The following is a 121,896-nucleotide window of genomic DNA, read 5'->3' on the forward strand; positions in this document are numbered from 1 at the left end:
ATGAAGAAACATAAATAGAAGTCCTGTTAAATTTAGAAACATATTCATGGATAGTCAAAACTATGGACTTTCTACTGTTGTTTTTTTTTCATCTCTTGTCCCCCTGTTTTTTCTAATTGGAAATGGACCAAATTGTGCTCACATGTGATCTGTGATCTGTGATCTGTGTATGAAGATCAATGCATTCAAGTAAGCTAAAACTCCAAAATGAGGCTGAATTTATGTATTCAGACTCAAAGGCAGTTCAGAAATTTGGCACATTGCACATTGTTTTGCCCCAGCCCTGTTTAGCATCAAGTCCAAGGAAAGCCACAGTGACTTTGTCTAAGGTTATACTTCTGCTTAAAGCTAAACAGGGCCTGTGAAGCAAGCTCAGAATCTTTGTGGTTTACTTTCTTTTATATGGTGAAATAACCATGTAATTATATCATAATTGCATGACAGTAACCTGAAGTTAGAGAAAAAATTATTGCTGAATGACTGGCTGCAATTATGCAACCTTATAGAGCTAGTTGAACTTGTTAAGACGGTGTGTCAATCCAGCACTGCTCCTCCCTGCTAACAGTATAACTTTACTAAATTAAACTCCCAGCTTGGAGGACAGATTGATCATGTAATTATGTTGTAATGATTCCTTAATAATTGCTACATTCACATATGGAAGGTACTGTGCAATCAGTTCTGCAGCCTTAGCAGACAAGACAATTTAAGATTGCTCATATAATAATGTTGTCCTGTAACTGAAACCTAGATTCTCTAAGTTTCTCACAGCTTCTAACATTTACTGCATGCTTGGAAAGAGGGAGCAACTGATTCCTTCTGCATAAGAACATAATCTTGCTGTGCATAATGAATCAGAAAAAGGCTATGTCCTCCAGTTGTTATTACATTTTACTGCTTCCTTTGTGTTTTAGTCAAAGATAGCTGAGAAAATGGCAAAATTAGAGGACTATGTGCAGCTAAGAAAGCACTTGTTTCCTTCAATGACAGGAAGGACAAAGTTCATCTGTTGTTCACATGATGACAATATCTTATGTGGCCTGCTCTTATGAATTGACAAAATTCCCAAAGTCCACGAGTCTTCATAAAGACATTCAAAACAGTATTTCTGTACCCAGTATGACAGGGCAAAGTAATTTTCTAATTTTAAGAAATTAGTGCAAGAAATTAGGAATAGAAACCACAGGATGATGACATGGTACCCACCTCTTTACATGAGCAGCTTCTCCTCCTTGGTCCTCTGCCTCCTGGGCTCTGTCCCCTCACCCCTCCTCACTACATTTCTATCGTGGTCAGTGCTACATCTCACACCTGTGTGTGAAGGCAATTTTTCTGGATCATAGTAGCAGCAGAGGTGGTACCAGAAGACTGATCCCTCTGGAGCTACCCCTCCCCAGACCAGCCTGATGGATGCTGCTTTCACACAGCTTGTCCTGCAGACGTACTTGGATGCCCCACACCACAAGCCCTTCTGTGCAACAGGAGCATTTTGGTGCTTTCCAAAGAATTTAGCTTCATTGTGTCTGCCATGCAGACAAGAAACACAGCCAGAATGCTTTTGCATTTTTTTCTATGACTTCTTTTCCTTAATTTGGCATAAAACCACATTTAGACTCCTCACTTTTACCTATCCAGCCTGAAATTATAAAGCCTACCTCTGTGAGGTATAGGAAGATAAGGCTACAGCAGGAATATAACTTTTCAGTTTGGGCACTCTTTCTGCCAAAATGGGAATATTGCTGACTTCCAACCAGTGAGGAAAGACTTCCAACCATTGTCGAAGTCCGAGCCATCCTTTGTCTGTGTGTGTAGGAATTGTATCTAGTCAAAACCTCACCTGTATTCGAAAACTGATATTGGAATTATGACCACAACTAGTGGAAACAGTCCCAAAAATCACTGTATTTTCCAGCAAGAAAATTTCCACAGAAGATTTGCATACTGAACACTTAAAAGCCAAATTACAATTCAAGATGATTGTGACATTTTTCACATAGTGAAAAGTAATCTTTTTCCTCTAGAAACTATTACTTGCCCCAGAACTTGTTGGTAGCATGAAAGGTCTGTGAATTTCAAAGTAAGACCAGGCTATATCAAGGAAAGAGAAGACATCCTATAGTAAGAGCATGAAATGTTAAAACACTTAGGAGAGCTGTAATCTGGAGACCAGGAAGAAAGACACATCAGTTTTAGAGAGAAGAGAAAAATTTGGAAGGTGGATTTAAAATGTGGGGACAAGGTAAGAAATTGTGTGGGGGAAAGGATCTAAAATATTTCAGGCATGGATTTTCCTGGCACAAAAGTTTTCAAATTGCCCAATTTCCTTCTCCTCTGGACCTGCCTTTCTGGCTCAGGGTAACTCCTGTGCTCTTCATTTGGTTTCCTGAGTTACTGCTCTCTGCACAGAACTAAGAAACTCCAAGTTTTACTCCCAACATAATTTTTTTTTTTTTTTGTTTTGTGCCATTAATTTTATTTCTATTTCTCTACCCATGAAACTTCACTTAGAATAATTCCCAGCCTCCCAATTATGCTTCACTGACATTTTTCACATCAAGATGTCTCTGAGAAATCTTTTTCTTCAACGATATGAGGTATGTATTTGTAAATAACTGACCTCAATAATGTTCTAATTTTTTTTCTTTAATACATGGCAACATATACCATCTGAAATTTAGGCCTGCATTGCTTTAAGTAGTTATAAAACTATATTTAATAACTGACTTTTCAATAAATAAAGGAAAAATTTCTAAGATAACATTTTACCAAAGAAAGAAGGAACCTATTTCAGGTCTTATAAGAACTCCAACACCAACATATATCACACATTTTGAAATATTTCTTCTGCAAACACTATTAACAAGGGTGAAGAGAGATTATACATCTCTAAGCATTCTAAAGGTGAAAAAGAATTTTTAGAAGTTGAAACATAGCAGCTACACACAACTTTAATGATAAATGCATACCTTTACTTCATGTATTATCATATGAAATAACTTGCAATTGTGTTAATGTGCTGGCGTTCCTTTCTTTTAGCAGGACAAATTAGTAAGCATTTATTTAACCTGTCATTACATCATACTGAACATCAGTCACTATGCAATTACAAAGGTAATGGTTACCATGTAGTACTGACAAAGCCACTGTTTGGCTCTTGTAATTGGTAGTCACTAAAATGCATTTTCCATATGATGAATGAAGTAGCCAGCAAAGCAGTCAATGCTGCATGAGATTTGCCAGAGCAAAGATTAGTTTTAGAGTCCTGCATGAGCTTGAGCATACAATAGTGTGTCTGTTTCTTGTTTTTTCAGTTCTGTTACAAAACTCTATAGAGTGAGTTCAGCAGGGGAGAGCAGTGAAGGAAAAAAGAGCATATTTGGGGGCAGAGAGGGGAGGAAAGGGGAGGAAAGAAACTCAAAGGATGAAATTTGCCATGTGTAAAGGTCAGTCCAAGTCTTAAATCATATTATTTTAATTTAAACCCCTTCTCTTTCTGCAACAACCTCTACAGTTCCCTGACAGAGGCAGGGATGCTAGGACCAAAATGAGCCATTAGTAAGCTGCAGCTGATGCTATGTGCAGTCAGGATATCTTCCCAGAGCTACACTTATCTCTCTTCCAGACAGATGAAGACATGCTACCTTTAACCGACGGTTAAACTTGGCTGTCTTCCTCCTCTCACTTCTTATGAATTTGCTCCTGCAAACAGATAAGTCCTCTTGGCATCAGTTACTTTAAGCATTTGTGAGGGCCATATTCATACCTTTCATACAAACAAGTTGACTCATTGGGGTAATATTGTGATGCTGCAGTGAGGGATTTGATCCTTTGTCTTGAATCACATTAACTTAATTAGTGGAAATTATTGATGATGAATGTTTTGAAGAGTCATTTGTGTCAAATTTCAGAAGTCTTTAGGAATCTGATTTCTAATTCAAAGTATGCATTGCAAGCCTAGTTGGATAAGTGTTATTTTTACCTAGAATCCACAGGAGTGAGGCACTTTGTGAACAATCTCCTGCTGCTCTGTGCCCCATTGGGCTCAGCACTTTTGTCACCTGGTGTGTCATTAACAGTGAGGTGCTTGGAGACCTTCCATGGGGTTCCTCTCAGCTGCCCAACAGAGCAGTTTCACCAAGGCATCAGAGTGTTGAAGGTTTTAAAATAGGAGCATGCTGGAAGCATGGAAGCTGGCATAACAAGAGTGCTTGCCGCTCCTGTGCTGCAGAGATGTAAAAGCCTTCACACTCACCTCAGGGAGAAAAAGGCTGGAAAATGTATTGCAGAGTTGCCTGACAGCATCAGTCACTTCTCACAGATACGAGCTGTGAGCCATGGAGGCTGCTTTCCTAATCCTCAAACTTTCCACAGCATAGAACGGAGGACCAGTTCTAGTCCTGAAAGGATCAAAGGGGCAGAGATCAACTTTCCCCTTGCAGCAAGTCAAGCCTTCACTGGCTCTGTCAAACTGCAACCTGAGCTCTGTCCTTTGGGCCCCTGACCACCCATAGCATTACCCCAATTAGGACCAAATCAAGCCACTAGGAAAAGAGAAACACCTCTCATATGTCCCCCCTCACAGAGCCAGTGGAAGTGCCTGACTCTACAAGTTCTTTTTAATTGGCCTCTGCTTTCATCTCTCACACTTCGCAGAAAAGCAAAGACTATGAACAGCTTTGGGGAAGGAGGGAGTTTGGAAGATTAAAACTAAGTGTTTGGATTTTGTCTAGAAGTGGTCCATATGAAAAGGGCTTTTTGAATACATATTTAGTGGCGTTTCAGTACTATGTATTAAGGGTCCATACTTGCGTGCACACTGAAAACAGCGTGTCTTTAAACAACACCAAACCTAAACTGTAAGCTATTGGCAGTACCTCTTCTGAGCTATTTGCCTGAATTATTTCTGCAGTAAATCTCTAGAAATGTCCACTTAAACAGTAACAGTCATAAATATCTCATGGAAGCCATAAAACACAACAGAATTTTGGAAGTCATAATTTTAATGGATAAAACTGTGCTATAAAAGAAGGGCCTCTGGGACTGAGGCTAAAGTAAAATTTATCTAAGCGAGCTGTGATGCTAATCCGTCTGCAAGTGATAAATTATCCAATGTCCCAGGTGTGACATAATATCCAAAGGGTGCGTAGTGATTAAGGACACAAAGGTATAGATGTGGCAGGGGTCCAAGAAAGCCCCAAGCAATTAGTGGTGACTGGAAATTGTCAACAATTGCTCTGAATGTTTGATCGTTTCCTCTGTGCTCAGGTTTGCCAAGGCACACATTCCCCAGTGTCTGAGGCTGGGTTTTGAGGCACGATGGCAGGACCTGGCTGGGCACTCATGTAGCTCTGAGCAGGATGCTTGCAGTCTTTTCAACAAGGTACTAAGACACCCTTCCCAGGCTCCTGCTGAAGTCAGAGGGTCAGGACAACACTTAGGGGAAACAAATCAAAACAAAATAAAAAAGGGGAATGCTTATTTTAAAATACAATAGCTAGAAATATTTCTGTTTGGTCAGAAACAGAAAAAAACCCACCCTTAAAAAAAAGAAAAACCCTTTCTGTTCTAAAGAAAACAAAAGTAATTCTTGGAAATGCTGAATTGCATTGTGGTATCATTATAAACTGCTGTGATTCTGAGAGGTCTTTCGGAGAGGCCAGCAGAGTCCCCATAAATTTACAGCACTAAAATGTTTAGACAGAAGGCAATCAGGGCGTGTTGGACTGGATACCCAAATCAGTCCATATTGTTATACAAACTGATTATGTTTCAAACAGCAAAAATGGCGAGCTGTTAACGGCAGCAAGAGTGTTTACATAACTCCGTGTCACTGGAGAAATTGGAGACAAACTCCTCAGATTCCCTTATTTGAAGGGAAGATGAACAGAATCCAGATGAACAGCTCACCCAGTGAAACCCCGAGCTCATGCACTGCAGGAGCCCCACTGCTCCCAGAGCAGGCTGCTGCCTGGCCAGGCAGCCTGCATGAAAGCTTCATCTGGCTGATGATACACTCATTTCTGAGAGGTTGACTGGATTACTAACATTATCCAATGGGAGAGGGTGAGCAGCAGTTTTTGGGGCTGCTTTTGGCAGTCGAGAGTGTGTCATGTGAAGAAGGATGATACTCAGTGAATAAGAAGCCTTGGGTTTGAAACGGGTGCTCTGCTTCACACCCAAACCCACAGTGCCGTACACAGCCAGGTCCCGCAGCAGCTCTGTGGAGCCTTCCCTGTGTACCACCACCCACAGGAGCCCACTCAGGGACACAGACTGAGAGCAGTACCTTGGTGCTCATTCCTGCTTTTCCCTGGAGCCATTGCCTACTTCTCCCCACTAACTATGGCATGGGAGTGGGACAGCTGCAGCACTGCATGTGCGCATTGGCCCTCTCAGAGCACATTGCAAAGGGGACTGCCTACAACTGGTCCTTACCACTTACACTCCCAAATCCACCTCTTGCTAAGATATATAAGAACTACCAACTGTTTCTGGAACACACAAAAAGGGAAAGCTTGAAGAATAGCACACAGACATAGCATATGTCAGTATGAACAGCACACAGAAAGAGATAACATTGCTTCACTATATTGGCTAGATGGGGAGCTGGCTTCCAAACCAAAATATGTCACTTTTAATCCCTGTGACAAGGTATTTTCCACCCTTGCTAAAGGATTCAGAAATCCCAGCAGACTTAGGATGACACAGTGATACTGAGAGTCTCATTTGGCCTTTGGGAGTTTCCCTCTAGCTGCCCATCAGCAGTCACACCCCACAGTCTAGCCTCTCCTCTCCCAAATCCCTGGGTCTCTTCAGACCCTGCCTTACCCATTGGTGGGCTGACAGCCCAGCCAATGCCTGACTTACTGAAAATCTGGCAGCACCTATTCTTCATATGCTTCTCCTTTTGCTTTTTACCCGAAATAAGTTGGTCCCTATTTATGCAGCAGGATGCTATATGTCCAATTGAAAGTGTTTGGAGCTGCTTATCTGCCTGCTATATCTTCCCAGGAAAATGTTACCTATTGCATTGTTCTGCTCTTACACAAATAAAATTACCTAAAGACCTAAAACTGTTAAATACTTGAAGGTCATTCTCACAAAATGGATTTACCTGGTTGTTTCCTGTCCTCCTGGGCTTTAATATCCTAACTTGTTCTGATTTCCAGTAACTTAATGTGGATTAGTTCATCCCTAGAAAAAACACCAGCATTTGAAAAGTTGCCACCCTGGGCTACATCAAAGGAGTTGTGACCAGCAGTTTGAGGAAGGTTATTCTTGCTCTGCTCTTGTGAGACTCCACCTGCACTGCAGCATCCAGCTCTGGAGAGGCAAACATAAGAACGTGGACCTGTTGGAGCACGTCCAGAGCAGGACCATGAAAATGATCAAAGGACTGGAACACGTTTCCTATGTAGAATGACTGAGAGTTGGGGTTGTTCAGCCAGGGGAGAAAAGCTCCAGGGAGACCTTGTAGCAGGCTCCCAGTACCTTTAGGGGCCTACAAGAGCTGGAGAGGGAGGGCATGCAGTGATAGGACAATGGAGAACGGCTTTAAACTGAAAGAAGATAGGTTTGCTTTGGATATTAGGAAGAAATTCATCGCTATGAGGGTGGTGAGACACTGGAACTGGCTGCCCACAGAGGGCTGGGCCATCCCTGGTAGTGTTCAAGGCCTGGTTGAATGGAGGTCTGAGAAACCAGGTCTTAATGCAAGGTGTCCTTTCCTACAGCAGGGGTGTTGGAACCAGATGATCTTTAAGGTCCCTTCCAACTCAAACCATTCCATCATTTTATGATTCTTTTTCTATACCATATATTTTAACAAGTTAAACATAATGTTTCATTTCATTTATTTCAATCCAGAAGCTGAAAGGCTATGTTCAGACCTGACTGAATGCATTTTTGACAAATATAAAATTTATCTGCTTCGTAATGCAACTGTGAACTGATAGACTTGCTCCACTCAAAAAGATGAAGAGAAGATGTAGGCGTTTCTAAAATCTAAATGTTTGTTTCAGTAGCAGTAAGAGAAGTTAATTTAATTTGTCATTTCAGGATACCAATCTAATTATGAAGTTGAGCTACAACGTTAATTAAAAGAGATAGGATTTTAATTGCCTTAAAGCAGAGTGGAGTTCTTTCATGTTCCCACAGAATAATCTCTTCGAGTTATTGAGGGGCTGGTTGTCTTTGGCCAGTGACAGTAAACCTGCGCTGTGACTAAAGATCCAAGCAAATGGATTTGCCTTCCCCAAATCCAGTCTCTCCCAGTGACCTACACAGGGACTTTTCCTTGGTCTCTCCTGCAGTTTCTTCTTGCATGGCTGGGCTGAGAGCTCCCTGGGGACAGGCACTGTTGTCAGACACCTACTCATGCAGCTCCTGGCATGCTGGGGTTTCTGTTCACAGACATGCTGCTGCAGTGGTAGCACATTAATAAATGTCTCCCCTCTCATATAAACATTATTATACCTGGTGAGTATTGTAGAAAATCCCACACCTTCCTCTCCCAAGACTTTGAGAAAGAGAAGGGAAATACAAACCAGCTGCAACTAGAAAACACTAAAGGTCTGATCAGAGTTCATCTCTGAGGTAGGAATACCAACCATGCTATTATAACCAACACTTGAACCTACAGTGGTAAACAGAGCTGACATTTTTGCCCAGGAGAAGCTACTAACATGTCATGCACACGTGAGCCATGTGGCTGTTCCTTCAGATTCTCACATGCTGGTTACAAAAGGCAAGTATCAAATCCAGGCCAACACCACCTCCCTGCTTCTGTCATGTAGATGTAGCAGGTGGCTGGCGTGGTTGGGTAACGTTTGGATGTCTTCAGTCTTCCAAAATTAGCCATGAGGCTTCACTAAAAGACTTCCTGAACTCTAACATAAAAATAAAATGTCATGCATATGCTATACAAAAAAGGAAACAAAAGAAAGGCTGTAGTTAAAACGTAATATGAGCTTACTGAGGTCCAGGCTGCCAGGAACATCAGTGCTGTAGGTTTTAATGTGCTTTGAAATAGAAACCATTAGCATCTCAGGTATAGCAGTTCTAAATATACAGGGATTTTTAATCTTACCATGGTGTTAACCATTAATGTATTTTAGCAGATTTTAGAGGCAGTGGAAGAAGGAATGCAATGATCCTGCTCTCTGTCAGAATCCCCATTGGTACCATGATCCCTATGAACACCATATGACAGAAAGGGCAGAAGAAGCCAGTTTTCACTCTCTCTTTTCTCTTTTTTTTTTTTTTTTTTTTTTTCAGCATATGACCCATCTCTCCCCCCAGAACACAAGGACTGGTCAGCAAATGGGGCACAAGTGTTTGAGGGGTCCCTTTCTCCTTAAGACCTCTCCAAGTGCCTTTTGTATTTCAGCAGGCTGGAATTATGCCATCAGAGGGCTGTGTTTCATTGCAAACAGTACTCTTGATCCCTGCGGCCCACTTGCTGCTTCTCACAAAAGAGAGAAACAGAACAATCTGTCAGGCAGATCCAAAAATGTCCCTGGTCTGGTTCAAACTGATATACTCACCACTAAGGGTCAGACTTCAAATCTAATCCAGAACTGTGGACTGTGAAAAATGTGGTGTGATGCTTTGGAGGAATGACTGTCCTGAAAACAGAACTCCCCTTCAAATCCCACCTAGATGATAAGGTATCCAGACCATGGAACATGCTTTTTATTTGGCTACAAGGCCCCAGGCAAACTTGTCAAAAAGCATGGGAAAAAAATAATCGGTTGTGAGCTCTGCCGCACCTATTTATTGAAGCTCAAATTTGGATCTCTTTGTCAGAGAAAGTCCAGTTAGTGCGTGATATTATGTATCCTACATGGTGAAAAACAGTGAAATGAGAAAACTTTAGAGGGTTAGCAGGGAACAACTGTCACAGAAATAGGAGAGATACTGTTCTTCCATATTTTTCCTGTGTTGGACATAAGCAGCCTTCCTCACAGGTGGCATAACCTGGTGAGGTTTTTCTGAAAAAACTTGTTGAGTTTTCGGGTTCAGCTTTTTCCATAAACTCTTCCCATTTACTACTTGTGAATCCTTTGTGCACTTCTGTCACCACCATTCCCCACAGCTCATCACCATGATGCCACTTGGCTGATCTCCATCAAATCTCCCTCCCTTTCCCCAGCACAATTGCAGACCTCATTCCATGGGCTCCTTTCTCATCTCCTCCAAACAGAGATGCCAGTTCCTTCTTTTTCTGTTCTTTCCCCCCCTCACACCCACCCTTCAGTTTATTTGTCTCCCCTGCTCTGCTCTGAATTTGAACTCCTTTCAGCTGATGTCTGTAATTCCAAGATCCTCTCCAAGAAGATTTCAGAGAATGAGCATTGCTTTATGCTGCTCTCTTCTTTGTTTATGCCCCTCAGATACCTGCATCCCCCTTTCATGTCCCTCGGATACCTGCATCTGTATCCCTTTCCCCTCCTGTCCTCAGGACAGCCACAGGGGGCTGTTCTCTCCTGTGTGGGATACGCCCCCTGTGCTTTATCCTCCATGCAGCACTGCCTTGGGCTACTCCTTCTCCGCAGCTTCCTCCCACCTGCCCTTCTTCCAGGTATAAGCACTTTCCAGCTTCTGGTTCTCTTTCATCCTCTCCAGCCATCCTATTAAAGGCACAAATAGGATTCTAGAGAGTAATTTCCTCTGTGATTCCCTATAGTCCTCTGGCCCTGGTTTAAGTACTTTGCTCACTAAGAGGAGCTGACCTACAACTTCTGCTGCACTTTATCAACCAGAACACAATCTTGCCTGCCTTGGGACAGTGCTAGACTACTACACTGATGATTTCAAAGAGAAATCACTCCTCAGCTCTCCAGTTCAGTGCTGTCTGTCTTAGTATGTGATAGCTGAAGACTACTTGGTACATTGCAACTGGCTTCTATTTGGTTTCATGGTGTTGTAGTCAGTGGTGTCACCTAACCACAAGTATCAGTGTTGCAGTCAGTGGTGTCACCTAACCACACAGAGGGAAGCAGTACAGCACACAATGGGTTTAGCAGTCACACAGGTAAGTTGTGGGCCAGACTGCTACACATTGCATTTACTGTACCTGTCTGACAACTCTGAATGAGGTGTAGAGTAAAAAGTATACTCTGACTCTTCCCAGATAAATTATTTCCATAATTTGTTACACTGCATGTGCATGTAAGTCTGGAGAAGCAAGAATATCTGAATTTAAAGACTTAAATACAAGATTGCAAGGCAAGAAAAGGTGAAGTTGTCATGTGTAATGAAGATAAAGTACCTTTGCAATAAATTTAATTATGCAATAAAATGCCAGTGTGGTGCGCAAGGAATTTACTCAAGGTTCCCAAGGTAGGCTTTCATTCATTTTATCTTGCATTCTTGAGCATTAGCAGCCAGACTTACAAGAAAAAAGATTAAAGTATGTATATTGCCTCCCTTCATTATTTGTCTTTTTAAAGTGTACCAGGGACAATATATATGATTTGGTTAAAGCAAACTCTTCAATTTGAGAATGAAAAAGCCAAAAAGAATGTATTTAAAATATTTACTTGGTTTCTGCATAACATATTCAAATATAAAATTTCAGCTTCTTCAAATAAAAGTATCAGTGGCTGATGCCACTGCTTGCATGCTTTTCCACAAACACATTGACCCATGTGTTTTGTACTCTGGTTCAGTAATACAGATGTGGATCTACCAAATAATTTATCTGTGTGGAAAATATGATTGGAAACTTGGTGACAATTGTTTTGTTTCATGTGTATTCCGTCAGCTGCTATGAACAGGGTACTTGGGGAAGGGCCGTGCAGTATGTACAGAAATGAGATCATAACTGAAATGGATGTGATTTTCCCTATTTGTGTGATTTTTAACCACAAGATAACAATAGGCCTGTATACATTTTTTGGTATGATGACTAACATTTTATGCTGATATGTCACAGAAACATGGAATTACAGAATAGTTTGGGTTGGCGAGGGCTTTTAAAGGTCATCTAGTCCAACACCCCTGAAACAAGCAGGCTGCTCTAAAGTCTCCCTGGAACCTTGTCCTCTCCAGGCTGATCTCCCAGGAAATCCAGCCCACTTTTCCTTAGGAGCACTTGTAAATATTCCCCTGAGAAGGCAGAAGTAGTCTCAGTATCTTCCTTGACCCAGCTCCTTCAGTTGCAGCCCCTTCTGTTGCCTGTTGTGTTGGGCACTCCAGAAGGCAGTCAGGTGGTCTATGGGTATCCCACATTTTGGCCTGCACACTGGTGGTGTTCTGCTCTACAATCTTGTGGCTTGCTATATACAGATTTGGGCTTGGATTGTACTCACTGTGGTCTGAAGTCATGTAGGAAGGATTAGAACTAGAGTCTCAAGTCAGGACTTGGTAAAGAGCCCTATGGAAGGTTTCTCATGGAAGGGGAGTAAACTGTCCCACACAATCATCTCTAAAGAAGGGATTACCTGTTTTCATTTACCACTGAGTCTAATCCAGGCATCTCTGAGATGTTTTTGTGGCTAATGTACAGCTGGTATTGTGAGAAATACTGTAAATTGTGGTCGAATTCTCTTCTCAGTGATGCCTTTGAAAGGCTCAAATGACTGCTTTTTGCTGAAGGAGTAATCAGGTTTTACACTGTGATAACTGAGTGCAGAATTTACCCCAGTGATTGAATGTCTTTGTCACAATGAGGAAACTAAATATAGTCAAAGCAAAGCAGCAAATGACTATTCCTCAGAGGTGCACTTATTTATATTGGTTAAAACTGTCCTTCATATTAAGCAATAATTTTCGTTCTTATCCTGCACTGGCCTAAGGCAGTAAAGCAGGTAAAACATGCTAATTTTCAAGCTGATACCCTTGAGATTATAATGCTCATAGTGAAGACTTTTAAGGAGCTTCTACCTGTGCTCCAGAGCAACAGAAACCTGGACTGAGCACTGAGGGTCAAAGGGACTGCATGCCTGTGGGAAGCAGCCAGGTCTGAAAGCATGGCAGGATCAGAGGAAGACCCTGGAGACGGCAGGCAGGGCAGCAGCATGGACCAGTTCTGCTTCCTATTTGGGACTGGGAGTGATGTGATTAGGTTCATGTTACGTTCAGCTGGCCATTACCACCCCCCTTAGAAAGTCCATATATGCTCTGTAGTCTCTTTCCAAGATCCCATCTTCTGGGCACCTGGGAAAGCGCTTGCTGCAAAAACATGGTGAAACCAATGTCTTTTGGTTTTGCGTGGGACGTAGCATTTGACCATAGAGTAAGGAAAACCCTATGACACGTGGGATATTTGGCAATATGAAACTGGCAATATTGATATTGGCAATAGAAAACTATACTAAACTACACATCCAGGCTCCATGGGCCCATGTTTTGATGCACAGCTGGGACCAGGTCCTCCCGAGCCCAAATAAAAAACAGTTATTCCTCTATGCTTTTATTTTGTTGCACAAAGCAGCAAAAGTTTCCTGCAGAGAGTGACTCACAGCATGAGGATCATTCAGCTTTCAGTGTCCAGCCTCTGAAACTCATTGACAAAGACCTGTGAACCATAAATCTCTGTATAGTTTGGGAGATATATGGGTCTTTACAGAGTCCTAGATTGGACTTTTGGATGGCTGTACATCAACAGCTGACCAAGAGTTTGCAGTCAATAACAGTATGATTCCTGCGTTCCCTCATCACTAAAAATCGTTAGTGGAAGATGTAACACAGAAGTTATATCTTCCATAGTGGAATATAACTCAGGTATTGTGCAACCTGGAGATTGGAGTGGGTAGGTTAAACAACTTTCAAGAGTACATAAAAATGTCTAAGGCTTACTTATATCAGGAAAAATATTATATGTATAAAAGGCATCCATTCCCCTGTTTTAAGCTCTTCCTGTTCCAGATGTCACATACCTCTCTCTCTTCAGCAGAAAACACAGATTTTTAGACAAATTTAATAGTCTTTTTGCATTCCTGCCTGTTTCCCAAAGGTGGACTTGACCCTTGTGGAGATGAGGTACACAGCACTATACTGTTTGCTGTGCAGGCATGCTTCCTGTGTAAGCAACATATTTACTTGAGACCATGCATGCTTTAAGTTTCATGACAGGACTGCTAAGGTCAGAGATAAAACTTGCACACCATGCTGTTTGCAAAACATCTCAGGGTGACTAGAAATGTGCTGGAACAACCATATTATGCCCTATGGAGCCACAAAGATTTGCTTCTAGGGAATTAGCTCTGCTTGGAAAAAGAACTTGCACTGACCATTGTGTAGTAAATTACACATTCTTTCCAGCATCAACCTCATACTTTGGTTTTCCCTTGACAGCTCTGACAATTTCACAGGCCATGACCTGTTTGTGTATCTCGTGAAGAGGACTAGTTTTATTACAGATGTTAAAATGGCATCATACTGACTGGGAAGTTTAGACACGTGCTCTGAAATCAGCCTTTACAACTTATCTATGTACCTGCTCTTTTCAGCGTGCACATCCTCACAACAGGAAGCCAGGGACACTCATGAGACAGCACAACACAGTGCTCAGCAACCAGCCCCAGACAGTCCCTGTTGGGTGTGGTGGCTCTGCTGAAATCCTACCATTTTGCGAAAGCATCCTTTCAAAAACCTTCAAACCTGACCCAAAGTCTGCTGGGAATCTCTTCAAGATTTTGCATCAGAAACCCTCAATCTGATTGTGATTAAATGTGTATGGGTGAATGTGCAGTGTGCACCTTTGAGAAAAGTCAAGGTGCCATAAAAGAACATTCCTATCTATTAGGTAGTAGGCAGGATCAGTGAACTGACTGAATTCCGAGGAGTTGCAGGAAAGCATGATTATATTCACAGACATGTTTCATGGCTCTGTGTTTCCATACTAGGTTTAAGGAGGAAAAAATGCAGTGCATGAATCCAAACATTTATAATTCAGAGAAATCTCTTTTCAAAATTCCCTGTCAGAAAATTGGCAAGATTCTGCCTGTATAGACTTTTAGTATATAACAAAGTGCAATAACATGAAATGTTGCCTTAGGAGCAGAGAGACAGTTTCCATGAAATCTCTCTGCAGGAATATAGGTATTTGCATAGAAATCCATTGAATTGGTCTCTTTGGAGCTTTTGTCTTTTTCTCTTCGTCCTGCTTGACTTGAACACGTACTCTCAGTTACACAGGGAGTGTTACCATATTGCTTTTACATTAGTTTGCATCATGAAAAAAAAGGAAAATAGTTTTGATTAATTCATAACATATTTTGTGCAGAAAATTTTTCTCCTTCCCCTTCACGGTGAGAGAGTGCCTTGAGTTTTGAGGGAGTTCAAACAGCTTTAATGGAGCTGATATTAAGGCAGAATTAGAGTTTATATATAGCAACTTGGAGCAGCTAGGGAAAGCAGCACATGTGCACTAGAGGGACAAGGACAGAGGTACCCAGAAACATCATAAATTAACATAGTGCAATGACATATGAGAAAAAGGCACCATACTACGGAGCGAAATTGCGAAATTGCTATTGCGATGAATGTTTATTTTTAGAGCTACAAAAGGTATGTTTTAGAGGCTATTAGTCAAAAAAAAAAAAAAAAGGAAGGGGGGATTTCGTTCTACATCTAGCCACATGCTTTTGCCTGCAATGCAGGGAAACAAGGAGAGCATTGGATTTCACAGATAGCACCACAGACAGCTATAAAGGCCTAATCCAGTGTCACATTTCTGCTTAGTGCTGGCTAACTACCAGCCCAATTTGCTGTCTTCTCTCCCCCTGTGTTTCTTCATTGTTTCAAGCCATGCAGAGACTTATCCTAATAATGGGTCAACCCTCAGCCAAATGTGTTCAATTGAAGGCCACCATGGGAGAATGGCAGGATATTGTCTTTCCAACAGCAAGTGAATTTCAGGCAGCTTAAGGCAGTATCCATTTCACTATAATGCTGGTTTATGTTACAGCCCTTTTCAAAGTTCTAATTGCCCTGTACTGCTGACATTTATAGACATCCCCGACTTTAAATGAAAACACAACACTGAGGTCAGGAGGAGGTTCTGGGACAGCAAAGATCCCAGGTGAGGCCAAAGGAAGAAATTACTTCAAACCTTCCAAATGCCAAACATGTTGTGGCGGGGGGAGGAGAAAAGAGAGAAGAAAACCCAGAGGTGAGGGACACCTTATTGACAGCCTGAAAGGTATGGATGGATGCCTAATAGTGACTCTCACTTATCCACACATTCAACAACTCAAGCGCAGCTAATCCTCTCTCTCCTTAGTTTCTCTCCCTTAGGTATAAGCATTTTAAGATATTTAATTCACCTGAATGTTTGTGACTCTATTTTGGCCCAGCTCTTCATCTGTGTTACATTGGGTGAGCTCCAGCAAAGTCAGTGACTTTATGGGAAAATGGTCTCATTGGAGAGGAAAGTGCTTCTTCCTATTACAGAGACAAAACTCACAGAGCTTCCTTCTTCTGTCCAGGCATCCTCGTCTGATTTAGCAGCAGTGATGGTAGGAAATATTGCTACACAGGCTGGCCCTTGCTTTGCAGTGCACTGCACAACCTGTCAGCCACAATATGGGGTAAAATCTGAGTTAAAGGGACAAAGTGAAGAAACAAGGCATGTCTCTCACTCATGCAAGGATCTATCTGTTCAAGTGGGAGACTTTGCTTGCTTTATATTACTCCTGTGGTGCAAATGGCTCCATTTTTTTCAGTGTAAAGTCTTGCAAGAACAAAAGAGAAGGGATTCTACTGAGGTTTTGTGGACTATTATTTTTCCCTTCTTTCTACTACTGCCCTGGGGCCAAGGCAAGCAGGTCAGGATAACAGAAATCAGGAACAGTACTCAGGAACACAGTTTCTTCATTCTTCAAAAGATGCCTATACCTTCTGGGCATCGCCCCATGCTACACAAGGAAAACTTGCATCAGTGAGAAATGGTGAGGAAGAAACTCTGCAGAGGTGCAGCCTTGGCAGCCAGTGAGAACATATTAAAAATGTGTTTAAAACTTTTTTTCAAGTTTGTTAATTGAAATGCAGTCAAGTTTATATATAATTCTTTATTTCTGCAATAACAGGCTGGTATTACTAATGGATATTTATAATGCTTTTATATGGCAATAAAACCATCTTCTAAATGTAGTCAGCTGTGTGCTGATTTCCAGGTCTTGTGATTTATCCTGTCCATAGATACTCTTCTACACCTTTTCTGGTGTCTGGCAAACTATCTAGTGGATGTGTGCCAGCCATTATGCAAGATATTCAGTTGCTGTATGGTGACAGGTTAGAGTATCAAGACCAGTTATTTAGGTTGCTAACGATGATAATGATCCAAATCAATCTGCAGCGCCTTTTAGTAGGAGATGAGTGACAAAACACTTTTGAAATACCTGTGATAAATGCCTTAATGTGTTTGATTCTGTTGCTCATTTACAGATACTCAGTGTCACTCCAGAGACCAGTGTCACACCAGGTGTATGAGAGAGGATATCTGCTACAGAGGACTGGCAGATCCTCTGTAGGATCTTCAAGAGAATCAGATATTTCTGGACCTTTATAATAAAGGCAGGGGAAAGGGAGGGATCCTCCCATATGTTTATAGGAGAATTGAGCTCTGGATGTCTGACAATGCCTATACATCTGATCTCCCCCAGTCATAGCAAGTTTAAATTCAAAATCATCAAACCAAGGGCAATTTCTGATAATGAAATAAGGCCCATAGTGTGCAGGAAGAACTTCAATTGCTTTTATTCTTTGTTGAAAAGAAGTATTGCTGCCACATAACCAGGCAGTAAAATTCAGAGGAGATCTAATCACTTCAGTGGGAATATTTTAATGTGCCACATTTAAGCAAAGGGCATGGCAAAATTCCTCTTCCTGGGATGGTTGTAACTACACAGAATCAAAGAATCGAATATCACTAACTTGTGACAAGAATAGACAATGAGGAGAAACTCAAATTCTTCTGACTTGGTGTTTGTCTCTATTTTAAAAAATGCAGTTCAAGCTTTAAATAACAGTCTGTTAATACAGTGAAGTTTCAGACCTCAGTGAATTTTAGGTCCTTATAAAGTAGACCTGGACCTAAAGCAGATACTTCTCCGTTAGTTTGTCTCTTTCTATCTCCAGACACTGACATAAGAGACTGAAGTTCATGTTTACAGAGAGGACAGTGGAATCCCATGGTACTGGTGTGCTACTTTGTATGCTGGAATAGAGGTGTGGAAATGATTTCTGAACATAATGCACAGGGCAGTCCTCCTTCTCCTTCACTCCTGCAACTGCTCCTCACTTACAGAGCTGAGGCTTAAAACCTTGCTTTTTTTCCAGCATCCCACTCTTGTGTCAGGGTTAGTCAAGTAACATTTGTGCTGTGTTAAGCTCTTGGTGGCCTTTCTGACACCTCAGGAGGCCTGGGGCACAGCAACCTTGTCCAGCTTCCCTTTCTGCTTAATCCATCCTTGTCCTACACAGCATGGGAAACTCCAGAGCTGGAGAGAGGAAAAGCAGAGGGAAATCTCTTTCAAGTGTATTCATGCAGCATCTCATCTTTGACTCTTTCCAGAGTTATGACAAATTGAATATCTATTATCAATAGATCCAGTGACTACAAAAAAACTCATCTAATTTTTTTTTATTTCTGTGAGAGACTATATTTCAATCAAAAATTGTCCAACTCAAATTTATTACCAGAGTATAAATAACATTTTCTATCTTCTCTTTCTCCACTTAATTTCTACCTAGTGCCAATACTGTCTTAGGAGAAAAAATGTTACCCTGCTAATGTGATGTGCCAGTTCCCTTAAGCCCTTGGTAAATTTTATTTGAGGCTTTTATTCCATTTGGATTCTAGTTGCTCACAAAAAATAGGTCTCTTCAGAAATATGTTTAACTTAAAAATATATATATGAATGGGAATCCTATTTCAAACACAGCTCCTTGTTCTTATACTATCATTTCTGAGCTGAAACTCTGATCTATGTTTCCACTGTTTTCAGATTTCATCTTGTTAAAGGGAGTATTTGGTATGTAGCACAACATTCAGCCAACACTTCATTACATTCTGGGATCCAATTACTCATGCAGGGTTTTGGTTTTGTTTTTTGTAACTTGGTGTAAGTTTCCTTTTCCTGATGAGGTTTTATTTTAATTCCCATCAGTCTGCAATGTCCTGCAAGTATTTAGTGTTATTTTTTAAATTGTGGTGGAAATATGGAATAATTATTTCCTTTTTAACAAACCTGGAAAAGAACCAAATCCGGATGAAATGCATCTCCAAGATTTTTGAGTGAGAGCAACATTAAAGGATATCTAATTAGACCTACAGTAATAACATCACCATCCTTGTTACGGGACATATATGTATATAAAAGCTTGTGATCTGCTGAGTTAGGAAGTTAGCAAGCTGGAGGGTCTACCACAATTTCTGAGTGCCCAATCAGCTACACCACATATTACACACACCATGGAAATTATAACCTACTCTATAGCTTTTGTGTAATCAATTTGGAATGACCAGATTTGGTCTCAAAACAAGACTTCCAGGATGCAAAAACCACAGATCTGAACAAAACCACAATTCCCTATATGCAAACTATCACATTTTTATATAGAACAGTGAATCTAAAGAATTTAAAACAAGATGCAGAAAATCTGAAACGCCAGCAAACTATTTGTGCTGCTGGCCTATGACCACAGAAAATGACTCTGAATGTCCTATACAGCCTCTAACTTTTTAAAGGACATCTAATGGGTGCATAGGAGTTGCCATCTACAAATCCAAGCATATAACCTCACCAAATCCTAATACAGCATCTCTTCTGCTTGTAGTTGCTCAGCTCCTGAATTCCAACACAATCTTTAAATGATAAACTTCTTTGCTCTTTGAAACATTGATCTGTGCCTGTGAATTTGAAGTAACATCTGTTCTTAAGAATTTCAATTATTTTGCTTAGCACTGATGTAAATTGTTGGGGTTTGGTTAAGGAGTTTGTTTTTAGTTTCCCCCCCTCTACTGCATCCATTTGCCATTTTATGCAAGTTTTGATGTTTTTATTAATCTTGGCAAAAGCCAGAAAATGGGATATCTTTAATAAGAAAGTCTAGACATTTTGGAATAACCCAAGGCATGGTGGGCCAGTTCTGTTCAAATAGAGGTACAAGGCAGCATCTTATTTTGTAAAGGCCCCATTTATTTTGCCACTGTTCTATTGCCTTACCCAGTTTGTCATGAATATGGTGAAGTTAATGAAGTAAAAAAGAACACCAGAGGATAAATTTATACCAGGCATTGCAAAGTCTGCTTTCAAAATATATTCTGAACTGTATTTCCATTTAATACACATGTCATTCCAGTGAGGGATGTGGCAATAAGCTATGGTGGACTTGTTTTAACAAATTGACAGGGCAGCAAATGGATGGATATTCTATATAGTTGAATAAAATTATTTCTGCCCATATCCTTGGTTTTTCAATCATAAGTAGGAATTTTGTCATTTTCTCCTCTAGCATACATTAAGCATAGACATGATGATGCCTGCCTGTGGTGATTCTATACTGTAGGAATAGGGACAATGGTTGCTTTGGAAGAGGTGTATTTCTCTACAGCAACTGGCCCCCACTTTTTTGAGGCCAAATTTTCAATATTGAAAATTCAACCAATTCACATCACGCTAACAGTAACCCTGATTTTCAGGCTTGTAGGTGCAGTCATAAATATTCCAAGTTTCTTGAGGTCAGAAATCTCTAGTCCTTTGACACAGTGTGTATCAATCCCTGAGCTTCCCATTTTTGCTTCCCTTTACAGCCATTTGGGAAGAAAAGAAAAATGTTTACCATGACTTTTTTTTATGACATTTTTGCCCAAATTGCCCAAATCCCTTCTGCAAGGAGGGACAAGAGAATATGAAAACTACCTGGAAGTTGTCTTCATTTTATTGTTCAAATCTTACCCACAGGGGCAGCTGGGGTGGGGTCCTGGAGGGGAAATGCTTTTAAGACAGAGGTAGCTGAAGCTCTGATCTGAATGGAGAGGCTGCACAACTGTGTGGCCACAGCTGCTTGACATAATACAGGGGCACATATTGCCCAGATTGATGGCTCAGAGAACTAAAACTGTCTCCTCTCACCTCTGGGATAAATCCTTGCTTGCAAGTTATGGCTGCTTTAGATCAGAGAAATAAAAGATAGGGAGCTACAAGTGTCTGGTTAGAGAAATAGCCAAGCAACCTGGATCAGCTTGCAGCACAGACATGTCTGGTTTGACACACAATACCACAGTATGTATAGTCCTTTTCTAGGCTCCAGGAAAATGTTCTGCTTTCTGTTGAAGTAATTGAACACCTTACCTCTTATCTCCATCATGCTGTGAATCAAAATGAAGGAGTGAATGATATTAGTCTAGACTTTTTAAAAAAATATTTGCAGATGGTGTCAACATAGAAACAGTTTTACTGCTTTGTAGGAAAACAAGATGAGGGAAATGGCACAAGATTTCCTTTAGTGTGTGATCAATACTGGGCCAAATAATGGTTAAGCCCAAATCATGTCTTTCTCTGTCCTGCAGCTTTTTTATAGAAATCAACACATTTCCTGAGCACTACCAGGAGTTTCTGATGTTCTCAGACAAAAACAATTGCCCAAGGTTGGGACCCCAGTGGTCCTGTCCTTGGGGCAGAGCTGTCAAGAATTAAGAGAATTTGCAGAACACTTCTTTGTTTTACTGAAAGTGTCTCAAATTCATTGCATTTTCAAGAAAACAAATGCACACATTACACAGAGAGGTTCTGCCATCAGGAAAATATTGACCGGATGTATTCGTGGTAGAGAACAAAAGCATAAATACAAACAAAACTCTGACAAAGAAAGATATTTAAACATTCTGAAGAATGTGTTCAGAGTAAAACATCTACATAACCACTTGGTCACAAGCAATTCAAAATACAAAATACAAAACTAATCTCTAGTTTTTCTAGAGGTGAAGTTGAACAACATTGTTCTGGTTTTCTGATGTGTCCTGCTGTATCAATTACACAGCTCAATACAGTACAACACCTCTGTCAGATGAGAACAGAAATTCCACTCATAGAAATTATCAAATCCAGAATACAGTTTTTGCTTAATATCTATGTACAAACTCATCTATACATATACATCTAAATGTGTTTTCATTACTTCCGAAGCTCTTGCAAGGCATTAGAAATCAACAGAGTCAAATACCCCACCATAGCACATTCCCCTATCAAACAGAATGCATTTATCAAACAGAAACATATTTAAAAACTTCGGTGTAGCTTCACACAGCTTAAGGAGATGTATTATTTAGTGTTGATTGGCCTGAATGGGTTGTTGGGGACCTAAGAAGGTCCTAAAGTTCCTCTTGTACCAGAACCCTGAGTGGTGTTTCCCAGAGTAGCAGCTACACCAACGACCAGCTTATTTGCTCCCATCATATCTGTTCCTAGCACTGTCATGTCTCCTCTTTGCCCAGACAATTCCTTCTACCATGCATGAAGACCCCTCCAGTATAATTTTCAGTCTACAAAAGGAGGTGCTTTAAGGGGATGATCTGCATGTAACCCATAAATTTTGAATTTTTTGCATCTATTCACCCAGGGCTAGGGAGGGCAGGGCTGAACTGTAGCAGCACAAGCTCAATGACACCTTATGTGAGCCACCCTTCTATGGAAATATATGTGGAAAGATGTGAAGGTAATACATGCCACTTTGCCTATGCCTGAAAACAGTTGTGCCTTCACTCATCTCCCCTAACTTTAGACATCTGCCAATGGCAGTGAACTTTTCTCTCTCCACTGACAGAAAAGGAAATTTAGAAAGTCTCTGCCTGTAACTTAAGCATCTCCAACAATCTGAAATACGTGGGATGATTCTAACTTTCTGTGGGGTCCTGCCATGGTCCATCTCCCCTTAAATGTCTGGAAGCAGCTTCAGCAATGAGACATTGTAATCATTGTAATTGCCCTTGCCCAGGCCAAGATTACACACGGCTATGTGCCCATTTGTTCATGGTGGTTAATGCTGAGAATGAGCCTAGCAGGTAACCCTGCATGGCACTTCATGATCATGTACCTTGGACATGTATCCTAGCTTTCACACTGACACAGTAGCTAATTATAAAAACAAATTGTAAGCCTATCTGTTTGTCCTTGCCTGTTGCCAAGTAATGTTTAGTTTGATGTGGGACAATAGTATCAAAATGCCTGAACCAAGGTTGATATATAATAAGAGAATGATGCTAAGAGAAAACAATTGCAAGAAGCAACTTTCCCCATAAGGAAAAGAATCAGGAAGCTATAAACAGTTCTACCATTTAATATGGTTTTTTACTTTAGCATTAGCTTGTATGCCAGAGGACAAATTTCATTTCATGTATTAAAGTTAGGACTATCATTTCAGCTTCTTCAATATTTGTTACAAATGAAGAAATACGTAACTCTCTTTATTGACTTACAAAACCTCAATAATTTCTTGAAGGCTACATGCTCAACCCTAAAATACCAGGTGAACTGTTTTTGTTCATAAAAGTCACAAAGAAATTAATATGGTATAAACTAGCTAAGTGAAGTTTGGATCCACGATTCCAAAGCTGTCTGCTTACTTTGTGACTTTGATCCAGCCAATGTCTACAGCTATGCATAGTTTTACATATTCTGACCTTCATGTTGTCAGTGAAAAAGATGCAGATAATGCATAAGCGATTGCAGATTCACATCTTAATCATTATCACAACATAATAGAGATCCTTTTCACCTTTGTACATCTTTTCAAGTTGTGATAACCTGACTAAAATTAACACACTTTCTAAGGCACTGGGAAGCAAACATAAATGAAGCCTTGCTCAGAATACATATTTATTTTTTCTCTTTAGGATTTCTGAGTAAAGCTGAATCCACCAACTCCAAAATTTCTGAAACTTTTTCCAAGTTTAGGCAACTTATTTTTACATATGTTATGTTCACATAGGCTTATATATAGGTTTGTATTCTATATCCACAAGTTTTTAAATTGAATCTCTTAGTATGTAGGAGAATTGAGAATTGAGCTGGTGTTTCTATTAATGCTGCTCCCCTACTGACAAGTTCCTAATGTGCAATCTTTTGCTTCTTAAACTCTACTTGGTTGCCAAAACCCAACTAATTCCAAAAGATTGGAATTAGCTGTCCATAGGTAAAATTCCTAAATTTCGGTTCAGTTGACAATATTGTATTCTTTTTGAAGTTCTAAGAATTGCAAACCCTTTTTATTTCCCTTGCTCAGTAGACAAAGAAAATCTCTGTGGCTGAGACTCAAGTCACAAGCACCATGGCTTCAAAACATGCAAACAAACAAACAAAAAGCAGGAGAACGGTTATTTTCTTCATTCTCTGAAATTCATTATTGTTCCAACTCTTTATGGCTTGGTCTTTCTACCAAACCTTCTGGAGGCATTTTTGTTCCTCAAGACCCTTCAGCACTTTCTCTGGATGTTTCTGCCTGTAAAGAGAGGATGGCTTGGCTTTTGATTTACCAGCTAAGTCCCTGATGAAAATTAAAATACTTTTCCTTTTGTGGTGGAGAAAGAGTGCTTGCAATGGCTTGACCTGTCCTGACAGCTCTTTGTGTTTATTAACTTGCTGTAAACTTTTGTTTTGGCATGTCAGCCATTAATCTCTCTTGATGTTGAATTTTTTATAGAAGACCTATGGAAAATAGTTTTCCATTAGAACTACTCTAGTTTATAGCAAAATACTTACCTTTCATCTAGAAAAATCTGAAACAAAATAGTTTATGTATGTTAATATTTTGCTAACATTATGTATTATTTGGCTTTGTTTAATCATGTCTTTAATTTAAATGAAAATCTGGCTCCTCACTGTGACCAGAGGAAAAAATACATTCACCTCCACCATGTTGTGTCCAAAGAGACACAATAGCAGGTTTGGGAGACAGTACAGTCTATTTCTGGATAGCAGATGCCCTGTAGTGTAATCATTATTCATTGGCTGCAAGGATTTTTGGGCAGACTGCCAAACAGCCCATGTGCCTCTGCTTATTGCCACATTTCTTAAAGGTAGGTTTTTAATTGGGAAAGGGAGAGATTATGTGCGATTTGCTATGCAGTTCTTGACAAGCAGTATTTTACATTAAGTGCTATGCCATTTTTTCACAGGCAGGAAGCTTTGGAGAATATGATCTGCCTCTCCAACAAGTACATATTAAACTATAAACCTCCATAGAACACAACTGTTCCTAAGAAGAGAGAAAAAACTGTGAAATTATTGACACTAGGCTGTAGTTCAGGCCCTTAGATAAGTGTATGCAAAATGCACACATCCACCTTAGAGAGCAAGTGGCATGTTAATGAATTCATTCCTTCTCCAAGGCAAAGTACTCTTACCAGGCACTTTTCATCTCTACCTAGACCTGTATTTTCTTCTATATTTTGTACAATATACCCCTCCCATATGGCAGCGGATAAAATACAGATTTACAGATGAGTTTAATTCCAGGATTTGATGAGGAAGACGAACATATGGTTTGCATCTTCTAGACCTTATCTAAGATTTTACAGATTTCCAGATCACCAGATCCTTAGGTCTTGATCTGTAGATATAGGATATAGCCCTATAGGGAAAAACTATAGGATTCTGTCTTAGAAGGACTAAAATACAGTAAAAAGATTAATGCATTTCTTCACTGCAATCTTGAAAGGTGTGATTTTCACATTTGAATGTCTAGAACAAATAAATCAATTTCAGGTTTTTAGCTCACTTCAGGTTTGTAAGACTTGATTTCAGCACCTCCAAATGAAAATATCATCTGGGTATATAGATTTCTTAGTAGGTATCTAGTTGGTCTTCCTCTTACTTCATGCATGTGTCAGCAGAGTAGATGTACATCTTAGCTGGTCACCTAACTCTTCTTTCAGACGGTAGAGGAAGAGGCTCCTGGTTAGAGGAAGGGGCTCCTGGTTAGAGGAAGGTGCTTATCATGTCTTCCTGAAGTAGAATTTTAAAGTAGATCTATTAACCACACCCAAAAAAAGGTGTCTTTTTTGTGTGTTGGTTTGTTGTTTTTTTATTTAATGTGTTGGCAGTAAAAAGAAGCTAGGGATTTATTCCTTGTGTAGACATCTATCTTGAGTCACACACACCTTGCATGCTAACCCACAGAGCTTGTGAAAAACGACCAGGTTTAAAAACTGGAAGCAAGAGGGACATGATATGAGGACAGAGTAGAACTGGTAATACATTAGTGCAGCCTGGTTCTGCAGTTACACAAGCCCTCATTCATGTTCTTCAGTATCACAAATAGCAAGCAAGAAAGAAAAACTCATTTTTGATGTGCTTCAGTTGCCTATCTCAGCTGACTGGAAGTAAGACTGAGCTTGCTTGCAGACTGCTGGGATAAGCCAACCTCTGGATGTGGGAGGAATGACACCAGAGGGTACCAGCATCCCACCTGCACTGTAAGGCAGCCTTGGGGCCCTGTAGGAGCTGCTGTCCCCTCTTGTGCTTGCAGCCACCTCTGAGGGCACCATCTACACCATCCATCTTCCATCTGTCTTATGCTTCACCGCCTTGGGAAGATTTTGTGATATATCACAGGGAGTTGAGAAGACTATACCAAGATGTATGACTAGAAATAATGAAGCAGAAATTAGAACAGAAATTAAAACAGAATAAGTCTACAGAAAAAAGTTTCCTAAAGCTTCCTACCAGTGAACTCTCAACAGGCATAAAAGGAAAGAGGCTCATTATTTACAGGCTTTTTCTTCAGTGTCTTTAGCATGACCTTCACAGGCATTACACAGCAGAGAGTCACAATGCACTCACAGACTGACAGACCTGCTCATGATCAAAAGGTGCAAGGGCCCATGACTCTTCTGAAAATATCTCTGCAGGTTATCTGCTAATTTAATAATTTTATATATTTGGCACTTTGCTCCACCTTCTTTAGCCTTACTAGAGTGCCTGCTCAACTGTCTTCACAAGGTCTCTTGTGTTGCTCAACAAAGTTGCTAAGAAATTAACAGAAATATCCTGACTTTCATGTCCACCTAACTTATCTGCCCCTTTTAGGAAACCTGACTGACTGTAGATATCAGTTTAAATTATACAAACCAAAACTGCTAAGCTTTCAAACTATATTTTATGGATAGACATCATCCTCCTTCCAGCTGGAGAACATCTTGGGTTTCCTTTTCCATTTGCATCCTGATTGTTAAGATTGGGGTATTCTTTAACAGAGTTTAGACCATGTGAAAAATTAGTTGAAGGAAGGAAGGAAGGAAGGAAGGAAGGAAGGAAGGAAGGAAGGAAGGAAGGAAGGAAGGAAGGAAGGAAGGAAGGAAGGAAGGAAGGAAGGAAGGAAGGAAGGAAGGAAGGAAGGAAGGAAGGAAGGAAGGAAGGAAGGAAGGAAGGAAGGAAGGAAGGAAGGAAGGAAGGAAGGAAGGAAGGAAGGAAGGAAGGAAGGAAGGAAGGAAGGAAGGAAGGAAGGAAGGAAGGAAGGAAGGAAGGAAGGAAGGAAGGAAGGAAGGAAGGAAGGAAGGAAGGAAGATTAAGCAGCTTTTTCCATCTCTGATTTCTATGACTTCATACTTGTGCATTGAAATAGAGACTCCACTAGAATTGATGATGAAACTCCCACTGAATTCCAGGAGCTAGGCTTTTATGTGTAGTGTCTAAGGAGAACTTTTTACTAATTTTGAAAGTCTTAAGTGCTATTTGAGGAATTTCCAGCTGCCGTAAAATTTATTGTTGTCTTCCTAGTACTACAAGCACATTTCCATTTCAAAAGAGATCTGTACAAATATAAGTATTTCCGTAAGTCTTCTCTTCTGCTTCTTATTGTCTTTAACAATAGATATTTCCACTGATCAACTTGAGACATAAAAACTCATTATCTTACAGATGGGTAAGTAAACCTTAATGAAATTAAAGGTTGGGTCTTCAAGTCTATTTGGTCTGTATGCTGGCTGTCAGGGTTTTTATGTCGATATTTCCTGCTACTCACATCTGACAGCCTGAAGTGGAGCTCCCAAGCTCCACTGGTCTACAGCTGCAAAGGGAATAAGGGAGATCTGCAGGGCATTGGGAGAAGCCAGTTCATTCCATACAGATGTGTCCATTGCAACTACAATGAAATGTGGAAAGCAGAAGAATACTTTAAATGTTCTGTCTCCATGCTAAACTCCATTCTCAGCACCACTGTGGCACAGGTGTCCTTCTGGGTCTCATTTCTTTCCCTACCTGAAATTAAAAAAAAATATGACACCAGTTCTCTTATGTTCCTACAACTCTTTTGTTGTTGTTGTTGTTGTTGTTGGTTGGTTGGGTTTTTTTTTGGGGGGGGGGGGAGAACTAATGGAATGCATCATTTAGCTGGCAACAGTTTAAGTTTTTGGTCTAGTAATTAAATATTCATGAACAGCATAAGAAGGAATAAGTGCTCCTATGCAGTTTAGGGTTTTTTCTTTGATGATGGAAAGGAGAGTGAGAACCGTCTGGGGCAGGAGAATATTCAGTGATGCTTACACTTCTTGAATGACATCACATATGATATGTTCTCTGGAGAGGCTGAGGAGTTGTCATGAGGGGAAATGGCCAAAGACACTGCTTTACACAGACCTGGTCCACATAGGCATTTTCTCACCTTTGGATGAAGAAGGCTAAGCAATGTCCAGCCTGTGGATCCCAGAATTTCTTAGATCATGAGTTACTTGGGCTTGCTGGACTTTCTGATTTTCTTAAGATACATACTTTTCTCATAGTGTTTCCATTTTCACACCGGCATCAGGCACTGGAATATTTCCAGTCCATCCTCTGATGATGGAATGTTCAAACGTCCACTTCTGGAAGGATGCAGATATTGCATGGACCATCATCGGTTCCAAAGGAAGGAAAGGCCTATGTTTCCTCACCATGTTTCCTCATCTGTTTCCACTTTCACCCATGCTACCTGGGTAGTCTTGGGCAGATAGTTAAACTCAGATCCCAAGAAGTACCAAATGCCTAAAGCAGATCAAAATGTTTGGTTGTGCTGAGTCAACCTAGTTTGCAATAAAAGAGAACAAAAAATAAATGTGCAACAAGGATGACAGATTGTCACACCACAGCACAGCACAGCATGATTGTGTTTGCTGCTGGCTTCATCCAGAAAACATCATTGGCTGGACTTCTTTGCACATCATCTGTATGGCAATGTCACTTGCTGTCCTTTCATCACTATCTGATGTGGTTGATATCTGCACAGTTTCATTCCTACAAAACACTAGTTGCTTTCGCCATTGATTTTTTTGCAAGACACTTTTCCATGTTCTTTCATTTTTAATTCATTCCCTTCTTTGCTTGCCTTGAATGTTCCCATGTGGTTATAATTGCTTTTAGTGAATCTATGCTCCTTAAGAGAAGCATTAAAGTCAGCATGCTGGCACAGCCCACAGCAGACAGATTGTAAAGTTGTGTTCAAGTCTGTTGAGGTTTCTTTCTCTTTTGACAGAACTGGACAACTCTGAAAACTCTGAAAAGAGCAAAGCTAACTTCAGAAAATACTAGTTCTGTCCTGCAAATATCAATTTAGTGTGCTATTTTTATCATCTTATATGCGAAATAGTGAAGGAAACAAAACCAGGTTTGATCAAAAACATGCACACAGCAATACGAACAAGAGATTATATGAATATCATTAATAATCTTTCTATCAAAGTGTTGGGAGTTGTCTCCCTTCAGTTTTCCACTTTGTATAAATTATTATTATTGTCTGGATTTTTTCAGACATTGAGGCCTCCTAAAAAACCTTTGAACAATGATTGACTCTACCAACCATAAAACAAAAAAATAAATATTTCAATGTGAGCCAGAAAAAATGGTGTTGTGCAGAAAAGAATCTTCTAGGGTAACCAGCCTTCACCTACGTTTCCCAAGATAAACAACTGTAAGACTATGGGGTTTTGATGCCTCTAAATTTATTCCTGGATCCCTCTTCCTTAAGTATTTAACCTGAGATATATGAACAGATTTAAATGATACATACTCACCAACCTTCCCTCTGTTATAAAATAATTAAACTAAAATGCATTAGATTATCACAATACAAATTATCGATAAGTCATTCATTGTCTCCAATGGATTTATACCAATTTGAGTGTGCTGTAAGTCTGGCCAAAGAAGAATAAGTTCCCTTCTCTGGGGAAATTCCTTGGCATCAGTTCTTCCCATATTCTAAGAATAAGAAATTACTTGTGTGTCTTTAAAAGAGCAAAGACAAAAATTCACGGTAGCAAATAGCTCTTCCCCACAAATGCTTGCAGACTGAATATCCTGAGAGAGAGTTTTTGAGATACTAACAGTAAAATTGCGTGTGACAGAAGAAATATTTTGTACCAGAAAAATCAGCAAAAAAGAACCAAAATAATGTCTGGAAGCAACAGAAAGCAGAACTGCCAGAGAAGATTTTTGCCATATAACAGACTGATTTCTAGCATGAAAGAAGAGCAAAAGTATTGTAGTTTATGCAAATAAGTCAAGAAAGTAGAAAGTAACAAATTAAATTGCATTAACACAAAATAAATCCCATGTTTATAATTGGATGTAGAAAAAAGGAGTGACAATTAAATGAAAAAGTAAGATTTTTTTCCCCACTTGTCTGAATAGCTCAGTACCTTAGAAAATTGCCTAGAAAACCTTTGAAACAAGACAGTGAACCCTGCCTGTGCTGAATGGACTCATATTTGTTGGAGAGAATGAGGGTCACACTACTAAACAGAATTACATTTTCTATGGTGGGTTTAGTAGCCAAACAGCAGAGAATACACTGGAAATGTATAGTGTATTTGTCAGCTAGACTGTGGTTTTCTGAATACTTCCAAACTATAAACTTGGAAAAAAACTTCCAGAAAGTAAAAATCGCACTGTACTTCCCAAAAAAACCCAGACAAAACATGGACAGCTCTTTATGAAAGGCTTAGATTTCTCTCTTCCATGTATTAATATTTGGACTCCATACATATGAAAAGGCCCAAAGAATGTATATCTTACAAACTAATGTGCCACCTTTGCTGCAGTGAATTATGATATGGAAAAGTTTTGCCAATCCCTGCGCAGGAAAGTTTGCTGTGGTGGAATCAAGATTGTCTGGGAGATTGTCCCTTTCTTGAGATCCCCTTTTTCACTACAAATTCGTCATATTCTGCAGCAAAGGAACCAGGGATCCCAATGAATAAAAACTTATGTTCTTATCACATGATTGTTTCAATCTCAGCATATGTATGAAGGCCTCTTGATCTGGTCTAGCAAAAAAGAGGAGAAAAGAAAAGAGCTAAAAATGAAACAATTTAATGAAATAAAATAAAGTTAAAGAGAAAGGGTAAATTGGAACATTAGCTGGAATTCCCAGTATATTGTTTAAAAAGAAATATATGGAAGAAGGACCCTGAGATTAGCTCAACTGGTTAGAAGGTGGTGCTAATAATGACGATGTTTGTGGATTCAATCCCCACACTTAAGAGTTTATGTTCTTTGTGGACCCCTTTCAGTTCAGAATATTCTCTGATTCTGTGAAAGCAACCACAAGTCTGTTGAAATTTTGGGGTTTTCTTTCCTTGTTAAGTAATTTTATTTACTTTTTTTTTTTAATTGGGCTAACATCAGAATAGCTTGATTTATAGTATGGACTCAGAAGCAGATTTTCATGGCTTACCTGAGAGAGTCATGAGCTTCAGAGCAGGATGACAAGGTGCAGTGAGGTAATGAGTGCAGGGAAAGGAAGCAAAGAATGTGTGCCTTTACCATCAAAATTTTTGCTCATGTAATTGTCCTGAAAAAATATGGTATTCTAACTAAACATTTTCTAAAAAAGCTGGATTTTTATTGTTGTTTGCAATTCCATTCTATTGGGCATTTCCAGAGTTACAAGTAAATCCATACACAACCTTCTATGAAACTTGGGATCACTTATTCTAAATTAGTCCATTCTTGCCTTTATAATATATGTAGAATTCATGCTGCTAGATTTAGCGTAAAACTGCAACAAATTTATTTTTTAATTTTCTACAAATTGCAATATCATAAAATGTCATGATGCTTATTCTGTCAGCATGTCAAAATGTCACATGAGAAGAGCAAAAAATTTTTGAAACATTTACTAAAACTAGGGGTTTAGTACATGACAAGCCTCAGTGGCATCTTTAATTCATGCAAGCCTAAGAAATCAGTTGTGCTACACACAACAAATAGGTATTTCATCAGCTTCAGTGAGACTTCCTGAGCTACTTCACTAATTAAAGGAAAGATAGGTACTAATTTCTGTTCTCAAATATATTTAAATAAATCTGGAATGATTCTAGTTTAAGCCAATCAAATTAGTTTAGCTTCCTAAAGATATTGCACTGTGATGTAATTGATATCCTCAATTTCCACTCAAGAGGAGCACATTAATACTGTCCACAATCTGCAAGCCTCTTTTAAAGAAATTAATTGATACAAATCTATACACAAGTGGAAAAGGTTTTTGAGGTTTGCATGTAATCATTTTGCTCTCAGAATTGTGAAGTTTTCCTGCATTGTATCATGGTCATGCTTTGCATACCAAGAGATATTAGTAATGACTGTTAAAGTATCCTGCCATTAAAAAAAAAAATTACAAAACTGACATGACATTTGACAGGATTACTGTTTGCAAGAAGAGAATTACAAAATGCAAGAAGCTGAAAGGATGATCGCTTTCTGTATTCATATTAGCTTTTTTGGATATTAATCTTTCTATGCTGCTTCTAACACAGGGAATTCTGTGGGAGACACTGTCAAATGTGTTTTCTGTCTGCTCTTAATTGGCTTCCATTGATGCCCATGGATTTAGGCATTCACTTGAAGAGCAGATTTTGCTCAACATTAGGCATGTTTGCAAATTGCTTCTGCAAGTCACTAGTGATTGGGAAAAAAATGTTTTCCTCAGGCTGAGTCCTCCTTTGGTTAAGTATTGCCTCAAAATAGATCCCACAGTGGGACAAATGTGTTTGTTGCTTAGATATGCTCTGCCAGATTTTCATTTGGAATATTTCAAGCCGAGAAGGGAGGATGACCTGTACCATGCAAGTTCTTCATGGGCGTTTAACACCCACAGTTTGAAACCCTATCTCTGTTTATTTTCTCAAATGAAAACTGAGAGCATGTTTCTGGGTCCTAGGTTTGGACCAGACCTCCCTGCCAGTGAGGCCTGGCAGGAATGACTGAATAAGCAGCCTTTTTGGGTCATGCTAAAGCAACCCCGATTTGCTGGCTGGAAAGAGCAGCCAGAGCTTGCAGTTGCTCCTGGGCTGGCTGACAACTGAAGCCTGTTGTTGCTAGCCCTTCCCCTGACCTTCAGCTTGACTTCTGGCTACTGACTTTGTTTTGGTCCCTGAACCCAGATCCTCATACTAAACACTGATTTGGACTGTGTGTGTCCTATTGCTTAAACAAAGGCCATGTGGTAGGCTTTTCAAGTGTGGAGAGTAAATCTTAAGAGCCTCATGTCTTTGCAGAGCGTCTCAGGATGGGCCACCCCTAGTGAATTTAGTGCAGGTGTTCCCTGGTATCTGGGTTAGCTGAGTGTGGATGGATTTGAACAGCTACTGCAGAAAGCCATCCTCTCATTACTGCAACCAGATGTGCATGCCTCACATGAGGTGCTAGGATTCAGAAGGATATATCCTGTGATTCACAGTGTGGTATAAAGTGGCACTACCCTGAATTGTTTTCATTATGTGCTGGGAAAGACTCTGTTCCTCTCCAGATGCCTATGCTGAAGTGCTCTCAGCCCACCAACTTAGCAACATTTCCTTCCTATTTGTTATGTTCCATATTTCTGTCTAGGATTTTTTTTCTAACAGATGGTAAGACACAGACTCTACAGACCTGTTCTAACTGTTGACATTAATCCAGCTTTCATTTCTGAGACTCAGAGCATATTTTGAGATGTGAGGTGTACAGTAGGGCAACTGGCATCTGAGGAAGGCAGCTTGGCTTTGTTAAGGAGATCCCAGAGATTACAAGTGGATACAGCAGGTTTTAATAACTACAGCATTTCCTCATGCTGAATGTCAATATTGGAACAGAGTGCCAGGACTGCATTGCCATGCTTTCTGGGGCAGGCTTTAAGCAGTTGCATGATGGGCATGCTCCAGCCCAGATAAGGGGTCACAAATCCGAAAAAAACCATCAAGCCAGACATGGGTGTTTGTTTTTAACCATCTCCCTATCAAGTGACCTTCAGATGGCTAAATCTTTGTGGTTTATAACAGTTCAATGCTGCCAGTTGTAAAGGATTGTAGTGACATTGCTGTCATATTGGTACACGTGGTTTGTTCCATGTGGTTTGTTCATTACTAGTCTATAATGCTGACAATACTTTGAGTCTGAATTTGCACTAGAAGAGCTGAACTTAGATCAGAGTAGGCCTTTGATAGGAGCAAGCTACCTGCTGGTGGGCCTCTTTTAAGCTTTGGTGACAGAGTGCAATGAAGACTGAGGAAATATGTGTGTTACCAAAAAAATGCTAGGAGTTCATTCTCCAACATAGCACCTTGAAATTTCTGCTATGAAAAAGATTGCCCAGCACCACTGTGCCAGTAGCCATTGAAATTTGGGCTCATAGGAACAGGATGCTAAGTGAGGTTGCAGGAACACAGCTCATTACAAGCTGCTGTGAGATCTGTGCACTTTGCAAGTGCTTGAGGGTTATAAAGTGTTTAGGGTCAGCCAGTAGACTGAAGTTACACACTGGGCTCTCAACCCAAATTTCCTCTGAAATCTCAAGTGTGTTAGAAAAACCCAAAAACATATGGATCAATATACCTATAGTAGTGCATCCTGCACTTTCACTTGCAAGAATTGCAGCATTTCTATCACTAATGCCTGCATTGTGCACCATTGGATACTGTAAACTATTTTTTATGTATCTGATGATGTGGTTTCTCTACTTAGAGGCTGCCTTGAGTCCCACTTTCTAGGGACCAAAAGTGAAACAAAGAAAATGGAGCTCCTACAGTCAACTAAAGTTTTATGTAGAAAAATCTCAGTTTAGCTAAGGGAATATCTTACACCTGAATAAGTGATTTGTCAGTACTAGGAAAGATCTGGAGCTGTTAATAATGGTCTCTGGATTGCTGTGTTCAGCTTTTCTCCATTGGCATCTCCAGTCTGGTCCTCCTTCTTATCCATACAGGGGGCAAAGAATCCCATTTTGGGGTTGTCTTGACTGAAACCTGCTTAATTCCCTCTGTACCAATGCTGCTAATTGCCATTCCAGCTCTACTTGTCTTTCTGTCTCTGAGTTTCAGTAGCTTCCATTTTTCAGAAGGGAAATGAACTTTCTTCTTATGGAAATGATGAAAATTGGTCCAGCTCATCATAGCATAGACAGGTTCTTAATGAACTACCAGATCAAAATACTGATTGGGCTTATGGACGCCAGGTATATTAGGTGCAATAGATTTGCAGGGACACTCTGGACATTCCAAAAGCAAGACAGTGCAGGCAGATTATTAAGAGCAGTTCTGAGGAAGTCTTGGATGAAGTTCAAATCATTGAAATGACTAATGCATTTCAGATTTGGCCTGGAAGCAGCAGTAAGCCTTCATTTCCAACAGAAGGACACCAACCATTAAACAGTGAGGTCTCTTTGACACATCACTTTTTACCAACTTCACTGTTGCAAGAATTCAATCACTGGTTACTTTTGCTATCAAGGCAAATGGCTATGTGAGGTTTGGGCACAGATAAGATGATTCATTTCTTATGTCCAAAATATGTTTGCTACAGGCTGGGTTTGCTGCTAAGTAGACAAACCACATCTGAAGCACTAATGGTCTCATAAACTGACTTCTGCTTTCTGATCATTTCTTTTAAACACAGCTTCTATTCAGCATCAAAAAATATCAGCACTTTTCAGAGAAACTAGATCTCTCCACTTTGACACATGATTTAGCACCCCAATCATTACATAACACATGGTTTCAAAGTGTCTTTTGCAGTTTTAAATGTGTGATGTTACTTCAACTACACTGTCTTTTTCACAGACTACCCTGGGAATTTCGTTGTACATATTTTCAATCAGGTTTCCTGACATTTGAGTATAGTTTTCTCAAATAGGAGGAACCATTAAAACACGACATGAAACAGCATTATGCAGTGTGGACTAAGCAGGTGCAACTTTCCTGGCCTGTACACAGAGGTGTTGTGAAGCCACAAGTATTTTGAATTGGATCTGTCTTACCCCATTTTTTGACATCTGGAGATAATCTGAAAACAAGCTTAACACAAATGCCATGACTGCTAGGGATCAAGAAGTTCCTTTCTGCCCTTTTAATTTCCTCCTGAGACATTTATCTTCTCAAACTCTTCACAGAGATATATTGAGCACTTCTGAGGTAGCACTTGCTTATATCAGTATGGAGTTTTCCATGGGCAAAGGAGTGGGTGAGGGACTTTAGTTAGCCATGGGGTGCTTTCTTTGATCCAGCCCACCACAGGCCCACATAAGTGCTAGTAACAGCACTAGAGAGGGCTGTGGCAGTGAAAGGCTGATCCCACAGGACAGCATGAGAACTCCACTTTCAGCAGCTGACTGGATTCCTAGCAGATTCAAATGATCCTGGAGGTATGGCATGAGTAATACTCATGGCTGACAGCCACTGGAAAAGCCAAATCAGCACAGCCTATGCTTATTGCTGAATCAACTCCTTTCTTACAGCTTCAGAAACACAAGGCTGTGCTGCCTGCCAGCAATGAGAAAGAGTAAATGTGGATCAGATACTTCAGCCTGTGAGAGGATGAAGGAACTGAAGCTCTCTGGTCTCCCCTGTGTATCACAGGGAGAGAAGGCAAGATATAAGGGTTGGTGGGAGCAGAACCCTTTCGTTGATGGACAAGTGCTGACAAGGATTTCTCCTTGCCAGCATGTTCCTGCCCTGGCTATCTTGATTGTTCACCCCTCCCAAAGACAATATTTGTGGATCCACAGCACTGTACAACTTCAAGCACCCTTGAATCCCAGCTTCTGCCAGGGTGGCACTGCCTCATGGCACACACCTACCCCTTGGCAATGGCCTGACTTGAGCAATCTGAAAGCCAGCTGCATACTTCACAGCTGTGAACTGGGGTTTTCCAGCAAAAGCTGTCTTTCATGAAGCCACTTGTTCATGTCAGCTTTGCTCACTTTGGTCCGACAAAGGAAACTATGAGGCATCAGGAAAAAAATCCCTGTTCCTGGGAGTGCATTGTTCCCACCAATTTCAGTAACACAGCCTGTGCTAAATAAAAGGCAGAATTTATTCCTACCAATCCTAATTTGGTCAGGTACTATTTCCAAGGCTGTTCCAAAGTAAATAGGTCAGGGGTACCTGCCAAAATATCAACCTCTTTCACCTTGTTATTGCTCCCTGGTGTGCCCTTGTTTCAGGAGGAGTAGGTTAATAAGAGTCCACTGCACAACCTCAACCAGCTGAGGTGGGGATATGGTGCCCTGGGGGCTAGCTCCAGTCATCCAAGCTTTCCTGCAGACATTAACACTAATTGGTCATGAAAATGAAAGACGTAACTATTCTGAAATGCAGCACAGTGAGATGAGCAAACCACCATGGGCTGCTTCAAACCCACTGCTGCAGATGTACAGAATAAAAGCAAACCTCACCTTGTGGGTGAAAGGATGTAGTGGTATCACTGTTAGTGGTATTTTACTGGACCAAGAGTTCTGTCTTGCAAAGGCTTGGCCAGAAGACATATGGTTGCTTATTTTGGAGACTAAAAAGATCTGAAGAAGAATCAAAAGCTACACAATGTATTAAATACAAAATTCTGAAACACAGAACAAGGCATCATTGGTTTGCAATAGTGTGTATAATATAAAAGTCTAATCTCAGCTGATTTTACTCTTTTTCAAGCAAGACATAGACCATGGATCTGTGACTGTGAAACTTTGACAAAAATTGGGATTTGAGTCATGACACTAAATTCTACCTATCAAAATGAGCTCTGGCACTTTTGAAACATGATTGCCTGACCCTTGGAAATACACTTTTTTACTCTAAAACTTGTTTTCTGGTCATGCTGTTTTATCCTCTTCTGCTCTTTTCAATAAGGCACTTATCACTATCACCAGTATGAATCCAGGCTGACCTGGCTGTTTGTTTCTCAGTGGGAGGGCTGTGTCATTGCAGGCAGATGATATAAGATGATTCATGATAATATAAGATGTTATAGAGTTCATAAGATAGCGATCAAATAAATGAAATCATCATCTGGTTAAAGCAGAAAGCAAAACATATGTGAAATAAATTTTAAGCCAGCAGAAATAAAATCTGGTGCTGTCATCACCCCAGCGCTCTATCACCTGTACTGAAACAGTGCATCTTGCACTGGGTCTTCTTGCCACCCACCTCATAAAATCCTGTGCTTGCTGTCCAGTGCTATCATAAAGCAGAATTTAAACATGCTACAGAAGAATGTGCAGAGAAAACAATCAAAAGCTTCAGAAGTTTTTTGGACTGGATTTCGGGGGCAGCAAAAAGCCTTCATTTATGGGGGAAGTGTTCCTTAATTTAAATAGCTTTATATCTCTAGAGTTTTCTTCCCACCTACATAACTATTTCTCTGCTGTTGAGGACTGTTACTATTCCATGAGGAATCCAAAATCTGGGTAGTGGGTTTTAATTGTGGGAGAGCTACCATGTAATGCAGTAGCAGCTATTTTTATTATGCTTTTGTGTCATTTTTCTTTTCCCAAGGGGCATCACAGGATGATTGCAAGGCTGGAATTTTCCCAGAAAATGTAAAAGCCCTGACAAAACGAGGCAGAGGATCAACATAGTGAGAAGCACTGAGACCACAATGTCTGACTGGAATTGGAGCCAGTTTCTGCTCCCCCACTCCCTTCCAAGCTCCTCCTGTGACTGGCCATGGGTCACAATGACAACACCAGATCTCAGTCCTCCCAATTCATCTAGATATGAAGATTTTATCTTGATAAAATGTGTGCAACCCTTCTTCCTACACATGAACATATTATTTGGAGTTTGTTAATGTTATCCTTTCAAGGTAGCAACCACAAGGACAATGTCAGAACTACATGATCCTAATTTATGGGGAGATAAGACAACACAATCAACTCAACAAATTGATCCTAGCAAAATGAATTTTTGCCCACTATTTTGCATTATGTTTTTCTGGTACATCTTGATCTTGTAGGAAGAGCCCTAAAGGTGGAGTTGATGTATTGGTGAACGCCAACCTCAAGCAAATTACTGCAGTGTTCAAGTCATTAATAAACCCTCTGGATCCCAATATGCCAGGAGCACAGAACAGAGACCTTCATTTTGTCCTTTCAGGGAATCAGAATTAGCTTGTCAAGTTTTATTAGCCTGGATGACATTGAAGAGTGACTGAGTGGTCTTGGGAGCAGCATAGTGACTTACACATCACAAAGCCTGACTTCATAAAAACTGCTAGATTAAAAGTAGTGATGCATGGGTCTGCTCTGAGAGTTCTGAACCCATGGTTGGCTAATTGAAACTCTAGATAAATGATGTACAGATAAAGGCTGGTGAGGTCAGAGACACCCACTTCATTTATCTGCAATCTCTACCTTCCTATTAATCAATTTCTTGATAATTCCTCTCCCTTCTCCAGTACCGTCCATTTCTAGTGCAGGATTGTGGAGCACAGTGAAATGTCTTTGGCATAATGGAGAAAGAGAGGGAAAAGCCAGCCGTGCTTCCTGTCCAGACATGTCTTTCTTTAAAAAAAGGAGAGGATTATTTTTGTTTGTGCCGTGTTCTATTTGTCTACATTATTCTGGAAGGAGAGATCAAACCTACAGGCCAGATGCTGCCTGCATGCTTCTAGCATCCCCATTCCATAAGACAGAGCAGTGTGGAAAGACAAAACTTCTTGAGATTTGGGTGTTGAAACAAATCCCTCTACATCCCACAGTAAAGATTGTTTCAAATCCTGCACTGATTTTTCATTGGCAGCAACGAGGGCTGCTTCCTCTACAGGTCTGCCCTGGAAATGGCAGCTATGTTCCAGCCAGACCTTATGTCCTTACATTCCCTCAGGGCACACTCTCAGTGCCTCATGGCACCAGGCAGCGCCATGGGTGACAGCACCAGAAGCAGGATAGGCAGCAGAGTGCAGCACTGCACTGAGCTGCTTCTCCCAGACTCATTTGCTTGGGTCCTGTGCCATACCAATGTGGTGACACTCGTTCTGTTCCTGGAGAACCTCATCCAGTGTCAGCCCAGACATCTGGCACTGAAGCTCAGATCTGTATGAACTGTGCCATTTATGAATGGTAATTATCTGTCCATATTTCTAATTCCCTTTACTACTTATGTATTGGCTGAAAACCAGGGAGGGTGAGCCATAGATGCTGGTAGAAGGGCTGAAGTTGGGCTCATGTCTCTGAACCTGGAGTTTGGTGCACACAGTGAAGTTTCTTGTCTCTTAATTTCTCTCATATTTCTCCTTCATCTCTTCTTTCTTTTTCCAGCATGTGCAGATCTTCTCATATAGGCAGAAAGCCACCTGCAAGAGACACCAATGTCATTTGCTTGTGGAATCTGGGAGGCTGGCTGTTTGATCTGCTTCTAGACACAGCCACCAACATGATCACTGAAAACTGGTGCCAGCCTGGTGTATCTTAGCATCTCGTATTTCTTATCAGGGCTTTCACAGCACACATTCATTCTTACCAAGGCAGATTAATTTCTCCACAACCGCTGGAAATGTGTCTGTGCCCAGTGATACTCAGTGCCATTATACCACTTAGCATGCCTCTTCATGGGATTTGGCAGCAGAAAAGCCTCAAAGCTGGAGGAATATACTTAGAACATCACTTGTGTGAGAGCCTCACTGGTTTACTGCCCCTCTGGGGAAATCAGCGACCACACAACAAGCCCAGACGAAGGAGCAGTCTCGAGGAGGACTCTGTCACCAAAGCTTTCTTTCCCCTGTTGACAGTAACATGACTCATGTGCCCTTGAACCTGAGAAAAACCAACCTTGTGAAAACCCCTGAGAAATTTGGAAGTGGTGACAGTGTTTTGCTGCATTGAATGCCAGCACAGCAAACTCATCTCTGTAAAATGTTCCAACTTTGCAATATTTCAGCTACATGCTACTAGAAAGCATCAACCATGCATCACCAGGGACAGACTTCCCATTCCTCTGCTGCAAAGGCAAAAGTAGGTAACTTGCATGTGATTCATAGGCAAAACTCATCTAGTTAGAGTACAACACATACCCTGTGCCAGCAGCAGTAAATCCAAACCCTCTGGGGTCTCAAGGGAATATTTCATGCAGTAGCCTGAAAAAACATGTGCAATGTCTTTGAAAATCCTTTGGTTTAGGGTTGGTAGAAAATTTCTCATTACCTTCATGTATGCCTACCTGCCTGTGCTGAGAGACTACAATAACAGCAACAACTGCAAAAATTCCCTGGAATCAGACTTTATGTCAGACTACCCAAATCACTTTTGCATATAGTCAGAAGGCTAAAAAGCTTATCTCTGTATATAAACTCAGCTTTACCAGAGTGGGGGAGAAAAAAGAGAGGTGGTTATATCTAACGTTGAAAATGACACTTCAGTTGCAGGAATTAAATGTTTAAAGTGTCATTCTAGAACTTAGGAAGTAAAATGGGTTTGATGAGCAGGCAAGTGGCTGAAGAAGGCAGTGAAAGGCACTCAGGAAAAGGAGGAATTCAACTGCCTGTCATCAAGTTTGTGTCCACTTTTATTTATGGAAATGGGTTTAAAAACTGTACAGCCCTGAATAGGAAAATGAGCAATCTGAATGGCTCCTTCCATCTAAATAACCCCCACAAAGGGCAGAGGGAAACATGGGAGGTGAATAACATTCCCAAAGTCAAGCTGTGGGGTAGCAGAAGAGCTGAAGGGAAAGCAGATCCCCATGGTGCAGTGTTGAGCATCCTGACCTCCGCTGCCTCCAGCAGCCTGGCTGCAGCAGGGGTCATCCTCGGGATGAACAGGCAGCAGGGCAGCTGCCTCCCATCCTCCCCAGATGAAATGTCTGCCCCTGCTGGGTTCAGAGGTTGCTGCCTTTGCTTCCGGTCCAGCAATGAGAGTTTATTTCTCCCTCTGCACAGAACAGACTCTTCCAGGTACACTCTTCTGGGAAGATAAAACAGACATCACTCTCTAAAATAATGGCATTTGCCCCCAGCCAGGGCAATATAACCACCTCTGCAGAGGGGAAAAATTCAACCCCTCTCAGAAATCTGGGAGATGGCAGGTGTTAGTCTCTTTAATAGGAGTAATAAAAATAATTGCTTCTGCTAATATTAGGGATCTGATTTCCAGTGTTGAACAGGAAAAGTGCAATACCTGCCATTTTAAATTAGTCTGTCATGTTTTCATTCCTTTCTCACCCCTGGGATTTCAAAAATCTTGATGAAATATGTGTTCACTCTTCAAATATTTCCTGAGGCCAGTGAGGTCCATATGTTCTTAGGAACAAGTTTTTCACTCTGTGGATTGTTCCTCATGACATTTAAATTTTCTGATTTGTGTATATCGGCAGCACAAGGCTCGAAGATCATGGGGTTTTCCCCTCACAAATAAAATGCTATATTTATAATGCAGTTTAAAGGCATCAAGGAAGTATTACAATATTTTATAAAGATTAGGCAGAATACTTCAGGGTTTGCATTGTGATTGCAGCCATGGCTCCTAAATTGCAGTGTCATTGTCAAGGTAAGTATGATATTTTATTTAAACCACTGCTGAACATATGGTGTTATTTATGCCCCAGACATCCATAGAAGAAAGAATTTTCTAAGTCTACTTTAAGCTGTTAGCGAGTAGACAGCAAAAAGATGAGACCTCACTGTTTTTACTAGCTAACAGTGCTGGTTTAGATTAAAATAGTTAAGGGATGTATTTTTTTAAGGAAAAAATTCTGCACGGATTTGTACAGAAACCATGACTAATGAAAGTGTAGATCTGTATCCTTCCTCTGCTGTCAGATCTTGCCCATGACATCATCTCAGGTTGTCCTCAGCTACCCATTGTACATCACGTCCCGTGACCTTTCCCTCTGCCAGTATTTTTTGATGAAAGCATTATTTGAAGAGGTTGGGGCAGGTTATGTGTGACAGGGAACAAACATGTCTCTATTCATCTCTGCATGTGCTGAAAATCATTTGCTCTTTTGCTTATATGGAAGATGAAATTGAGCTGAAGTAAAATCCTAGGTTAACTTTACTCCTAAAAAGTGGCAAATGGTATAGGAGGCAGAGCACTCTGGGGATTATTTTAGTTTTTACAAAAAACAAGAACTGGGAGAGTACTTTAGAAAAGAGGCTTATTTTTAAAACAATTTGAACATATTTCATCTCTTAGTCCCCTCTTTTCTTTCCTCAACTTTCCAGCACCTAGTTAGGACAGAGAGGAGAAAATGAAAGCCACAGTGCCACTAGAAAGTGGTGATCTGATTGCCATAACTGAGACTTGATGGGATGAATCCCATGACTGGAATGCAGCTTTTGATAGCTACAGGCTCTTCGGGAAGGACAGGAGAGGAAGGAGGGGCGAATGGGTTGTCCTCTAGATCCAGAAATGGATAGAGTGTGAAGAGCTGCCTCTGAAGAGCAGCAGACTGAAAGTTTATGGGTGAGAGACAGAGACCGAGGCAACAAAGGAAATCTCGTGTCTGTCTACTACAGGGCAAGAGTGCAAGAGCTCCCAGTCCCCATGCACAAGAAATTGGGCAAGAATGGCAAGGGGCTGGCATGGTTGAGTACAGACCTGCTGGCCAAAATAAAGGGAAAGAAGCAAATGAGCAGGCAGGGGAAGCAGAGACAGGCACCCTGGGATAAGTAGAGGATTGCTGCTCGGTTGTGCAGGGATGGGGTCAGGGAGGCCAAGGTGCAGCTGGGGTTGAACTTGGAAAGGGATGCAAGGAATAACAAGGGCTGCTACAGATATGTTAACTAGAAAAGGAAGATCAAAGAAAGCACACCCCCTAGATGGACAAGGCTGAAAAACTGGTAACAATTTTCAAGGTGAGGTACAAACCAACTTTTTTTCTCCAATGTCCACTTGCAGATGGTATCCCTCAGGGACTCATACTGGGACCAGTACTGTTTAATATCTTCATCAATTACAGACAATGGGATTGAGTGCACCCTCCCCAAGTTTGAGACTATGCCAAGTTGAGTGATGTGATTGACATATCTGAAGGACAGAATGCCATCCAGAGGGACCTGCACAAGCCCAAGGGGTGGGCCCCTGGGAACTCCTTGAGGTTTAACTAAGCCAAGTTCCAGGTGCTGAACCTGGCTTGAAGCAATCCCAAACAGAAACACAGGCTGGGCATAGAATGAATTGAGAGCAACCTTGCCAAGAAGGACTTGGGAATACTGATGAATAAAAAGCTGGATGTGATCTGGCAATGAGAGCTTGCAGCACAAAAAAACCAGCTCTATCCTTGGCTGCATTTGAAGCAGTGTGCCCAGCAGGTCAAGGGAGGTGATTCAGCCTCTCTACTCTGCTCTTCTGAGACCCCACCTGGAGTACTTTTTCTGACTTTCGAGCCCTCAGCACAGGAAATACGTGGACCTCTTGGAAAAGATCCAAAGGAGAGCCATGAAGATGATCAGAGGGCTGGAGCCCCTCTCCTATGAAAACAGGCTGATAGAGTTGGGATTACTCAGCCTGGAGAAACGATGAGTTCTGCCTTTCAGTATCTGAAAACAGCTTATAAAAAAGATGGAGACAAACTTCTTAGCAGGGCCTGTTGCAACAGGACAAGAGGTAATGTGTTTAAACTAAAAAAAAATGAGTATATTTAAAGAAGATATAAAGGTGACATTTTCTATGATGAAAGAGGTGAAGCATTGGCATAGGTTGCCCAGAGGAGAAGAGGAGGTTCAGGTTGCTCAGAAGTCACCAGAGGAAGTTCCGGTTGGATATCAAGAAGAATTTTTTTCACAGAAATGGTTATAAATGGTTGTTAAACATTGGAATGTACTGCCCAAAGAGGTAGTGAAGTCAAAATCCCTGGAGTTGTTCAAGAAATGACTGGACATAGCACTTAGTGCTGTGGTCTAGTTGATGAAGTGGTGATCAGTCAAAGGCTGGACTTGATGATCTAGAGATCTTTCCAACCTAAATGATTCTGTGGTTCATAGAGGTGGTAGATGCCTCATCCCTGGAAACCTCCAAGGCCAGGAATGGGGATAGGACCCTGAGCAAACTTATCTAGTTGCAGGTGTCCATGCTAATTGCAGAGGGGTTAGTCTAGATAACCTTTAAAGGTCCTCTCCAACCCAAGTTATTCTGTAATTCTGTGATTCTATGACTTGAGCCTGAGTATTTCATCTTAATGCACTTTTAAACTCAGCTTTGTAGATAGCCTTTAGAGCTACAAAAGCTCACCTCATTCAAAGCTTGATCCAACTACTTGCTTCTGCCAGAAAGGAGATTTAAGTGTTAGCACTTGCTCATATTAGAGAGCTAGGTGAGGATCTGCAATACAACAGACTATGCTAGAGGAAAGCTTTATGCAAAATTGTGATATTAATAATTCAAAGGGAGATGCTAAAGGTGAGAACAGGTAGGAATGGACACTGAAATTCTTTTGTTCAGACAGAACTTCTAAGGTTTATCTTATTTGCATGTTTCTTAGTTGTATAGAAAATGACACTACACATGCATATATTGGAAAAAAGTTCTAATTTATGTTTTCCGATATGCTATTCATTTGCATTATTCAGTGGCCACCCCCTGTAGCAGGTACAGGCATTGTGCTGAGAGGTCTCCACAAAATGACACAACAGGGCATCCTGGCAGGCTGGAGAAGAAGGATGGTCAGACAATACAGTAAAACAGAGATCCCTGAGTTGGCCACACTGTCAGAGGTGTCCATGAAACTGCCCTCCTGTGGGGCACACAGCAGGTCAAGGGCTGGATTTGGTGCTGTCCTCATGCTCCAGCACTCCCAGATATGATCCTAACTTCCAGAGCAATGGCTTCTAGCCCATTCCCACTTGCAGGCTCACTGGCAGCCATCCTCCAGCCAATGCACATCCCCATCATGGGCTCAGGGAAACACCAGGCTTTCAGCAGGGCACTGCCATCCATCCTGGGGAAGTCCAGCCAAAATGACCAGCAGGACAGGGTAGCTCAGTGTTTCTAAATTCTGTTTTGTCAAGTGAGACTGTTCATAAAAACAGGCGTAGTGTTTCCTCCTGTTGTTTAAAAGAAAACTCACATGTTACTGCAGCTTATTTCAGCTAATGTCTGCAAAGTGCTTAAGTTTCATGTTCAAAGACATTAAGCACATGTTTATAGCCAATTCAACACCATTATTAAGGATTTTCAACAGGATATGAGCAAAGCCAATAAATCTGGAAAGCAGCCATTTGACAAGTGCTACAACTGGCAGCAAGGACATCCAGCAGTAGCACAAACGGGGGCTGTGATATTTCCAAAGCACTGTATGGTAACACCAGACTGCCTCAGTAGGTATTGTTATTGCTCCAACACCATGTGGGCCACTGTTTCTTTCTCGCAGAGACTGAAAAAGGGTCTTTTTTTCTCAAATTACTGCTGAATGAAGGGATTTTTCTTTTTCACTAAATTCTCCAGTTCGCTGTTCAGCAGCTCCATCAAGGGTGGTTTTGCTTCAGGTACCAGAACTAAGAGAAGAGAAATGTGACATCCCATTAGCTATGAGAATGACACCAGACGCCATATTCCTGCTGCTGCTCTGCTTTCTTTTTTTTTTCCTATTTGTTCCCCTGCCCTTGTAAATTTTCTTTGAAGCCTTTAAAAAGGGTCTTTTTATTTCTTTAGAGATAATTTGTTCAAAATTCTAATGCACAAGATAGGCTTTTTGAGTTGTTTATCCTCAAATTTTGTGTGTACAGAGCAAGTGTGAGACACAGAGATGTGCCTGTGTCTGAAGCAGATGTACACCTGCAGACTTAGGGAGTCTCCCAGCTGCCATTTCACACAGTGCAGTATGTGTGAAATGGTCACATTTCAAGAAAATCTGCAGTTTATTTATGCCAAGTCCACTGTTTTTTAGAAGGTTTGATTATTTTAAATCCTAGCATGTGATTATTTTATTTTTATCTCTTACAGACTGATGGAAACCCCATGTCTTCACAAATGAGACATTGATGTTGATCTGGGATGGGCCAGATCTGTCTCTGACAAACCACCTTGGCTCTAGAGCCAAAAGAGAGAATAATGGCTCAATTCTGTCATGAGATGGCAGTTCCTCTATTTGTTTCCCTTGCTTTGAGGAGTGGGGGTGAATCCGAGGCTTTGTTCTGACAGTGAAGGGCCGATAGTGTTAAAGCCATTTGCAAAAAGACTCTTGACTTCCAGCCTAAAAAACCTCAGCTATTCTCATCCTAAACTTCTCCCCAGCAGATTCTGCCAATCATGACAAGCTACGTGAAATTTGTGATGAATTTGTGATGTGCAGAAAAGTCCACTAGGGACTAATTTGACACCATCAGATGCAATTTCCGTTTATTACCCTAAGGCAAGATTTAAACTAGTTTCCAGGGGTGAGAGGTTACTCCATTAATCGAGGGCGCTTGCCCCAGCAGGCTGCCACCTAGACAGTCTGGGGCATCATTAAGTGGATGAATTTCTCCTGTTTTCTTGGTCTTTTCTGGGGTTTTCATTTTAGGGTGGCACTTTTATTCTTAGTCTTCAGATAGACTCCTCTTTTCATAGCCAGACCAATCTCTACCAAAGCCTTTCCTGCAGCCTGTTTTTGCAGGGAAAACTAAGATTTAGGCTCAGTCAGCCCAACAAATTTGGTTAACCCTGTGCTGTCTGGAGTGGAGGATGAGGAGAGCAGGGATCCTCAATGAAGCTCAGATAACACAGGGAGGCAGAGATGAGCGAGAGAGTGTGGAACTCAGAGGCAACTCGGGCTCTGTAAGGAAGTGCCAGCCATCCTAAAACAGAGCCACCTCTGCACATGCTTACCCCATAAGTACCTGGGCATCTGGGAAGAGATGAGAGCTTTAGCAGAGGGTCAGTCTCAGCTAAGCCTTCATGTGACCTTGTGCCTGAAGCGCTGAATCATCTGGTGTCTTGGCTCAGCACAAGGCTCTCCAAGTGGTTTCCCTGCAGGACCAACCCAGGTCCAGCAGAGCTTCCCAGCTCGGGGGGATCATCCTCAAGCAAAGCAGCTACCTGGCTTCTGGATCCCACTGGAAGAAGTACAGCCCAGCTCTCATGAGATTACCCCTGGGCGACGAGCCTTTGTCATAGTGTCTCCAACCACGGCACAGCTGCCCTCCAGCCACATAAACTGCACACCACAAACCTAAACTGTGCACATGTTAATGCTGACCAACACCGGGTGGGATTGCAGAATCCTGTCTGACACCCATTTTATACCCATATTGGAACCAGTTCTACCAAAATGCACCACAAAAAGTTAATGCCAGAAGTAAGAAAGGCATCTGCAAGAGTTCAGTCTGTTAAGCTTTTGTTTCTTTAGGGTTTTCCTTCAGATTCAACTTGAATAAAGTTGAATTTAGTTTAGTTCTGTGTCTTTGTGCCACTCCCTTTCACACAGGCACTGACTGCCAGGGAACATATTGCTCGTGTAAGATTTTGCAAAGGACAGGAGAGCTCCTCAGTGGTTTTGGTAATGAGCCAGAAAAACAAGGACAAAAATCCTAAGAACTTTTCTCTTTAATCCTTGGTAGGAGACAGGACCTTCTTAAGGTTCTGTGTGTAAGTGGTTTAGTTGAACCAGAGAACTTTTGGTGCAGCAGAGACGTAACAACCCTGAATCTGTGAATATTGCAGTGTTTGTCTTTGGCAGTAATTTGGAAAAGGCACTGCAGAGGCAGGAACAAGAATCCCCAGGAGGGCAGATGCAACGTAATCTGCCCCAGTACAGCATTCTCTGTGGTTTTAATAGCTGGAATAAATCCCAACTAGTGAGGTAGTTCTACCTCTTTTAAAATGCCTTTTTAGTTGTCAAGAAGAGCTGTTAAGTGAATTCAAATGAGCTAGTATTAAGAAATGAAATAATATTTATATAGGGCTTGGATGGGTTTGACTTCACCTCTTTAACTAAACTGGATGAAGGCAAAATGTTGGAAACTGATGATTACTCAAAAATAATCTGGATGAGGAATGCTTATTAATTTTAAGTTAATTATCTATCCCTAAAGGGTTTTATATATGTTTTTTTATATATGTGGAAATTCTTGTCTCGAGGCAGACAGCTCCGCAGTCTGGATCACCTGAGAGTACAAATCTGGGCCACAGTGCTTCTGATGACAGCACTGCATTTCTATCATTAATTAGCATCTCGTGGAACTAATGCTACTCACTGTCCTTCAAAAACTGCTCAACAGCCCTGATTTTTGCCACATGTTCTCTGCCTTTTCAGCCCTCCAAGGCCCTGTGGGAAGCAGACCCCATTGCCATGTAAGAGTGCTTGCAACACACTCCTCCACAGGAAGAAGAAGAACAGGGTTGGATGCATCTGCTCTCAAGATCAGCAATTTCTTTGAGGAAAAAAAAAAAAAGAAAAAAAAAGAAAAACAACCAGGAAAAACCATTTAAACTGAATTACTGGCACTATTGTTTTCACCTCTCCACAACCTAGCTATGACTTCCAGTGCATCCTGAGTTAAGAGTTCATAATTCCAGCTGAACTTAATGGGAGTATTTACACAAGAATTGTGTTGCAATACCTAATAAGCTTGGTTGTGGGCAAATCTCTTTTGCTGTGTCTGTACTGATTTTAGTCCAAAGAACATTCCCACTGCTGCAGTTCCACCAATAGGTAGGAATAATTGTAATACTGCTGTGACTGATCACTGCTAATCCAACAACCATATGTATCTTCTATTCATGGCCCAGGGAAGATTGCAATGCTTGCATGTTGGTGGCTGCTGCTGCCCTGTCCACACCAGATCTCCCACCACCAGAATCACAACAGAAGTTCTGCTGGGAAGCAACTCATAAGAAAAATGAGATTTTCATCAGGTCCTCTCTGTCTCCACTTTCTTCATGGACAAGATAAAAAAATTATATTTCTTGAGGTCACTGTGAAGACTAACAAGTAAACACTTATAAAGGGCTTTGAAGATGAAAAGTGTGAAATATTCCACTTAGTTATAAAAGCATAGATGAGGTCAAAGTCATCTAATTTGAATAAAATATCCTTTTATAATGTTCTATAATGCTGGTTTTTTTTAATTTGATGGGCAGCAGTCAATCTCTGCACATAAACAGTGACACCAGAATCTGCACTTCCTCTTTGTAAACTTTGGAAAAACTGATCCATCTCATTTAATAATGAAAAGAAAAAATAGGGAAGAGAGAGAAAGAAAGACACAGAGAAGAAAAATATGTTCTTTGAGCCAATGTGAGATGTAGGGCAATGTTTCATATTAACCCTGGTTTCCTCTTCATACATCTGATTTCTTTGAAAAACACAGCCAGAGTTCATCCACCAGCCCTATGGCCCACATTGTTCCTAAGGGAGGCTCAATGCTGTAGTTAGAAAGAACTAAAGGAAAAATATTGCTGAGGAATTTAACTAAATTTTTCAATGTAGCAGCTTTGTAGGGAGAGAAGATGCACTGAAGCTAAAGTTTCTTATGAAAATTGTGCTGTGTTCATTGATGGTATCAGGAAAGTTTGAAGTATTTCCAGCCAGGGCCAAACACGAACCATTGGATGGCATTGCATTGCATTTGGTTGGATTGGGTTAGGTAGAGTAAGGCATCTTCTAGCATATGGAGAACTGAAAATCAAACCCTTGTTCCTCCTCTCTCCAAACACAGACATCAAGGTGGCTCTCCCCTGATGTAACCAGTGATTTCTGACCAATTATTTCCTTTTTCCAACATCAGTTAGAACTTTTCCAGCAGGGAGACTGCCACAGAGGAAGGGACATCCTTCAGCCTGCAGTGACAGGGATTCTCAGCCACTCAGCAGAGAACTGGACAGTGAGAGTGACCCGGGCAATGTGCTACCATGGACCTGGAAAGCTGGGAAGAACATGGACAGTAAGCTGCAGATGATGGGCTGGAAAAACCTCTGACCATGTGATGCAAACCATTAGGTAAGATGTGCCTTTCAATTTTTTACTGCAGAGTCCACAGCAAATGTAATAGCAAAGAGGGACATGAGCATGGATTTCCCACAGGACAGACAAGCTCTCTCATCACCCTAGGAGACACAGGCACAAGAGGAGGGAGGGAGGGAGTGGTGCTTTCCAGGGGTTTATGCAAAATGCCTCAAGCCTGGGAGAAACAAAGCTAACAAGAATGATTTTGGAAATCAGAAATGTCAATGAGCTTGGGTTTATTTTCTCATACTCTATCAGTTGCCTGACCTTGCCTCTATGCATTCCTTTGTCTATACACAATAGTGCAGAAGGAAAATTATTTCATCTAACTTTGGGCATTTACATATTTTAAGACACTATTCGGGTCAGCTCTTTTAGACATCTATCACGAGACAAATAAATCAGTTATAAAACACCTGTGTCTTTCCACTGACTACAAAAGCAGTCGAGAAGACAAGTTCATATGTAAATATGTGGTCAGTTCAATTCTAACTCCATGACTATACCCCCCACATCCTTCTCATTTTCCCCATGAAAAAATACAGATCCCCTCGCAGCACAGAGCTCAGCACAAGCAGGGCTCTGCTCGCTGAGTTACACCAGGTTGTGCTCATTGATGAGTGAAACCAGGTTGAAATTCAACTGCTAGCTGTAGCCTCCCACTTATTATCTCTGCTGAGTGTTTAGATCTCAGGGAATTTGCGGAGTTTCTGGGTTTCCAGATACCAGATAGTCTTTTCTGTGAGGCAGTGGGCATCATTCCTTCAATGATTGTGGAGGAATCTCTAGAGGGGAACCTCATGAGCATTGCCTGCTCTATCCTCTAAGGGAAGAAATTGAACTCATGGTTTTCTGACAAATGCTTGTTTTCTGCTGTTGTCAGAAAGCCAGGAGACATTTAGCAGCTGTAACAGTGGAAGTTAAATAAAAGCAGAAAATTTCCTGTCTGCTGCTACAGTGGATAAGTATGCAAAGTGGCGTTAAAGAGAGGTAGATCTGCTCCACGAGACGCTGTCACCCAAAATAGTTTTGGAAGGGGCACAGTCTTCCCCCCCCTCGCCCCTTGATATAGGTTTAATTCCATAAAACACAGTCCAGTGATCACTGTAAACTAAGGATAGTTGCATATTCAAACTATTGATGTTAAAAGTGGACTTGTTTTTTAAATAGAATATGGCCACAGCCTTCCTCCAAGACACTAGTGTGCAATTGATGGGATATCTGTTTCAGATAGAAACATAGATATTATGTTTCTACAATGAAGTTCTCATGTTATAGACCTGGTGTCAACCGACACTGAAGTCATACAAATTCTGGTAGGAAAATTGACTTTGATACAAGCAATACCTCAATTTCTTTGGAATATGAAACTCTTTCACTTTTCTACTTTTGTCTCCGAGGGCCCTGCTTCCTTCAAAGATAAAACTGACTGATGCTTTCAAGGGCTATTTATTGCCATGACAGTGACATATCACTCTGAATAGTGCCCCTTAAAGTACTATTAGCACCTACCTGATCTGAAAAAGTACAAACATTCAACCAAAATTGCTGTATTAATAGACAAGTCTAAAATAAATAAACAGGAAACAAACAGAACCTTTTAAAAGAAGTAACTGCAATTGAAATACTTTAAAGATAAATAAACTTTTAGATTTGACTCCCTCTAGAGTATATTTAAGGAAAAGCTTGAATCAGGAGATTCCTTTTTTGTTACAGAAATTCCCTGTAGTCCCACCGAAGTTCTCTCCAAGTGCAAGAATCCCTCTGTACCCAGCAGCCTCTCTTCAATAGAGCTCTTTGCCAGTTGGAGCTAAACCCCTGCAGCACTCAGACCAGAGCACCTTAGTGCCTCACTGGCGCCAGAAAACAAAGGTAAATATTCTTTTTCAGTAAGAGGTGATAGAGCTGGAATTGTGCATGCCTACATTTTCCAAAAAGGAGACCAAAGCCTTTCTGTCTTCACCAACCAAATGCAGTAAGAGGGCTTTCATTTGGGCTGCAGTGCCGAGTCAGAGTAGACCCACATCTCTGGGGACCTGTTGTACAACAGGACCTTCATTCACTATGGCCCCTGGGGATTCAAACAAACTCAACACAGTGTTGCAACATCTGAAGCTCCTAAATGCCTTTTTTTAACATTTTTTCTAGAATGAGGATCAGTTACCCATTTCAAAATGAGCAGGGCCAATGGAGTCACTTAGGTCATTAGAAGCCTTTTGGAGAAACTCCCTCAGTCCTGTTGTGCAGGACAGGAGACACCAATGGATCCTCTCTCAGTACCTGTTAGCGTTCCCACTGCCACTCCGGGCAGCTGCACAGGTTTGTTTACAGGTGGGTATGAGATATTGAACAGAAGAAAAGGTAGCACAGAATAAACAACTGAATTTTCAAGAAAGAACCCAGTGGAAACAAGACACAGAGCATAGCATTTATGTCTATGTTTCTAATGAAAAACAAGCAGGACATAAATACATTCCGTAAGTTTCATATGTAATAATGAAGAGGCAATACAGGACAGGCACAATTTTCCTTCTCTCTTTGCCAGAAAGAAAGATGAAAAAATACAATACTTGGGTAAGAAAAAAAAAAAAAAAAAAAAAAGAGTGTGAACTTGCTGAGCTGCCTGGATGTGAAAATAGAGAAACTATTTCTTACTAACTAGGTCCATTACTTTCCAGCATGTGATGGATTCTCAATTGCTAGGTTTTTAAAGCCACAAAAGAAAGGAAAGAACAAACCCAAAGTTTTCTATCTCTTACTGCATCAATGTATAGATAAATTCAGTCTGACTACAGCACATGTACTGCACGGCAGTACCTCCAGGAATAAATTTGGATCACTATGCCATAGATTCCAGAGTCAACATGACATATTGCATCATATCCCCCCACACAAAAAGAATTCACTAACAATCACTTCCAAAAGTGCTCCTTTATTCCACTTTTACATTATAGTTTCTTATGAAATATCTCAGTGGATGACTTTGGTGCTTTGCCACATTTCTCTCATTCTATTTATAAATGTTTGGTTGGAAAGAGAGTAAACATTGCAAGAAAAACACTTTATAAACCTTTACTATTTTCATATAATACTTGAACTGGAATTAGTTTTGCTTAAAATAAATAATAATCCTGGAGTGCTTTGCAGAATGACACAAAATCTCCCAAGCTTGTTAAAATACAAATTAAAAAAAAAAAAAAACACATAAAAAAAAAAGAAGGCATAAACCAAGTGGTTTATATCTCATCTGAGAACACAGAAAATTATGTTTCTTGTGAGGGGGAAAAAACCAAAAAGCAGCCTGCCAGGTAGACTTCATCCAGCACAGTATGTCGCTGGTAACAGCCTTCAGGGCAATTACTGCTCTTTGATTAGAAATCGAATTGACTAATATGCCACCAGAAAAGTGGCAGCATCGATGAGTGTGTGATTACCCCGCGCCCCAATGATGGATTAAACAAATGTTTCACACCTAAAGACTCTGGCTGCATTTGGAAAAGCACAACTGGTTTCTCACAGGCAAAAAGTGCTGGCTGACAGAGCATGTTGCTGCTGCCTGCTGCTCCCTTCCCACCTCACACACCCAGCGACTTGCTGCTTGTTTATTTAAATGACACTGTTGTTTGAAATGATGGGGGCTTCTTATCCTCTTGAGTCATGCATTCTCTGTCTGAGATCCTCTGTTTAGGCACTTTTAGCACCTCATTAATTACTAACTGCAACAAAGTCATGCTGTTTTGCAACTCTATTGCCTTTGTTAAGAAATCTCAATCCTGTGTTAGAATGTGAAAGGGGACTGTTATCTACCATATGCCCTGCTTGACTCCATGGTACAAAATTAGCTTTCTAGTTCCTGAAAAACATATACTTGTGCTCCTTGAATGCATACTCCATGGTTAAACAGCCTGGCTTCCGATAAATGGTCTGCCAGTACCAATTGTAGAAGCTACTGCCCCAGATAAAACCCCTTCTTAACTCCACACGAGATAAATAAATATTTTATCCAGGAATACGCCATTTCTTAACAATGTCCTTAAAAGGTCTTAATAACATCCTTAATAAGCCCTGCTGCAAAGTGCTACCCTAGATGCCTTTCCATGAGTCTGTGGTTACTAAAACCCTCTCAAACAGTTAACTATTAAAGATAAGACTCTAACAGATTAGGCAGTTGGAGATATTATTTCACTCTTAGATGGAAGGTCGGTGGGACAACGTAGTTTAAGGACAATGAAAGTCTTCCTTGCGATGCTCTGAATGTTATCAGTGTATGTAAACTCTGCAGGCACATTAAGGCAGATTGGTACAAGAGGTTTGCTCCAAAAGGAATTTTGATAGCTGTGCAGAAAGCTGTGATTTAAGAATCATCTTCAGCAGCAGCTGAAGCTGGAAGAACCTAATTAAATTCACAATGTCCTTCCTTGTTTGGGGTGAATGCTCCTCCGAGTACAGCTCCTGCAGAGACCCAGAGCCAGCACAGGCAGGACTCTTGTGTGAGCAGATTGTGGGCCAAACAGAGCTAAATTCACTGAGGAGCTAGACCCAGCTACCAATGGAACCAGGCCCATCCCATCAAGCAGCGTGTAAAATCTTGTTTACAAAACAGGGACAGAAAAATACAAATGGTAACAATAGTGACTTTTCTTAGTGGTTAGGGCATATGCAGCCAGAAGACACCAGTTTCTGCTAATAAATTTCCACATAATGTGAAATGTGCAAGCATACTTTCAAAAAAGAGACAGAAAATAAGATTTCCCTTCATGGGCCTTAAAATAATTTCCTTCTTATCATCTGACACTAAGAATGTTTATGGTGGCACAGATGCAGTAAAGCAGCCTGTGAAGCAACCTCGGCCAAAGAATCACACAGCTGAGAGCTCAGGGTGTGGGGTGCAATTGCACCCGGAATCACACTCCCATGGAAGGTACTCATGCAGCATGGGTCCACATAGTGGCCAAGTTTCATTGCAATTGGGCTAAAGGAAACTCTAGAAAAAGAAAAAACTGACTTTTTTTTTTTTTTTTTAAGAAAGGATCTTAATTCTCCCCCCCTCCCCCCATGAGAGGAGGCTGTGCAGAAAATCCTAGCTGGTCTGAGTGTTTCCTTATTGCTCCTGCTTGCTCTCAATTCAGGATGAATGTTGATTCTGGTAACAGGTTGGAAGGAACACCTATTGCCACCATTTATTTGGAGAGTTTACACTGAATGTTGGATGTCACTTGCAAAGTCTCACCAGGTACGATTTGCTGCTCCTAAATTGAAAATGTTACCCTATTTCATGAGATCTTAGCTTTCAAGTTGTAGCTGTCTGATGGCTGATTTGTAATTTGTTCAATGTAGTAGATGTAGATATTAGCTTAGCAGAAGATCCACATCACTAAATCCTTGTTGTTCAAAGAGCAGTCATCAGCCTCATGCAAAAAGAGAACTAAGTTCAGAAGTAAAACACGATGTGATTCTTTCCATTTGTGAATAGAGGTCAGAAATATGCTGGAAGGTACACAAAAAGGGTAAGGCTCTCACTAGGGAAGGTCTGTACTTCTCTTCAGAGAAGTACAAGGGCTTTTTTCAGCCCTGATGAACTGAATGCAAAATATGAACTGATGCAACATGTTCAATTGCTTCAAACTCTCCAGACATAGTGATGGATATCAAGCTTGAGGTTAAAAGTCCTTCTGAAGAGTCCCATGTCACCAGTGCACCAGAGTCAGGCAGAGAATAAATATTCTTCAGGACTACCATTTTGCCATTTTCCAGAGTTTCACTTTACTTATTTCACTTGAAATAAGCAACAAGAGCATTTGGGTACAGAAGTGTTCCAGACTGCTCAGCACTATCTCCCTAATACTGAAACATCCCACAGAATAAGTATCAGTGACACATTTACTGATGTTTAGTGAAGGACAGGGCAGGGTAAGCCATGGTTGTATGCTCTGTTCCTCATGCTGTGACAGTGGCTGCCCGGTTCCTCAGCTACACCTCCTACAGCTCTGTAATACCTCTTATGGCTTCAGGCCACTGGAGCTGAGCTGCTTCAGTGTATCCTGGCAATGGGATGGCATTGCTGAGGACAGCTGAACTGCAGCACATGAGCTCTATCAAGACTGTGCACCACTGTCCTTCCTCATGCCCACCTGTTCCTCTGAGTGAACACCAGGCAACCTGCCCGTCACCCACGCCGTGCGCTGAGTGAGCACACACACAGAGAAATGGGCTTGTTCCTTGTCCCTGCCTTTCCGAGGAACCTTACATTTGTAATCTCACCTACGGGACTGAGATTGCTTCACTGACCTATTTGAGACACTCCCTGTCCTTACTGTTTTACATGTCAGGTTTTTTAATTTCCTTATGGTGTACCAAACCAGGAAACTGAATATGCTGAAAAAAGCCTTTTTTGTGTTTCATTTTTCAGCCAGATATTTCCCAAACCCTTGGACCAACAGAGCCCAGGAAGTGGGAATGAGCAAGTCACTTGGGCAAGTGTGGAATCTACTTAGATGGACATTAACACCAAAGAAATTCACAGGAAACTGCCAAAGTGAGAAAACAGCTCCTCCCAAGTACTGAAATCATAGAGAAATCAATGCCTAGACAAATGGATGTGTCAGACAGCAGTGAACCTTTGTTGCTGGTTACTCACATCCTCCAGCTTTACCCAGTGATAGTTCCACCCTATGGGCTGTCACCACAGGAGAAGCAGACTTGGGCAAAATGATGCATGAATTTAAGCCAATACAGTTATTCTAGTATTGCCTTCTGGGTGGTTAAAGCCTACACCAAAAGTTTTGGGGTTTCTTTCAATTTAACATACATTAGAAAAACATTTATGTTAATTGCTTCAGTTCTAGAATGAGTATTTGCACCCAAAATACACAGATACTTCCATGGCAATGCTGAGACTTTTTCTTGCAGACACAGTTGCTCTAGGCACAGATTCTGCAAACACAGAACAAAAAGTTGGTCTGCATCCCAAGAGTTTTACAATTGGATCGCAAGTCCAAGAGAAGACCAACTGATAGATGAATACAGGGAAACAATGACTTAGCACAGTTTGATCATCCTCGTATTAACTGCTAAAACTTCCTCTGTGCCAAAAACTTCTCATTTTGAGGCCTTCCTGTTGGGCTTTCTTAACTGAACTGCATCTGGAAGGTTTGTGCTGCAAAATTTGTTTGTATGCTTTTCCCACAAATACGCATACAATAAAACAACAATTCATCCCTCCTCCAGTGTGATCCCAAAGACCAGATCCAAACCTCTCTCAGAGTGATAAAAGGTCAAGCTGACAGCAGCAGGCTTTGGACCTGACCCAGACAGAGGGGTAGTCCAGATCGACATGCTAATTTAGGACCTGATCCTGTAAACTTTGATTACACTGGGATTTTATTACAATGACAGAATTGCACAAGTCGGAGATGGGAAAAATCAATTAGGTCATCTAGTCTATTTGTTGCCAGTGTAGGATTGTTCTCTGCTGCACATGTTGTTAGTGTTCTGCCATTAGATATTTTAAATATCTGAAACATAAAGACATTACTAAGAATATTGGGACTGGATTTTTCGGAATCAGTTTATTTTTAAAAAGTATACTTAAGTTCAGCTTGTGAGTAAAGCATTTTTCATCACTCACTTTTTTCAGTATACTTAGACTATTCAAGTACAATCTTCTGTTTGTGATATTAACAGCTTTTGAGAATACTCATGATGTTACAGGAGATTAACCTCCTAAATTGAACATGACTAAATAACAAATGGGTTATGTTAGGAAACACAGAGAGAAGTAACAACTGTCAGATTGGGAAATATGGAAAAGACACACACACAGAAACACAAATACTTACATCTATGTGTGTGTAACTGTGTGTGTGTATGTGGGTGGCTGGGTTCTGGGTAATTTCTTATATATTGGTGTCTTTCTGTGTGCTTTGCCAACTGTGCTTGCCCTTAGTTAGCACAGGAAAAGAGAAATCTGGAGCAAAGACTGTCATGATTTGGGGTCCTGTGTGGTGCCAAGAATATTGTGGGTGTTTAACAAATAGTAGATGCGTCGAGTTGTGCAACTGTTACTCAGGACTCCTGCTCCAGTCCTCCAACCCTTCTCCCTTCTCAGACATTACTGACCCAGATCTGTGGGGAAGCTGCTACCAGAAATGAATCCTTGGTGGTGGAGTCTGACCTCTGCCATCTACACCCTGATCAGTACCTGAAAAATAAGAATATGTATCAGACACAGTATGCTTCGTTTTCAAGTTATATATCAGAAGCAATCCTTTATTCCTTTACTGTGTTTCCCAAGTTGAAAAGGCAAATTACTGACTCTTTTGTTCACTTACACAAACTATTTCCAGTCTAGAGAAGAATGACAAAGGGTGAGCATTCAGCTGTCCTGTTCACATGGCTAGTTTTTATGACTAGAGTGCCATTTTAAGCAAACACAATATCAGCTAATAATTGAATATTAATATTTTATTTGCAATATAATCTGAGGATCCTGAGGCCACCTTTTTCTCTAATACAATGTATTAGCTATTTGGAAAACTGAAATCAAGATTTTCTAGCCATGGGATTTTGCATGGGATGGGCAGGAATTACAATAGTGAAAACACCACACACTATTACTCTTTGACGAAAGGATTACACTCCTTAAAAAAAGAAAAAAAAATCCAAACCACAGCAAAACAATACCTAGTTGATTTTACAGACTCCTGCTGCTGGCTTCATTGCAGCTCCGTAAAACAGACGTATTTGACTTTCCGGCAGCACAGAGACCATCAGCCATTCTTTCCCTCCCCACCCTCTTTAATAAACCCCAAAACAGAGCGGCGCGTTGAACCACCCTGGGAACTGTTTCCGATTCATCTGTTTCGCTTGCAAGGAGAGCACACTGCATCCAGCTCCCTCCCAGTGTGTGCTGCTGCTGCTCCTCACATCTCCCAGCCTGGTGAAGGGAGGCTTCTTGTGTGCTGCATCTCCCCAAAACTGATTGTCCACCTAGTGCAGGCCCAGGCACAGCTGTGCAGCCCTGCGCAGCCCAGCCCGCTCGCTGGCTCTGCCTCCCCAGGGCTGATGTCAGCCTGAACTTTGCCGCTGATATCTCATCCATCGGGATGAGCGACATAAACAGAGAATTGCACGCCAGAGTTTTGCTCTGGAACAAGCTCCTTCCACACATTTCAACAATATAAATCTTCCCCTTTTATCGCAGAACGGCAGTAACTGTTTATGGGTTCAGCTTGTTATTGTTGTTGGGTGGTTTTCTTCCCCCCTAATGGGGCTGGTTTGTGGAGGCAACCAGGCTCCTGGCGTCCTCTCACCCTGCCGCTTTTTGGATCCTGTCTTGAGTCAAGGCACAGCTTTTGTTTTTTCCTCGGTCTATGTCTCTGCCCCTCTTCCACAGCCAATAAACCACCTCTCCCCCCCGCTGCTGGTCACTCATGCATGCCCTGCCCTACTGCTTGGCCCTGAGTTGGTGCACACTCCACAAGTCGGTTCTGCTGAGGCTCTTGGGTGACCCAAGCAGTCCCCGGGGCTCTCTCCCAACACATCTGTCCCACGCATCTCTGCTGGAGCGAGGACACAGCGAAGGGAAGAGGCTGGAGAGACAGTGAGCAGAGTTTCTCAGTCGTGCTTTGTCAGAGCAAGGAGAGGGAGTTGCACTCCCCATTTGTTTAATGTTTTCCTTATGTTTCTCTCGGAGCGTTTATTTTTTGACATGCTTTCTCTGCCCACTGGTGCTAATGCTGCTCGAGTGAGTTGACTGGCTAGCTGCAGGTTGGCTCAAATACATGTCCCATCCTTTCTCCACTGCCTTGTTTATTTATGCCACTCGCCTGGCTTGCTCAGCTATTTATACGTACACACTAGCACACAAGGAGTTTCAACCTCCAACGGAACGAAACATCGAGACAAATGCACTTTCTACATGTCAGGGTAGCCCCTAGTTTTGTCTGCTGAATGATTTTTATTTTATGCCTCTCTGGCAATCCCACCCCATCCGGCTCAAGTATCCTGGATTAGAAAGACTTTCCCCAGAGTCCTTTTCAAAGGGAGCCTCCCACAGACCTTTAAATCCCCCACATTTTATGGTGCCGATATTTAACAGCTCTGAGAGGGACAGCGGGGGGAGAGAGTGGGGAAAACAGTTACAAATAAGAGTGGCCGCTCCTCACACCATTGAGGTTCTTGATGCGATCAGCGCCGCTTTACAGGGCTTACTCTCTCATCCCAGCGATAGGCACCCGAGATAAGAAGGCAAGCGAGAGGGGGCTCAGTGAAGTCGCCAGTTTTACCTTGAATCAACCTCACACTCCCTCTGTAGCCTTCCCCTTCACCCCAAAAGGAAACTCTTGCAGGAGAAAAGAAACGCGATACCCTTCTGTCAAACAGGCTGCCTCGCTTCACCGAGGTGCAGACGAGCTGTGCCCTTGCTGCCGGCGCTCTGCTGAGGCTCCCGGCGGTCCCGGGGCGAGAGGCTGCTGTGCTCACCCCGGGCTCACGGCTCCGCTCGACCCCGGCCCGGGGCCAGCCCCGTGTGTCGCCTGCCGTCCCCCGGCCGTGGGGACGGTCCCCGACCCCGGCAGGACACGCGGGTTTGCTCTGCTCCTTCCCACCGGAGAAGCCACCCCGGAAAACCCCTGCCCAGTGGGGAAAGGCCACAACGGAGAAAAAAAATCCCGAGAGGCAGGAGACCCCGCAGCGCCCCACTCCCATCTCCCCACCTTCACTGCGAGCCGGGATGTAAGGGGCAAACTCGGGGAAGAGAGGGTGCCGCGCCGTGTGCCCCTCCGCAGGGAAGGGCTGAGCACCCCGCCCCGTCCCCCCGGCGAGTGGGGGCGCCCCTCCCCACGGCGGGGCCGGGGCGCGGGGGGCAGCGACATCTCCGCCGTGACCCCGGCGAGGCCGGCGGCGGAGGGGAGGCGAGCGGAGACCTGCGGGAGGGGGCTGCCGGCGCGGGCCCCGCTGCCGGAGGATGCTCGGGCGCCGCTGCCCCGAGGGGGCTCTGCCGGGAGCGGGGAGCCTCCTCCCGCCGTGCCGGGGCGCTGGGGCTCGCCTCCTCCCGGCGCGCCCCGCCCCGGGGCCTCTCCCCCGGGGCCCCGCTGAGGAGCAGCTCCCGCATGAAGCCCGGGGGCTCCTGGTCGGCGGGCGGGAGAGCCGGGGGGGCCCGGCCCACCTGCGCCCGGCGGCTGGCGGTGCCCGCGGCGCAGAGCGCGGCTGCTCCGGATCGGCGGCGGCGGGGCTGGGTCCTCCCTCTGCCCCCCCGCCGCTCCCGCCCTCGCACACTCCTCTCCCACCGCCATCCATCCATCCGTCCTGTCGGCACCTCGCCCGCCCGGCGCACACACGGGCGCGCACAGCCGCACGCACCCCGGCACCCTCACAACATGCTGCCGGCCGCCGGCCCGGCATGGACCCCGGCGGCGGCTGCTCGGCTCCTCTGCGCTGCTGACTGCCCTCTGAGGTTTGCGGCAGGTAGCGGGGCAGACTGCTGGAAAGTGCAATAGGAAAAGCGAAGGGGAAGGGAAAGGAAAAAAAAAAAAAAAAAAAAAGGAAGAAAAAAAAAAAGGCAAAAGACATCAAGCCGGCCAAGCCCAGCTTTGGATCTCAGTGCAGGTATTTCTGCTGCTGTGTTCATCCCTTGCCGCCTACCACCCCGGTTTATTATTTCTTTTTTTAAGGAAAGAAAAAAAGGACGAAAAGGAGAAGTCGAACTCTCAAAGGGTTACTATGCAATTGCGACTGATTTCTTGGTTTTTTATCACTTTGAACTTTATGGAATACATTGGCAGCCAGCACGCCTCCAGGGTACGGCGACAGGGAAGAAGTAAGTGCGAAGAGATTTATACTTTGAAAACTTCTGGTTCCTCTCGTTGTGCTGTTCACCTGTCCGGGGGGTTCCGTGCCCCCGGTGCCCGGGCGAGCGCGCTGGGAACTAAATCCCGCGTCAGCAGCACGGCCGAGCGGATTTGCAGGCAGTTTCATTCAACTGAAGGGATGAAAGAGATTTTTGACCTCTCTCTGCTCTTCTTTCTCACCTCACCGGGATGAGCAGCGCGGGCTCTGGGAAGACCTGCGTCTGGTGCTTTACATTTTAATTTCTGGTGAAAGGGAACGTCCTTTCTTAGGTCCCTCTTTCTGAAGGGAAGGGGCGATGACACGACAGGTAACTTCTTGCCGGTATGCCCTAAGCGCCTTTCTCCATCCCGGTCAGGAAGCCCCCTTCCCAAGAGCGGGCAGTACGGATTATCGCTATAGGTTAAGCCTGGGCGCCCGGCAATGCAGAGGGGGGCTGGGGATGTCGCGGCTCTGTCCGGCCCGTTGGCTTTCAGCCTCCGCTGGCCACTAGTCACCCACTGCCACCGTCCTGGGACCGTGGCCCCTGAATTTTTTAAATTTTTAAAAATTTTTAGATTTTAATCCCATGGGATGAGGCGAGTCCATCCCTTCTGATTTAACCGGCGCCGGTCCATCTCCGCCCGGGTCCGGGGCAGAGGCAGGCGGGGGCCGGGAGGGCGAGGTGTAGCGCCCAGGGTGCTGGCAAAAGCTGCCTGCCCCCCGTGAGTGTTAGAAAGGAGAGCCCCCCGTCATCGGGGAAGAGAGAACAGGGAGGCAGCAGCGAGTCGCCCCCTCGGGAAGTCGCTGTCCAGGTCGCGGGGCGCTGCCACGGTCAGGCGGTCTCTGGCTCCGGCGTGGGGGTGCGGTGTGGGCTCGAATCCGCGGTGTCACCTCCGGCAGTGCCGCCGGCCGGAGCCCTGCCGTGACCCTGCCGCAAGGAGCCGTGGATGAGGCGGGATGCGGCGGCGGAGGCCGGCGGGACGTGCCCCCGACCCGGCCTCGCCACCCCGCCTGAATGGGACCCGCCGCTGTTTCGGGAGAGGAGGCGTTTTCTGCGCACCCACCGCGGAGGGGCTGCTCATGCCTGTCCGCTCCCCCTGACAGCTGCAGACACCGAGGAAATGTCATAAAACACAGCCCCCTGCACTTCATCAGCAAGAAGTAACTGAGTTACTTCCTCAGGGAGGGGAGGTACTGTTATTTTAATTTTCTCCTGCTCAGCCTTCGCTCCCTTGCCCTGCTTGGCACGGCTGGCCCTTGAAAGCCTCCTTTGTATGGTTTGCCTCCTGCAAACAAGTTTTGATTCACCTAAAGTGCCCCTAAAGCGGAGCTGCGGACGAGAGGGACCGGGACTCCAGCCCTCCGATCCCCACGGCCTCACAGCGAGGGAGCACTAAGGGCTAAGTAAAACATGTCAGGGCATCCGGTTTATTATCCTTGGCAAGGGAGGGCTCCGCAGCCTCCATCACCTCCCACCCACTCCTTTAACCCCTGGCGACCGCGGGCCCGCAAGCTGCGGCTGCCCCCCACCCTCAGCCGTAGGGCTGCCCCACGGGCTCGGCAGAGGCTCAGCCCGGGGCTGGGGGCACGGCAGGGCTCGGGGGGCAGCGCGGGGCCCCCTCCTCCCGAACTCGCTCCGGCAGGCACCTGGAGCGCGGCGCGCCGGGCCAGCGCCGGGCCGGCGGCGACCTCTGCTGTCCCGTGCCGCGGCGGGCAGCCCGCGGCTGCAGGTGCTCGGCTCCCGCCGCACGGCTCGGCTCGGCTCGGCTCGGCACGGAGCTGCCCCGCTCTCGGCGGGAGAAGGCAGGGCTGCCTCCTGCCCCCGGCCGCCGCCTCCGAGCGGCGGGGCAGAGGCGCCGGGCTCTTCCCGGAGAGCGCCGTCCCACCTCGCTCGTCCTCAGGCAACCTGCACAGCGGGACAGCTTTCGGGCAATTGGGCGGAAGGGTTGGCCGCGAACATTTAGCTGGTTGGTACACCGTGGAGAAGGTACTGAGCACTTGCTCGAAGTTTTTATGACAAAGTTTTTATGGTTGAAGTGTAGGAGTTAAGATAAATTCAGAGCAGAACAAGTGGCTGGAAAACCACAGCTAGAGGGTCAGAATGGGAATATGGCTCGTTATTTTGGCAGCGAAGGCAAAAAGCCTTTCAGAACACCTCACCTGGATGTGCTATGCATCATCTAGTGGCCGAGGTCTTCAAGTCCAGCTGGTTGCAAAACACGATTTGGTATAAATAGTGGTTACTTAGCTTGAAGGAAAGAATTAGAGAGTGAGTGTTTATGAAAGATTATAAAAGTGGTTATGATCACTTGCACGAATCACTTTGGCTTTAAAAACCTATGAATCGCTGTTAGTGAATAGTGCAACTTTATTATAATTATAGTGTGCAGATAAAGACGGCACCTGCCAAATTAATCTACTCCGTGGAAGACTTTCCCTGGATTTCTGTTTCTTTTGCTGAGATAGTCTCCGTTAGTCACAAATCATAAGCACATTTCTAGGGAAATATTTTAAAATTTCTCTTTAACCTGCTTATTTTTAAATATAATACAAATAAGTTCCCATCAAGCAGTCAGTGAGCCCACGTTACTTTGTTTTGGTTATTATCAGAGTCCTCCACTCCATGTATTATATTGCAGACTTACATATTTTAAAGTAATTATAAAATCTGAACTGGCTAATTCAGAATATACCATGCCAGAGTCCCAGCTGGTATAAATTGAAGTTCATTTGTTAAATTATCCCATCAGAAGGATCTGGTCCTGAAGCATTACTTATTTTGTACCTATTGCCAAAGTATCCTTCCTATGAGAAATATCTAGTTCGCAATCCTTTTGCTCTCCAAACTCCTACTGAATTTTCTAGCTGGGGAGTCCTGAGTTTCTGTCCCGTGATCAGTAGTAAAGATATAGTCAGCTGCGGAGAGATAAAACTCCTCTGAAGTCAACAACAAAGTGCAGACAGATGATTGGGTCCAGAATTAGACATAGAACACAATAAAAGTTAAAAGCAAACATACCACTAGCAGAGAAATTTGTGGTTTTATTCTGATAAGAGCAATCAAGATTAACAAAGTTGCTAGTTTGAGTCTTACAAGACAGAGTAATATGCAGCTGAGTATAGACTAGCGTACCAATAAATAAGAATTTCTGTGTATTGGCCAGTGATTGCAGTTTGCTTAGAAAAAAAAGGATGATCAAGTCAATAGCTCCAAAATATTTTGGCTCTGCAGACTACTACCAACCCCCAAAACTTAGTACTGACAGTTATGTACATCTCTCACTGACCTTCTAGTAGACGGAAATGAAGTATTATTTGCTGCGGGTCTGTGAGTGACCGGCAGACCATTTGCCATGGCCCTGTGGACTAGCAGTGAGCCATGGACTAAACTTGGAAATCCAGAATAAGTAAACTGATAGAAAGTTCTGTATTTCTACTACACTCCTACATTTGTGGCTAAAATAATATGTATGACTTTATGGAAATGCAATTTGGATGTAGAGCTCCCGTGATTATTGGTAGCCCATCAAATTGTCTCCTGCCTTTCACTACAATAGCACGTCCAGGATACCCAGTGCTCCTTCCTTCCTTCCTTCCTTCCTTCCTTCCTTCCTTCCTTCCTTCCTTCCTGCCTTCCTGCCTTCCTGCCTTCCTGCCTTCCTGCCTTCCCTCCTGCCTGCCTTCCATTGCTCCTCTGTCCATTCCTCTGCTGATGTGGGACTGCAGGTCTTCCAGCATCTACTTCTGGTCACAATTGCTAGTGGAGTGCTCCAGTCTGCAAACACTCTGCATCTCTGGTTTGGTTTGCATACAACTACTTACAAACTCAAAATTAGGGAGGCTTTTAACAGCCCATTTGTATAGATAGCTATATAAATTGAAACAAACCGGGAAAATATTGACAAAACACCAACTGGTGAAATTATTTCTTCAGTCTTTTTATACTCTTGAGGAGGGTGTAATTCACATGGAGGTAGAATGTCAGCAAGAAAAAAGGAATTAAATTACTAATTAAAATAAGACTTCATTGTAGAAACAATTCTTTTAATAGTTCACCACCTATATATATTATAGATATCTACACGTATGTTCAGGGTTTGCACATCACAGATGGCAGTACTACAGAGTTCGTATGTAATATAGATATTGTCACTAATTTTTAAAAATAGAAATAATTTTGTATCTTGGTGTAACAGTTTTAAGCAGAAGTTAGCCAGGCAAGCAGCCATCAAGCAGCACCCCTTGGGCAGGATTGAATTACTGTTAGTTCTCTTTCAAAGTGTTTGTATGCTGCTGATAATTTTTTCTCTAATCCCTTCATATTAGCACTGTGAGGGTAAATACTTTGATAGCAACAAGTATGTCCTTTTCTTTTTTCCAATGAAACAATATTTTTCGTTTTTTGGATGAGAATCTGCCCATTTAAAATTCCTATTGCAGTCATTGGAAACAGAAGCTGTTCCATCGTGTTGTTGTAAACTGTGAACATATCTCATTGTCGAGATATCTTAAAAAATTAAATATCAGAAAATCACTACCAATCTCTGAAAGCTTTTGAAGTGTGATAAGGATGGACTGCTTGTGTTATTTTTAAAAAAATAACTTGGTATATATGTAAAATCTGTGCCTGATCATACCAGCACATGTGGAATGATAAGTGTTGTTATCCCCAGAGACTAAAGGACATTGCTGAGCAGTTCCCATTTCATACCTGATATCTAAAAGGGTGATAATTTTAATTTTTTTTCTATAACCCGCTGAAGACATTTCTTATACTAGATAAAATTCATGTTAGACTTTAAATATATGTTACTACAACTTCTCAAAGATAATGATGTAGGATGGTATACCTGAAAATACATGAAAAGTCCTATTTCTCTCTGCAAAGAGAATAAAATATTGCTATTATTAGTAAGAAGGTTTTAGAGCTTGAACATGCCTCCTTTACTTTCAGTGGAGAAAATCCTATGGACTATGCTGCAGCTGTAGTGAGCTTTTTTCTGCAGGACCTCAGGATACATTTTGAATTTGGAAGAAATCCCATACTAAAATACTTGCAAAATTGCATGATTCCAAAATGTAAAGCCCCTAAAGAGGCTGAAACAATGACTCTTACCTTTCAAAACTATCATACTTAAGTTGCTTGGGAGGCAGTCTCTTTCTTAATCATATGAAAAGTATCATTATTTTACTACTTCCACCAATTGAGCCAACTGAAGCCAAACAAGTTAACTGAGACTAATTTCTTCTTTTGAGCTTTGCCTTTAACATACCAAGCCTTTGCCAATCCCCATTCTGCTGTTTCTTCTTGCTATAAATTTTTCACTGGAGACTATGGAAGTTACACCTGATAAAATCTGAGCTAGAACTCAAAAAACAGACTTACTCATTTTCTCTTGCTTAGCATGCTCGTTTTGCTCTCTGGTTTGCAGAGCAAGTGTAGTGGCTGCACCACTGCACTTTATCGCTAACATTAGCAAGCTGTCTGTCATTTCATACTCAATCATTTATAGACAGTGACTACTAGCAACACTCCTCCATTAAAACTATGATGTTCTCAAGAACGAATTTTCCCCTGCAGTGAATTGTCCCTTTTGTTAGAAATTAAAGTAGAAGTTGCGAAAGCTTGGTGGAGGAGATATAAAAGCTAATAAAAAAATATTTTTGTCTCACTTCTAATTTTGGAGTCTGAACGACTCAAAATCACTTTGCCAATGTTTTTACCAAAATAATTCTGAACAAAGCAATCTTATCAGATGACAAAAGGCAGCTGAAACCATGCACATTTTTATACAAAACTGTCTGCTATTACCACAAACAATGCTTCAGAAGAAAGTACTCAGGGAACATTTATTCATGCAAAACGTGCTATGGCTCTCAAAAAAAAAAACCCAAAAAACATGAGAGCTGCAACTCTTTTATAAATAGTTGAATAACTGAGCTTTTGGTGACAGAAGAATCATTAAAATTAGGTGTTTTGTCATAATAAAATCCAACAGATTTTATTAATGAGTACTTTAACCTTATTTTTGTTGCTAGAACAGAGCAGTGCAATGAGCAATGCTTCTTAAGGAATGATTGTACTACGGTTGTCCGACAGCTGACTAATAAACATTTCTGTGTGTTTCAGTTTCCAGATTATGAGCTATCGACCTTGCATTTTAAAATGTTAGTGTTACTTACTCTTGTAAACAAATACAACAGCCACTGAAGTAAAGGAGCCACAAAACACATCTTGCTCCAGTGCTCCTAGGCAAGAATTCACCCATGGGGAATCAGAGCTGAACTGGGAGAGCCTTTGGCTGTGGCAGTGCCACTGAGCTCCTGGCAGCTTGAAGCAGCACCCCAGGCTTGCACTGATATTTTGGCTCCTTGGCTCCAAACAAGAGGAGGAAGAGCATAAAGGAATGCTTGTAGTAGTACTTTTAAATAAAAGTAAAACTCCAAACCACAGGTTTACACCAAGTTCTCACAGTGCTGCTATAAACTTTATACTTTCGAGCTTCTTAATGTGTGTCAGTATAGCATCCTGATAGGTTTCGTGTTTAAAATTGCAAGGTCCTCAACGGGATTTCAGACATTTAATATATTCTGCAGGGTAAAGAAGATTTTGAGGCACTGTAAAATGAAACAGGAGGTCATTGATAGATGTTGGGATAGTAACGATGTGTGATTCCTGTGGCTTCCTGTAAAGGGCAAGGGCAAACACAGAAAGGCTCACATCCAAGAACTGGACATGAGGTGCCTAAGGTGTGTCTGGGACAGGATTTAAATATTAGTCACTCACCTTCAAATAATGCTTAATTTCCACCTCACCCTCAACACATGGACATTTCTCAGATGCTCTGTAATTTCTAACGTGATGTTTCATCTTACTGGCACTGAACGTCTGTCTGTGCTCAGATCCTTTCATGCAGCGACTTTGAAATTTTCTCTTAAAGAAACCCTGTGTTAAAAAAATGCAATGAATAAATAGCAACAAATAATAAATATATCAATGCCAAGTTCCTCCGCACGGAGCACACAATATTGCAGATGATTGCTTACTGACATTGGACTAAAGTCACATGCCTTCCTGCTCCATACCCAGCCCTCAAGCCCTTGTCTTTCCTGTGCAAACTAAAATTGGTGTGAGCGGCAACCTGAGATTACATGCAAATCCAGGTGAAAAACATCACTTTCTTAGAGCATAGCAATACAGATAGGCTAGAGTTGTGCTATATGGAAGAATTTTGCTTAGGTTTTCCATTCCTGGCCAAATGTTTTAGCAGCTAAGCTTTTGGATGCGTTAAGGGGCAGCAGGGCTGCTGCTTCCTTCTTGGTATGTTTCAGAGGAAAAGAGTGAATTCTCCTTTCTTTTGTTAAAGAATGTACTGGTTTTCAGTGCAGTGTAGTAGTGCCAGGGCACCTCAATTCCCTGGACATCCAGGATTTGATACAGTTTCTGACCTCATCTTTTCAGACCAGGTTAAGGCTCCTTTGTTCAGCGTGCTGGATTTTTTCCTTTTTGTAGGCACCCAACTCTTCTTACCTACTAAAAGGCAACTGAAATATCTTCCTCAGAGCTCCCAGCTGTACTTTGATGAAGGTGTCAATGGAGTTCATCATGACACAAAGCAGGGATTTTTGGAACAGCATAAATCTACCAAGCATCAGCTTATCTACCCCACTTCTCCCCAGATAACTCCCTGGGTACACAGCTTCACTGGTGGTAGTGTTTTCATGGAAAGTCACAGCAGAGGTAGGGCTTAGATATTTTAACGCAGCTTCCTACAGGGTGAGGCTGTGTTTCAAGGGGAAGGAAGACAAGGTCCTCATGTAAACCAGAATCATAGGAGCAACCAGCTGGTGGAACAAGCTTTCCATTGCATTCCTTGAAAAACTTTTACGAACGTCCACATGAACCAGAGCTACTAAAACCCGACACTTTAATATGTTTACAAAGTTTATGTATGTTATCAGCACATGCAATACTCCCATAAGGATTTATTACAGGTTTCTTTAGCAACAACATTTTTTATCATAACAGCTCAACTAGTCAGAGAGAGGAAAACAGCCAGTTTCTCCAGAATGAGCCTCCCACACACACTTGCCCAGCATTATTGAGTTGCTTATTCATGAAGATTACACAAACCAGTGTCGGCAAGTGTTTCATAACCTTGTTTCCTTTTCCTAGAATGTTCATTATTAATTTCACTTTTTCTATGCCACTGAATAATGAGTTGCTGGTGTTATATTACTTGATGTTACTGCCGAGGGAAGAGCTAGCCCTCCCAAATAGAAAAGTGGGAGCAAAGGCTATTTATTCAACATGAGAGTCAGAAGATATTAAGTGCAAGTATTTCGCAAACACATGGGGATGGATGAAGATTCCAGAAGTTTTAGTATAACACAGGACTAAAAATAATCAGCTGAAATGAGAACTTCTTATGCTGGGCATACTAGCCACAGATGTTTAATAGCAAGATCCTGAAGGCCTGGAAGGCAAATAAATGACATGATTTTGTGTTTTGCAAAAGAAAAAAAAGAAACCCCACAACAGTTTCTGTTTTACAGTCCAAAATGAAATCACACATTTGTCTCTTGTGTTTATGTTTTATGAAGAGTTGGGCAATTGACAAGTTTCAGAGTTGAGGGCGTATTAAAAGGGAAAGTAGAATTCTGTATGAGAGTGTAGAATTTATAACTTGTGCTATGTCCCAGACAAGTATTTTTAAGATCAAGGCCCCAACTTTAGGAATAAAATTATTTAAATGTGCTTTTTAAGCTACCAGTTGAGGAGAAGTTTCAGAGGTGTAAAAATCTGTCAGTAGGATTCAACTTTGAGTGAATGTCAGCTAAAGGGCATCCTCATTGCTGCTTAAGTCATACATTATTTCTGAAGAATAATTATTTCTGAAAGTAATTTCGAGGAACAGATAAACATAAGAAATTAGTTCCCTTAGACAGATTGTGGACAAAAATATTGCATTTTATCTCCACTGGCATAATTTATTTCTGCTACAAATCTACAAAATCAATATGATTTGAAAGTGCTTATTCTTTTCCATGAAGTGGTACCATGTTCATTCATCTGAGTAATTACTAAGATACTGCTTTAAAGCCCCAGCTTCCTTCAAACATAGAGCAAGTAAGCTGCCACACTACTAACTCTGAGTTCAGTATTTAACAAGCAGTGACATATATTATGGTTGTATTGTCTCATATATTATGGTTGTATTGTCTCAATCACTCTATGAACGTAAAAATTATGGAGGAAATTTCAAACACGCTTTCATTTATGAGGTATCTACATATTGTACCTGGATACTCTGCTAATCACAAGTCTTCCCAAGCTTTATGGAGGTTAGAAGCACTGAGTGGGGAGTGATCAGAGTTGGGGGCATCTTACTACTCTGCCAGGATCTGGCTGGCCACAAAGGAAACTGTGAACTGTACCAGTTCAAGATGAGGACAGGCTGCTATTCACCTCTTTCTGAAAACACATCATTTCCAGCTACCCAGTGAGCAGAGGAGTTCATTTTTCCCACAGGATAAATCACACCCAATTCCAGATAAAATAGATTAATCAAAAGAGTAGCATTCTCTTGAATTTCCACACTTTCTTGATTATGTGATAGAGGAGGATTCTAACCATAGCTACCACTAAAAGACCACCAAGCATTATGAAAGTCAATCCATAATCCTTTTTGAAGCCTTGCATAATTTCTTGAAAAGTAAGTTATTCATCTATGATACTTGCTGGTTGAGCCTTCTAGTCTGGTTCCATGACTGGCTGTGGTTACTTCTGGGAACAGGAAAAAGGGCCTGTGTTTTTCATCTGGAAGTATGCAGAGACCTTGGGCACATCTTGTTCAAAAGAGATCAGTCACAGAAATTGCAGTACTCCATATAAGAGAGTTTATTCAGAAGTAGAATCTTCCATCTCATCTTCCTTAACTCCTACAGAAACATTCTCTGGCTTATATAGTTAATTCCCTGGAACCCTCTGACCCCACAGTTGTTGTCCTAGAATTGGAAAAACTTATGCTTATGCATTGTCATCTCTCCCTTCTCCCCTACACATTAATATCTATATATCTATCTATATGTATGCGCTCCTATACATACATAAAAGTTCACATCAACACAAGCAAGAATTAAAGTATCTTCACTTTGAGATTGTCTTAAAATATAGGTGAAATTCATGCTAATAACCTCAGGTAGAAGTTTTTGACTCCATGTGAAGTCCTTTGGTTTATCTGAAAACTCCATCTCTTCTCCCACTGTTCTTATCATCTGTTTGGTCATGGAAAACAAAATTATTAGTTTTATGTAGGTTAAACCAAATGGTAAATTAAAGAACAGCAAAAAAAATTGCCTGGGAAGCTTGGTAGGGGACCCTCTTTTCTTTCTGATTAGCTTGTCATGTTTAAAACTGTACTAGAAAGTGATATGGACCCTTCCCTTTTAGGTTATGAAACCTTCCTTGCTTTTCAAATGACCTGCATCACTAGGCTGGGAATTTTACTTAACCACTTGGAAGGAAGATGATGCTCCTGAGATTATGCTCTAGGCAGGGAAAATTGGTGGTTCCAGTGAAAAGGGTCTTTCCTTGCCACTGTGACAATGCAGCAGCGCTGCTGCTGATGTTCCTGGGGTTGGCCATGCATATGGGTACACTTCTGTAACTGCATCTGGTGCACGTGCAAGGAAAGACAATATTCCTCTCTTTTACCAGCAAACAGAAATGTCACAATCATAAGGCACATGCCATACTAACCCAAAGTTTTCAATTAGAGCCTCTGCATTGTTTTTAATGGGACATGGTTTAGGCAGAATAAACATGTCACAAAGTTTAAGGGACTGATTCTGCTTCTAGCTACAACTCATGTCAGGAAGCAAGTATTTCACAGAGCCCTGCCAGCATAAAATTTGCATGTGCACTGAATCCAGCCTAAATGTTTATAAAGGCTACTAAAAAACCATGATAAGTGGGAGGTTTTTGTTGCCAATCACCAAGAAAAGGAGCAGAAATGCAGTCTGTAATTCGCTTTGTGAGTTGCTGGTATAGAACATGAGGGTATTCCACTGTCTTTTGTCAGAGAACCAATGCAATTTGCCAATTAAAAGTGTAGAAGAAATATTCTATGGCTTTCTCTGTGCTGTACTTATTCACCCTGCCTAGTGCTGTGTACTCCTGAGCATTTTCCTTCTTCGCCTTCCCTCTCTTTCTACAGATATTGAACCTGAGCACTGTCTCTCAAAGTAGTGCCTGGAGTAATTCACAAAATGAGAACATTCACCAGAAGAGACTAGCTAAATAAGTGAGCACAGGAACGGACACAAAATGTTGCATTTTCTGAAGTGGCAAATGGTAGAGGAAGTTATAAGTCTAGATCAGCTCCATTAGCCTGCCAGATTTAATACATGTATGATCCATGTCCTTCTCATAATCTACTCAACATATGAACCCAGCCCAAGCCTACTGGAAATGAGAACTAGCAGGTGAATGCATTGAACCAGAACAGACACCAGAATTCACATGCAATCATACATACAACATACAGGATGTACAATAATGTTTTCTTTCGTCAAATCAATTTTTAAAATATTTATTTTCTCATAGTCTTAGAAACTTCTATTTTTCCTTAGTGTCACCCCAAAGAAACATGTTTTTAGTGTTCTCTCATCCTCACCCCCCCTGTTTGTCTCTGCAAGCAAGTTTCTTCCTTGATGTAGTTTTCTCTTTCAATTACAAATTATTGCAATTTACATTGCTGAGACCAGGGTTTTGGGGAGAAATGGTGGAAAGAGAAAGGACGCCCTTGAGCTGTGGTGTAATGACTTGATGATAGCAGTGGGTTTCTTGGTGAGAGACAAGAAGCAGTGAAAAACTTTGATTTACAGAGACAGATTGTAAAAACAAGCCACGAATCTCTGCATATACAAAGATGTGAATCCTTGGAGCCTATGACAGATATAAGGAAGGATAGGAAGGTTTGCGTAGAGTAACAGAGAATGTAGTCCTGAGGTCTATCAAATGCAAGAATAGGAAATGTGAAGTTTGTAAAGTGGTGAACTATTCTGAATGTGTCAGCTGACATCAAACATGTCCATGGCTGTTTGACCAAGCACAGATACCAAACTATCCATCCAGTTTGTCTACTGCTCTCCCCTTCAGGGACCAGCAGAAAAAATGCCTTGTTTGCAAAAATACTGAGGAGGGAGGAAAGCCCCCTCCATAACGTTGTGCTTTTCCCCACCACTCTGTCAGGGATGGTCAAGATGTGTGGCAGGGCAGTTGGCCTCGACTCAGTACAACTTACAAATAGGAGTTTGTTCAGAAGTAGAATCCTCCTCCTCAGCTGCATTGATGCAGACAGGATGAGCAGCAGAGTTCCTCAGCTGAACTGCAATGTGCAGCTCTGCTCACTGCACTCTACAAGCAATTCCCAGCTCTTGTAATGCCTGATGGTCCCAGCTTTCCCTATGCCAGGCCCTTTCTCCAACACATTTAATTCCTCAAAGCTGTGCATATCTCTATTCTCTCTAGTGACAGGAGTTAAATAATGTCCACAAATGGAAATAGCTACTCCTCCTCTTGGCTTGCTGTGGAGCCATAATCCCCCTCCCCCAAAATATTCAGTATAAGTGGATTTACAGAGTTAGTCTGAAAGTTTCTGAATTAGAAATCCTCTGGTTCAGAGGAGAGTGTGAGCACTGCTGTCTCCACAAGCAGGCCAGTGCTTCTTGCTTCTCTTTAAGATGGACTCACTCCGATGATGCCGGGGCAGAGGAGGTACCACACCCTGTCCAGCCGGCGGCCTCGTGCTCAGACAGCTCTCTCAGCTGCCAGTTCTTCTTTAAGGTTTTACAATGAACAAGTTTCAAACAAACATCAGATGAAAGCAATTTTGAGCCTAAACCAAGCATGGCCAGGTTTGCATTGGTGATTTATTGGTGCAAGTCATCAGCTCCTATTACCTTTTTCTTGAGCCATGCAATTCTCCGGCTTCCAGACATTTCTAGGGCCTGATTCTTTTCCTATTGAAGTCAATGGGAGGTTTTGCCACTGATTTCAATAGGAGGCCTCTAACTTTCCAACCTTTCCAACCTGCCTATAGAGTCTTGAAGTACTTCCAGGTTTCCATCATAGTCTGCGGTTCCCCTCTTTAAGTCAATTGGACATTAACAGATTGCCTGGGTCCACACCTTTGGATAGAGAAAAGCTCCAGATCTGATTCAGCGCTCACTCACACACCAGCTTTATACCCCAGTGGAGTTCCTCCTGATTTATATTGGCAGGAGAGCGAGGTCCAACGTTACTTATGCCTGAGTCATTGCCAGCAGAACACGGAGAGAATTCAAGTCACTTGTTATCCCCTTCCCCACACCTCTCAATCACACGTAAATGTATGTACATATATGTGGATATATTGGAATCATCTGGACTCTTTTAAGTTATTTGCCATTGAAACTGACTTCAAATTCAAGTTTTAAAGTTGAAATAACAAAGAAGGAAAAAAGAGTCAGACGGGAGCCAGCTGCAAGGGTACTCACAATTTTCATCAGTCTGCAGGACACTCCTAATAACATATTTTACTACTTTGTAGTGAACTTTCTTTGCTTCTGCCATAAATATATTCTCTGTGCTGTAAATGAATAGCTTGCAAGCTCAGTAAAGTTAATATAGGAGAATAAATCTTAACTACCTAATGTCAGGTCAGAAATATAAATCTTATCTAATATGCCAGTTCAGAAGGAAAGAATACTTTTTGCTGAAAATAGCAAATACTTTCCAGTGCAGAGTCGGAACTTATTTTTCTCTTTAAAAAAATGTGCTGCCCCTAATAAGATGGGTTGAACAGTCTCTTTTTAGAATCTCCAAAAGAAAAATAAACACACAGAGCAGAGTTAATTTATAAAATGCTCCAAAGTTTATCTTGGCAGAACAGTTGTAGGCAGTGAGAGTTCTCTCCTTCTCATACATGCATTCATACACACACACACACAGACACACACACACATCTCAAAATTAGGACAGGCCTTTACAATAGCAAATGTTACATAAAACTTATATATCTGGGTAAATTCATAGATTCTTATTCATGCAAGGCTCTCATTTTCAAGTCAATGGAAATTTTTTCCAAAGAAAGATAACAATCCTTGGTGCCTTTTTGTGTAAGTACAGACCTGCTGTGTCACAGTGGGGGAGAGCGAGACACACAAGTACCTCGTGTCTCAGGCCCCCCTCCTATGTAGCAGCACTTCTGCCAGCTGTAAAGCAGTGATGCAGCCACCATCCCCTCCTCCTGCCTGCCCAAGACCCCACTTGTTGGACACAGCTGGACAGCCTGGTGGGTGATCTGCTGGCACAGGGGTTCCTCACAGTAGCCACAGGCTACTACTGCTGCCCATCCTCTTGTTACTCCTCCACACCTGCTTCACACCACACACCCTGGTCTCACCAGAGTCAAGGTAACTTCAGAGCCCGAGGAGATGAGGCCCACCAAGGGCTTTCTTTCAGCTTCAGAGTATTAACTTTATTTATTTTAAAGTCCATATCAACCTGTGTCAGGGAGCCACAACAACAGGGAAATATTGCAAGTTCCAGATCTACCAGCCAAGAGATTGTCCAAGAGAACAGCAGGTGCTATGCTGGCAACCTCAAGCAATTTGGAGCTCCTCCACCTCTTGTAGCAGCCACTGGCCTTTCACACAGTTTATTTACTTCAGTGTCTGCAAAGCAAACAGTCAGACAGTAATTTTCCCCAAGATAAACAAGAAACAGGCAGTTTTACATGACCGAACCACAACTTGATGCTGGGGTTTGCACAATCCTCTGGACCATTTTGCTCAGTGCCACCAAGCTACTCAATGCAGAACCTGTCTCACTAAAGCCCCACAGAAGAATGCAACAAGTAGGTTCTCTTCTCTTCTCTTCTCTTCTCTTCTCTTCTCTTCTCTTCTCTTCTCTTCTCTTCTCTTCTCTTCTCTTCTCTTCTCTTCTCTTCTCTTCTCTCTTCCCTCTTCTCTTTCCTTTTTGGCTTCTGGGAAGTTGCCAGTAATGTCCAGCATTTGGTCTGAAAACTGTTCTACTGTAAATATTTAGAAGAATCCATTAGAGATTAAACAAAGTGTAAGTAACTGCTCCTAAGTGATAGCTCTTATTAATGTTTGCAGCTACAGACTCTTTACAAATGCATATGAAAGTCCTACCTCTAGGCTGCTTGTAAGACAGAAGGCAGCAACCAGAACACAGTGTAATTTGAGTGTCAGTGTGTTATCATTACAAATATCAGCACAGAGACAGCATTCTGTAGAGTGTGTACCATGCTTGCAAATCTTCCAGACAGAAACAGGCAGAGTGTGTTACCCTGACCAATGTATTTTAAATGATCCATATAAAGCCACAAGAGCACTCAGAGTCTCTGTTAAGACATCTTTGCTATTCTTTGGTCTGCCCTAAAAATATAACCTCCCCCCACCAAAAGAAACAAAAAACCACCCCCCCAAAAAACCTCACCAAAAAAAACCCAAAACCAAAATCAAAGAAACCACCAAGCACCAAGTGCCCTTCCACCTCAAAGTGTATCAAGAATTGTCATGTGTTACAGGGGAAAAGACAAGCACTGGTCTGGTGGATTTTTTTTTAACCCCTCTTGTATTCCAAAATTATCCTGTTTATACAGTATCTTAGGTGTTCCTTGTGTAGTAGGATATTAGTGGCAGAGAAAGAATGAACACTAACACTGTTCTGGATCTTATTATGAAATACTTAAGAAATTATTCTAGCAGAAGTCTCTTTCCCATGGACATAATTTTGAGAATAAAAAATGCTGCTTTTGCAACCAACTGAGATGAATGAATATGTATAAACACACCTACATGTTAGCCAATTTGTTTGCTTCAAAAATAAATGGTGTTCTAGGAACACAGTCAACAGCAGGTATATGTCTATGCATGGGCACACCATAGCAGAGGTCGGTGATACAGATTTTTAAAATTTTAATTACTCTATTTATTGTCAGTGATCATTGAGTAGAGTGTGCTAGTTCCAGTAGAGAAGGGGTAAAAATTGGATATAAAATTTGACTCCAGTATCCACCTTGAACTGGTTAAATCCTGCAAGACAAAGGCCTGGAGCTTATCCAGATTGCTTATGATGCTTTCCCAGGGTGGAAATGTCTGGTACTCACAAATAATGCATGCAAGGCAGACCTCTTTGCATCATGTCTAGTTTTCAAGCTACCAGTCTTCTTCCCATTCCTTATCCTCTTACCTTAAATAAAATGCCTGGATAATCTGCCTGGATTATTCTATACATCAATCTGTGCTCATTCTTTCAACTCAGTTTCATAGTCATATCCAACCTTTCAAAATTTGTCAACATTTTTTGTAAGTGACTTTAGATCTTAGCTGGAGGAATCAATAAAAGCAACCTGGACAACTGGGAGGGTTGGGCATGAGCTACTGAGCAGGAACATGCTGACTTGGTGGGTTCTCCCATCTCTGATCATGGTGGCTTACAGGGTTGGTGGCTTCTGTGTCACAGCAGAGAAGAATGTAGCATGTAAGGCAATTTATCTTCTGTATCTCTGTGTGTGCATATTATAAGAGTTTCAGAAGGCCAAGCAGAAAAGGTAATCATGCTCTAGAAAAGCTGCAGTGGTCTCTTCAAGAAACAGGAACTTTAGAAAGCTAGTGGATTAGACAAGTGGCTAAGACACAACAAGAGAAAATTATGTGAAAACAAAAAGATACTTTCTTGATATTCTCGCATTCTCCATCCTGCACAAATATATAATGGTAACATCAACAAGTCTCCTACCATCTGTTTGCTTACACTGATGCCTCATTCAGCAGATATGCTACATAGAAACCTTACTAGACATAAAATTCCAGTTTTCTTAATAAGGCAACAATGTGGAGTTTGTTATAAGGAAATTGAAGTTTATTTAATTTTTGAAATCTCCTGTGAAACAACTAGTGCTCAAATCACAAAGAAAATATTGAATCATCACCTTATATTAGAAATATGGCACTTTTATTTGCTTTTATCTACTATTATTCATTCTCTTAAAAAAAAATTAGAATTAGATTGATAAGCATAACAAAACCCACTGTGAGTAAGAAAACTGTGATATAGCTGATACCATCAAAATGCAAAATGCTAACAAAAGGCTATCTTGCCAGCATGTGCCCCTAGAGAGGGGCACAGCAGCAAGGGATGTCAGAACGTGCTTAGCATAAACTCTTGGATCCACTCAATTCCTTTCCCAGGCACAATAATTTATGGCTAAGCTACAGAATGCTTTTTAATAGATATGTCACCTCTGATTTGAAACATACCTGTGACTGAGATTATACTGCCTCCCTGAGACTGCTGCAATGATTTTATCTACCAAGGCTTTCTGAATTTTATCTTAATTAATGCAGTCTCACTGATGCCTGTTTCCAACCATTGATTGGTTATATCCTTACTTCCAGTATCATTATAGCATAGATATTTTAGGGGCAATGCTTTGTTACAGACTGCCTTTATTTTTTAACTGCCTAGACAAAGAACTGCTGTTGTGAAATGTGCTCAGACAAGGCTTGTTTTTGAGAAAACTGTCCCCTAAGCTAGTTGCAGATTTTACTATGCTTTTTTATCTCTAAGAGCAGGCTTGACTGAGGTCTCAGCATGTCTGAGCTCAGCCCTGTTCTATGCCAGTGAAAGCCTTTTGGTGATAAATATTCATGTACTTGTTCTTTGCTTACGAAATTGTTATGGGAGAATTGAGGCAGGGTCTAATAGTGAGCTGTCCCTATGTTGTGACCAAGAAACTGTGTTCCTGCTGGAAGTGAAGACATGAGGACATCCCAATTTCCCTCATTGCCGTGCCCTGCCTGCCACCAGCAGCTCTCAAGGGTTATGAAGCAACAGGACCCTTCAAAACTTAAAGATCTTCATAGGTGAAAAAGTAGCAGTGAGGGGATGCACTGTCCCTTCTGAATCCCTGGTACTGAACTATTGCTTTGGCATGGGCTTTGGGATGGCTGTGCCTCCTCCTTGCAATACAAAGCTGAGTAATAGCAGCCAATCTGGATTTGCTGGAAAGAGTCACAGCTTCAACCCGAGGGGTTCCCCAAATGTCTCAGCACAGAGTGGTTATAGCAACCAACAGACAGGCACTGCATTTCCCATTCTTCTCCAAAAATGTGTTGGTAAAGGTAACATGGCCCCTAAAGCATTTACTTACATCATGGAGCTGCATCTCATTTGATTGCTGTAAAGTGCTTTGAGGACCACAGGGTGAAAAGTCCTACAGAACTGCACATATATTTGGAGTCTTACTGATGCTGTTGCTATGTGATTATATAATTTTCTCAGGGGTTTTAAGGATGGTTGAAATCAAGATAGTTTGCATTAATTATACTTATTCTATTTTTCCCATGTATGTGATAAACTTCATAAATGTTTTCCCCAGTCATTTGGCCTCCTTTTTATTTAGCTTGCCTTTGAACACCTCTTTCTAATTTTCTGTGAGAACACCTTTGTGGTACTGGCTTTTTTCCATATGGACTGTTACATATGATGTTGGTATGGAAAATATTATAAGTCAAACAGGAGATTTAAGCTGAAAAAGATACTTTGGAGATTAATGAACAGGCTTTGAGTCTCTCCTTTTATAGGACACTGCTTTGAGTCTTACTGAAATCAAAACAATCTGTTTGCTTTCCTGTGAGGATATAGCTCAGTAGCCCCTTATAAAACTATTTAGTAATCTAAAAGTCAAAACACTTTTATATTAAAAAGCACTGAAATTATTATCTTTGTTGAGTCCCTTGCTGACACACAAAGGAACAGGGCTGCTGACTCCAAGCACTGTAGGAATCTTACTCCCAAATATAATGGCAGGGATTTAAAATGCATGAACATTAATTTTAAAAAGTTAATAAAGTAGTGCTAGAAGCCTTACATAAGTCTTTTGAATTCACACAGCTATGCTTTTCTCTGCAGTATTAGGGAAGAGATTTTTTTTCCAATCTTCTAAAAATAAGGAGAAAAGAATAATGGTTTTACTCTCTGAGACACCATGAAAACATGGTTATTATGTTGAAAAGATTTGATTTGATTTTTTTTTTTTTTTGCCAATACAAAATTCCCCAAAACTATTGGGTAAGGAGCTAAAAAATAGAAATGTTTAACTTTGACTTAGTTAATGACTGAGAAATTCAAGGTGTTATTTTCAAAACTAGCATGTTAGGAGTTAGGCTTTTGCCTACTTCAGGAGGATAAGTGTCTGCTCCAAGCACAAGAGCTTCCATTCAAGAATGAGTCCTTAATTTTAATCAGGTATTCAAGTCTAATCGAAATCAAGGGGTCTGTAACATATGCATGCAGGTAACCATATGCTGATGTGTTTTTTGGAATGTAGAGGAATTTAATAATGAGCTTACATGGTAATTGAATGGGGTTTTTTCCCAGTTTGGTCTGGGTAGGCAGAAAGTGGCATAAAAGGGATCAAGAAACATTAAGGCTTGTTAACTTAGTGCTCAGTGTAGAGGAGAAAAAGAGCCTTTTATTTCCCTGAAATTTCTGACCTTTTTTGTTATTTTTCCTCTCCCTGTTGCTCTTTGCTCACCAATCACAGCTCTCATTTGCTGTGGACAATTCCCAAAGGGAACATTCCTCACCGGAGTAACTTACCCAGCTCTTTTCCTTAATTTACAGTGAGCACAGCACCCCCTGCAGAATCCATAGCAGACCCTTTGGCTGCAAGCCAGTGCTAATAGCATGTTTTCCAATAATCTAATCTCTTCAGTCACAGAGCAGAAATCAGAAAGTTAAAAGAAATGGCTTCTCAACTTGTCTCAGTCCACCTTTGAAATCTGTTCATGGTAATGTTGTGTGAATAACTACAATAAATTGTTACCACACTTGCACCCATGACTCAATAGTTGTGCCCATAATAATCTGATGTATATGAGAGAACCCTCTATAAAGCAAGGTTTAATGTGGTGCCAGAAACAGACTCTCTCATGAAGGCTTTCTTGTGCAAAGAAGCCAGAAATTTCAGCCAAAGCTGAGGACATATTGTAAATATCCATGAATTAAACACCTCACAATCCTAAGAGATAAATATTGTTTCTCCTTTGCAGATGAAGAAAATTGAAGCCCAAAGATGAGAAAGCCAAAATTTTTAAGTTTGGCTCTAGAAATGAAATAGCAATTCTTTGATTGGACTCCTGAATAAATAGCTTCAATTTCAGACCTCTGACCACCTGTGTCTTCTGAAAATGAGGGTTTATACACAGGAATGAAGCAGGAGATTAGTTGTCTCCCTGGAGGCTCTAGATTTGAAAATATAGATTCTAGTACTTTACAATGGTAGAAAGGGACCTTAACTAGCCAACTTTATCAACCTTCAAACCCAAGTACCCCTAACTTTCTTCAAAGGCACATAACTCAGTGGTATTGTTAGCGAAAGAAAAGTAACTAGATGCTGAAAGTTAGCCTGTACCTTTTACCTTTTCCCACATGGGTTCTTTCTCATGTGTGTTGGGCTGTGTATATTTTTGCTTTGGAGATGTGGAACTGACACCATCATAATATTTTTTGCTGATTTCGAACATCATGCGGAGCTCTGGTGGTGTACTGATTACAAGCTGATAACTGGGTCCATCATTCTACCTCAGGCCTAGATCCCTTCATGGATGATTTTGATTGCAGTCACCAGGACCATGTGCTTTTTGGGTACTTGGGGTAGCAGTTTGCTACCTCTGTGAGACAAACAGCTTGACTTTCTTCATGCAAGTCCAGGAGGCCAAGAAGCCAGTCAAGGAGGATATTTTCATTCTAGGGCACAGTTCAGTCTTTCCTTTCACTTATTCCATTTTGGCATCTGCTTGTGACATTTTTTAGCACAATTTTTCTGCAGCAGCCCAGCATTTTGAGTGGTGTTGTTGCGGTCATCTCACATCCGAGCCCTGTCTCATGGCAGCCCAACGTGGTGGCAAGCCACTAGCCACCAGCTGAGCTGCCAAATATTCATCATGTTGGATACTTTAAAAATAACTGCTGTGATTTCATGTTTTTCTAATATCTAGGGGATGTTGTGTTTTCACTGTAGCCTAACTAATTGTTGGTATAACTTATATTAGGCAGTTCTATTTGCAATAATGGGTTATATTTCCATCATTCTGCATCAGCTTAATTAAGTTACAGCATGACAGAACAGAACAGAACAGAACAGAACAGTTCTTTCTTCCTCATTACTGGAGTTATTAGAAAAATGTTCTTCAACAGACCATGTTGCAAAGTGCTAAAGATATTTTATAAGCTGGTTAAGGCATCTGGCACCTGAAAAAGCAGACCATGAAATAGTAAATGGTTAATTTTCTGGTGTAAGGAGCTTGGTTAGGAAGATGTGTCTTACAAATTTGTACTTGAATGTGCAGAGCAAGGTTGAGCATGCACCCCCAGGATTCTGCTCTGAGCCAGCCTAAATGATGTGAGTCCTACCATTGTTACCAATTAAATACTTCAACAAAAGTATGTTTTTATGACCACTTCTTCAGTTGTGCATAAAAAATGTCAGATGTCACTTTTGATGTGCATCAGTGATATTACACAATATATTAGACAAATAAAAAAGTCATCATTAAATTTTATAGTTCATTGTTTGCCCATTAATCTTTCCAAATATGAGGGGTTTTTTTCTGTTTAGGCTACAGACAAATTTTAAATACAAATTAGACTTTTTTCATATTTTTTGCTATTGTACAGAAACATTAAAATGGCTTCAAAACTATTGACTTTTCAGCTCTTACTATAAAATGTTTAATAAGACTCATAACACTAACCCAAAGTTTCCTAGATATTTAATTCTTGATTTTATATATAATTATTGGGCTATGAGGTTTTGTTTTTCTTTACCTAATATTGTCAATAGGTGGCCTCAGTTTATTTTTTTACTGTAGAATTTCTTTTTGCTTTTAAATTGAAATTCCATATCTTATAATTCTTTATCACCTTTGAAATGTTGCTATTGCTATTTTAAATTAAAGCCGCTCAGACAATTATTAATGGAATAAAATTCCATTAGAATATGACACTCTTCAAAAATAGAAATATTTTGTCAAATATTTTGACAAAGTTTGATGTGCTGGCGTTATAATGTTAATTGGATTTGGGATAACAAACACGCTCTTACAGATGTTACATCAATTAAAAAAAAACAACCACCAAAACCAAAACCAAAAACCAAACAGAAGTTTTAATTAATTTTAATTCATTTTTTTCTTCCAATCAACTGACCTGATTGGTGTGCAAGTCCTCAGGGAATTGCTGGCATACTACCACAAAGAAAATGAACTGTTTCTCTGCTTTAGCACAAAACGGACGATAGCCTTGATTTCATCACCAGCACCCCAATAATTCAGCTCAAACACTTTGTAGCACAGCTGTAGCTCCACAGGGACCTGCCTGCTGTGTGTCACTGCAGTGATGTCAGATGCATCACGGTTTGGGGAAGTGAGCGATGCTCGGTGTGAGCGCTGACTTGCTTTCATGTGGGTCAGTGTGTGCGGCAGCGAAGCTGCTCGGGAGGGAAAGGCTCAGACTTCAAAGGGAGGGCAGCACGCAGAAGCGGTGATAAAGCAAGCCCTAACTACGTGCCATTCATAGTTACTTCACTAGGAAATCCAGGCTCACAGAGCTGTTGAACTGAGTCAGTTTCTCAGGATTTGAATGCCTACTTAAATCTCACCCATCCTATTACTTAATCCCAATTTAAACAGGCCATCCAATCACACTGCCCTCTAAAAATCAGATAACTACCCTCCAAACTATGGACTATGCTAATGCTGATTAACAAATTATCTTCACCCCGTTTTTTTCACAGGAGTTTTACCATTGACTTTAGGGGCCCAGAACTTATGTCAATGAGTCCAAGCTGACTGGTGATGATGACTCTTGTCTATTTTCCACCAGAGTTTAATCTGATTTCATATCATACTGTTCATGTTTTGCAGTCAGAAACTTTTGACTTCTTTCTCTTTTAGACTTGCATGAGTCCCAGTGGCATGAGGGAAAGGTGAAAACAGTTGGATCGTTATTTGCTGAGTGTCACTACAAGCACTATTTTAATAATTAATTTCAACTTGGAATTCTGGACAGTATTTTGTGTCACTAGCAGATGGATGGTCCAGTCAGCCTGGAGAAGCTAGCCTTTTTCCTTCATGAAAATGTGAGATCAGAGCTTTTCCTTGTTACAAGTTGTAGAACACAATTTTTAGGGATCTTCTAGCACTGTGATACTCCTTAATACCTATACTATGACTTGACATCTTGATGTGAGTCTTGAATTTAAAGAGACATGTTCCATTTCAATGTTTGCAGGCATCAGTCCAGAACAGTTCCACTGCAAGCAACATATTTGGAGCTTCCAGTGAGCTTCAGTATGGTATGAATTTAATCATTACACAGAAAAAAATAATTTCATTCAGTACAAACTTTTGATCAGTTCCACTTAGGAAAATATATTAAATCGAGAGGATATTAAGTAATTGACCAAAGGCACATCTGAGCACCGCCAAGGCAGCGGGTTGGCTTGCTGTCTGGCTTATTAATTTTTTAATGCTGTAAACATGGTAATAGAAAATCATAGTTTCGACATGGGATTACAGGCTTTTGCTGTCTAAACCCTTCTCCCTAGTCCCCAGCATGGAAAGTAAAATCTGTTACATCCTGCTGTTCTTTCTGTGGTTTCTGAAACAAAACTTTGAGAGAAAAACTCTGGTCTCAAAAGACCCTGTGGGAAATGAGAAACTTGCAAATGCTACTGTAGTTGTGTAATGTTGACAGTATGAGCTGAGTGATCCTTATACAGATTGGAAGTACACGAGCATCTGCGTAATATGCAACAATCAAAGTCTCCAGTATGTTAAGAGAACAAAACAGGAGAAGCAAATGGGGTGTGGGGGGTACAGGTTCTGCTGCCACCAGGATAGCCTGAGCATTCACAACCTTTGTTAGAAACACAAAAATGGGAGATGGAAAGTTACCAGCAAACAGCAAGACCACACATTTCAAAGAATAAGCCTGTACACTATACATTTTTGCTTCTTTACTCAGTAGAAGCATGTATCACTTGTAGGGGAGAGACTGGAGAATCAAGGGAGTCACAGTGATGTTGGCAACTTTGTTTTTAGAGCTCTGTGTCCATATGAACCCTATAAAATCAGCTGGGGATCTTCATGACAGCAACTTGCAGGACTAGATTATTAAAATACTGTCTATATGTGCATCAAATATAATCTCTTTCCAAAAGTCACACCTCCTTTTTTATCTGAGCACAGATGCTTTATTTGCAAGTAGCTGAATCTGACAACTGTCATAACACAGCTGGTTATAGAATTATTAGGTTACTACAATTACTGGGTTACTACTTTTAATAGATCACATACTTACTCTTCTATAACAGCTTTTTTTTTATATAGACAATAAGATAGAGATTATGTAATTGAGTTTACATTTTAGAAAAAATTCATAATGTATAGTCTTGAAGGCTGGGTATTTGGAAGCAACTACAGCTGACTCTAAAAGTAATATCTGTAGTTGCTTACAGGATTTAGAACTTGATGTGAGAAAGTATTGCCTTCACCATCACTATCAGGTTGTTTAAGGCAATTTTCTCCGGGATCCTCTTTGGTTCCTATACTGGTTAAACTTCCTGGATGCCTGAATGTTGTTGGTGCTCCATAGTATGTGGGAAAAAAAAAAAGTCAATTTCCCTTCTCTCTCCATGAAAAGAATTTTTCAGTTTATTTACAAAACTCTCTGGAATGACAAGGAGCCATTTGTGGTTGTTGTGGCTGATTTCTGTTGTGCTGAAGATGCTAGGAGACTGCCTAAAACTCTGCACCCCTGGTGAGATTTTTCAGCCTGTTGATGCTCTTTCTAACCGAATTCAGGGGAAATGCATTCTGGCTGCCAGTATACTTAATTTTCAGGATCACCCTGCCAGACATGTGTTTAATAATGATGAGGCAATCCCCAGTGAGGTCTTGGCCATTTGGGCCAAGGGCCTCCTTGCTCATAGACACCACTACAAAACAGTTATGGATACTCCCTGAGACTGTGGAACAGTCCCATACTCACATTTCTGTTGCTTTTTAGAACTCTTGACATTTGGTGAGTAAAATAAGTTGGTTTCTTTTCCCTCAGACATGAAGTGCCTCTTGAAGAGAAAAATATTGTCAAGCCAGGCAGATGTTTGGGGAATTTTCTTTTGTTTTGTATAAGATCTTTTCCCTTCAAAACATAGGAAGACACTTGGGAATCTTCCTTGCTGCATGCTTTGTATCAGATGGCAGCAATACTCTGAAATAAAATAGAAGTCAGGCAAATCTCTGGAGGAGTTACCACCCTCTCAGAAAGAAATCCTAAAATATTTGTGAAGATCAAATCACAAAGAGAAGCAGAAGACATTAAGCCTTTAGTTGACTTTTAGACTGATTTTCCCTCTTTGCCTCTTTTGCGGGTGCCTCAGATTCCTGCAGACCCAGAGGGGGCTGAACAGAGAGTACACATTCCTCAGCTATCACCACTGATTCAGTTGCATCCCAGAAAACTTATTGCCAATCCAGAGTAGGAATTGCCATGTACAGGTTTATCTTCCCCAGCTGCTCCCCCATGGCAGCACATCCAGTCTCTTGGCTCCCTGCAGGTGATTTAAGGCCTAGTGATCAAGCAGAGCTTAGCCTGCAAGACTGAACTCAGGTTTCACCTTGGCCCAGGCTGGCAATCTGTTTAGTACTGATAATGCACACTTATCAAACCCACGCATAATGGCTCTCCCAGGGCTGTCCTACCACTCCTGGGCTTTGTCCCCTGCTCTGCACTGTCTGTTGCCTGCAGGACAGTTCAGCTTTTTTCCTCACCATTGTGTGTCCCACCTCTAGTGCTTTTCCACACAAAGAAACACTGTCCAAGAAAGAGTCTGAGGAAATAGGCTGTGGTTTGCAAACTGAATTCCTTAATGACTTTTTCATTAGAAGAGCTGACTGCCAAATGCTGTTTGCGCTTGCCTAAAGGACAGTCTGCATGATTGAGAGTAGCTCTGCTTTACATGAAGTATTGTTTTCAGGCCACCACCACAGGCAGCTGCTTCTCACTAGGCAAGGGAAAGAGCAAGGAACGTGAGTGAGCACACAGAGCAATTGAATGACACGAGAACCCATGGGATTTCCCATCCCAAATCCACACCACCACAAGGGCTCATGTCCGTGTGGGCGCTGTGTGGTGGTAAAAGCTGAGGTGGGGTCTGGCTCTCCTGGCAAGGGGCAGCCCAGCTGGGAAGGCCGAATTCCAGAGCAGCTCTGCTGTGAAAATATTTCCTGTGAGAACACGCAAGCCTGAGAAACCAGGAGCAGCAGCAGGGATGGATTCCATTTGCCTAGCACATCCATTTCAAGAGCAAACCTCTGAAGGGATATCTTGTTGTTGGAGTGGTGATGAGACACTGCACCTCAGCTGCAGCAAATGGGCAAAGAATATTCTTCTACCCCGTGCTTTCCCCCGGGTGTCAGAATGTATGCCCAGCTGGATTTCTCCTGCATTTTCTTATTTCCATGGTTTTTTGATCCCCTGAGTTTTAATCTATACATGGAGTGAAATTGATTGAAAAATATCATCTCAAATGTTTAGAATTTATTTGCTGCACACGGTCAAAATTTAGCTTCTTGTCCACAAAAGTTCAGATTCAAATTCAGCTCCTTATCCTTAACTTTCTACTTTTAACAGGGACTACAACTCATTGTTTCCAGAGTAGGGCTTTGGAAAATATTCTGAGATTTCATTTGCTAATGAGACTTAACTGATATCTGGTCAAGTGGCTTGCACAAAAAGAGGCCTCTGGGAAAAAAAGAGCTTAAAGTCAGACAGGAGAAGGGAATAGTTCAACATCTGTTCAGGGTCTTCTCTAATCTCCAGTATTTAGGTTTTACAAAAAAAAAAAAAAAAAAAAAAAAAGAAGGGGTAGATTTTGGACCTATAGCCAGTCATCAGTCTGCAAGTGAGTAGTTTGTATCACTTCTGGCTGATGTTTGTGTAAGAGCTGAGAAAGAACTTGTCTGTGGGTCTCTGTGCTCCCACCATTTGCTTTGCCCACTGCTATGCTGTATTTTCCCTCCCTGAGAGTCTCCGATTTCACTGTGCTCAAAAAGTGTTTGGATACAAGACGGTGGAGTACTCAATGGTTAGCAGGGTCATGCATAGAATATTTCATCCCCATTGAGTCAGTTCTGAAAGTTGGTGAGAATTTTTTACATTTCATTTTTTTTGTCTTTGTAATGGAGCAGGCTGCACCAAAGACCAAGTGGTTTCAAGAAAGTGTACTTATCAAGAGCGTGTCTTGGACATATTTGCATATTTGTCCAAGACAGTAGCTATGCTACTCCATACCTCCTGGTTCTGCAGCCAGTGTCTAACCCACAAGGCCACAGTGCCCAACCCTCTGCCAAGGCACTGAATCTCTCTTCATCCCTCTTACCACATCTATAATTTGTGGCTAACAGGAGTGGTCTGTGCTCTCCTAGTGCTTTATCACCTGCTTTTTCACTTCAAAGTGTTTCTCCATGTGAATATACATTACTCACCCATTTCTACTGTTTACCTTAGTATAGAAATTTGAAGCAATGCTTACACCTGGTGTACTGTGACTGGATTTCACTAGGTGGGGTTTATGTTTACAGCTTCCTGTGGCACACCACTTAAACTCTGAGCTCTGTGTCTGATACTAGTTAAAAAAAGAGGTAAAACCACTGGTTGCTTCTTTGGGGTTATGGTTAGAGCTGGTGAAGCACTTGAGATCAGCAGGTACTAACAATTTGCTGCAATGAGAGAGGAAGAGTAAGGGCCAGTTCTTTACCCAGATTGAATGGATTCTGGAATCCCTTCAATCCCATCCAGCTTTTGCTGCAGGGGAAGGACTGGCCCATACATTGCAAGGATATGGCAAGCATCTGGATCTGAACCAGAGAGGGAAGAGGCTGAGAGGTAACAAGAATGAGATTTTCAGCTGGAGCTTGGAGATGCCTAACTTCAAACACGTTATCTCATCCTCTAGGCACAAATATTTTTGCTCCACTTTTTTTTTTCTTCCAGGTTCAATGACAAAGCCCAGTGCTTTCAAAGAATGCCAGTTTCTGGAGCATGTGGCTTGTCCCTCCCTGCTTTGATTCTTGCCTAGGGCAGAATAAGGTTCTTCCCTTACTGCAAGACAAATGAGAAACTAATTTATTACACAGGTACAAGACTGAAAGAAATGCCAGATGCAGTAAGAGACAATCAAAAAAGCACATCTCTTTAATAGTTTTTAAAAGAAAAAGCCCGTGTTTCATGTAAAATGTTGATTCTGACTTTTCAGTGACATTTTTCATTAAGAATTTCCAAGAACTGGAGCTTATTGTGCTTCATACATTTAGTTATAACATGACATGAAATCAGTGGAGCTTGACTTGCATATTTTTTCCTATTCCTTGCTCCATAACACTAGCAATAACATTCTCCATTTGGAACTATGCTTTCCTTTTTTGCTGTGTTATTTGTATGAGATGTATCTGGAATGCAGGAGAAGAGGCAGAAATTGTGAAAATGGCTAGGAGTATATTTTATTTTATACTTAGTACTTCTGGAGTTAAAGGGGAGATGGAAATTGGCCATGTAATGGATCTTAGCTATAGAGCATTATCATATTTCAATAGTAAAGTATTGCCTGTCTCGGCTCACACACACATCTTGACCTCAGAGCAGTTGCACATAATGTTTTCTCTGTCAAGAGAATCTATTCATAATGATGTGTCACAGGTGCTCACACATAATATGTTTCCCGTCAAAAGTGATCATCCATATTTTATACAGCAGCTTTGATGACAAATATTTTGTCCTTCAGCTGCTTTTTCATCCAACTGTCAGACTTACTGAAGGAAAGTCACAGATAGTTTTTAAATAATGTCAGCTTCTTAGATCACATTACTGTGTCTGCCTTTTAAAGCTGTTTCATACAAGGGCCACAAGACAGAGGAGAGAGAGATAAGGATGTTTTCATTTACTTAACATTAGAAAGAAAAAATTTTCCAGGTTCTTAATTTCAAAATCAATAAGCTCTGTGCCTTTAGAATATTTTCAGAAAAAAAAAAGTGTTCTATTTATTAAGTATTCAGTATTTTGAGAGTCTAGTGAAAGCAAGTATGATAACTGAATTGGGGTTGCAACTTCTCACTGCTGAATGTCATTTATTCTCAGAGTGGTGTCATGTACTCATTGTAAACACACTTTCCTCTAGGTTATGCTACAAAATGAATGTCTCAGTACACACAGAGAATTGAGTTCTTGTATTCTTACTGAAATTGTTTGTGCACAGCAAGGCCAAAGTTTGTACATTTCATGTATGTCCAGCCCTACTGAGAGAAATAACCCTCATTCCTCATTTTATTAATGAAAGAGGAAGAATGAACTTGAATTCCCTTTGAGGTTCTTCAGGTCACAGGACTTGTCATTGAAACCTCAGAGCCCAGCAAAGTGCTTTTCCCATTCATGGGACATGTCTTTTCTGCTGAGAGTGTAAGTGAGCAAAGTACAGAGGTGTTGCTGAACTTCCCTGCCAGGCAACCCTGCCCTGAGCAGCAGGCAGTGGTGCCTCTCAACATACAAGCCATGGATTCATACGGATTCCTGGTCTGCCTCCAAGGGCTCCACAGAAACGAGTTGAAAAAAACAAGTTAACTTTGTGTGCAAGCTATTTAGCAGTGTCTGCAGATCAAAATAAAATCAAAGCACTAAAATAGGCAATCACACCATGCATGTGCACATTTATAAAATTATCATTGGCCTGAGAAGAAGGCAGAACAGGAAGCCAATAGTATTTAGAAATACAAGTTACAAATGTAAATGAGGACTATATTTTTTCCATATATGAAATATAACCAGGTGTGTTAGGCTGAGAGATTAAAGCTTGCACTTTAAAAAATTACTATTTTTCATGCAAGACAAGGCCAAAACAAGAGGGCACACAGGGTCTGGCGTTAGTTGATGCTCCATTATTTTTTTAGTTTCAGTTTATTTAAGAAAGCAAGCAAGAAGGAATTAAAAGTAGGTAAGGTAACAGCTTCTCAAGTACAAGAGGATGCAAAACTTTATTCTCTACCACTGAGAAGTAATACACTTCATTGTATCACACAGCAGATTAATGTCTGCTACTGAAAAGATAGCCTGCAACAGCAACCTCTTTCCTGCTATCCCCAAGCCCCTAAAGAAGTTAGGCAGTGTGTGTAATAAATTTCGTTTTCCTTGTCTGAAGAATTAGAACAATTCAATTGAAAGGCAAATATAATCCTACCTATGCTATATGCTGAGACTGGAGCAGGATAAATGCCACAGTTAAGTCTAAACATCAGGTTGTAATTGTTAGAGATTAAAAACATGCCAGAGAGAACATTCCAGGGAAAGAAGGAGGGTGAGAAGAATGGCTCTCCTGTGTCTTTTTTTTAAGGCAAAGTATCATCAGATCTTACAAGGGCATATTCCTGCACAGCAGAACTCAAATAAAATGGCATTTAGTCAACAAAGGAAATTATACACTAGATCGATTTTTAATCATCCAACTAGGAAAAGAAAGAATAAGTGAACATGAATTTTTCTGCTGAGACAAGTGCACATAAGGCAGAAAAGCCCCTGAAAATAAGGAAAAGAAAAATGAATGTTCTCTAGAATGCTGCTGTTCCATATCATCTATTTCAAAGATCATTTACTGTTGGCTATTTCTGCAAGATGCAAAGATGTCGGCTGAGCTTCTCATTTTTATGCAGATGAAATAATTTCTGAAATGACAAGTCAGGTCATAAGAGACACAAGAAAAAATGAAGCAATCTTTAAGAACTGTCAGAGAGATGGATGGTCCACTCTTCCAAGTGCAGAGGAACCATTATTGCATGGTCTTGTTTAAGGTATTGTTTTCTCACAGTTTTTTTTTTTTTTAATTCTTTTCTTCTCAGTGCATCCTAATGTGAGCCAGGGTTGCCAAGGAGGGTGTGCTACATGCTCTGACTACAACGGATGCCTGTCATGTAAGCCCAGGCTCTTCTTTGTTCTGGAGAGGATTGGCATGAAACAGATTGGAGTGTGTCTTTCCTCGTGTCCAAGCGGATACTATGGGACACGGTATCCCGACATTAATAAGTGTGCAAGTAAGTGCTGGGGAAAGGGGAAGCACGTGGGTTTGTTTGTTCTCTCTTGAATTCTGTGTCTCCTTAGGAGTCAAGTCAATAGAGAAGGAGATGGACAGGCTCTGTCCTTATTTGCTCAGTTCTTTGTAGTAGTGCAGAAAATATTAACCTGAGCAAGAAGTTGAAGACCACAAAAATGGCCTAAAGCTCAGGGATCCTGGCTTTGCATGAAAGACCTGCCTAGAACCCAGGTGATGGCCTTGTCCTCCTCCTCTACATCCCCATGTGAAGGGGAAGAACTGGTGGGCACCAGTGCCCTCCAGAAGCAAGAGAATGCCAGCAGCTCTGAAGAGAGAGAGGGGACTGAGGAATGCTGAATCTTGGTACTGGAGCTGTCTAACCCACTGCCCTTACTTGCCTGAGCCCTGCAACAAGGAAATAAGGTGGCAGGTGGCATGCTTTGGAGATGTGGTTTGCCCTGATCTCTTTATAGCTTGTCTCAAGCTCACTGTAGTCCTCTGAATGCCTGTAGAAGCTGGCCAGGTTTCAGCTGGCCAGATTTCAGCCTGATTTGGGGGAATTTACTGGTTTGTGTTGTTTCCAGGCTGGGGGACAGAGAAGCCAACTCTATTCTCTACTGCTCAGGCAACATTTTGACCCCACTATGGATTTTTGAACCATAAATGAACTGGAAAAGATCACAATGTCCTCCCCACTCCTCTTACTGTTGTTGAATTCACTGTTTTTAATCCCACAGGTGATATAAAAACATAAGAGTGATGGCCAAGAAACTCTCCCAGTTTTTACCTGGTAATAAAAGTTATTTAATGAATGGACCCCGGAGTAAACTCTTACAGAGTAATTTGACACTGCAAAGTATTTGCTCGCTTTTTAGCAGTGTGTGGCCTTGCATATCAAACATGAGCTGTGCCATACATAAGGTTTTATGCATTTCTCTTAAAAATTTCTGAGAACTGGGAAATGGATCAGCAATGCCAATTTGGATAGTCATATAGAGAATACATTAAATACTACAGAACATCTGCTTGAACATCAGGGAACCATTTAAAGAAAAAGAAAGATATGTTGATCGAAACCACTCCTAAGCAGATTCTAAATTCTGGCATATTTTTTTTCTCCTTCATGAATATTTTTATCTCCTGGAGACAGGAGATAGGAGTGTGGAGCTGACCTAGCACCTGTGTCCCATGGGGTCAATTAGTACCTATGTGGTGCCAGGGCAGGGCAGAAGCAGCACAGTGTTATTCTCATGTGCTCTGCTCTGCCTGCCATTTGCATAGGTCTCCAAGAAGATTAGCAGTGTGAGGCTGTTCAGCATCAGGCCATCCTTTCTAAATTCTCACCCATGCCAGGGTCACCTGTGGCTGGCTTCACCATGCGTACTGGTCAGGAAGAAGACCTAACATAATTTGTTTCCTTTGAGGATTGTCTGACATTGCTAGAATTGTGTGATTCTGGTATGTGTGAGAGAGCCCATGGCAGTTCATGGCTAAGAGCAACAATGCTGTTGTTTACTGTTTGCGTTTCAGAATGTAAAGCTGACTGTGATACCTGCTTCACCAGAAACTTCTGCACAAAGTGTAAAAGTGGGTTTTACTTATACAGTGGAAAGTGCCTTGAAAAGTGCCCTGATGGGCTGGAAGCCAACAACCACACGATGGAGTGCACCAGCATCGGTGAGTCTGCTCCCCATGTCCTGCCTCGTTTTCTCAGAGGGGGTGTGGGATCTAAGAAAGGCATGATCAGTTACAACACCGGGGAAATGAAAATGTTCTTCATAACAAGATATATTCCCGAGCACAAAACACTCAAGGTATTTCCCAAGTCTGCCACTTCACAAGAGGCACAAACCTGGTTGTGTCCTGCAAAAACAGCCTTGATGCTAAGGGCAACTCTGCCAGAGGAAGGACAGCGTGTTTGGTCTGCCCTGAGGTAGCAAGACATCCATCTCTTGCTTGGTTACTGTGTTATGCAGCACCACGAACAGCAAAGTTTCAAAAACCCTGAGTCAGATCCCACATGTAGTTTAAAAAAGATTAAAATACTAATGGCTTTACTTTAGCTCCCTTGTACCACCTGAGCCTTCAAAGCATGTATGCAACAACACTTTGAAGCTTACCTTTTCAAAGGTGAAGGCTAAAAACTAATATATTAAGGAAACATCCCCCCAAAAAACCTCCAATCTCCAAAATGGTGCAATAATCACCAGACTTCAGAAAATGAGGATTACAAATAGGGTGCCACTGTCACTGAAGGAGTGAGATTGATGTCATTGTGAGTCACTGGCTGTGGAGAAGAGACTTGCTTTTGTATCTTGAGCCTCTGACTCAAAAGCTCCAATTATTCATACAAGGGCAATTTCAGAGGTCACCACACCTAAATGTCTGCTCCATCCCTCAGCCATCTCTCCAAATGAAAGAAGAACAAGTGATATGTTTGCCTGTGAGCAGCTGCAGTTAGCATCCCCCACCACGGGCACACTGAAGCTATGGCAGGGCTCAGCTTATTTTAGTACTTTGGCTGTGAATTGTGATGGCTGAGGGCTGTGAGCTGCAGTGCAAGCCGTAACCTCTTCAGCCACCAGCAACCAGAGAGACAGCACTTAGGCAGAGCCTGGCCGTGATGGAAATCTTCTCCACAGTGTCATGCACATAGCTCTCTCTGGCATCCAGTGTTTTGGAGGGGAAGTAATGCAGGAATAAAAATAATGTGCAGTAGTTTGGCATTTTCCTTCTCAAATATATATTAGTTCAGGTGGTAGTGTAGGCTTTTATGGTTTTATTTTCAAGACTTTCATCTTTGAAAGAAATTAAAGGGATCATTTTTGTTTCTTGATGGCTGTTTCCAACCGCTGTAGACTCAGCTGCTTTAACAGTGAGTCAGTCTCAAAGAGGAAAAGCCATTTAAAGCTATGGAGTAAAACCAGAACCTTTTTGTGCATGTGAAAGCCAATTATTTTAGCAGAAGAGCCCCAGTGTAACATGAAAAAAATGACCCATATGACAACTCACTGGAGGAAGGTTCAGAGATTGCCTAAAGTCTGTTATATTTCTAGGTTTCAGAAAATTTAGAAGTAAATTCTGGATCTGGAAAAATGTTGACTTGCTAATTTGTCTTTATAGAGGAGCAGGAAGTCTTTCCTTCTTCAGTGGTGACTTATAATCTTAAGGATGCAGTTGGACTTAAAGTAAATACATACATTTACTATCTTTTTTCAAGAGAAAGATAGCAAGATGGCATAAGAGAAGGATTGCTATTAAAAGCATATTGTTAGCCTTCCAAGTTTATTCCCATGTTTTGTTTACACTCTTTGGATAAGCGTGAAATGTCACACCTTCTGACCTCCAAACAGCACAGGATGCACATTCACATCACTCTGGTTTAGAAAGGGTAATCTGCATCATTCTGAAAAGCTTGAAGCCTCACACTGACCCAAATTCTCCTCTGCTTTGCCTGTTTCTAGCTTCTGTATTCTACAGGTGATGGGTCTTTAGGTGGCCAAAGACACTTGACTTCCAGTGTAACGTCTTTTGATATCAGTTGGTCCTTTATAACTATCAATTTCCCAATTTCCACCTTTGAGAGATGAGCTGCAGCAACCTGACCCAATGGCTTCACTCACCTTTCACACAGGCATGACCAAAGTTTATTCCACCAAAGCTAAAAGGGTTTACACCTCCATCAAACCAAAGAAAAGTCAGAAAAAAACCCCAGTAGCTTATTCCACTGAGACCAGTAGTGCTGTTATTGCCTTGCTTCAGGAATGTAATTACAAAACAGTGAGTAGAAAATAGTAACTGTTATAATCATTTGACATTATTTTGTGCTGCATATCCTTAACAATACAATTTCTGTCAATTCATTGCTGCAACTCACAACTGATTAATTCCATTAGTTTTTGCCACCTTTTGGCTGATGCAGAATGAAAATAATGTACCATATGTATTCTGTATACAAAAAACATATTGGTCAGGCTAAGTTTATTTTATGTTTATTGCAGTGCACTGTGAAACTAGTGAGTGGAGTCCGTGGAGCCCTTGCATGAAGAAAGGAAAAACTTGTGGTTTCAAAAGAGGAAATGAAGTGAGGGTCAAAGAGATCATACAGCATCCATCAGCAAGGGGAAATCCTTGCCCAGCTACAACCGAGAGCAGAAAATGTATTGTACAAAGAAAGAGATGTCAGAAGGAAGGAAAAGGTACCAAGTTATCATCATCATAATATGAGATTGATATTGTGTTGTTTTAATAATTCGCACCTGAATTCTTAGGCCTCAATTTCAGGCTTCATCAAAGCTGCCGTTGATGTGGTGGTTTTTGGGCCAGAGAGAATTGTGCCTTTGCCTGCAGTAAATAAAATCCTAACACTGCTCAAAAAATGTGCTTTGTGTGATCTAGAGAGGACAGGGTGGGCCGGAAGGGAAGGCACTTTGTCTCCCAATTCTGTCTGCTGAAAGAGTTGCCAAGATGAAAAGTTGCATTGTAGCGCTCAGAACAAACAGATCCATCATAAAACATGTCAGGGTGGGTGTTGTCTGTTGGGTATCAGGCAGCCAAGTTTCGTGCTTCAACAGAGGGATTCCTCCAAACCAATTCCTATTTCATGCTTCCCTACAAGATTTTAACTCTTGTAAATGCAGTGCTGTGGCCTCTCTCCCAGCCTGAACTCTTTACTAGCTCTGGCTGAACAACATAACCTGACCCTGACATCTGCATCTGGGTCATCGAGTCCCAGCGTGGGAGAAAGATCACAGCATTGCATGGCAGACAAGGGAAACTCCACTTGGTTTCACCCAAGAAGCAAGGCTGCCAGCAGAACTGTCCCTCCATGCAAGGCAGCTTGTGAGACTTACTCCCCAGCATGGCAGTGAGGGAATGGCAACACATATGTTAAGACTGGGAGATGCTTAAAAAGTTTATGAAATAATAATTTACATAAATTCCACTCAGTAGATACTGTAGTTTGATTATTCTCCCCTTCTTGCAGAGGGGAAATTACTTGATCTGTCCTCAGTGAAGTTACTCTGGTTGACACAGGTGTAACTATATAGACTATTTCCTTTTCTCCATTCCTCCCATTTCCCCATCTATCTATTTCTCTCTTTCCTCCCACCCCTTCTGAGGGTGAGTGGAAGAGGTGGAGCAGCTGCCCCTCCATGTGAACATCTGTGAGGCAGCAGTAGCTGCTGGTACCAAGTAACAACCCCCTGTTCCACTGTCAAATGATGGCCAGGCTTGCTGCAGATGACAGGGAAACGCTCAAGGGGCTTGGATCTTGTAACCCTTTTGAAGGTTAGCTCATTCCCTGGGGATGCACCTCATGAGAAGGGCAATAATGTTATTAGAGAGAGTCCAAATAAGGGCCACAAAGATGTTGAAGGGCCTTGAGGGGAAGCCATATGGGGAGTAGCTGAGGTCACTTGATCTGCTCAGACTGAAGAGGAGGAGATTGAGGGGAGATCCCCTTGCTGTCTACAGCTTCCTTGTGAGGGGAAGAGAAGATGCAGACACTGATCTCTTCTCTGTGCTGACCAGTGACAGGACCAAAGGGAATGACCTGAAGTTGTGTCAGGAGAGGTTTAGGTTGGCTATCAGGAAAAGATTCTTCAGCCAGAGGGTGACTGGTCACTGGAACAGGCTCCCTAGAGAAGTGGTCACAGCACCAAGCCTGACAGAGTTCAAGAAGCATTTCGACAATGCTCTCAAGCACATGGTGACTGTTGGGGTGTCCTGCTCAAGGCCAGGAGTTGCACTTGATGATCCTTGAGGGTCCCTTCCAACTCAGCATATTCTCTGATTCTGTGATTCTATAGACCAGATAGCTACAGGTGACTCTTCCTCACCCAAGAACTGGGTAGATCTGCTGATCTATAGGGCATAGATGTCACCTCCTGCTCCTTGAGTCAGGCAGTGTCCTGAAGAAGTAGAGAACTGTACCTGTGTCAAGGTCACGGTCAAGACAACCTATTTACTGATTCCCTTTAGAAATCCTACAGAATTCTATGTTCAAAATGTCCGTGCTTGGTTCTGTTTCTACACAGTGGCACAACTTGAAACAGCCTCTCATTAGCCCACTGTAACTGGGGAAAGAGTCCATTTTTTTTCCCTACCAAAGCCTAATCTTGACAGAGATGAAAATATAGGACTGAACTGTAATTTTGGACTATGAAACTGGGTTTTTTTTGAGGCGATGATATTATGTGTTTGCTTATAGCAATTTGGCAAACACTTCAGATTGGCCAAGACATTTCTCTTTGAGAAATGCCTGCTGTTCCTGTGTAATAAGAACTTTAGAAGAAACTATTCACGTATTTTCCTATCCATTCTTATTTTATGGGATTTGAGCCAAACCATACTTGAAAAATACTGTGCACCACAAGAATTTGTTCACAATCATGAATCTTTTTCTTCCCTTTTCTTCTGCAATATGCATAAAGGTAGGCTTTTTTCCTTCTTTAGAGCAAGTCACAGTCTATATTCTAGCCTGTCTTGTGCTCAGTAGATAATTCCTTCAAATGAGGAACCTGTGTTCCCACTCTGTCTCTGCCTTTGGGATTTGTATGCCTGTGTCTGAGACCCCTTATTTTTTTGTTTTGTTCTGACATTTACATTCTCAGTATTCACAGAAGTCTTTCCCCTTCACATTCATCGCTTCAGGGAGATGAACCTTTTTTTTTTTTAAAGAAAGATAATTCTTAACAAAACTGAGGAATATCACACATGAAACATCAGGTTAAAAGAGCATGATTTAGAGATGAATTATGGTGACAGGCTAGGAAGGTAAGAATTAAGCTATAAGTTGTCCTTCTATTCCTGTTGAAATGGGGAAACAAAGCTTTCCAACTTAATCTCCAGGCAACATATCTTCCCTACTGCTACTGTCCCTTATTACACAACAAGAAATTTCTATTCCCCTTTGAACAATAGAATAATTGCCCAAGAAAGCAAGCCAGGCTCTGTTCTTAAGGCTAGCTGTGCCCTGTCAGTGAGTGGAGAAGGAGGTGACAACAGAAACACTTGAAAGGAAAGGGAAAGTCAGTAAGTTTGTATTTACTGTTGAGAAATATTGAAAAGGCTGTTTTGTATTGTACAACTCCCTGTGGCCACTCGGCATTGTTTTAGAGTTGAACTTCTATGGCATTGGCTTTTGAAGTGTAGCAGAGCCGGCAGTGACCAGCAGTGCTGCTAATCTTTTCTCCATGACCATGGAGAGAGGGTCAGCTCAGTCACTCTTGGCTGTTTCCATGTTAGATAGATGTCTGTGGCTGAGGGATTTAGGTCAAAGACCACATGATGACGGGGTGTGCTCGTCACAGAGGCCTCAGTGACTTTGCTGGAGACGTTGAGGTCAGCGACAGGATGTTACTCAGTGAAGGCGCTGCTATCGCACAGCAGCAAGGACACGTCTCTGGAACAACCATGCAAAACGAGATAAAGCAGATGAAGGGGGCTTTTTTTCTTTGTTTCCATCTGCTGGTGTGTCACTGGAGCTGACGAGATGTCTTGCAACCCTTCATTTCCCCTTCACTGGCTATGCAATGATGTTTTACTGTGAGAAGATGATAATATTTTCAGAATGGATGCAAACAAATGGGAATAATGAGGATACAAATAGCTCAATTAGCCTAAAAGATTCTTTCAACTTATTTTATCACTAAATTAGTTGATCCCAGTGTGATCTGACATGGTAATTCCCATTTGTTTTGCATACAGGCTCCTTTTGTAGTTCAATCTCATGCAAACCTCACAGTAATTTATTTCATCATTCTCCTCTTTTAATCCCATGATGTTGTGTTCTTTTTAGTCTGCATGACTATATAATATTAAGTTCCAGTTTTTTCTTCTTCCTTTCTTTTCCTCACGCTTTTTGTCTTGTTCACCCAGTGCAGTATACTGTAACTTTTACCTTCCCACACGTAACATGTTCTTGGCTCCTACCCTTCATTGACAGATAAAAATTGAGACACATGTTTCCTGTAACCATGTCTGTTAATGGCAAATAGATGTCCTGGAAAAGCAAAAGAGCTTTCACAGCTCCTCAAACACTGCAAATTATCCATCAATATTATTTCTTTGCCTGAATAAATGTGCTCTTGCCTAACACAAGTCCCTTTGGAGTACTGTCTGCAAATGAGATTGACTTTATTGGATGAAAGACAAATATTCTGAAATTCCTATATTCTGCATACAAAAGTATTTGTGGGGAAAGAATTGCATATTTTCATGACTAATTCTGCCAAGAAGAGAATATTCACCATATGACTTTCTGTTGAGTCCCAACTAAACCCCCCCACTGATCAGACAATTTCAAGCACTTTCAGAGAATATGTTTTGATCAGTTTGAAGATAATAAAAGAACTCATCAAAATTATGAACAAGAAAGACACCTTAGAAATCTGGGTATTATGCAAGCCAATAGATAGATGACATTGGTTACATAGATGCATTATTATAAGCAAATAAATACATTTCAATTGTTTCTTGTTCTTATATTGAATTTTTGCACACGCTGGTGGTGTTTTGATGTTCAGAAGACAGAAGCAGTATTAACTTAACTGTGTCCCATTCTGTGCCAATACAAACCAAACAAAGTTCCTATTCCTGACAGGCAAAATTTCAAGCATTAGACATGAAGACATGGGAGGGTGAATGTAGAATAGCATGTTTCTTTTTCACTGTGGAATGTAGCAGTTGTCACCTTGTACAGTCTGAAAGCAGGATACAGTTATGAGAGGAAGAGGGATAACTTTAGTCAAAATTTAAAAGACTACAACCCCCTGGAGGTGAGGTAGCTTGTCAGCTAATGGTTTAAGCTCTAAGGAGAATAGAGACTATGCTATGATTCTTCTTTAGTTTACAGCAGAAATAAGAGAGAGAGAAATGCCTTTGAGGTGAGGAGCTGAATTCTAGACAGAGACTGGTGAACAGAAGGGAACTAAGGGAACAAGATTTGTTGCTGAGGAATTTTAATGACGAAATGCATAAATTTTGGGTAAATAAATTAAAATAATAACTTCTATACTGTATGACATACATGTGAGTATAAAACTGCAGGTTCCATTAAATAGCCTAGAGAACTGAGACTCAGCTCATTTCTGTTGTTTCTTTGTACTAGTTCTTCCACCTCTTATATGCCCACATAATGCTCCCAAACACATTAATCAGATAATGTCTGAAGAGGCCTTCAATTCGCTGTGGTGGGAGGAGGGACTCCAAGCAGGATGAGTGCATTTCAGGGGAGCCACAGGTCAGCCACAGTAAAACAAAAATTGGATTTGAAAAATACTCATGTTCAATACTAATTTTACCTAGTCTCAGCAAAATTGGGTCAGAGCAGTGTTTTGTTGTGTTGATAAATGTGTAGTAATGGCTGTACATCTGCTTATTCAAATGAATAGTCTATCTCTATACACTCCATACTCCAAAGATAAATTCTCTTCCCAAGGTTACGGAGGTCCACACCACTTCAGTAATTCCTCAGAGTACTATTTTTAAGCAAATATTTTTCTGATTAAAATAAAAAGACTACAGTTTTAAATATTTCTGGTATTGACTACTTTTACTTAATCAAATTTAAGTCCTAAGCATGGCTATGTGGGAAAGTAAGATATTCCTATCACAGTCCATTCCACAAGTCACATCCTCTCACTCATATAAAGCTCAGTGGCATTTAAAACAAGAGGGCTGGAGCATGTGAGCCAGGGAGACATCCCAGTACACAGTTCACTCATGTAACTGTGAGAGATGGGGTGTCCTGTGTGAAGGTCACTAGTGTGGTTATGGTTAATGACCTTACTCCATGGCAGGTCACAGGACTTCTGAAACCTCAAAATGAGCACGAAGCTAATTACTGCATCCGTGTGTTTACATATTGCATATGCCAATGGGCCCTAGCTCTGGCCTTTGCGAGCCTGAGTTACTATAATTGAGGAATCTGTCTTGTGAAGAGTTTGGTTGTTTATTTTCCATTTGTTGCTGCCAAGAGGGCTTCTCATTTCCTTTCCTTGCAAGGGTTTTGACTCTTTAACTTTAACACATTTCCAGCCTCCAATAGTAGGGCTGCTGAGACTGGGAATCCACTAGCTGCAACACAAAGGGAAATGGCATCCTGGGGATACCCCAAGCGAGGCAGAGCACGGTCAGCACCCAGCTGCCACTGCCACTGGCCAGAAAACATGGGCACAACCTAGAAAAGAGATCTGGAGAGCAGGCTTCAGAGGGAAAAATAAGGCCAAAATGAGTCAAAATGATTTGTGAATCCAAAATAGCTAATAGTAGAGGATACAGTGACTAGAAAACAGGGGCTGAAAAGGCTGGAAAAAACTATTTTTAACCTTGTAGCATTTTCAAGATTTGATCATAAGCAGTTTTAAAAGTTTTACTAAGTTATTACCTGCAAACAGAGACATTGAAATCTGAACTAATTACTAGTAATGTTTAATTTCATGACAAGTTATTTTGTTTGTGCTACTGTGAACGTTAAATTCTCATCAAACCTCCCAGTTATGACAGACACACATGAACCACACAAGCAGGTACTACATCCATGCTGTGTGCCCCTGTATTTATGGTACTACACATGAATGCACCCTCTGTACATGTGCACCAAGCCAAGGTTGTGATCTCTGAATAACATGCATCTTGATGTACAGTCAGGTGAAAATTTGAGTTGTGCCCTCAGATATCAAAATTAGTTTAAGCCCCGCAGGGTGCTGGGCTGGCTCTGTCTCGGTGCTCCTTGGAAGATGCTCTCCTTTCCTGCTACTAGCTCCTCTCTTGCCACCTTCTGCCTCCTCCCTGTCCTAGGGACCCTGGGAGCAGTGGGGAGGTGACTCAGATGCCCTGAGCTCCTCTGGAGCATGCTATAAAAAATGTGCTGGACATGCTGTTGGTAAAAAGCATCAACCTCATATTAACAGGAGTAGTGTCAAAGCTGAGACAGAAGTATGTGGTCAATTGTTCTTGTAAGGGAAGTGAATCAGAAAAAAAGTTTATTGCATTCTTTTATTAAAATGTGAACAATGTGAGAGCTGTCCTCCTCAGATCACTAAACCAAATAAGGGATAGAAATCAGCTCTTTCTCTCTTCTAATCTTCCCTTTTGGTGCCTCCTTGTGCTCCAGAATTGGCTAGCTAGCTATATTTTAGATGCCTGAGCTTTGTAGGAAAATCTGAAGGGAATAAAAGCCCCTCAAGAACCCTTCCTCCTCCCCCTTGCAAAGTATCCATCAGTTATTCATTCAGAACTAAATTTTCTAGCACCTGCCTAAACTCTTCCCTCTTGAATAAAAATGTTTGGGATTGAAAGCTCCAGCTTCAGAAAGTGAACCCCACATCTGTGTCTATTCCACAAAAGAAAAGAAGGCAGAGGTCGGCTCCTTGCCCACCAAGTCCAGGTCCACCTTCTGGCTTGCCAGCAAACCAGCTGGGGCTATTCCCTCCATAGCAGATATGACTGGGGAAGAGGGCAGATCAAACAGAGTCCTTAAACAAACTCCCAGTTATGTTATGCAGACATGCAAGAGTCTGCCTAGTCTCTGATCTTCCTCCCTGGCACAGCTGGGAGCAAATGTGGTACAACTTATTCATGGCACCTTCAGTGACTTCCCATCATTTCAGGGAGAGGCACACAGGAAACTGCAACCACTCTCCCCTCTCTGCAGGGCTGCAGGGCAGAGGCAATGAGCAAAAGAGCAGCATGCCATTCTCTCCTACGCCTCATCCCTTCCTTCCTCTGCCAGAACATCCTTGCATACCCTGCTGCCCTTCTATCACAGCTCACAGTTAATGCTGCTGAAGTCCTTCCCCTAACTCCTAGTGATGCAAGGAGCACTTTCTGAGGAAGGGATACGTTTGTCACTGCTGGAAGAGGAAATGAGGCTCTTCCAGGATGTGTGCCACAGTGGGATACCATCACAACTTCTTTCTGTTGATGCTTAGCAGACCCCATATCACGCTGTTTTCTCACTTTTGGACAATCTTGCTACAAAGTAAATGTGCAGGGATGTGGCTGCTGGGAGCAGGCTCTCACCACCTGGAGACCTAAACCCTCCACTATTTTGACCTGAGTGTCCTGGAAAGAGGAACAAATGCAAGAGAGAAGTTTGATAGGGCATCTATCAAATTTAGTCCAAGAATGCAAAACATTTGGGGTATGTGAGCTACAGAGTAAATCAGGCTGTGGATGTTTCAAGTCTAATGGCGACACATCCAGCACTGTTTAATCAGCTAAATCCTGGGCTATGGAACACTTCCATGTATAGCAATGCTGTTATAACACTGCAGTCATGGGCAGCATGGCACTCATTCATTATTGTGTTACAGCTGCCCTCATTTTAAAGGGCCTGATCCAAGACCCACTGAAATCCCATTGACTTTCAGAGTACTGTGGATCTAACCATAAAGCAGGGATTTTCAGCATTCCTCTGTAACAAAGTGAAAACAAAGGAGCACTTTTTTGGCCGCTGCTTCTCCTCATCTCTCTGGATATTTGCCTTTTCTTCCCCACCCAGGCAGCTCTGTTTGTTTTTCCCCACCCAGATCTCTGCATCTCCAGCCTCATTGTCTCTTCTCAGCTCCCTCTCCCAGCCAGCTCTGACACCTGATGTAGCCTTTGGTCTGCTTTTGCTGCCACCTCCAAGCTCTCTTTCACCTTCATAACTTTGAAAAGGGTATGAAGTTAAAGACTTGCTGCCATAACCTCGTGTTATAAAGGTCCGAGGAAGCTTCAGAACATTCCCAATTAGATGATAACAGCCAGTGTTATTCTCGGAGATCCTAAAGACTGGGAGAGAGGTTGTGGGAATCTCTATGGAAGATTTTTAAGGAGGTTAGACAAACAATCATCAGAGCCAGCCTAAGTATAGCAGCTCAGATTCATAGACTAGTAAGGGACTAGATAATTCCTTAATAAGCATTTATAAAATGGCGACAAAATTTCCACAAAATTTTTTTCTTGCCTGTTGCTTTCTGCAAAACTCCCACAAAAAGACACCACACTGCCTATTTACAGAGCACAAATCCAAGTATCCCTGTCCACTGACATCAGTATAAGGCCTCCTGCTGTCATTTACCAAGCTCAGACTTTTAGTTGGGGCTGAGTCAAAAAACTGAAATCAACTTTTCATCATTTTTGTCCAGTTTAGTCATTTGTATTACAGAGATATCTGTTCATGTTTCCCTTTGCATTCACCAGCTTTGAATAATTGCTACAGGAAGAGTAGAGGGCTGGATTTTCTCTCTATTTACGAGAGATATAAGGTAGCAACTCTCTGCCAATGAAAATGTGTCATTTTTAAGAGCAGATGAAGATATGGTCCATGAGGGGCATATTGCTGTATGATTAGGCCTGGAAAAAAATAAAATATGGACAGATGCAAACAAAAATTCTTTTCCAGTAATTTTTGTTGAATTGTTGAAGCAATTTTGCAGTGACAAATTATTGGAAGAAAAAAAACCAACATTCTTCATTTAAAAATGTGGTGGCCATGCAAGATTCAGAAAAAGCATTTTCTAAATCTTCTATTCTTAGTTCTTTGAAATTCAAAATGGTAGCAAAAAAATTAACTGTTGTTCCATGAGAGAAACATATACAGCTAACATTAAGGTCAGAATTTGACAATTAACTGTGGGGATCTTCTATTGTTGTTTTGTTTTACAAGCAAAATGACCCAGTAATGAAATTTCTCAATTCTAATCTAATCCTCCCCAATATCTACAGCAAACAGTAGCCCCAGTGTAAAGATTTACAGCTACAGTTATGTCCCTGCTTTGTTCTTGAGCATGTATTTACTTCTGCCCATTTGCTTTCTGAAATTCTCTCTCATTTGTCATCTGAAGAACTCCATTTAAAAGGAAAACAGGCCTCAGACATGAAACACAGCTACATTCCTGAAACATGAGATGAACAACCTTTAATTCATGCAACCTTTCATTTACAGTAATGTTTAATGGATGGGCTGGTTTCATTATGGACAATGCCTCTCCCTGTCATTAGCCTGCAGAAAGGGCTAAAACTCTTAAGCATTTAAAGGAGCTCCATTTCAGGCTCTGTATTCCCTCCTCCCCTCCCTCCCTCCCCCATTCCCCATCACCCCTTGTGACTGCCCTTTTTCTAAGTGCACAATCTAAATGCTACACTCTGCAAATTGCACTTATTGCTGGCTTCGAGCGTCGAAGAACCCTTCTGAGCACTTTTTATACAAACCCTCACAAGGTCAAAGTTGGAAAAATCTCAGCTGGTGGACTTGGATCCCATGAGCTAGTGACCATTTATAATTAATATTAATGAATGGCAGATGACAGATGTTTATTGCCTAAGCAGAAACGTGCATTGCTAAACCAGAAGTATTTAGTTTAAATCCAGAGGAACTGACTTTATTTCTTGTATGGATGTGGGCTGGTGGTGGGGAATTCCAGTGGGTGATCCAGCCCTTGCTACCTTTAAGCATGAGCATGGAAACAATAATTCTTTAAAAAAGAATCCTGAGCCCTCTATTTGAAGTATGACATTTGGTCCTGCAAAACATTAACTGAAGTAAGGAGAATTCTCTGTGCACTTTGGCAGCTCTGATTTGCAGCCGTAGTGGCTTTTATCCATAGAGTCTAAAGCACCAAAATTAAGGAACTCTTACCTCTGCTTTACACTTCTGGAACCTGAGAAAGTAATTTAAATATAGTATTATAAAGAAAAAAAAGGCTTTGTCACTGAGAAAAAGGATTGCAATCCCAGACACAGTATATTTTTTGTTGCTGGATTTTTTTTTCCATAGTCGTCTTAAATTAAGCTAAAGCTATGATGCATAAATCTTTCAAGTTAAATGTGACACAATGGAAGATGTAACATGGAGATGGAAGAGTCTTGTCTCTGTGAATACTTAAGGCTGATGGAATCTCTGGTTTTGATCTGAAAAAAACTCTTACAGCACATAAATTAACTTCCTGGACATAGAGACATCTTGGGTAACATTTTCAAAAGTACAACAATTTCAAGTAATTTAAAGTTTCTGGTTGAGGTTGGAGTGTCTATTTGTTCTGAATCCCTTGGACAAAGCATCCTGCTCCATATAGCATCTTGCTACAGTATGTGTGTACCAATTATTTGCTGTTTTCTTGCTCCTGAGATTTTTACACAGTCTGTGAACTGTTTCTGAGTATGCCATTCCATATCCTTGCAAAATATTATTTGGTTTAGTGGCTACAGGTTTGGTCTCAGGTCTTATAAAAGAGTGCCAAATGAGTTGTTAACAAAAGCAGATGGTGCTTAAATCTGTAGAAATAGTGAGCAATTTCTGCTTTTGGCTGAAGCAGAATTTCCTGGAGCAGGAAAGAAAATGATTAGTTACTCAGTTTGAAAGAGAAGCATGAACATATTTGGTGACTACTGTACAGTGGGCTTCTTCACCTGGAGGAAGGAGGCAGCTGGAGAGAGAGGCTGTTGATCCCCATAGTCCCAATTTTTCCCAGAGAGGCTAGAGAGGATCCTGACTTTGTGCAATACATCATTGTACCGAAAATATCACTTGCTGAACTTTTGAGTCATGTTCCTTAGAACCTTTCTTGCATTCCAGCAGTTCAGCTCCCATAGCCAGCCCTGCTGTACAGGCTGCACACACACCACAGGAACACAGAGGGGTGTTACCATTTTACCAGCACTGTAAAACACAATGGTGTTACCATTTTACCAGCTGTAAGACTCCTAAGGCACCTGCCAAGTTGAAAAATAAAACACGCAAGTTGTGCTGAGTGGCCATTGTGCACTGCTGGCAAGATCTGTGTGAGACAGGACATGGGGTAGATCTCCTGGTGGAGGTGGATCAGGGGTTCCAGACCTTCCTTAGCACTTGGGGGTGCTCTGCCATGAGAGACTGCATTCTCATCTCAGTGGGGGCTGCATCCCCTCCAGCCTTTGGGCCACATGGGCTTGCCTGCGTCCATCTCAAGAGCATGGCAGTCAGTTTGTGAAGTATCCTAAGTGAAGTGGGCTCCAGTGATGCACTGTCACATGGCAAAATCATTCTTCACATTCCACTTCCAGCTACTCATAAAGCTGGCTGCTCACTTCAGTGTGCAAAGCTATGTTACTACAAAAAGCTCTAAATGCAAAGTTCATCCTCAGAGGAATTTAAAAAGAATAAACTTATCACATTCTTGGGGAAGAAAAAAAAAATAAAAGAAGGAAAGACAGCCTGGATAAAATTCACATGGACAACTCCTATCTGTGATTCATGTGAAATTGAAGAATTACGAGCAATGTTAAAATACTGGCATTCAAGTTCCTTTTGTGCATATCCACCACGAACCCCACATAGAAATACTTTTTTTAATACTTTATAGGCGTTGATTTTCCAAAGAAATGGAAAATACCAGATTACCAGAGTCATCACATTTCCCAGAAACTTACTGATTTCAATGAAGTCCCAGCTGAAAGTCAGTGGGTTTTTGAAACAACCTTGCCTTTGTGTTAGGTTTCTGCCCAGTATCCTTTCAGCTTGTCCATTGGGTTGGCCTCTGGCAGCCCACCTGGAAGGCTGACAAAGACTCAACAGCCTGAAAACCTGAGATCCCTTTGGCAACTTGGTCCAAGATTCCTAGGCTTCACTGGGCTAAATTCTGAATCTTTCTGGCATATAAATTCCCCGAGCCTTTTTCAGAGGCAGTCCATGAGTCTTGGTGATCCCAACGTCCTTTTCCATAAGCTTCTCTCCACCTGGTAAACTGCTAGGTGTTCTCTCAATAGGTAAGAAAAATCCTTCAGAAACACATGGAGATGGCCAAAGTTAAATCTCATGTCACCCTTTTAGATAGGGAACTTTTGGAGTCTCTGATCCACATGAAATTTAGAAGCCTGACCTGTCACTTTAATCAATGTGAAAATGTATTTGGAAATATTGGCACTACTTAGAGAGGGGAGGATCAATGCTTTGGCCAGCTGAAACAGTACACACAAACTGGAGACACAAAACAGAAAGAGACAGTCAATTTTCAACACCTTGACTTGAAAAGTATCCTTGAAAACAAATTCTCCTGTCAGTTACACCAAACACCAACCTTGGTGACCTCTGTGTGTTTGAGCAAGTACAACACAGAGGTCAGAATCGGACCTCTGGTGAATTTTGGTAAAAACAGCCTGCTTCTGTGCTGATGGATTTGTTGAGAGGATCCATCAGGAGCTGCTGTCCCCCTGTATGTTACCTGCTGCTGACAGGCTGATCCAGCTGTTTAGCTGGCCTGAGGTGCACAGGGACTCCTGTTTACCTGTCAGCACAGGCGTCACCCCAGGTAGAAATGCAAACAAATAATGCTCAGAGTGGAGGGGACAAGTCAACCGTGCCAAGAGAGGCCAGAGGGGCATCCTGTTGACTCCTCATCTTCCTTTACCTTCCTGGCATGTCAGAAAACTTAAGAAAATGTAAGGAGGGGACTTGAGGAGGAGGGTATAGGTGCACCTATACCAGCAAATGAATTGGTGGAAGATGCCCAGGCTCCTTGGTTCTGGTGTATAGTACCAGGGCAGGAACTGCTGGCTTGATTCAAGTGTTGGAATCAGCACTTGCAAAATGCCTCCAGGATCTGTACCCAATCACCAGTATAGCCCAGCTCTGAGCCACGGTCGATAATGGAAAAAGGCATTCCTTGGGATGCACCCAGATATTGGGGTCATATAAGTATCATCTGAATTACTGGGTTCCATTGAGGCAATCAGTTCAAGTAAAGCCAAGGAAAACATCTTTTCTCACTCATCCCTCCCTTCAGAGCACACTGAGCACAAATTTGAGAACTAAAGAAACAAGTTTCTTTGGGGGTTTTCTCCATTTTGCTATTGCACTAGAAAGAGTTTAAATGCCTGCTGAGGCACTAGCATCTGTCTCTTATCATGTATAACTTTTCTTGATTATTTCTAGAGAGGCAGACTAAACATGCAACTCTGACATAATGCAGCATCACATTTTTATTTCTGGTTTGTTCAAAAAACTGCACCAGCTGAAATAAGTCTCTAAAAAAGACTATATTTATGACCTCAATCCAAACTAACAGGAGAGCTTGGATTATTGGTGACTAAAAGGAAAACAGATTATTATATCCTGATGCTCTAACAACAGGGTAAGGGTTTTTGGTACCAATCACAGGTATTCCCAATATTTGTACTGGTTCCTGATTCTCTTGTCTTAAAAGAGGCCCATCAAGTGTATTTGGACACTCATGGACCTTTTTCCCTCTTTAAGGAGAGCTGTAAAAACCCAATCCCATTCAGAAGTCCCCATTAAAATCTCAGAAGAAGAAAATGCCAGTTTCCTAAGTACCAGCATGGTCTAGGTAATTTCCTGTCCTAAGGAATGGAGAGTGATTTTCTGCTCTGCTAAATTGCCATTACTTTCCTGTCTTTGGAGGCTGTGTTCAGACTTTATAAGCTGCGGGTTCTTATAAGATGAAAACTGTTATGTAATTACAAAATTGATGTTGTTAGCACATTAATCCTGATTAAAACAAGGCTGCTAGCAAATTCCCTTAGTCCCAACAGACAAGCATGAAGGGAATAAATCCCCACAAGCATTTGTTTGAAAAGGCAACAGTAAATGTCTTCACAAACAGCAAACAGAACTCATTATAGTAATCCTTCTTCTCTGCCTGCTTCTTTGACTGAAGGATATTCTATTTTCAGGCACTGGCAATATCTTTTCTATGGCACTGGCAAGGCACATCCTGGCACAAACCAGTTTCTATTGCAAGAGGTCATCACAAGCCAGGGACTTTCCATAAACCTTGCTTATGAGCTCATGAGTGTAGAAGTGTCATTTCTCACCATCCACGGAAGAAATTATATCTCCTGACTTCCCATACACCTAACAGGATACAACTTTCTCCTTATCTCCTACAGCAGTGAAAAACCCGACATCTCCTGTCTTGGTGTAAATAACTGGGTCAGCCTCCTCCCATTCCTCTCTGCCTGCTTCATGCCAATGGCTGTGGTGCAGGCCCCAGCTATTTCTGTATTTGGAAACAACATTCTCATTCCTGCTAATGTGCCTCCTTCAGCACTGTTCTTGCAAGGACAAGCTAGCGCACACAATGTAAATAAGAACATTTTTCAAGTGAATGCAATCTAGTAGCCCAGATCCTATTTTCAGAGGCAAACAAACCTTAAGGATCCTCATACAAAGACATCTGAAGTCTACATCTAGAGAAGTATTTCCACTCTTCAGAGGAGATAGGACACATAAGAACAAGTTCGTCACCAAGTCCCATAATGCAGTTGCTCAATAATAAGTATCAATAGCTTTTGAGTTAGAGCAACATCATAGAATCACAGGATGGTTTGGACTAGAATGGGCATTAAAGATAATCTAACTCAAATCCCCTGCCATAGGCAGGGACACTTTACACTAGACCAAGCTCTACCCAACCTGGTCTTGAACATTTCCAGGAATGGGGCAGCTACAGCTTCTCTGGGCAACCTGTTCTAGAATATCTTCCTCAGATTTAATGAAAACCTACTGTTTTTCATTTTAAAGACATTCTTCCTTGTCCTGTCACTACCTGCTTTTGTCAAAAGCCCCTTTCCATTTTTCTTCTAGGCTCCCTTTAGGTACTGCAAGGCCACAATTAGGTCACACCAAAGCCATCTCTTTTCCAGGCTGAACAATCCCAGTTTTCTCAGTCTTTCCTCATAGGAGAGGGCCTTCATCCCTCTAATCATACTGGTGTCCCTCCCCTGGACTTGCTCTAAAAAGTCAGTTTCCTTCCTGTGCCCGGGACCCCAGAGCTGGATGCAGTGTTCCAGGCGGGGTCTTACAAGAGAGGAGGGGCAGAATCCTCTTCCTCACCCTGCTGGCCACGTTGCTTTGGATGCAATCCAGCATACCATTGGCTTTCTGAGCTGCAGAAGCACATTGCTGGGTTATGCCCAGTCTCATCCATTGGCATTCCCAAGTCCTTCTCAGCAAGGCTGCTCTCCATCTGATTACCGCCCAGCTTGTACTGGCACTGCGAGTTGTGCCAACACAGGTGCAGCACCTTGGACTTGGTCTTGTTAAACCTCATGAGATTCCCAAGGGCTTTTGAGCTTGTCCAGGCATCTTGGATTATCAAAGATCACTACAAAGAACTATGGATATGACACATGCCTTAAGCTCTGTATCCATCTAGACTGGTATGGAAACCAGGTAGGCTACCATTATGCATCTCAACAGCAGAAGAACCAAGGTTTGGCCAAGTTACTTGCTCCTTGAATGTCTTTGTAGACCTTAGCTCTGTTAAATTTTTCACCTATATTCTCTTCAGCATTTTGGAACAACTGCAGCAGTAAGGCAGGCCAGGAAATGCACTGTCATGTAGCATCTAGATTGTTCTGAAGTTGTTGACCCTCACACTCTGGTTACCCGGAAATCTAGTGTTTATAAAATAGGGCCACAATAGCTAAAGAAAAAAACAAAAGAAAAAGAAAGACTGCTGTGAAAAAAGTTATGCAGTTATGCTGTTTAAACTTCAAAAAGACATACCAGATGAATCAGCCACTTGTGGCTTGGGAATGAAAGGAGAAAGTCCATTGCATCACTGGGCAGCCGGGGGTTTGGAGGGATGTTATCTTGGCAAGTAGTATGAGTACATGCTACAGGCTATGTTCCAGAAAAAAAATGTGTCACTTTTCTTGAAAATGAGAATGATCTGCTCATTTGCATAATATGGCATGACTGTATTGTTGACAGAGCTAGAGTAAGGGAGTTCAGAGCCTGGGGCATGCTTCTCTTCCTGGCTTCTTTGCTCAGCATGGTTTCTTTGCGTCATGCTGTTGCTGTCCAGGCCACATGATGAGGAAAGCATGACAGACTTTTAGTCTAAGAGGACTAAAAATGCCTCTGAGAAGGGTGTGGAAAGGTGGAAAGGAGAGCAATACAGTGTAGTGGCACTCAACCTTTAGGTTTTGTCCCTGTGGCTCATGGGGTACAAAGGGATTGGGGCACTGGTACTGCAGCACCAGTGCTGACAGTGCTCCAGTAGCCAGGAAGCACCAAGAGGTCAGACAAGGCTGTGAGGGGTGTGAAAGAACACTGTGGCACATTACAGTAGTGGCTTGTGGTCTTTAATTGCAGCTTTTCAGCTTATTACAGTGTAGTGGGGAGGATTTGTGGTCCGTGGTGACAGTCACAGTAGAAGCAGTGGGACCCTTCCAAAGAGGGGCCTGTTACATCAGTGCCTGTAATCCCAACAGGAGCAGTTCCATGACCCTCTTGCTCCTTTTGCTCTCCCATAGTAAATGTCTTCATGGGAGTGATGAAAGAAATACTATCATCACAAATGTCTGAGGCTAGATTCTCATCCCTCTGGGATTTCCATGAAGCCTACCCTGTAATACTTCCCCCCCATCAAAGTGAAGCAGTTTGCACAATCACATTTTATGTCTTCCTATGGTGGTTTGGGATTTCAGCACCCAAGTCCCCTGTAATAATTTCAGCTGAATATAATAGGTGGAAGTAGGTGACAATGCTTAAAGCACAGGAAATCTGTAACCTGTGTTGGTTAATCCATGTCAGCCATGATTTCCTAAGTAACTGTCTGTCATAGTGTGCTTTTGAGCAACAAGGCCTCCCAAGTCAGGGCCAACGCATCCTCCCACTAATCCATAAAATACTGCTACAGATCTAGTGGAAATACCACATCTGAGAAGATAATGCACAGGCTTCTCTGAAATACCCTGGATTGTTTAAATAGATGTATTCAGACATGGATTGCGTAAATACAGACTCAGGAATTTCTTTGACCCGGGGCTATAAAATATATTACCAAGAACTCAGCACCTTGAATCTGATTAGACATGTAATTATATTGTTATCCAAACTAATTTCATGTCTGCATTTAATTTGAACTACTGCACTTCTAAAAATTATAGCAAGTCACTAGATTTTCATCAATATAGGAATTTGCTATTATTAGAAGCAGCAAGGTATCTCCTGTGTACCAGAAAACTCACAGTGCCTGCAGATCAATTCTTCCAGTACAGTTGTCTGTACAAAGCTTTAGTTCCAACATAAAAGCTATTTTAACACCAATTAATTACTGTATTGTAATATCTATTGCAAGTATTATACATTCGTAATACAATCGTTATTAATATATTACATTCGTAATACAATAGTACAATAATGTCAGAGATGTATTAGATTCTCACGAATACTTCTCTGATATTATATATGTTCTATTCATTAGCAAAACACTCTATTGGAAAAAAATTTAATCTCCTGTCTAAAAATACTTAGCCTATTTTGGTTTTTATTTTTAATTTTGAAGGGTTGTGTTGAATCTCTAAGAAGAAATAAGCGTTTGTAACGTTAGTGCATCATAGCAAGAATTCCGTGACTCATCGGGAAAGTTCACCCGCAGGCAAAATAAAGCCAAGACAGGCGGTAGAGCGGTACGGGCGGGACAGGAAGGGTACGGGCGGGAGCTTTACACACGACCGGAGGGGACAGGGAAGGAAGGAACCTGCGGGAGCCGCCCCAGCCCCGCCTGGCGCGGAGCCGCGGCGCCCCCGCGCGGGCAGCACGGGCACTGCAGCACTGCAGAGATAGAGGGAGAGGGGGGGGGAGAGAGAGAGAGAGAGAGAGAGACTCATGCTGCAGCCCGGGAGAAGGTTCTAACAAGAGCATTCTTTGTAAATGGAATTGAAATTCCAGGAGAATCTATTCCTCCAGGTCATGTTGTTGCATCGTTTACTTCTTCACTGAGTTCCAACATAGTTTTAATAATGGCCTTGCCTTGTCATCTTCTTCAAAGGCAAAGTAGGTCATAGAAATATTGAATGGTTTGGGTTGGAAGGGGCCTTAAACGTCATTAGTTCCAGCACCCCTGCCGTGGGCAGGAACACCTTCCACAAGACCAGTTTGCTGCAAGCCCCATCCAAACTGGCCACGAACACTTCTGGGGATGGGGCAGCCACAGCTGATCTGGACAACTTGTTTCAGTGTCTCACCACCCTCACAATAAAGAATTTCCTCCTAACATCTAATCTAAAAATCTTCTCTTTTAGTTTAAAACCTCTCTCCCTTGTCCTATCACTATCTGTCCATATAAAGAATCATTCTCCATCTTTTTTTATACACTCTCTTTAAGTACTGAAAGGCCAACTCGTATTCAGAGATGAACTTGTAAACATAATGGCCCATGTAATTTTTGCACTTTTCATTTCACAGATAGCCAAATGCCCAAATTTTCAATGAATTTCCATGATATCTGGTACCCAGTTCAATGTGCTGTGATGAAGAGAGTTTCAGGAAGTAGAAGAAAGAAGAAAAAATATTCAGGAACAAATCTCTGGGAAGAAGAGAGAAGGGATATGAGCAGGGAGGGTGATGTACACAAAAATATATCCCAATGCTAGCAGAGAACTGTTGGTAGAATCTTCTCTTGGGTCTAAACTGAAACACAAACTGACTAGGACTAACCTTACACTGTCACATAAAAATTTTCATTTTTAAAAATAGTAGTGAAAGGAACAAAAGAATGAGCAAAGATGACCCTTCTATGCTATATTGCATTACCATAACATTATAGGTCTAGAGGGCAGATCTTTTCACAAATGGCAGCAGATTGGAGATGGTAACATTAAACCATGTACAAACTGCACAGAGGACTCCAAACTAGCTATCCTCAGAGTTGAAGAGAATTACGACTTGGTTTTAAGTATTTTCCAGAGATCAGTTTTCCTTGTCATTTGTTAAGATACCAGCTTGATTAAAACAGAAACAGTAAAGCTGTGCCTAGATAAGTCTCTAGTTAGACAAAGATATCTTATTCTTAGTATATCCACACACATATAAATACATATATCCTGGTCCATGACTGAATGGGAAACCATTACATGTCATTCCAACACACTTAAAGAACTGTGGCTGGGAAGTCACAGCTGAATGATTTTGGCTAATCACCAAGTGAGTAATGTCAAACACTGAATGTCTGGACAGTTTCCATTCAAATAACATTTCATCTTGGGCCAATAGTATTTACAAACCACTGGAATGAAATCCCATACTGTCATTTATCCATTAGTAAGAGACAGCATTACAGCTGGGTAAGATGCAGCCTTACTTCTGCATGGAAGTCTCCCAGTTCTCCCAGTGGTGGTAGCTCTTTCTGAGCCTCCCACACCAGTTCTGCAGGTCTCCCCTGCTCACATCTGGGCATCTTAGAGGGCATTTACAAATTCAGAGAGGGATTCAGCAGGTATGTGGGTGTATATTCAGGTAATCTCAAACTGGTTCCCTGAAGTTTAAGGTGTTCTTTTACATTTAAATTTTTACTGTTCCAGAAACAATAAACGATTAAGGCAGATATAGGTCACTAATGTGTGTATCCAAACTTTCCCTTGCTCTTCAGTCCTAGGCAGTGATGGTAAAGAATGGAGAAGGTGTAAAATATTCCCACAGAGCTACGCAACAAGAAGAGCATATTTTCACATCTTGATCTTGCTCCTTTCTTTCTGCATTCTCTTCACCTCCTCGGAATCTCTATTCCTTTATCTGACCTGCACCCTGAACCTCCTTAGATGGTTATCTGTTCTCAGAACAAAGCCACTTCCCCTGCAGCTACTCCCTCATTGTGACATATTCCCACAGAGCTCAGTGAGGCATCAAAAAACACTGACTTTGGTTTTGAGGCAGGAATGGGCAAAATTGATAAAAATTTAGCACCTTCAACAGCAAGAGCTACTGCCAGGTTTGTGTAACTCCCCCCACACTGGTGTAGGAAAGCCTGGATTATCTCTGCTAAATTTTAACACCAAAAAAATATTCTCTCTGTAACAAAGAAGGCTAGATTACTAGTATCATTATTGAGATATCATAAAAGAGAGTTTAGCCAGGTGTTTTTCAATACTTGTCCAGAAATTTCTCCATGTAAGAAGGCATAGGGGTCAGTATGACATTCTATCAGGAAAGTCTCCAGAGAAGTTGCCTTTGAAGATATCATTGAGATCCATCTAACTGCAGGTGAATTTCAGCTGCATAGCTCAGTAGTTCCACACAGACAGAAACCTAATCTGCTTTAGGCTCATGTGGACTTAAAAGTTCAAGCTAATGTGATTCCTGCACTGGTTTGTAAAGAATCATAGAATCACAGAAATGTTTTGGTTGGAAAGGATCTTTGAAGATCACCTCTGCCATGGGTAGAGGCATCTTCCACTAGATCAGGTTGCTCAGAGCCCAATCCAGCCTGCCCTTGAACAGATCCAGTGATGAGGTATCCACAGCTTCTGTGGGCAGCCTGTTCCAGTGCTGCACCACACTCAGCATAAAAATTTTCTTCCTCACATAAAAGCATAAATGTACTCTATTATATCATCTCCACAGCCAATATACAAAGTTTTAATGTTCCTAAGGGGACAGGATGCTTTATGGGAGAGGTCTGTAGCAGCAACAAATTCCTCAACATCTCACCTGATTTAAAGCAATAAAGTAGTTGAATACCTAATTATGTGACAATGGTCTAGAGTTTGATTTGAGACACATTTTAGCCTGAAGACCATCACACACCTGTGCTGGAGCAGACACTCTGCAATGGGATTCATGTTGCAATACCAAGAATCCCCTGGGATGTGGGTGTGGTGATCAGCATTTCAAAATACTAGTGTCCAGCTCCTAATGGGAGGTGCTAAACCAGGGCTGGTTTCACGGGTCATGGAAAAGTGAGGGAGTCAGAAATTTCAATAGTCTGAGCAAATCTTCTAATGTGCCATAATTTCTTTTCAGGGAAAAAAAATAGGGAGGAAAAAAGGAAAAAATCCAACAAAGATGAAAGCAAGGAGACAAGACAGGAAAGCAAAGGGCGAGCAGCCCGAAGACAAAACCGAGAACAGAGGGAAAGCAACAACAAAACACAGCCGAAGAAAAGGAAAGCCCCAAACAAAGAACAGGACCTGGCACCAGCTGACACTGCACATTAATGGCCCTCCATGATTGTTTAAGTCTTATGATGCTGCTATCTCTACCAGATCGCCCTGACAGGTGTTCCAACCATTCAGGCCACAAATGGACAATGCTACCAGTTATTATTAAACTTTAAACAACATTCCAAATACTTCCTATATTCTCCAAGCAACCATAGTTTATTAAAGAGATTGACATGAGCCAAGGAAAAAAAAAATCTAAAGATGGGATCCTTTAAAACTGTTATATTATATGCTTCCATGCATCTGTAAAAGGCAATTAAGAAATTTTGTATATAATAATAATAGGGTATAAAATATAGCAATATAATAATGAATGACTTTCAGATGAACAATGTTCTTTTTCTTTGTAAAATATTTTTCAAGTTATTGTTTAAGTATGAGGCAAGAGATATGTCTAAATCAAAGATGAAAATCGTATCCCTTCATATATTGTACATAATTAAGAGAAGGAGGAAAACATTTCCGAAGAGCCAGTAGGAGCCCAAGGTTTTACAACCTCTGGTGGAGCAGGATGGGATTGCCCTGTGTTTTCCCGGTCCATGCTCCAGGTGAGAAGCATCAGGAGAAAGCCAGCAGGGCTTCAGCTGCTGAGAGATAAGAAGCAGAAGCATCTGCAGCTTTGAAGACTGAATCCCTGAGGCAGAAGGAAACTGAGCTGAGCTCGAATAACACTCTTATCTGTGGACAACACAATGTTTTCTGGTGTAAACAGTGGTACCGTGTGCTGTTTTATGCTTTTTATACCTATGTGTAACTTAAGTCTACATTTCAAATCTTCTGGTGAATGACAAATCGTATTTGTAGGAGACAACGTTGAGTTAATAAAAACCAGAAAAGTAGATCATGTAAGTATGTGTTTTTCACAGTGATGGTGTCACTTTTTCTGCTGGGGAAGGGAATAATTTCATAGCTTCACAGACTGAAGAGGACACAACTTACACCCACACTGTGCATCTAGCAAAAGAGTATCCACGAAAATAAATTTACAAACGTAGACAAATTACAAACTTCTGCCCAATTTTACTTAAATTCCTATTCTGGTTCTTCCCTCTGACACAGCAGAAGTGAAAGTCTCCACTGCTCAGAGGACAAACCAAATCCTGTGGTTTCACTGCAGCCCATCAGTGAAACACAGGTTATGCTGCACACTGATTGCTGCTCAGAAATGGACTTACCCTTTCCAGAAACATGTTGAGGAACCAACATACCTTACAATTTGTGTTCTGTTGCCATGTTTTGCCCAATGACAGCTGTCACAGGGGTAGCAGCCTACTCACTGTGGAGCATGGACTAGAACAGGTGGCAGGAGTCAGTTCCCCTCCCTGTTCACTATTTCTGTTTCTCACAGTGAGTTTGACTTTAAAAAATATTCTGTCCAACACTGAAGCCTGTCTCTCAGGCTGAGGACACCTGAGTGACAGGTGCCAGTGACTTTCCAAGTAATATCCTAATCATCTAGACAGCAATGTGGGATGGTCTCCTACAGTTTGCTTTGTAAGAGCTTTGTCTCTAATGATACATGTAGATGCAGTAGTCTAACCACATGGTGTTTAAGGCTTCCACAGTTTGCCTCCTACAATCATGAGAATTAATGAAAACTTTTGGTAACCAGTCCCTGATTTTATGCATTTATTATATTTTTTTCAGTCTTACAGAAGACTGAAAGGCTGAATTTTACAGAGATGAGCATCATGTAATGCTCCTCACACACAATTGAGTCTGAATGGGTAAGAGAGCAAAGCAGGGTGTGCTGAATGCCTGTGAGGGGCACCTAGCAGTGGGAGGCTGGAGCAGGGGTGACTATTTGTGAGCTCCCAGGTCCATTGCATA

At 41.6% G+C, this 121,896-nt stretch overlaps 1 protein-coding gene across 1 annotated transcript; it reads left to right on the top strand.

Moving 5' to 3' along the window:
• Positions 1-62,754: 62,754 nt before the first annotated feature.
• RSPO3 (R-spondin 3) lies at positions 62,755-120,915 on the top strand. The gene is made up of 5 exons (XM_054630318.2): positions 62,755-62,900; positions 93,938-94,129; positions 95,659-95,805; positions 98,130-98,327; positions 119,867-120,915. Exons 1-5 carry the CDS (start codon positions 62,804-62,806, stop codon positions 120,058-120,060), a joined length of 828 nt encoding a protein of 275 aa, XP_054486293.1. The 5' UTR covers positions 62,755-62,803; the 3' UTR covers positions 120,061-120,915.
• Positions 120,916-121,896: the final 981 nt, after the last annotated feature.

This window comes from Agelaius phoeniceus, chromosome 3, assembly GCF_051311805.1.
Source record: "Agelaius phoeniceus isolate bAgePho1 chromosome 3, bAgePho1.hap1, whole genome shotgun sequence".
Classification (NCBI taxonomy): domain Eukaryota; kingdom Metazoa; phylum Chordata; class Aves; order Passeriformes; family Icteridae; genus Agelaius; species Agelaius phoeniceus.

Coding starts and splice junctions, on each gene's coding strand:
- RSPO3 (XM_054630318.2), top strand. CDS start 62,804: ATGCAATTGCGACTGATTTCTTGGTTTTTTATCACTTTGAACTTTATG. Junction 95,806..98,129: donor GATGGAGTGCACCAGCATCG/GTGAGTCTGCTC, acceptor TGTTTATTGCAG/TGCACTGTGAAACTAGTGAG. Junction 98,328..119,866: donor ATGTCAGAAGGAAGGAAAAG/GTACCAAGTTAT, acceptor ATTTCTTTTCAG/GGAAAAAAAATAGGGAGGAA.